Source organism: Eschrichtius robustus, chromosome 19 (genome assembly GCF_028021215.1).
Source record: "Eschrichtius robustus isolate mEscRob2 chromosome 19, mEscRob2.pri, whole genome shotgun sequence".
NCBI classification, from domain to species: domain Eukaryota; kingdom Metazoa; phylum Chordata; class Mammalia; order Artiodactyla; family Eschrichtiidae; genus Eschrichtius; species Eschrichtius robustus.
The window spans coordinates 4,520,170-4,646,192 of record NC_090842.1 but is presented as its reverse complement, the minus strand read 5'-3'; the positions used below and the strand labels follow the sequence as shown (position 1 = coordinate 4,646,192).

Below are 126,023 nucleotides of genomic sequence, written 5' to 3'. Positions count from 1 at the left end.
GTGTCTTTTGCTTCGGGATTTTACTTCTCAATTTGTAGCCAGGTGGAAGGTGTGGCCTGTTGAATCATAGGTGCCAGTGGCCACCTTCTCTGCCTTGTGGGGTGACCAGAGGAGCCAGGCAGAGCCCAGAGAGAAGGGGGGAGGTCAGGGGAGGGGAGGGGGATGTGACCATCTTCTTTGAGGCCCTGGTCCCAGGTGTACCTGAAACTGTCTCTCCCCTGGGCCTCCCACTCATAGTAGCCGATACATCACCTCTTTTTCTTCCTCAGTCTGTCCTAGTTACGTTTCCATAACCTGCATCTGGCCCCGCATCACGTCTATCCGTGATGCCTCTGTTCACCCCTTGGTCCAGACACCCACCCCCTCTGGGCTCCTTGGAAGCCTGTAGGTCCCTGTCACTGCCCTCAGCACAGAGGATGCATTGACTGTCCACCCGGGGTCCCCCCATCAAAAGGCTTGTCTCATGTCTGCCTTATTCATCTCTTTATTCCCAGAATACCTGGTCCAAAGGAAGTCCTCAGTAAATGTCTTCAAATAGAATGAAAAGTGAACTCCAGCATTCATTTAATTTAAAAATATATTTACATTTTCTGCCTGTATTACTTCTTGTGGGGTAACTTGAGGTGGATAAATTTGCTTTTCACTGTTGGCTGAAGAATTCCTTTAATTTGCTCTAAACTACCTCTCCCGAACTTTAAGGGGGTACTCATCATATTCTGGGATTCGGTGTTCACTTTTCCTATGTGAGTCATAGTTTTTATATAGTTAAATAATACCACAGCTCAGCCTTTGGCTTCCCAATTTCTTCTTGTAAAAAGCCCTCCTCTTTATATGGCTAGACTTTTTCAGTTCTTTCCTATTTCTCTCTTATATTTGCCCGCACTTTGTCTGACATATAGTAGGTGCTCAACTAATATTCAGTGCATAGAAGAATGAAGGCACAGATATCCTCAGAGAACAGAGAGACTCCTGGATTCCCTTCCCCAGACTTCAGGGTCCTTGTCTTAGTTTGGGTTCCCAGAAGCAGACCCTGAACTGAGGATTTGAGGGCAGGCAGCTTATTTGAGAGATGCAAGGAATACAGGAAAGAGATACAGGGAAGGGAAGGAACGTGGTAAAGTGTACAGCGTTAAGCCGACAACTATGTGATCAGCTAGAGAATCCTTCTGGGAAACGTCCACCTCTGAATCATCCCAGCCGAGAGCGCAGGATCTGGGGTATTTACACCCCCAGCCCTGTTAGCCTTTGTCAGCCGATGCCTCAGGGGCATTAAGTCCCAGGCATTTTGGGGCTTTGGTCTCATTTGATTGGCCATGGATTGACATGTGCTCCCAACAGGGCCAGTTAGATTCTCTGTCTACGAAGTTAGAACTGGGCGATGATGGGGCACAACCTGAGCTGGTCCCTGGAACAAGGGAGATGTGAACTCCCATGCTGGTGGGATGGTCGGGTCCACAGGGGATGGGCAAGGCCTGGCTGCAGAGGGAGAAGGGAGGGACCCCTTTCAGAGTGTGAGAAATAGACAGTACTGCCAGCGTGCTTGACACCCTTCCAGGACTAATGCTAGTTCTTTGAGGGTCTTGGCAGTCCTTGAATTCCACAATAACCCAGTATCCTACCAAGCACCCCACTTCTGTGCTTAAGCTAACTTGAGTGGGTTTCTGTTACTTGCAACTTCAATTGATCAAGATCTTACCCTAGATTTACACCCCCTCCCCCAAAGAGCTGCCTGCCAATATAAGATGTGGAACTCACGCTTGTACCCTTCCTCTCCAACAAGTCAAGCAAATCCACCCCACTGAGATCCCGGAGGACCACATGATCGGCACCTGTCAACACAGAGGTGCCATCATCTTTCCCATCCTTTTCGTTCCTCTTTCTAAGCCATGCCCATCACAAAATGGTACGCCTATGTCTCCTTGACTCAAATTGTTAGTAGTCTTTGATGCCGAATTGAGGCTCAGTGGCTTTCTGCAGCTGCTGAATGGGTGTGGCAGGAACAAACGAGAAGCTGGAACTCCACAACCTTGGCTCTTGGTGTCCAAACCAGAGACGCCAATCAAAACAACTGGTGAGAAGATGTTGATGTGAGTTCAAGACCCATTAGTTTTACGGCAACCACCTCACGAGATAGGAAAGAAAGACCTTGATGCCGTCTGGTGCGACCCCACCATTTTGCAGACGTGTGTGGTCCTCCCATCAGCCCACCTTGGTTCCAAGAGAGCGAGTGGAGAGAGGGATGGAACCTCTCCAGGCCGGAGCGTTCCTTTTTCCAGATTGGGCTTCATTATGACCAGAAGGGCCTTTTCCTTGGTCTCAAACTCTCCGTGACTTAACTCCTGCCTGGGTACAAACGGGATCCTTTGCTGGGATTTCCAAGGATATAAGTGGCTAGTCCCTTCTCAGGAGGACTCTTGGGTGCCTCTCGGTTCTTCCCGTCCAGGACCTCCCAGGAGCCCATGTTGCCCATGACACACCATTTTATTCAAATTCATATGTTGTTTTTTGGAAATTAGAGTCTAAGATTGCACAATGATGGAAAAGTTGATGGAAAGCAAACCTCTCTCTTTGTACCTTGTTGGCCCCTAATAACAATAATATTAACTAACACTTGCTAAGTGCCAGGCCCTGTTCTGTTTTCCATATATTAACCATTTAATGGCAGCCCTGAAGAAGGAAGATGCTGTTATCATCAACCCACTGTACAGATGGGCAGCTGAACACAGGCCAAGCTTGGAAGTAGAGGAACCAGGATTTGAACCCTGTTCTACTGGTTCCAGAAGATGGCACGACCCACAAGCTACAGACTCAGGCTCAACCTGCCCCTTGGGTGATCCAGCCTGGGAGGCAGTTGCAGCTCAGAGAGGTCAGGTGACTTGAGCAAAGGCACAGAGCTGGTGGAGTCAGGATTCAAACATCCATCTAGACCCTCCTTCCCCTGGACTAACTAGTTAGCTCCCTGAGAAGGATTGATTATCTTTCACTGAGTGTCTGCTTGGTGCTTGGCACTGTCTGTGTGTTATCACATATTGTGTCTGTTTTATTTATTTACTTATTTAACAATTAATTAATAAATTTGGCTGCACGGCACAGCTTGCAGGATGTTAGTTCTCTGACCAGGAATAGAACCAAGGCCCATGGCAGTAAAAGTGCAGAGTCCTAACCACTGGACTGCCAGGGAATTCCCTATCGTGTCCGTTTTAAAACTTGGAGAGGATTTAAAACAAGCCTGCAGATTCTTTGATCTCTACCTGTTAAAAAGTGTGGTCCGTGCCCTCTCTCCTTGACCCCAAGCAGGCTCTGTGCCTTGACCAAGGGTATGGCAGCCGTGATGTTCTGTGACTTCCATTGCCAGGCCACTAAAGGTCCTGCATCTTCTGCCTGGTTCTCTTGGGAGGCTTGCTCTGGGGGAAGTAAAAAGTCTGACTACCCTGAGACTACCTTCCTGGAAAGGCCACGTGGCGCTCCTACCACGTGGGTGACTCAGCTCGGATGACCAGCCCAGTGGAACCTTCAGACGTCTGCAGCCCAGCCAACATCTGACTGCAACCACACAATGAAGCAAGGAAGAACCATCCAACGGGGCCCATCCCAGATTCCTGAGCTACAAAACTACGAGCAAAATAAGATGGTTGTTTTAAGCCACTACATTTTGGGATGGTTTGTTACACAGCACCAGTGACCATAACATCCCATATGAGAAATGTTAACCCCACTGAGGTGTTAAAGAGAAATGAAGTCGCTTAGATTGCCCAACGGGTTCACACTGCGGGCAATCCTGCTCCCTGCTCTCAGACCACCTGGTTCAGGGCCAAGGTCACAGGCGTGAGCGCTTGCTGGATGGAAGTCAGCGGGCAGTGCTGGGCACGGTCAGATCCCGTCTCTCAGCACGGCAGACGAGAAGCAGGTGGACCGATGAAGAGGAGACCACAGAGGGAGAGGAAAGGAGAAACAGTGGAGGTGGGGGTCTGGAAGTTCCTTGGTGCAGGGTGCTGGGGCAGCGGCTGCCAGTCTGGACAGGAGTTGGCAGCTCGGCTGGGGGGCGACATTGTAGAGAGGTGCCCTCAGGTTGCAGCTCTGCCAACAGCCCCCCTGGAACACCTGAGCTGGGAAAGGTGTCCCCAGAGCCATCCGGGACCAGCGAGGAGCCTGCAGAGTCGCCACAAAAAGGAGGCAGAGGCCCGAGCAAGCTGAGCTGTGGATGCTTCGGTACTGACCACGCCTCCCCACCCCCACCCCCACCCCCACCCAGATGCTGGGCCCATGAGAAATCTGATTCTGTGTGGCTTCCCTTCCCCTCTGCTGGGGCAGGGACCACTTTCTCCCACTCCCCCGGACCCCAGGTTTCATGGTACACAAGGTGGTGGCAGCTGAGTGGGGGTGAGCATGAGTTGAAATCCCAGTTCCTTGTGATGGGAGGGAGTGTGCGTGAGAGCAGGGAACCAGCCTGGGAGGTGAGAGGTGAGTGAGGCCTTAAGAAAGCTGCTCAGTATTCCTGAGATTCAGATGCACAGTCACTATTCTACCAAAGTTTAATTGAAATTGTAAATGTGAAATAAAATTTCTCCCTTAGTACAAAAACAAACAAAAAAACAAATCCCAGTTCCTCCACTAGGGAGCTGTGTAACCTTGGGAAAGCTACTTACCTCTCTGTGCCCAGTTTCCTGATGATGACAGCACCAGCCTCAGAGGGCCGCTGGGAGCGGGGAGTTTGCCAGGATGATGGGTATGAGGCTGGGTACCTGAGAGGCATCCGTCAAGAATACAAATCTGGGACTTCCCTGGTGGCGCAGTGGTTGGGAATCCACCCGCAAATGCAGGGCACGCGGGTTCAAGCCCTGGTCTGGGAAGATCCCACATGCCGCGGAGCAACTAAGCCTGTGCGCCACAACTACTGAGCCTGCGCTCTAGAGCCCGCAAGCCACAGCTACTGAACCCGTGTGCCACAACTACTGAAGCCTGTGCGCCTAGAGCCCGTGCTCTGCAACAAGAGAAGCCACCGCAATGAGAAGCCCACGCACCACAACAAAGAGTAGCCCCCGCTCACCGCAACTAGATAAAGCCCGCGCGTAGCAACGAAGACCCAACAATGAAGACCCAATGCAGCCAAAGTAAATAAGTAAATTAAAAAAAAAAAAGAATACAAATCTCTTCTCCCCTTGGATTTGCTCTTTGTCAAACCGAGGACACTTGTTCTGCAGCAGTCTTTTGCTCACCACTAAATGCCCCAGTACTTGGGACAGAGCCTGGCACATAGTAGGTGCTTAATAAGTATTGGATAAATGAATGTTGAGCTGAGAATGATGCTTCAAAAACTGAGAAAAGGAAGAAAAGTAAAAGAAATGAAAATAATATGAGTTTAAAAAAGATAACTTTTTTATCTGCATTTGAGCTGCACCAAAATCTTCAAGAGCTTCCAGCTTTCTGAATCCGTGTCACACATGCCTGGCCAATCACTGAGGTTCTTCCCTTATCTTTGCCCCAACCCTGTCCACACCCCCTCCCCGCCCGGTGTGCTCTGACCTGTCCGGGTGCCCCAGACTCTGAGATCCCCGCATAGCACAGGGGCGGGTGCAGAGTGACTGGATGGGGGCTGTGTGGGTGGAGTCAATACTGAGTGAGCTGATTCGGTGTCTTCATGCAGGAATAAGCAACGTGGTGAGGACAGGCTCCATCTCGCCCTTGGGCACCACCAGCACGCAGTTGGTCCACACTGTGTGACTGAGTGGGGAGCACGGGGGAGTCCTTTAGCTCCTGCAGCCTTGGTTTCTTCCCCTGCCAACAAGGGCCTTGGCTTTACATCTCTCAAAGGCAGTTGCTTCTGGCTCTCAATTGATTAGAGTGTTAAACTGCACTGTCCTCCGGGGACTTGGGGCACTCGCTTCTCCAAGCCTCAGTTGCCCAATCTGTGAAATGGGTTCATTTCCATCTCACTGGATTCCTGTGAACCTGTACTGGAATAATGACGGTAAAGTGCTTAGCCTGGACCTCGGCTTTACTGCCTTCATCCAGTAAGGTCTTCCTGTCTTCATTCGCACCCTGGAAATTGTGTGTGTGTGTGTGTGTGTGTGTGTGTGTGTGTGTGTGTCAGGGTGGCAAGAGTGAAGTTTTCTATCCACGCATAGAGGATGGAAATAAATTTAGCAAGTGTGTATTTTGCACCATAGTTGATGGAGCCCCCGCCCTTCCTGATTTCATTTGCTGCAATCCACGGGAGGTAGCTTCCCTTTTCCCATTTTCCAGTTGAGCCCCAGAGAAGTGGAATTTGGTAAATTTGCACACCCCTGGTGGAAAGTGCCTGGCATCGCGCTGGGTGCATCGTTAAGCTGTCAATGGAAACGATACTTTTATGGTCATGACGAGAAACTGAGCGCGTCCTCCTCTTGTCGAGCCGAGTTCTTTGGACGCGGGTGGTCCCGCCCTCCCTACGACGCCCCCCACCCGACCCCAGGCGCCCGCGCCTCCGGGTGTCCTCCGGGCTCCTGGGGTGGGGCGAGGCCGGGAGAGGCGGGGCCGGTGGGGTGGGGGAGGACCTGGCGGGGCGAGGCCGGGAGGACAGGGGCGGGGCCGCGACGGCGCGGCCCCATCAGCGCCGCCCACCGCCGCGGGGCGTGGCCCCGGCGTTCCGGGCAACCTACAAGAGGCGGCGCGCAGGGTCCTCGGACCCACTGCATCTCTCGGCGGCACCGGTGTCCCGTGTCCCGCGACCTGCCCGCTGTGTCCGCTGTGCCCGCGCTGCCGCTGCCGCCCCTCCACTCAGAAGACACCGGCGAGGAGGTGGCTGGAGCCCTGCGGGGGGAGGTACGTGTGACTTAAATTGTCCTCCTCTCTGCACTGTACGATCCGCTCCCGCAGTCTCCGAGGAGCTGAAATAGCCAGAGCAGATGCCACCTCTTAGGGCTTACTGTGTGCAGGCACTTAGCTGAGCGCGCCGCCTGCATCTCAGAACCATGCTCGGCAGCATGCCCGTCCACAGATGGAGAAACTGAGGCTCAGCGAGGGCAAGTTGCCCGACACCTCACATGCTGGACGCTAGGGAGCCAGGACTCAAAGGCTGACCGACCGCAGAATCGTGCTCCCTGAGGCTGTGTGCTCCTCCCTCACCTGTGTACACAGTGGGCGTCATCTGTTGCGTTCCTGTGTACACAGTGGGCGTCAATAAATAGAAAGCTGATGGTGTGTATGTGGCAGGACTTCGAATGTGTCCTGCCCACGTGTGGAGGGCCGGGGTGATCCTAAGGGCGGCGTGTGCGTTCTGCTTGGCAAGTTTACAGGGCCACGCCCCTTTATGATTTTGTTTGGAACAAACCTTCCAGGTAGTCTTCCTGAGGGTCAGAGAGGTGAAGTGTCCAGGCAGAGCGGAGGCTGGGACCCAGTTCTGTCTGCCTCCAAAGCTCCATATGGCTGTGGGTGCGTCCAGGCGTGGGGCATATCAGAGTTCCTACAGGTTTGGGAAGAGTTCCTGGGTCTCTTCAACCAGAGTGGATATCTGCGTAAACTTCTTGTGGGGGGACGGCTGGGAGCTGAGGGCTCAGCTCTGGGGTCTAGGAGATCTGCAGCCCCAGGTGGAAGAGCCAGGGCGAGCCCCTCGTGCAGTGCAGACCCAGAACCTCCCTTGAAAGGGCTGGGCTGGTGGACAAGCCAGGAAGGGCTTAGCTGATGTCTGCTCATCGAAGTCCGATTTGAATTGGCTGTATTTTAGCCAGAGGTGAGTTACTCCTCTGGTCAAGAGAAGCAGCTGGGAGTCTGGCAGGTGCCCAGCTCAACTTCCAACCAAGAGTGGGCTTGTGAGTTTCTACCTTGAACCTTTGGTCTTCTTGCCCGGGCAGAAAAGGGTGAGCCTGCCTTCCCCAGTGGGGTCAGGACACCAAGGGTCTAGAGCCTGACAGATGAGAGACCATGTGAAGGACAAGGTGAAGGCCGTGCCCCCTTCTCCAGATAGACCCAGGGGGGAACTCTCAGGGCCCTTTGTCTTGTGCACCTGATTTTCTGTTTCTGCCCCTGATCTGGCTGTTTGCACGTGGGGGGAAGGACCAGAAGGTGTGAGAGCTGTGTTGCTGGTGCGCTAGCTGTGAGGGCCCTTGCCGTCCTCTTTACCTGCAACACACCTGGGCACAAGGCCTCTAGATGTTCATTACAGATGAGGCAACCGAGGTTCAAAGAGGTGAAGTGCTTGCCCAAGGTCCCCTAGCTTGTGTGTGATGTTGTCACCCCAGGTCTCTCTGTCTACTTACCCTACACACTTAGCGGCTGGGTCCTGCCTCCTTTAAGGCACTTCTCTGCCCAACTGCTGACTCTACGTCTGAACCTGACCTTCCACAAGGAACTGTTTCATTTGAGAGGGGCTCCGAGTGAAATAGCAGCAGAGTTGAGCCCCAGCCTCGGCCCTGATGACGCAGCCAGGGAGGAGAATGAAGAGAGTGATTTTGATTTTTACAGTCTCTTAAAAAATAGGAGTAGGAATAGTAATGATAGCATCTGTAATCCTACCAGCAGCTGACATTTATCTGGCACTTACTGTGGCCCAGACGTGCCTGGGGTTTTACATGGATGACCTATCCTGATGACTTCTTTATGAGCTGGACTGTCCTCCTTTTTTACAAGGAGGCAGTCGAGGCTCAGAGTGATTAAGGTATGTGCCCCACGTGACACGGCCAGAGCGGGGAAGAGCTGCCATCCTGGCTGGACCCCGCCCGAGATTCTGGAAGAAGATGCCGGTCCAGTGGCTGGCCACAGGGCTGTCAGCGCAGAGCGTGCTGCCGCGCAAGGCTTCTGCCATGTGGGCTCTGAATCCCTGGCCCCGGTGAGGGGTGGGCCTGGAGAGGGGCTTGGGATCCACTCTGCTGGCAGGTACCTGTATCAACGTGCAGAGGGCCCCGCTGGGGAGCCCAGAGCAATGCCAGCTGCTCCCACAGTCCTGCGTCTGGAAAGGAGAGCTGGCTTGATGGGGAGGGGCTGGAGCTCAGCAGAAGAGCATGAGCTTCTGAAAGCCCCCAAACTGTATCCCTCCCTCAGAGACCTCACGTTGGATATCTGGGGTTTGTGGTAGGTTGCATTTGAAAACTGGCTTTTAAAGGCAGGACCCCTAAATGCCGACCTCTTTGGCCTTGTGGGAGCTGGAACATTTCTTTTCTCTGTCACCAGAGTAATTTACTGCGTATGGGAGGTGCCTCTGTGTCTGCTTGCTCCCAACCTAGGAAGCTTTTTTCCCCCCCTTTTTTTGCAGACTCACTGGTTTTTGATCAGTCCCAGATGTGCAAACCCAGCATCACTCAAAGGGGCTCATGGCTTGTCAAGAAAGGAAAATAGAACACAGGCGTCATTTCATTTCATCTTCAGTTCGTTGAGCTGAATAGCTTCTCAGACCTTCATGGGATAGGGCATCTGGAGCCCCTCATAAAGTCCCAAAGGGAGCACACTCTGTTCTGGAACGGGGAGGGTCAGGCAGATCTGGGTGGTGGTTGGTAGGGCCAGCCATGCTCGTTTTTCTTTCTTTCTTTTTTTCCTTGAAAAAAAAGGTTTTATTGTGGTAAAATACTCATCAACGTAAGATTTACATTTTAAAGTACACAGTTTGGTGGCATCTAGTACATTAGCAATGTTCTGTAACCATCACCACTGTTTTCATCATCCCAAAAGGAGACCCCATAACCATTATTAGCAGTCACTCCCCATTCTGTCCTCCCCGGCCCCTGGCAACTGCTCATCTGCTTTCTGTCTCTCTGGATTTGCTTATTCTGGACATTTCATATAAATGGAATGCTACAGTATGTGGCTTTTTGTGTCTGGCTTCTCTCACTGAGCATAACGTTGTCAAGGTTCATTCATGATGTAGCCTGTGTCAGTGCTGCATCCCTTTTTATGGCTGAATACTATTCCGGTGTATGGATAGACCATCTTTCATTTATCCCTTCTTCCACTGATGGAAGTTTGGGCCATTCCCACCTTTTGGCTATTGTGCATAATGCTGCTATTAACATCTGTGTACACATTTTTGTTTGTACACCTGTTTTCAGTTGTTTTGGGTCTACTCCTAGGAGTAGAATAGCTGGGTCACATGGTATTAAGGAACACATGTCCCATTTTCTTACTTCCCTCTTGAAGAAACATCAACTGAGATCATCTCATTCAGGAATGAGAATCTGGCGTCTGGGTGTTTTGGGGGAGGTGTTCACAGTTCCCCTGCCTCCGCACCAGGAGAGCAAGTGACAGAGATTTCTGTCGGAGATGTTGCCCTGGGGGAGCTCAGCTTTCTACCCCAGGCTGTGCAGTTGTGGGTACTCACCGACAGACACCCCCTCTTCCAGGCTGTGGGGATAGACAGTTTCTCATGATCCAGCCGGAGGAAGATATATATCTTCTCTGATTGTCTCAAATGCTGTGTCAGCTTAGACAAAAACCACAGATTTAGAGGAAAAAGAAAAGTCCTAATGAGGATTATGCAACTTTTGGACCATCATTTTAAAAAAATATAAATTATGAAATCCCACATTTTCAGTCCAAGTTTCTGGATCGCATCCCACTGTGAGTACAGAATGGTGAAATCCCAGGAAGGAAAAGAATCCAGCTTCCATTTTGTTTGCGGTCAGGTGGTCCCAGAATGGACCCTGCCCCGAGGTTCTTTTGTATTGAAAAAATCCTGGGTCTCTCTAGAACTGGGAACTGGCATTCAGCTGGCAACTGTTGAGGCTGACTTGGTAAGATCCTAGAAGTCCTTTTAGAGCAAAGAGGCAGCGTTCTCTGGCAGGGAAAGGTGACGTTGGGGGGGTACATCAAGGGGAGGGACCAGGTGTGCGCAGAGGCCTGGAGGAGGGGAGGGGCCTGGCACCCTGAGAATGACAAGAAGCTCAGGGGGGCTGGGGTCTGAGGGTCAGGCTCAGGGCGGAGGAGCCTGCCTTGCGGTGGGGTCAGCTGTACTGAGCTTGGATTTCCTGCTCTGGGCTGCGGGGCGCAGCAGAGTCACAGGGTGGCCTTTGTACTTGAGAACAGATCACTGTGGGATGAGCAGTATCCCCCAAAGTGCGGGGAGCCCATCCTGCTGGTCCCCGAGGTGACTGAGTGTGTCTACTGACCCAGCAGCAAAGTCCTCCCACCCGGGCGCTGTTCTCTCCTCTGTGTCACAGCAAGGCGACCGTCTCAGGGGGTGCCCTCTGCCCCGAATGCCTCCCCGCCCTGACCTCGCTACAACAGAGAGCGCCTTCTACAGTGAAGCCCCTGGCCCCAACTCTCTTCCGTTTTCCTCGTGTTCCGTTTTACTCCAGCCTCGGGTTCTCTGCACCTGCTGATGAGAGAAGGTTCCCTTTTTTTTTTTTTTTTTAATTTATTTATTTTACTTATTTATTTTTGGCCGCGTTGGGTCTTCGTTGCTGTGTGGGCTTTCTCTAGTTGCGGCGAGCGGGGGCTACTCTTCGTCGCGGTGCGCGGGCTTCTCATTGTGGTGGCTTTTCTTGCTGTGGAGCACGGGCTCTAGGCACGTGGGCTTCTGTAGTTGTGGCACGTGGGCTTCAGTAGCTGTGGCTCGCAGGCTCTAGAGCGCAGGCTCAGTAGTTGTGGCGCACGGGCTTAGTTGCTCCGTGGCATGTGGGATCTTCCCAGACCAGGGCTCGAACCCGTGTCCCCTGCATTGGCAGGCGGATTCTTAACCACTACGCCACCAGGGAAGTCCCGAGAAGGTTCCCTTTTTAAAGTAAATTTCTTTGAACCCCCAAAGCAAGCCAACTTCAATAAAATAGGCAGTATGAACTAGAACAGGGAGACGGTAGGAAGGTGGGCAAAGCTTGGGGGTGTGCCAAGGGCTGGAGTTTGGGAAACACTGGACTAAGGTGCGGCATGAGAAGATTTGAGAGGCTGTTACCACCTAGAGCAGTGGTTCTCAAAGTGGGGTCCCCGGACCAGCAGTGGCTCCCGGGAGCTCGTCCGAATGCTGATTCTCAGACCCTGCCCCAAGCCTCCTAAAGCTATGGGGGTGGGGCCGGCAATCTGCGCTTTCACGAGGCTTCCAGCACTTTCTGGTGCGGGCTCCAGGGTGGGACCCATTGCCCTGGAAAGCCGAGAAGACTTGCCCTGGGCCCCAGCCCCAGAATGGGGTGGGCGGGGCTGGCTGATGGGGTGGAAGGTTCTGTTTACAGGGCCCGGTGTGACCAGAAACAGGTCACGTGGCGAGAATGGAGCCAGTGGCTTGGGAGCTAGAATGACCTCTTCTGTCCAGAGCCGAGGCCCCTGAGAACAGGCTCTTGACGTGTGCCTAGGACTTTCTTCTGGAAGAGCGCTCGGCTTGTTGGCACCCGTTGCTCTGGGGCCCGAGCAAGTGTCCTGAGGATTCCCGGCTTTTCCTTCAGCCTGTGTTTAGAGCCCCGTGTGCCCAGGAGCTTGTGAAGTCCGTCTGTCTGTAACCCGTAAGCGGCCCCTGTGAAAGAATGGGCTGTTTGCTTCCCAGCATTTAAAATACATCTGTGTGTATGCACGTGTCCGCTGCGCCTCTCCATCCCGCCCCCAAACCGGCTCCCAACACAGCCAGTCTGTTCTCATGGGGGAAGCACGGGCTGCTGTAAAAACACTGTTTATTCCCGGGAACCTTCAAGGCCGGGCTTCCCGGGGACTGAGATATTTTCAGCTTTGGCATTGCTGGACAAAGTGCCCTTCAGACTGGGGATGAACTGGGCCCTGTCTGGGAGAGTCGGTGTCTGGCCCAAGTGGGAGGCTCTGGCAGCACGGAGCTTTACCTGGGCTCCAGCGCCTTCAAGTTCACTTTGAAGGGCTGCAGGAGACCAGGCCCCGGACTTGTTTCCTCGCTGAGCCTCCTGGGGAGAGCCCTGGAGGATTTTCTCTTGCATAATCTGTTCTCCAGCTTCTCTGGAGCCGTTCTTCCAACACAAGCCAGAACTTCTTTAGATTTCTCTTAAACTTTTTATTAAAGTTCAACATGCTAGAGAAGAACGCACATGCACTCGTGCGTTGGGGGATGAATTTTCTCCAAGTGCGCATGCCCGTGCTACGGCCCCAGAGCTACAGAGCCTGACCGTCCCCCAGGAACCCTCCCATAGCCCCACCTCCGAGGGTAACCATTTCCGGACTTCTGATGGTATAGGTTGGTTTTGCCTGGTTTTGAACTTTACATAAATGAACCGTGCACATTTCATCACTGGAGTCTGGCTTCTTTGGTTCAGTGTTATGTCTGTGACCTTCGTCTGCAATGCTACATCTGCCAGGCTCTCAAAGCATAAATCAGACCCTGTCACCATTGGCTTCATCTGCCCTGCACCCGACACGCGCATACACACACACACACACACACACACACACACCCCTCTTTGCAATCATTTTTAAAAATTTTTATTGTTTTTATTTTATGGCCATGCCGCATGGCATGCGGGATCTTAGTTCCCCAGCCAGGGATCAAACCCGCACCCCCTGCAGTGGAAGCGCAGAGTCCGAACCACTGGACCACCAGGGAAGTTCCCCCTCTTTGTGTTTAGAATAAAATCCTTGTCATGGCCCTCAAGGCCCCTGGCTGCTTGGCCCTGCTTGCCTCTGTGACGCCATTTCTCCCCGGCCACACTGGCTTTGCACCCCTCGTTGGTCAGGCCAAGATGGTGACCATCTCTGAGCCTTTGTCCTCGCGGTTCCTGCTGCCTGGAGCTCACCCCAGCCAGAGTGGTCCCTGCCCCTCCCTCTGCCCAACCTCACCATCCCACGTCCCAGGGCTGTCTTCCTCCAGCCTCTGTATCGTCTATTTGCTGCGATGTTCCCTCCCTCCCCGCCCCCCGATTCCTGGGGACAGAGTCTTGTTCACTGGCCTATCCCAAGGACTCCGTGGCCACCTGAGGGTTTGCCCTGGGGATATTCATCTGTGAAGCAGTGTGAAGATTCCATAGCCTGCTGCTATAGAATTCTTGAGCTTGGTTCAAGGCTGTGACTCATCCTTGCAGGTACCACCCAATACCAGTGAATCGTGCATTTCAGGTGGGAGGCTGGTCCAGATGCTGTCAGCCTCGTAGCCTGGAGCAGAGATGATCTGGGATGCCCGAATTCACCCAGGAGGAGGAGGGAAAGAAACAGTCATTAAACACCGGTAAATCCTGGGACTCTGCTGCTGGGCTCTTTAGAACCACTGTCTCCATAATCTGCAAATCCTCCCCCAGCCCTGGGAGAAATTCAGGGCTTTGTTTTGCCCATGAGGAATTGGAGACTCCACGAGGTTGAGGGACCCTCTGGGCAGCACCCAGCTCAATGATGTGGAGTCAGGATTCCAACCAGGGTTGACCCAGTGTCCACGCTTATCCACGCTGCCTCCTGGGAGTCCTTGATTTCTTGTCCTTTGGAGGTGGAGGTTTCTTGCCATTTATCTAAAGCTTCGCTGGGAGCGTTGTTTCCAAGGAAACATCCACACATCTGCAAGAAGGGAGAAAGGGGCCCCAGGAGTTATGTACTGGGTATTTTAAGAACATATTAATTTATTATCCAGTCACTTTAAAGTGGCTTCTCTTATATATTATCTTGGCTTGCACTGAACAAACCTGGTTTTAGTTCTTTTTTTTTTTTTTTTTCGCACAGAGTAGATTAAGTAAATGTTTGTTGAGCGAGTGTTCTCTTTCTGTGTATATTCTTAGCATAGTATTTAAAAAACCGAATGGGTTTTGTATATTGTATTTGTTCAATTAAGCATCCTGAGATATTGCCCTGTGTATCCTGTAAGGACGTATCTTTGGCTGAGGGGACAGGAGGAAAGAAAGTGCCTGCAGCGGGGGGCCGGGGGCATTTTTGTTAAGCCTAGTGTCCATCTTTGTGGGGTTGAGGGCAGAGCAGTTGGCAAGGGAAGGGACAGGCCTGTTTCCTCCATTGTCCTGCCCTGATTCTGTTGAGAAGGGTTTAAGGAAAACTGGCTCCAATGGAGGAGGGAGATCCCCACCCCTGGGGTGTCTGGTACTTACCCAGTCCTGGGATCTGCCTGAGACAGGCTGGGGTGTCCCGCGCCCCTCCTCCCAGCCGCCACTTCATTCCTGGAATTTCTGGGTGGTTTGTGGGTCTGACTCTGCTCTGCCGTTGGCCTCGCTCACGTTTTGAGTTCTCCTTTGTGCTTCTGAAGAAGAGCGGAGCCTGGGGTACCCCGGGCTTGGGGCTTAGCCTCGGGGTCTCTCGCTGAGTCCGGCTGACGTCGGGGCACAGGTCAGAACTGCCCTGACGTTTTGGAGAGCAGGATGGGTAGGCGGTCAGAGGGTGGCAGGCTCCTCTGCATCGTCCGCAGGCACTCTGTATGACCGTGAGCAAGCTGCTTGTCTGTGTTGAGCCTCAGTTCCCTCATCTGTAAAATAGGGATCATAATTGCAGTGACCCCATCAGTCTGTGCAGAGGATGAAATACGAGATTCTGGGAGTAGAGGACCCAGAACGATGTCTGCCGCTTCGCCCTCACTCATCAAGTGTTGGCTGGGTCATTGGGGATAAGTGTTTGCTGGGCAGTTAATACGCGCTGAGGATTCAAGTTGAATAAGACCCAGTCGGCCAGTGCTGTGCTGGAACTGGCCGACTGGGTCATGCTGGCTTGTCCCGGCTTGTCCCGGCTTGTGAGAGCCCATGGTTAAGTATTCAGAAAAGTTGTGGTTAAGTTTCCAAAAAGTTCAACCCAGCCATCATTTTTTTTTTTAATTGAAGTATCGTTGATGTACAATGTCATGTAAGTTTCAGGTGTACAGCACAGTGATTCAGTTATATACACATATATATGTATATATACCCGTATTTTTAGATACTTTTCCCTTATAGGTTATTACAAAATGTTGAGTATAACTCCCTGTGAACACCACCAACATTAAGTGTTATAGAAACTTACAGTGAAATAAGTCTTATTTAAAACAAAGGTAATAAGTACTCAAAACTTAGCGCATCCTATTTTTTTACCTCGCTTTACTATTCTCTCTGCTCTTGGGGTGGTTGATGTCTATTCTGTGCATGTGATGGAAAAACGACATCATTCTGTGTGATCGTGAGGCTCTTTCCAGACACTCCATGCTCAGTGACCCCACGTTGGTGGCTTCAAATTGCTGTGATGGGAATATTTACACCAAGGGAATTGGCAGACACTACAGATCAGGGTGGGTATTTTGGGGTTTTTCGAGCCTCAGTTGTTAAACATTTACCAGCACAGCAATGGTTCCAGCCGTCAAGAAGCAGCCAGTCTTAGCTGGCAAGGCAGCAAGTGTGAGCAGACAGGAGGCAGGCTGCTGAGGCCTCGACACCCACGGCCGGTGAACTCAGCCGAGCTGAGCCCTGGAAGGGGACCCAGCGCTGCAACCGCACTGGCCTCTGAACCGGCTGACTGTCACCACTGTGAATCCGGTTCCCGGCCAGTTGGTCACATTCACGCCGCAGACCCGGTCTGTGACGTCTCGGAGCCCACTTCCCTGGAAAGCTGGGAAGAAGTGTCCAAGGCCCCAGGCATGCAGTGAGCCGAAGCATGTCTCAAGTTTAGGGGTGGGCTTCCCCCCGCCCCCGACAAGCATTAGACATTTATTGAATTTTTAAAAATTAGATTTTGTCTCAAAGCAGAGGTGGGGCTTTGCAATAATGTGGTGAAGAGAGAATAGCCTTCTTCACTGTGTTCCCCGTTATTAATTCCAGCCTTCCCCAAATCCCTCCAAACAATGCATCTGTGGAGCATTTAACATCACCATCACTATTGTCATAGGCAGTACTATTAGCCATAGACCACGTAGCGAACCCTGTAATACCGTAACACTCGTGTTCCTCATCTCCGTCATTCCTCATACCACGGCTCGACCCTTGACCCCAGCCTGCCCCCTCCCCTGCAGGCTGATCCATCCCTGCTGAGCAGTGAAGACTCAGCCGAAGGGTCGTTGCTTTCTGGAAGCCTCCTGGAGCTGAATCACATCTGCAGACCTGTCAGTCTTGTTCACCCCCAGAGGCGCCAGCGGTGTTCAGTAAATATTTACGGAGTGAATGTACGGATCTCCTCGTCCCAACGAGGTCAGGCATTGGCGGTTCACCGGTGAACAAGGCGGACAGGTCTGGGGCCATGATTAAGCAGCGACCCTGCAGTTGAGTCTTAACCCACGAGCCGGACTTCATTCATCAGCGGGACCCGGGCGGGGGCGGGGCAGGCTGGGGTCATGGGGTGAGCCACGAGAACAGCATGTGCAGAAGCAGAGAGCTTGGCCCGGCCTTGGGGCTGACGGCTGGCAGGCTCCGTCCTAAGAGTCATCTTTCTGGCAGGCTTTCCTAAACATAGGCGAAGGCAGCCCAGGCGGGATGACATCGAACTTCAACCACGTTCTCTTTCTTTCTCTCATTCCTGAGAGTTGAATTTGGTGGCTGCATCCCCCCAGGAGCTGGCCCTCGAGGAGACCCCCCGCTAGATTGGGGATACGTGGGGCTGTGGATGCCCTAAATGTCCCCGGAGCCTTGGCCGGGGTGGAGGGGTGACGGCAGAGCCGACGGTGCAGCAGTCACGTGCTCAGAGTTCCCACGCGTCCAGAAAGCTGGATTTGAAGCCTTGGTTCCACCGCAAACCAGCCCTGCAACCTCACAGATACCACGTAACGTCTCCCGGGCTCAGTTTTGTTTTCCAGAAAATGGGGTAGAAAACAGCCAGAGTCCAGCTGCACCTGAAAGCTGAGGCCGTGCTGCAGGAATCTGACCCCAGGTTGGGTCTGGCCGTTGACCGTGGGGCTTGAAAGCTTTCTTGATCCCCTTCCCGCCCCCGCCCCTCCCCCCCCCACCCCCGGTATGTGCTTCTGGGACCCTGGCGCCGTTATCTTGTTTGTGGTCTCCTGGGCTGGGTTTTGCAACTGGGGCCAAGGAGACGACGTCTCCCAGACAGCGTTTCTGTGAATTGTACGGCCGTCCACGCGGGTGTTTCAGGCTTTTGGTAGGAGGCCAGGGACAGAGAGTGGAGAAGGGCTTCTCTGGAAATGAAGCTTGTGTTTGGCAACCCTAGGAGAAACCGGGGACAAAAGTGCAGAGCTGGAGAGTGTGGGCCTCCATCTCCAGGAACCGAAGGGAGCTCGGGTCGACCCCCTGAAGTGTGAGCCCCTCGGGGACGTTAGGAGGGCTGGAGGGTGCCCGGCAGAGAGGGTCCGTCGGTGCGGGCGTCGTATTTTAGTCAAAGGTGCGTCAGCAGATAGAGACTGGGTGGGTGCCAAGCCCCATGACGGGAAGTATCTTGGTGAAATGTCACCATGATGTAAAGGTTTCATTCCCCTGGGGGCGACAAATGGATGCCTTCTTGACAGAGTCACTCTCTGACCTGGGGTGGGGCACGGTGCCTGTCTCCACTGAGCCCCACTCTCCACGCAGGAAGCAGAGAAGGGCAGGGAGGGTTGCAGTGAGTGCTGGGTTGTTTGTGGGCGGCCCTCCCCTGTGGGGGTGGTGACGGGAAATCCCCAAGGAAGCCCACCCTCGGGAAGGCACGGTGGCATTGAGAAAGGGGCTTGGAGGTCAGACGGAGCTGGGTTCCAGCCCCAGGTTTTCTGCCTGCAGTTGTGTGACCCTGGGCAGGTTCCTGACACTCCAGGGGCCTCAGTCTCCTCATCTGTAAAATGGGAGCAATAGAGCCCAAACCTCTGAATCATCGGGAGGGTGAAGTGAGAAATGCAGCAACGGGTGTGCGGTGGGTCTCCCTCCGTGTAAGCCCCGCCGGCCTCCCTGGTGGGGGCCTGTACGGGTCATTGGAAAGCCCCAGGTGGTGGTGGGCAGTGTGTGTGTGTCTCATTGGGAAAACTTTTTTTTTTTTAATTTATTTTATTGAAGTATAGTTGGCTTATAATGTTGTGTTAATTTCTGCTGTACAGCAAAGTGACTCAGTTATACAAATATATATTCTTTTTCATATTCTTTTCCATTATGGTTTATCCCAGGATTTTTTTTTTTTTTTTTTTTTAATAAATTTATTTATTTATTTATTTATTTTTGGCTGTGTTGGGTCTTCGTTTCTGCGCGAGGGCTTTCTCCAGTTGCGGCGAGCGGGGGCCACTCTTCATCGCGGTGCGCGGGCCTCTCACTATCGCGGCCTCTCTTGTTGCGGAGCACAGGCTCCAGACGCGCAGGCTCAGTAGTTGCGGCTTACGGGCCCAGCTGCTCCGCGGCACGTGGGATCCTCCCAGACCAGGGCTCGAACCCGTGTCGCCTGCATTGGCAGGCAGATTCTTAACCACTGCGCCACCAGGGAAGCCCTATCCCAGGATATTGAATGTAGTTCCCTGTGCTATACAGTAGGACCTTGTTGTTTATCCATTCTCTATAATAGTTTGCATCTGCTAACCCCAAACTCCCACTCCATCCCCCCCCATCCCCTCTCCCCCTTGGCAACCACTAGTCTATTCTCTGTCTGTGAGTCTGTTTCTTTTAAATTGTAGATGGAAAGGGGGCTGAACTGCTTTTTCCCTAAGTTCTGATCGAGCTGTTTCGGCAGTGGAAGCTGAATGCCAAGGGGCTGAAGGCCAACGGGGGCTGGCGTGGCCCCGGCGAAGTCGCCTCGGCTGGTGGGCTCGTGCTGTGACCCAGCGCCGATCGCCACTGCCCAGGTTCCAGCCACGATCCCAGCCTTGGCCTCCCCATTTGCCTCTCTGTTCCTCCCTTACCCCCTTCCATACAGCTGCCAGTGGGATACTTAGAACAGTTTTCCTCACTTATTATCTGATGCTTGTATTAGTTTGCCAGGGCTGCCAGGATAAAGTACCACAGACTGAGTGGTTTAAACAACACAAATTCATTTTCTCACACTTCTGGAGTCTGGAAGTCCAAGATCAAGGTGTCGGCGGGGCTGGTTCCTTTTAGGCCTTGCTCCTTGGCGTGTAGACGGTGGTCTCCTTGCCGTATCTCACACTCTCGTCCCTCTGTGTGTGTCTGTGTCCTAATCCCTTCTTCTTATAAGGACACCAGTCATACTGGAGTAGGGCTCACCCATATGACCTCATTTTAACTTAATCACCTCTTTAAAGACCCTTTCTCCAAATACAGTCACAGTCTGAGGTGCTGGGGGTTAGGACTTCGACATAGGAATTTGCAGGCCACACAACTCAGTCCAGGATTCTGTTTTTTTTCCCTGTGTGCCAGCCCAGTGCTGTGCTCTGGAATGTAGATGTGAGATGCCAGCCCTTACTGTTACAATTCTGCTTAAATCTTCAGTGCTCTCCTGTGGCCCAAACTTAGCAGAAGCCATCAAGGTCCAGGCGTTGCCCCCTCCCCAGCGTGGACCCCACCAACCCTCCCTGAGCTCCAGCCAGGCCAGACCACTTTCAGACCCAATAGCGCCGCCCAGCACCATGCCCCGAATGGCCCAACCCAAGACACGTCGGTGTGGTCCAGGCTAGCGACTGTCTCGAGGTGGAGAAGCCACTTGGAGAAACGCCTCTTTTCACTTGTGTTTCTCCCCGTGGGAAGGTTTGACTAAACCCCAGGGTTGGGAATTCCCTGGTGGTCCAGTGGTTAGGACTCTGTGCTCTGAGTGCTGAGGGCCCAGGTTCAATCACTGGTTGGGGAACTAAGATCCTGCAAACCACGCGGTGTGGCCATAAACCAACCAACCAACCAACCAACCCCATGGTTCTCCCGACTCTGAAGCTCCAGCCGAGGCTTTATCAGTTGTCTCCGGAACCTTGGAGGGAAGGACCCGTCTGCGGCCCATGGACCAAGCAAGGCCCTTGAAGGTTCAGAGTGAAGGCAGCCGACCCAAGTCTTCTGGAATAAGGTCGCCCTCGTTCAGGAGAACATGCCGGGAGAATGCACTTGGAACCAGCAGTGGTTTCACTGTCCTTTCATGCTTTGGCACTTTGCTTTGTTTTATTCATTAATATTTAAAAAATTTTAAAATAGACAAGTCCAAAGGCTAGTATGCACTCACCACCGAGGTCTGGCCCCCGAGGACACCCTCCTCTGGCGACTACATCACAGTTCCTCCAACTCAGCCCATCCACACAGTGTGAACGGAGCTTACACTTTGCCGTATTTGCTTGAGATTTTTTTTTTTTTAATATATTTATTTATTTATTTATTTATTTTTGGCTGTGTTGGGTCTTCGTTGCTGCACATGGGCTTTCTCTAGTTGCGGCTAGGGGGGGCTACTCTTTGTTGCAGTGCGCGGGCTTCTCATTGCGGTGGCTTCTCTTGTTGCAGAGCACGGGCTCTAGGCGCGCGGGCTTCAGTAGTTGTGGCTCATAGGCTCAGTAGTTGTGGCACACGGGCTTAGTTGCTCCACGGCATGTGGGATCTTCCCGGACCAGCGTTCAAACCCCTGCATTGGCAGGTGGATTCTTAACCACTGAACCACGAGGGAAGTCCTGAGATTTTTAATAGAAACAATATATTAGACATAAAGACGAGTTCCCTCATATTCTCCTTCCCGGTTCAATTTCCCTCACCCTGGCATCATCTACCACCATGAACTTGGTCTGTTCAGTCCTGGTTTTACCGTACAAACACATGCAGGTGCACGCGCGTGCACACGCACACACACCATATACATATATGTACATACACGTATAATACATGTGTATATAATACACACATATACACAGATGTGTGTACATATATACATATCTGTAAACTATACAAGGTATGGTTTATATGCCTTAAAATGCACACAGATAGTACCATTAGCATAGTATTCTTTTTTCTTTTCCTCTTTTGTGCTGTACTTTTAATTTTATTTTTTACATTTTCTTCCAAATATAAAATACTCCTTATAAGTTTTATATGTACAAATCGTGGCAGTCAGGTTAAATTAGCATAGTATTCTACAACTTGCTTTTTTAGCCCAACATCAGATTTGAGCTTTGTTTATGCCAACACTCACAGAGCTCCAGGTCATCATTTTTACTTGCTGTATAATATTCCACCCACACTGACTCACAATTCATTTACCCATCCCCCTACTGAGAGTCATTTGAGTTGTGCCCGTTGGTGATTTAAACCAAACCCAGTTTAGTTGAGTCATGTAAGCAATTCCTATTTCATGCCTTTTGGGGTGCCCTGCCCCTCGGGATGCTGAAGAGTAAAGCAAATCGGGTGTTGCCGTGACGCCCGAGTGGACACTCTGTGATGTTGATCCCACTCCTTCTTTGTCCTAAATCTTAACCCAGTGTCAGTGCGTTTTGGCTTCCTTTTCAGCCTGGCCTCTGCAGCTGGGAAATGCTCGTATATGGTGGTGTGACTAAGCAGGGAGACGTCAGGGACCCTGAGAGCTTCTGCGTTCCTGGCTTGATCCCCACAGGGCGAACGAGCACTCAGAAGTCCCCCACCCTAACCCAGGTCCCTGCGGCTCTGCCCCAAAGGGAACTCCTCGGGAGGGAGGCCACATCTCACCCACTCCAAGGAGTCAGGCCTCCCCCTAGATGGCGGTTATATTTATCTGAAGCGTAAGCCCGGTCAGCACCCTGGAGAGTTTCCAGGGTTGGAGATGGGAACTGCCGCGTTCCCATAGCTCCTCCACTCCAGCTCTGCCTCCTGGGATGCCCCAGATGCGCGCTTGAGGATGTCCTCCTCCAGCTGCCAGCTTGCAGCCCCAGACCACGCGACTGGTGAAAACCCAGCTGTTGCTGGTATAGGAGAAGACCAGAGGGGCCACCCGGGGTTCCGGGTGGGTCAGCGTCCAGGCTTGGCTGCCTCCCCCCCTATCCAAGGGGGCCCTGGAGCCCCTCCCACCAGCTCCCCGCGCCGTCTTGTCAGGCCTGTCCCGCTGGGTAGGGGCTGTGGGTTTCCTCGCCTGTCGCCCAACTGGGAGCCCCCTGAGGCCGGGACAGCGCCCTTTTCATCTTCGTGTCCCAGCGCCCAGCACAAAATAGGTGTCTAATAAAGGTCATTGGGTGACTGACTGACTCTCCTTGGGAGTAAAACAGAGGCGAGAGGGTGAACGAAGACACTCATTCAAGCCCTGCCTTGTCTTCTTGGACCAGACAATAAGCCAGCAGGAAGACCAGGCTTGTGACCTTTAGTGTGACCCATGGAGCCAGGGTGGCATGATGGGAAATCCCGGACCCTCAGAGACATCACACCTGGGTTCGAGTCTTACCAGTACAGCGGCCTTGGGACCGGCACTCCAAGCCTCAGCCTCCTCACCTGTAAAATGGGAGTGATAACAGACCGACCTCCTGGGTTGTCGTGAGGATTGGAAATAACATAATGAGGTGACTGGCCCACGTAGATGCTCAGGAAGGGTTCTGGGAAGGAACACAAGGCACAGCGGAAATTCACCTAATAAATTAACTTTGGACTGTGGAATTTTAGAATTACTAAGTGTATTCCAAGACTAAGGCAGCTTTTCCTAAGACGCTAACTAAGAAAGGTTAGTAAGCGGCGTTATTTGGGAAAAGGGCCTGTAGCCCAAAGGCAAGGAGGGATCGTCAAGATCCTTGATGGGTCATAAAGTGAGGGATTCACCGCAGTCGGCACCGGGGGTCTCAGAGAGGGGTGAATCCCAACCAATGGGACCGCGAGGCCGTGCGCCACGGCCCTCAGCCCGGCACGTGTCAGGGTTAGGGTTCCAGAAATGCTCCTTGGGAAGTGCAGCTCCAAGATGGGCCTTGAAGGACCGGGAGTCCCAGCCACCATCTTCTGTCCCCTCGGCCCTGCTGATGCAGTTGTTGGGTACTAATAACCCATATGAAGCACTAACTTAGCAGCCAACAGGGTAACTAACATCCGGCAGTGCCTGTAGCGAGCTCATTGTCAGACAGAAGCTGCCTGAGGGAGGCTGCATGCCAGGCTGTTTAGGGGGTTTGCCAGGCAGGGATGGGATGAGAGTGGGTACGCAGATACCCCTTGGAGGTCCTTTCTCTTTCTCTTTCTACTTTCTCCAAGGAGCAAATCGGCAGAGTGCATGGCTGGGTCCCTGGCTGGGTCCCGGGAGATTGTGTCGTAGTGTGTGACGGTTACACGGGTGGTGCCCGGTGGAAGGGCCGTGATAGGTGGGGCCTCATGCAGTGATGGGTCTGGGGATGCCTGACAATCGCTTTGGGAACTGAGTCTTACTTCACAGGGACCAGGAAGTTTGCCACTCACGTTGGATCACGGCACATCCTTTCATGATGTGAAATGACTTTAGCAATCTCTTTTGGGGGCAGGAGATGGAACTTAATTCAGGCCGAAGACCCACCGCAGTCCTGAATGAGTCCAAATGCTGACTCAGAGCGAGAATAGATGGCGCCATGAGAAGTTGAGTCCAGGAGAGACTGAGCCAGGATGTCCCATGTGGCATCAGGCAGCTTGCCTTGCTGGAGACCCTTGGCTTGAATCCCAGCTCCACCACTTCCTGCCTGCGGGACCTTGGTGGTTTAGCTTCTGTGGCCTCAGTCTCCGCATCTGCAAAGTGGGGAGAATGATGTCCGGTCCGGTCACTGCCGTCACGGGTTTGACACTGACCGACTTCTCCCGCCTCCCTCTGCTTCTTTTCAGACCACACGAGCACCTCAGGAGCCCAGGCCACCCTGTCATCCCAGCCCTTGCTGCCAGCGTGGAGCCATGAGCTGTGTCCTGAACGGCATTGTGCCCTTGGGGCTGGTGCTGCTGGTCTGTGGAGCCCAAGGCTTTTTCCTGCCCAATGTCACACACCTAGAGAAGCTGCTCAGCAAATACCAGCAGGACAGACCCCACTCCCGGGTCCGGAGGGCCATCCCCAGGGTGGACAAGGAGGAGATCCTCATGCTTCACAACAAGCTGCGGGGCCAGGTGTCGCCACCGGCCTCCAACATGGAGTACATGGTGAGCGCTGGGGCACCACAGGGGCTGGCCCCATCAGCGGGGGGAGGGGTGGGGGATGGCAGGCTTGGGGACTCCTGGTGAGAGAGGGCCCCCTGCCTCTGTTCGGGATGCCCTACCCGATCAGCATAGGCTGCACCTCTCTGTAGCTCAGCTGGAGCTCCCCGCCCTTGACTCTTCCTCCCAGACCCTCCTGGAGGGGGAGGGGGAGGGGGAGGGTCAAGGGCTGGGCTTTGGTGAGTCCGACCCCAGCTCTGCTACGTCTTCACTGTGTGACCTTGACGTCTCCTTAGCCAGTCTGAGCCTCAGCGTCTACTTTGGAAATCCCACCTCATGTGGCCCCCGTGACCATCTAACGGCATATGTGTTGACTGCCTGGCACAGGTGCGCAGTGCTGGGGCTTTGCTGTTACCGCTGTCCTTGTGTCACCCTTAGCTTCACCCCACCGTTTAGCTGCGCCTTCCGTCTGAGTAGCGAGGGGTGGCCGAGTCCATGAGTGATGGGGTGTCTGCTGGGGAGGAGCAGTAGAGGGGGGACAGTGGAGGGTCCCCTGTGCGTCTGGAGAAGCCCCGCGTTTCGGAGCAGGAGGGCAGCCGGCTCCCCAGTGCACGTCCCCAGCTCTGCCCTCACTCGTGTGTCTCCGTGTCCCATCCCCCCAGCCCTGTGAAACGGGCGCCGTGGTATCCCCCCACTTTACAGACTGGGAAACCGAGGCCCGAGGTCACACAGCTGTAGAGGCGGAGGCGAATGCTGACCTGGGTCCGGCTGAGTCCAGGACCCATGCTCTTGTCCCCTGTCCACGCTCAGTTTAACCCCTCCCCACCCCCACCCCCGACCCCACCGGTACCAGGGGCTCTTTCTCCAGCCTTTTCCATCCTCCCTTGATTATCGGGGCAGCCTCAGCCCTGGGGTGGGGGCGGGGGCTGTTTCACCTCCCATCTTGCCCTCTTCCGGCCCATTCTGCATCCTGGTATCACGTTATAGTTCCTAAATCTCACTCTCTTCCAGCCTTTGCCCTGGCAGGAGCCTCGGTGCCCTCTGCGCTTCTTGCCCCGCATCCGAGGCCTCCTATCAGGAGCCCTTGTCTGTCTGGATAGCCTGTTTCCCTCCCTTGCCTTTGGCCGCAGAGGCCTCTGGGTGCTGTGTGTGTTACAGACCCCGCCCCCACCCCCCGCCCCCAGGAGGGCTGCACCTTCAACACTCCCGTATCCACCTCCCTGCAGCCCTGGCCCCGGGCCCTCTCCTTCCTCTGGACTCTCAGCTGCCGCTCTCCATGTTGCCTGTGCTCCGACCTCGGCCACCCTCACGGTCGGTCACCTGCCCGCGTGCCTGTGAGTCCCTCGGTGTCCTTGTCCGTGCTTGCGCGAGGTGGCCCATCGCCAGCTGTGGGACGGATGAATGGATGCCCGTCTGCGCAGAGCCCCAAGCAAGCCCCGAGTCCTCTGGGAACTCGTTATGAAACCATTTCTTTTTTCCCTGAAGAAAATGGTCCAGACATTTATTCCGAAGGGGCTGTGATAATTTTAGGAGGCAGAGTGGGCACCCTTTCAACACGCTAATGCATGGGGCAACTGCGCAGACCTTTATGGGGTTAAAGATGGAGAGAATCAGGGTGGATTTTCTTTTTAGGGCACGGACTCCTCCCCGCTCCTTCCCAGCAACTGGTCATTTGGCGTCTGTCCCCGTCGGGAAAAGACACTCTCCACCTCTTTCTGGATCAGTCACCCTGCATCCTGTGCCCCTCCCCACCCCAAGGCCCTGTGTGGTGCCTACCAGGGAGCAGGCATTTTCCTGGGCCTGAAGCTTGACTGAGCCCCAACCCCGCCAGGGTCCTGGCCGTTTCCTGCCTCCTATGGGGAGCAGGCTGGGTTTCTGCCGGTCTTTTCCTCATGCCCTGTGCTTGTTCGGTGCTTGTGGGGGAGATACAGGGCAGGGGAAAGGAGCTTGGGGACGCAGCAGGCAGGCACAGGCCCTGGGCAGCCTGTGACTAGCCTGCTGTGTTTTCCTATTTGTTTACTTCATGGTATCTCAGGGTTGGAGCTGGGCTCTGGCTCCTTCGGTCTCAACAGCCCCCCTGTGGGGGAAGTAGAGCCTTTAGGGGTGTTGTTGGGGCCGCCTCTGAGCAGGGGGCCGCGGGGCGGGGCCGGCAGTCCGAGGCTCAGCACCGTCCCCTCCCTCCCGGCATCCTCGGCCCAGAGCTGCCCGGCCCGTCTCCACCCAGACAAGTGGCACTGATTTGAGAAAGTGTCTCAGATCCCTGGCTTCCTGCTCGGCCCTGCTCGCTGGGGCTTCGAGCCACAGTCCTTTGAAACACGCTCAGCACTGAGAGGTGGATTTTAAACCTCCAGAAGTTAAGATACCCCACTTCGAGGTTTTATGGGTGGACAGGCTCTGGAGCCAGCCTGCCTGGGGTTAGGTAGCTGCCACGTGCTAGCTGTGTGACTTCGGCAGATTACTTGGCCTCTCTGCGTTTATAATTCCTCACCAAACACAATGGGGACGACAAAAGTACCTTTCTCACAGAGTTGTTTGGAGGAGTCAATAAGATAATGCATGATGCTAAATAAATGTGAATTATACTGTTGCTATGATTTTAGTAACCATTATTATTTTAGTGAAGTGGGACCAGCACTTGGTGGCAGCGTGCAGAGCAGGAAGAGCCCCCTTGGAAGGCAGACACGGCTGGGTTGTTAAAGTTCTAACAAGTTCCTAGCTGGGTGACCTTAGGCAAGTTACTTAACCTCTCTTAACCTCAGAGGTTTTTGTTTGTTTGTTTTATCTGCAACAGTGGAGAGATAAAACATACCTCCAGGGCTTGTTGGGGGAATTAAATAAGAAAATCGTGCTAATGTTCCCTGCAACTGGCAGGTGTTCAGAAGATGACTGCCCTGGCACCTGGTGGGTGCTTGAGAAAGTTAACTTCCTTAATATCCAGGTACCATTGACTGAGAACTACTTTGCTTCTCATCTGGGGGCTCCATGCCTGCTCTCATTCAACCTTCCCCCAAATCCTATTCCAGGTACCATTAGCCCATTTAGAGATAGGGAAACAGAGGCACAGAGAGGTGAAGCCATTTGCTTGAAGTCACACAGCCAGCAAGAGGCAGAGCCTGGCACCATACCCAGGTTCACCTAACAAGAACGCTCTTGTTAAGTGAACAAGACCTAACAAGAGCACCTCACTGCCCCGCCCTCTGAAGGTGGGAGGTGGGTGCTCTTATCAACAGGCCTGTCTCCCACTGACTGAGTGTGGCCCCCGGGGGTGTTGACCCCCTGTTTCAGGCTGTGCTTGGGCACTGGAGAAAGATCCGAGGCAGAAGTGGTGCAGGGTTTGGTGGGCGCTGAAGGTGGGGCACTGTCGGCAAGAAACCCAGAATGTCCCCTGCAGCTGAAATGGGCAGCGGGTCAAGAGGTGTGACCCCGGGCCCCCCGAGGCGTCTGCCCTGGGGCAGGACTTGCCCCTGGATGTTGAGGAGTCGCAGTTATCTTGGCCAGAAGGAGACGGCGAGACAGGAGGAGGAGAGGGCAGTGGGCAGCTTCCGTTCAGGGGTCCCACAGTTGGTTCAACCAGTCTCCTGTTCCTGTTCCTGGATGGTCCCGGGGCTCTGCCTGGATAGGCTTTCAGTGAGCAACTACTGTGTGCCAGGGCTGGGGCTTCCCAGAGCGAGGGACAGCCCCTAGCTGCCCATGAGCTGGAACATCTTCCCCAAGAGTCTGGGAGGGGGCGGGGCAGCCGCTGGCTCGCAGGTGGGAGGGCCGCTTGGCATCTGTTCCTCCGCAGAAGAGAAGTGACCCTGCTTGCCTTGTTCACCGTGTTGTTTCTTGAGGAGTTATGTGTGCTCCCTGGGCCGGCTGGGAGGCGAGAGGGCTGCAGATTCTTTGGCCCAGACCCCTGACTCAGGGAGGGCTGTGCCGGAGGGGAACAGGACTGGGCGAGTTGAAGGCATTTCTTGCTACCTAAAAATATATATATATACATATGTATAATGTAAAATATGTGTAATATAAAACTTACCATTTCAGCCATTTTTAAATGCACTATTCAGTGGCATTAACTACATTCACACCATTGTGCAACCATCACCACCATCACCATCATTCATCTCCAGGATTTATTCATCCTCCCATTTCACAGATGAGGAGACTGAAGCTGAGAGAAGGGACTTGCCAGTGTCCCTGACAAGTTAGGGGCCGAGCAGGTGCTCTGAGGATCGGGGCTCCTCTAGGTTCTTTGCTGACCAGCCACTTCCCACCTCCCGAGCAAGGAACGCGTCAGAGACAATGCACGACGTCCCTGTGTCCAGTGTTGTGGAAGCCGGAGCCCGGCCCTCGGGGTCTCCCAGGGCCTGAGCTGGGGACGTCTCTGCAGTTTGGGTTCTTACACCCACCCCTGACCCTGACCTCCTGGTGCCCATTTCTCGTCCCCTTGCAGACCTGGGATGAAGAGCTGGAGAAGTCGGCGGTGGCCTGGGCCCAGGAGTGCATCTGGGAGCATGGGCCCAACAGCCTGCTGGTGTCCATCGGGCAGAACTTGGCCGTGCACTGGGGCAGGTAAGAGCCGCTGTGACCCCCTGCTTGTGAACGGGGGTCTCACTCACGCCGCCGAACCTCCAAGGCCTTGACAGTGTCTGTTAAATGTCACCCACGGACCTTCCCCCCGGTCAACCGGGCCACATTCCCGAGCACCCAAGCCAGCTGGCAGCCCCTCCCGGGCTGGGGGCTGGTTGCCTTAGAGGAAATGGACAAACTGTCTTCTGACCGGTTAAGACTCTCTGACCACGTGCTGTGCACACGAGTCCTCCGAATGGGGGCCCAGGGTCCCGGGGTCTGCTTTCGTTTTGCCGCACTTATTGAAAAGTTGGTCTGGACTGGAAACAGCCCCTCAAAGTTCAGGTCAGGGTTTGCTTGCCTTCAGCTGCCTATTTACTCTATTTCCAGCTCTTTAAGCGTGGAGTGTAATGGGTCCACGAGCAGCTGCATTTTCCTTTAGCCAGTGCCTTTCCGGGAGGGACCTGGGCAGGTGTCACCACGGGTCCAGAGGTGTGACTTCGTGGAACCACAGCAACCCAGTATTCTTTTCTGCTTTTTATGAAGTCAGTCTTGTGACAGCATTAAGAGAAAATGTCTAAAGGGAACCAAACCCATCGATCCACTGCCCTGGTTCAGCTCTTTGCGTGTTCCTGGGCTTCTGAGGTGCATCTGGCTGTGGGCCGGCATGTTTTCACGTAGTTGTAACTGTGGCCAGGACAGCTGTTAATTCTTTTTTTTTTTTTTTTTCCTTCTCATACGATATCAAAGCATTTTCTGTTACATGGTTGTCATGGTTATCACGTCGTCAAGGCTGCCTGTGGGCCATCAAGTTGACAGACTGGAATTTAGCCATTCCACTCTTTTGTTTTTTTTTAAATTAATTTATTTATTTGTGTTTTGGTTTTTGGTTTTTTTTGGCTGTGTTGGGTCTTCATTGCTGCGCTTGGACTTTCTCTAGTTGTGGCGAGTGGGGGCTACTCTTCGTTGCTGCACGCGGGCTTTCTCTAGTTGCGGCGAGCTGGGGCTGCTCTTTGTTGCGGTGCGTGGACTTCTCACTGCGGTGGCTTCTCTTGTTGCGGAGCACGGGCTCTAGGCACACGGGCTTCAGTAGTTGTGGCACACGGGTTCAGTAGTTGTGGCTCGCGGGCTCTAGAGCGCAGGCTCAGTAGTTGTGGTGCACGAGCTTAGTTGCTCCGCGGCGTGTGGGATCTTCCCGGGCCAGGGATCGAACCCGTGTCCCCTGCATTGGCAGGAGGGTTCTTAACCACTGCGCCACCAGGGAAGCCCAAGCCATTCCATTCTTGTAGCTAGGTTTTTTTTTTTTTCTTTTCCCGCTTGGCTCATTTGAATAATTTCATTAGAAAACTCTGAGGAGTAGGACTGATGGGTCCCAGGGCACAAAGACTGTCCCCCTTCTGGATGAATATTGCCATCTCACTTTACAAAAGAGACCCTCTTCTGAAGGCCCCTCTGCAGCCAACTGTTCTCTTTCCGAAACCACCCCAGCCTGGCTGTGAGGTTCCAGGGAAATAGACAGACTGGTGATGGGTTCCCCGTGGCCCTAGAGCTCTGTTGCTGCGTGTGTCTCTTTCCCCGAGCTGGCCCCAGGAAGGGAGGCTGCTTCTTCAGCCACGGCACTGACCGCCACCATTCCCTGGGTGCTGACAGTAATTGTTACAAGACATCTAACCACCCGGGTCCCCGCACTGCCCTCAGAAGTCACCAGTCGCCACCACATCTGTTCTCTTTATTGAAACCACTTTGTTTACGCTTGCTGGTGACAGCGGCAGGGGTTCCAATCTGGTTTATTTTCTTTCCCGGTGCCAACCGGGCAGACAGGGTTGAAGCGAGGGGGCGGTGGCCACCAACAGTGGCTGGGGGCGTGCTCCTCAGGGTTGGGGACGAGGGAGGGCTCAGGTGATAAAATCCCAAAGGGGAGCTTGGTATGAGGGTTTGCCCAGCTGACTGCAGGGCTGTGCACACCTGCGGGTTCCTGTGCCTTGAATGAGTTTTCTGCCTTGTGTCTGAGTCCTCGGGTTCCCTGGCAGCCAAGGAACGAAGCTGGTCATGACGTTACAGAAACGTGAGGCTTTAGGATGCTCTTTGGGGTGTGTGTGTGTGTGTGTGTGTGTGTGTGTGTGTGTGTGTGTGTGTGTGTGTGTGACAGGGACCTGTCTGCCCTGTCCCCCATAGCCAGCTGTTTCCCAACTTCCAGACCCTCCCCTGCCACAGTTCAGCTATCTGGTCAGGATCTGTTCAGTTATCTACTTACTGTTTTTCTCTACGTTGACTTTAAATGGACTTGCACCTTCAGTTTTGTCTTAGCAGTAAAAGCTGTGAAATATGGGATTTTTCTTAAGCGGTAATATCTGTGAAATATGGGATTCCCCAAATGTACCTGAAAATTAATACATAATTATTAACATAAAAAAGAACTCACCGGGGGCCAGGTAAAAGTTTCCCACACACACTGGTGGCTTGTAGGTCACCCAGGGACACTCCTGGAACCCAGAGGAGGCCAATTCGGGTTTTAAGCACTTTTAACAGATACTGGGTGGGATACGGGGCTGTTGGCCCAAAGGAGCGCCCCCTCCAGCTGCCCCATGGGTGGCGGTGCTGCCAGCAGGGGTCTCCGTCGTTGGGTGCTTGGTGGCCGACACATAACAAGCTGATCTGCCCCTGCAGGTATCGCTCTCCTGGCTTCCACGTGCAGTCGTGGTACGACGAGGTGAAGGACTACACCTACCCCTACCCCCACGAGTGCAACCCCTGGTGTCCGGAGAGGTGCTCTGGGACCATGTGCACCCACTACACACAGGTAAGGCTGAAGATCAGGTGTGACCTCAGCCTGGCACCCCCAAACACTGTCACTCACCTGGCCCTGTGGGACTGTTGCCCAGTCAGAAAACCTCTGCTCTATCATTGCCTTAATTTTTTCCTTTAATTCGGCGCTACTCAAAGTATAGCTGGTGGGCCAGGCCGTTTGTGGCCAGTTCACAAGTATGGAAACTGAGAGTAAGCACTAGAAACTTATATGGCAGCTTTACATTGCTGGGGAATTTTCCTTGTGTGTTTTTTTGTTCTTTTTTTTTTTGTTTGCTTTTGTTTTAAACAAATGTGTGGATCTTTAATGGGTTAGGGGAAGAATCTGGTCCTTCACCTCTTCACCACACACCCCTTTCATGCCAGCACCTTATGGATCCAGGCCAGATTATGTCACCCTGGTCATTTGTCCCTTGAGCTCAGATGTATGGATGTCATCTTTTCAGATAGTTTGGGCCACAACCACCAAGATTGGCTGTGCCGTGAACACCTGCCAGAGGATGAATGTCTGGGGAGATGTTTGGGAGAATGCGGTCTACCTCGTCTGCAATTACTCTCCAAAGTAAGAACAAGTGACATGGTTTTATGGGTTGGGGTGTGTTTGCCTGCTATGGAAGACCCAACTAAAACTGGCTTCAGTGATAAAATCTCTTTATTATTTCACATAACAAGGCATCTAGAGGTTGGTGTATCTAGGTTAGCTTAATAGCTCAGCATGTCAATGAGAACTTTCTGTCTTCTTGCTGTATTGTCCTCTCCTCACGGTCCCAAGATGGCTGTAGAGCACCAGTCATCACATCTTCCCAAACAGAAGGGAAGAGAATGGTAGAAAAGGCCTCTCTCCTTAGGCTTTTCTCACCCCTGGCCCACTTTCTCCTTATGTCATTGGCCAGAACTAGACCACTCATGGACAAGGGGGAACCAGACTGCCCCAGTTGGCTTTGACCAATGAAATTGCCCCAGTTGGCTTTGCAAGTCATCCCATGGGGCTACTTGAATAAGTCAGAAGCAGGAGTAGTTGGCTGGGCAACCAGTGGGGTCTGTCATAGGGATTCTTTTTCTCTGAAAATACGCAGCAGATAGCACTCTAGAAAATAGGTATTCATGCTAGTCCTAGTTTTTGCATCTTTATATTTCCCCTCCCAGAAGGGACCTCATCACACCTTTAGGTCATAGTCTCTCTTCCTCTTTACAGCATCCTGATGTCATCAATGTGTCACTTATCCCTTTACTCATTCACCTCCGTTGCTCATCAGACAAGTATGTGCTGATTCTCAGAGACTGGCTCACCCAGTTTACAGCCTGTGGTTTGCACACTGGCCACTGGGCTGGCCGCCATCCTAGCACTGGGCCCTGCACGCAGTGTGCCCTTGAGGCATGTTTTCTCCATGACTGCATGAAACAGGAATGACCTCATTTACTGGGTTGGATCAGGAGTGGCCGTGAGAAGGTGGGATGAAGAGAGAATCGCTGAGGTTGGGAGGAAAATAGAAACTCTCTGTAAACCATCTGGCACGCCTGTGGTAATGGTGTCTCAAGCAGCCCACAGGGATGAGGGCAGGGGGGTTATGTCATCCATGGGAGGGACCTGAGCCCCGTGGAAGAGCAGTAAGGTGGTCCCCATGGTGGAACTCCTTGCAGAGTGGCAGGTGGGGAGTGAGGAATCATTTGATTTAAGTCTTTATATTAAAAAATACACTAGAAGATCCAACCAGAAATACCATTCTTCCCTTATTTAGTCTTTACCACTTTCTTGAAAAAATAGTGACTTGTGTACAGTAAAGTACACTAATCCTAAGAGCACAGCTGGATAAATTTTCACACATATAGACATGTATTAGTCAGCTCAGGCTGCCGTAACAGAATACCACAGATCGGGTGGCTTGAGCAATACACGTTTATTTCTCACAGCTCTGGAGGCTGGAAGTCCAGATCAGGGTCCAGCAGGGTCAGTTTCTAGTGAGGAGTCTCTTTCTGGCTCACGGATGGCCACGTTCTCCCTGTGTCTCCACGTGGCGTTTCCTCAGTGTGTGCCGGGGGTTGGAGGGGGAGGGAGAGGGAGGGGGAGTTGAGCTCTCTGTGTCTCTTCTTATAAGGACACTAATCCTGTCAGATCAGGGTCCCACCCTTGTGACCTCATTTAACCTTAATCACCTCCTCCGAGGCCCCATCTCCAAATGCAGCCACGTTGGGGGTTAGGGTTTCATCATACGGATTGGGGGGTGGGCACACACGTTCAGTCCATGCATATGTATATGCATTATGTATGCGTTATGTATACCTGTGTAACTAGCACCCAGGTCAAGGGAGGGAGTATTTCCAGGGCCCCAGGCTGGAAGGGGGGGGGGGCTCCCTCATGCCCCCCAGAGTGGCTGACATTCTGACACCCCTCCCCATCGGTCAGTCTGTCTGGTTCGGACCCTCCTGTGAATGGACAGATACGCCGTCTTGTGCCTGTCGTCTGCCTCTCAACACCGTGTCTGGGAGATTGGTCTGTGGTGTTGTGTGTTCGGTGGGCAGTTTTTTTCAGATGTCTTTGTGGTTTTCCATTGATGTCCACAGCCTCTTTCCTCAAGAGTCCGAGCCCCCGGCCGTGCAGGGGGCAGTGGCTGAGAGGGTGGGCCCTGGGGTGGTGTCTGGGCTCAGGTCTCTTTGGGAGGGGGTGGGGTGGGGTGGTCTTGCACCTTGACGGCCTGATGGGTGAGGAGAGGATGCGCACTTCCTGGGGCTGCTGGGAGCGGGGAGGTTGCCCGTCTACAGGACGCCTGGCACCCAGCCCGCATCGACGACCGGTGACGACCGGTGACCCGGAGAGTTACTGCTCCTGCTGTGTGGGAGACCCGGTTTGTCGCTGAGGAAATGTGGAAGCTGCCTCTGCTGGCGAACTTGGCTGGGGCAGGGGAGGAGCCTGTCTGGGAGGCCCGGATGGTCTGAAGAAACCTACTGAGCCCCACCCGGTGACAGGGCAGGTGCTGGGGCACCCTGGGTCCGCCTTGTGATGGTCCATTTGGGAGGGTCATCCCGAAGCCCCCGTGAGTCCCTAGCCCGCCTGCACACGGGGCAGAGGTGCTCAGCAGAGCAGGGTCTGCAGCCTGGTGGGGGATGTTATGTTGCCATCCGTGGGTGCAGATTGTAACAGTACCCCCCCCGCCCCCCTCCCACCCTCCCCAGGCCCGATGCCCACGTAGCCCTGGGTGATGCCGTTCCGCTATTTTGAGCCGTCCGGGGGCAAGCAGAGTGTGTGTTTTCTGCACTTGTCTCCTGGCCATCACTCCCAGGACCCCTCCTCGGCCACCCTGGACAGCCGTCAGAAACGTCACCCAATGAGGATGTTGGTTTAGCAAATGCTCAGAGAGCATGTTGCTGTCACCAGGGGCTGGCCCCAGTCTGAGGCATCCACACAGTCGCCCCCTTCATCTCGTGACCACCCCCCGTGGTTACCCCACTACAGAGAAGGGGGCAGAGGCTCAGGGTCGAGGGGCATCGGCTGGGGTCACCCGGCTGGCAGGGCCAGGTCCAGCCCCGGGCGTTTGCTCATCACCGCTCGGCCATGCTTGGCCCAGGATCGGGGCCGCGAACCTCTTTCCTGAGTGGACAGACAGGTGACGGGGCACCCATGAAGGAAGTTTCTAGAACAAATCACGGAGACTGGCTCCCAATCACTCACCTCTCCGGCCTGTGCTGCTAAAGGCCCAGGTGCTGGGAGGAGGGCTTGGGAATTCCACTCACCACCTGCAACCCGGCCCCTGGAGAAATCCCACAGACCGGCCTCTGGTTTTCCTGCCCTGGGGACTTCAAAGGGAGGCGGATGGCACCTGTAATGCCCAGAGGGACCTTGGTCCCAGCCCCGAGAGCAGAGCGTGGTCAGAGGCTCTGAGCCCCACGGCCTGGGTTCAAATCCCAGCCCTCGCACTCCCTCGTTGTGTGACCTTGGGCAAGTCCCTTAACCTCTCTGGGCCTCAGTTTCCTCTTCTGAAAAAGGATTGAACTCCAGCACGTCCCTCCTGGGGTGCTGGAAGGATGGAGTGAGCAGGTAGGTACGTGGTAAACACGAGGCACTCCCTGGAACAGGCTGACGTTTACTCATTTGAGAAACGGCTTCAGAGGGTCCCAGCATCTTCCAGTGCAGAGGCACCGGGGCTGGGACTGGGGGTGGCCGGCAGCAGTCAGGGCTGTGTGAGGGAGCAGCGTGGGTAGGTGTGAGGCCACGGGACAGAGGTGCAGGGAGAAGGATGCTTCGTAGCTCCCGACTGGGATTCTTCCGGAATTCTCTAGACTCTGTACACAGGAGGGGCTCAGGGCACGTGCCTTTCCCCCTTCACACCTTCCTTCCTCCCTGACCGTGTCTGGGGTCCCGAGAGGCTCCAGAAAGGAGAGAGAAGCCCCCCGGGCCCTGGCGTGGCGGCCCCCTGACGGTGTTTCTGGTCTGTCCTCAGGGGGAACTGGATCGGAGAAGCCCCCTACAGAACTGGCCGGCCCTGCTCCGAGTGCCCGCCCAGGTACGGAGGCAGCTGCAGGAACAACTTGTGTTACCGAGGTAGGAAACGACTTGAAAACCCTTTGGAACGGGGTTCCCCTCAGTCCCTGAGTCATAGAGTGGCTGACGTGAAACGGGGAAGTTGGACAATTTGGGGGGAAAGTTGGTCCCTCCCGCCCTCACCCTCGGCCCTCCCTTCCTCCCCTCCCCATCTCTGGACTCAGGGTTCAGCCCCAGCTCCCCGGGGACACGGCTGCCCCTGGGACATCCCCCCAGTGGGCGTCTCCCGTGGGAGGCGTCCCTGCCCTCTTGGTGCTCAGAGTTTGGTATAAAACAGACAACAAACAAGGAATTTAAAACAGCCACGTGATTGATGGTCCAGGCGAGCTGCAGGCCGGGCAGGGGCCGCCCCCGCGGGTTGTCAGAGCCCCTCCTGCCCGTCCTTGTCCCCCGTCGGCCACCCAGCCGCGTGTGCAGCTCGTCCAGCCCTTACTCGTCAGAATCCTGTGTTTCCCCTACCCCACAGCTCAGGCCAAGCCGGAGCTTTCAGAGGCCGTGTTTTCCGGCGATGCCAGCATTTGCTTATTGCCGGCCGCTCAGAATGTTCCCACGTTCCCCCTCCTGTGAATAATGCACATTTTTCATGCCTCAAGTGCGCCTCGCATTTGGGACTGTTTCCTCCGGCTCCGTCCCAGAAGGAGCAGAGCCTGCCAAGGGGCTGACCGTGTTTTTGAGGTTGAGATGTGTTTTTTTTCCCGTGGCTCCATCAGCAGGGCTTGTGATGGCTGAGAGGGGTCTTTCAGGAGAGGTGGGGTGGGGGGGGAACGCAGGATCAGTCCAGTGGGCTCCGGGGTGAAGAGTGGGGCTCCCAGACCCTCCCAGGCCCGCTGTTTGCTACTGATTCTGCCCACTGCAGGGCGGGCGTGGGGATCTTGCAGGGGGGGAGAAGCAAGGATCTGACGGTCCAGTCCGTGCTGGTCCCCTGGGTCGTGAGTTATATGCGGGTGGCTGAGGCTCCAGGGGGAACTCAGGGGGCTCAACCCAAGGTCTGGACATGAGGCTTCTGGGTCTGGCTCTCCATGATTGGAGGCTGTTCGCTCAAACCAGCTGATGACTCTGCCCATCAGCAAAATGGGTATGATAACTCCAGCCTTCCATGACGTATCTCAGGCTCCGATGAGAGAGTCGGTGCATTTGGTGTGAATGTATTGAGCGCCTGCTGTGTGCCAGGACGTTGCTGGGTGATAGGGATGGAGATGACCGTGGGGACCCGACAGTCACGGTCCTGCCCTCGGGAACATGAGGTCCAGCGGGGCCACTGCCCCGAGGAGTGACGCGCACCTTTCAGGGGAAGTAACAGTTGCCTCAGGGCGTAATAGCAGGAGTATCCACCGTCAGCCAGGTCAGGGAAGGCTTCCCAAGCAGGCGGCTATTGCGGCAGAGGACACGGCCTAGTAATGAGAGAAGGGAAAGGTGTTTCCGGCAGGCGGAACAGCATGTGCAAAGGCCTGGAAGATGAGGCACCGCGGTCACGAGACTGTGAGGCACAAGGGCCCACAGGGATGTGCAGGTCCCGGCAGTGCCTGCCACGCAGCAGGGGCTCTGTAAGCATTTGTTAGATGGAGTTTCTCCTGCTCTCCCACCCCCTCTCAGGCAACACCTCTTCACTGTCTTCGAGAGGGAGGTGCCCACGCCTGTCCTTAGTGACATATTCCCAGATAGCCCAGCTCCGATTCCTGGATTCGTGGGACAAGCATGGGTTTTAGAGTTCGGCACACCTGCCTGAGGAATATCAGCCCTGCATGTTCCAGCGATGGGCACCTGGGCAGGGCATTTCATCTCTCTGAGCCTCAGTCTTCCTGTGTGAAAGTGGGGTGATGTGTCAGCCCCTGTGGGTCGTAGGAGGGCTGAGAAGAACGCAGGCTGACACTCCAGGCATATCAGGCCGCAAATCCCCATTCAGGCAGGTCCCGTGGCTGCTGTCGAGTCACCCCGAGGGGCAAATCCCCCCATCAGATCCTGAGTGCTGATTTGGGGACCGTGAGGGAGGGATGCCCGCTGGGGTCCCCCTTGGCTCTCCCATTGGGAGGGGGCTCCGTGTGTGCACGAGGCAGGCTGTCAGGTGCAGGGCAGGCAGAGCGGGGCGTCTCTGCGTTCCTGGACGTGTGTGCTCAGGCACACTTCTTGCCTTCTTTGAGCCTCGGTTTCCCCATCTGTAAGAGTGATGACATCGTTCTCCCGCAGATGATTTGCTGGGAGGATGCAACAAGGAGGATGTGAGTTGCTAGGACAGCAGCCTGCACATAGTCAGCGCTTTATGAACACAGCTCATTACTTCCTTGGAGAGGTGGGAGTGGGGAGGTATGACTGCGCTTATCACCTGGCATGGGGTTCTTCCTCACATGGGAGGTACTGGGGGCCCTCTCCCAGCCTGGGAGCCCCATCCATCTCAGGATCCTGGCAGACCCCTTCTCTTCTCGGGAAACACAGCTCTGGTGTCACACCTCCTCCAGGAAGACTTCCCTGAGTCCACAGACAGGCAGCCCACCTGCCTCCGTGCTCTTACTGCACCCAGACTCTCCTTGAACTTGATTCACCTGTAGTTACAACTGCTGGTTCACTCCCGGGCCTCCAGGGCCACGTAGCAGGTGTGTTCTGCATGTTGTCTGAATAAATATACCCCCAATATCCACAGAGGGTCATTTTCAAAGAACAAATGCACACAAGGATAGCCTAGATGCTGGTTAACCCACCCAATGAAGCCGCCTGGACTTGTTTATTTTTGGTGGAAAATGCCCAACTTCACTTGGCGGACATCCCGATTTTCTTAGCTAACCATGCAGAAAGTCTCTTCTAAAGCAGCTTATCTGCATAAGCTACTTAGTAACCGTTTATTGAGGTGCCTGGCAAGGCCTTGACCTATAATGGAGGTGGAACAGGGATAAGGATAGACCGTAAGAGAAGATTCCATCCCTCCAGCCTTTCCCTGTGTGGTGATGAAGGGCGTGGACTTTGGGGAAAGGTGGTTCGACTCTCAGCTGTGTGAGCTTGGGCAGGTCACATAGCCTCCCTGAGCCTCAGTTTTCCCGTCTGTAAAATGGGGCTGCTCATGCCTCCCAGGGCAACGAGAGGATGACGTGAGAGCTTGACATTAGTTATGAGCTTCGTCCCCACTTATGGAACCAGGCGGGAGTCTGCAGAACAATGTAGCAATGCTGTGTGCCTTGGGACCCCTGGTCCGGAGCTGGACGGTGCACAGGGTAACCTTGCAGCGAACTCGGGCACGGAATTTCCCCAGGCCTGTGCTGGTCCACACAGGGGATCTTAATTAGGATGTGATCAAATACAGCCCGTCCTCTGGGTAAGCATTCCACTTTTCATGTGTGTGTCTGAGGGCGAGGACCGTCTACCCATTTTCTTAAATAGTGAGCCCTCAAATGCTTTAGACTGCTTTACCCAACTATATTTGGCTAAATAAAGCCACGATTATGAGGTATAAAAATCCTAAAGGCCAGTGGAAGAAAACCCAGCTTATTCCAGAGACAGCTCTGGCTTTCAGTGTAGGACAAACCTGAATAGCCACATTGACGGGAAGACAGACAAGAGACAGCCGCTGGGTCCCAAGTGGTGTTTGCAAACCCAGCGTCTTCATAAAGATTTCACCTATAGCGTTTGGCTACAAATGATGTTTTCAGAATTCCCTTCCTGAATGTCTTTAAGCTTTGCTGGGACTATTTTTTTTTTTTTTCCCCAAAAGAGTTCAAAGACAGAATTTGTTGGGCGTTTTGATCATCCTTCACTCAGCAAATTTTGTTGAGCAGCTACTATGTTTTGGGAGCTGGGTGTAGTGTGGTGTGAAGCAGGCTGGCTGCTGGCCTCAGGGAGCTTACAGCTGGTGGGGGAGGTGGGTGGTGGTGAGCACGCCATCCACGAGCAGTACATGGAGGTCCGTGAGCTCTGATAATGAACTTGGGACTCAGGATTGCTGCTCTCCTCCGGCTTAAATCCTGTCCATCCTCCTCATGGGTCAGGGTAGTGGTTGCGCTGTGATGAATCGTCCAGCGAAACAGCTGCAGAGTATCCCAGCCTTGAAAAGCATCAGAGAAGATGTCACTTGCCCTTCATATTCTTGAATGTCTTGTATCAACACAAACCCTTGGTCTGCTTTTTTGGAGGAAAGTTGTTGCTCTTCAGAAGAAGTAAGGACAAGGCTGGGGATTGGTGAACACTTGATGGGACTTGAGTTTTAATCCGTTGACACAAAGAGGCCTGCGAGGGCGCTTCGTTCCTGCTCCTTGAAATCGTTCTTACCCAAATACATCTGTTGTCTTTTCTCATTGGAGGAGCTTGGAAGGCAGGGGTTTCCAACTCGGGTCCACAGACATCCTTGGAGGGGCGGGGGTCCCCCAGCAGAGATGCGCACCGATTCATCTTTGATAAGGGTGCTCAAGCAAACTCAAACAGCAATACTTTGCTTTACTTTGGCTGGAATTTATGGTTTGGTATTCAGCTGGCCTGATTACAGATCACAGTGAGTGGTTGATAGTTGACTTTCATGATGAAAACTGGAAGATAAACTGATGCTTAGTAAATGCAGTGTATTCGGTGAATTAGAATGTTTTGAAACATGAAGGTCATGGTCATGGTTGGAGAAATAATAATATTTGGGTGGGGAAAATATTGGGACCCGAAGAACTAAGTTTTTTTAACCAAGAGTTGGGTCTTTGGCTCGTTCTAGATGATGGTTCCAATGTTATTGGGCTTCAAAACTTCAGTGCAGAGAAAGGTTAAGTGATCTTTTTTTTTTTTTTTTTTAAATTATTTATTTATTTATTTATTTATGGCTGTGTTGGGTCTTCGTTTCTGTGCGAGGGCTTTCTCTAGTTGCGGCAAGTGGGGGCCGCTCTTCATCGCGGTGCGCGGGCCTCTCACTGTCGTGGCCTCTCTTGTTGCGGAGCACAGGCTCCAGACGCGCAGGCTCAGTAATTGTGGCTCACAGGCCTAGTCGCTCCGCGGCATGTGGGATCTTCCCAGACCAGGGCTCGAACCCGTGTCCCCTGCATTGGCAGGCAGATTCTCAACCACTGCGCCACCAGGGAAGCCCAGGTTAAGTGATCTTGACCTGCAGGAGTGGGGAAGGAAGCAGAATGTGCTGGTGGTGAGGGGCAGTGGGGTCCAAGAGCATTGACGAGGGTCTTCGTGTGCCATGATGGCGTGTAAATGAGGCGGGCCCCTCCTCCAGTGAGAACCTAGGGCCGGAGGCACCTCAGCGGAGACAGCTACGGTTTGGGGTCAGAGGATGAGGTGGCTTCCTGAAGCTGCTTCCCCGGGCAGAGACGGGACAAGAAACCATTCTGATGATCCAGGGGTGGGCGCCAGGGCCTTCTAACCTCTGGTCAGCCCAGCCGCTCTTGTGTCCAAAGCAAACACGGTGAGCAGAGGGCCATCCATCACCCCTTGGCGGGGAGAATTCCACCTGGCCAGCGCTGTCCTGAAATGTAACTTTCTCTTTGCCACTGAAATGACCCTTTGTGAAACCAAACCTCAAACAAGTTTAGTTTCCAAATTGCTTCTTTATTTTTTCCGAAATGCATTTTGGTTGAAGCCCGGCATGTTGCTTTTCTCTCCTTCTTCACTATTAAGAGACGTACGACCAAAAACCTGAAACGGACGAGATGAACGAGGTGGAAATGGCCCCCATTCCTGAAGAGAAGCACATCTGGGTCCATTCGAGGGTGATCAGACCCACGAAGCCCAAGAAAGCCCCCGCCGTGAACTACATGGGTGAGTGGGGCTCTGCCCTCTGCCAGCCACCTCTGGAGGGGGCAGTTTTCTTTGGGGTGGGCAGAGGAGGGAAACGGGTGGGTTGAGAGGTCTCCAAGTCGACAAACAGCAGGGAACAGGGTGGGGTGTAGCTTGCAAAAAGCACAACCTGAAGACGTTTCTAAAAAATGATATTTTTAAGTCATTTCAAAAGAAGCATTATAGGAGTTGTGCTTGGGTGGCCTTTTCGCCCCTGGCAGGTATTTTAAGGTTAGACCTTCTCTTGACCTTTCAAAGAGGACTTGGGCTGAAATCGGGTTCCTGTTGGAAGTGCCTGGCTCCCAAAGGGAGAATGAACGTGCAGCGTGGCGCCCGGCTCCCGTGGTCATCATGCACCAGCCCTGTGACTCGGACAGTCACCCGACTCTTTGAGACTTGATGTGCTCATCTGTAAAGTGGGAGCAGTAATGCCTCTGTCAGCATTTTTTTAAATCAGTGAGATATGGACCTGTGCATTTCATATGTCCATATTTTACAAGAGGCATTGTGTTCTTTTTTTTAAAAAAATTTATTTTATTTACTTTTTTTTGGCTGCGTTGGATCTTCGTTACCGCACGTAGGCTTTCTCTAGTTGCGGCGAGCGGGGGCTACTCTTCACTGCCGTGCGCGGGCTTCTCACTGTGGTGGCTTCTCTTGTTGCGGAGCACGGGCTCTAGGTGTGCAGGCTTCAGTAGTTGTGGTGCACAGGCTTCAGTAGTTGTGGCTCACGGGCTCTAGAGCACAGGCTCGGTAGTTGTGGCGCACGGGCTTAGTGGCTCCGCGGCATGTGGGATCTTCCCGGACCAGGGCTCCAACCTGTGTCCCTTGCACTGGCAGGTGGATTTCAACCACCGCGCCACCAGGGAAGCCCGGCATTGTGTTCTTGACAAAGGAGAACTGAAGCAATTACTAAGGAACAAGGCCATGGATTCTAGACCTGGGACAAGCCTCCTGGGCTGTGTGTCAACGTTCTCATCTGTTACTCTCACACATCTCCTTGCCAGAGCTGTTGCAGCTCTGTCAGGTTGCTGTGGGGATTATTTGCAGTAAACGGGGCCACCCAGTGTCAGCTGTGTTTGAACTCACCATCAAGTTGCCTCCGACACCCCCCCTTAAGGCCGGAAGTTGGATTTTCTCCCAGAGACTTCCGGAAGTCCCCAGATGCCTAGTGTTCTCACGCTCACCTCTGTCTCACTTTCTTCTCCCTGGTCTCCCAAGACACTTCACCTCCTAGGGCTCGCTCCTTTCTTTCTGCCCTCCCCTGCCCGGCTCCGATTACCCCCTCCCCTGCTCACCTGTGTATGCGGCACCTTTACTGAAGGGTTGAGGCTCTGGAGGGCATTTTCTTACAGACACGGCACCAAGTGTGGGTTCTCTGCCCACCAGTGTCTCTCTTTTCCCTCCAAACCTCACACAGCATAAAACCGGACTCACCCCTGAGTAGGAGGCCAGCTCATGCCCATCTTTCTCAAAAATCCTCTGCTATTTTGTCAACTGCCCCGCCCTCAGCCCCCACCATTCTCTCTCCTCTGAGCCTTCAAATGTCTTTCTCCTGGGCTTCCTGCCTGTTTAGTCAGCTGTGGCTTTCTTTGACCAGGAAATACGCTGATGTTCTTGTCTGTCCAGAAATTCCAAACACTTCAGTTGTTTTTTCCTTTAATAATGTAACATTACAAAGTAATATGTCTTTTTGTCAAACTACGACACTACTGCAAGATTCTAATATGTCCCTATAAAATAAACCAAAAAGGAAAGCTTGGCAAAGTCATCTTGGCTGGGGGCGGGGAGACGACACTGGTGAGAATGGCTGGGTCCCCGCCAACCGGGCTGGACAAGGCTTGCCCTCCAGAGCCCTGTGAGGCTATGGGGCACTTAGTGTGCCAGGCTCCCTTCCAAGCCTACATTTACTTTCTCATTTAAGGCTCACAGCAACCGTTGGAGGTGGATACTGTACTCATCCCCATTAATAAGCAGAATTTGAACCTCAGAGAGGGGGAAGTCAGGTGTCCAAGGTGACAGTGCTACTAGAAAGAGGATCTGGGATTTGAACCTCACCCTAATAAGCCTGCAGCCACTGGGCCATGCTCCTGCTCTCGTTATGACATGGATTCCAGAATGTTCCAGAGAGTTCCTCAGAGGGGGGATGGGGTCTTCTAACTCAGACTCATCCTCTCCGCTTCTTGCCTTGACAAGTATTTCTGCATTTGTCTCCTAGCCCAAGTCATCGGGTGTGACACCAAGATGAAGGACAAGTGTAAAGGGTCCACGTGCAACAGGTAAGGCCTGGCCCATCCCCATCTCGCCGCCTACAGCCCTCTGAAGCACCTGCTCTCGGTCATGGGTCACATCATGATCTGTCAGCTGATCTACATCTGTAGAAATGCCAGATGTGCCAGCAGCAGATGTGCTATCGACCGGGAGATCTTGACTGAAGTTTTTGTGAGGCTGGGGGCTCCCTCCCATCTCTGTGCGTGAAGGGGTTACCCAGAGCTAGCACAGGCTAGCCCAGAGCTCTGTGCCGGGGACGACTGGGGCTGCGGCAGCGTTAGGGCAGGTGTGACCGTGGACGGGTCCAGCATGGCTGCTGTGGAATCCAAGTCGGCCTGCTTCCACAGGGGCCCCACCAGACAAAGAGCGGCCTGCGTGTCCCCCAGCGTTGAACAAATTCATGTAGCTGATGGAGTCACTTAGTATCGTCCATTTCAGTTGTTGAAAAACATCTGCCAAGAAGAACAAGCTTGGTTTTGGCAATGTAGCTGCTGGGCTGCCCCTTCTGGCAGTGAGTGGCCAACAGGTGCAGCGGCCCTACATAGATCCTCAGGTTCATGGCAGGAAACTGTGTTATCGGTGGAGGGGCCTTAGTCTTCTTCCTATGGATTCTGGCATCCATTCATCTAAAGCTGAATTGCGTTTTTTTTTGTTTTTTTTTTAATTAATTGATTTTATTTATATTTATTTTTGGCTGCGTTGGGTCTTCGTTGCTGTGCACGGGCTTTGTCTAGTTGCGGCGAGCGGGAGCTACTCTTTGTTGCGGTGCACGGGCTTCTCATTGCGGTGGCTTCTCTTGTTGCGGAGCGCAGGCGCTAGGCGCGCGGGCTTCAGTAGTTGTGGCATGCGGGTTCAGTAGTTGTGACTCGCGGGCTCTAGAGCACAGGCTCAGTAGTTGTGGCTCACGGGCTTAGTTGCTCCGCGGCATGTGGGATCTTCCTGGGCCAGGGCTTGAACCCGTGTCTCCTGCACTGGCAGGCAGATTCTTAACCACTGCACCACTAGGGAAGCCCTGAATCATATTCTTTAAAGCACATGCTAAAAGAGAAGGTATATTGTATTACCTAAAAGAGAGGGTCCTATTTTATACCATGGGGACTTTGGGATCTGGTTTACCAGGGCAGTGCATCACTCAGACTTTGGCAGGAGTGCCCTGGGACAGACAGAGCAGCCCAGGATCAGATGTTCAAGGGGCTCGTACGTCATCCCACGAGCAGCTGGCGATGGGCCAGCAAGTACTACGAAAGCAGATCCAGGCAGTTTGTTGGTGAGATAAGCAAGACGTGGCAATGAGGGTGGTGGAATAACCGTCTGTCCCCTCGCACCGGAAGGGGTCTCCACTCTGCAAACTCACAAGTCTGGGATTCCCGGAACGCTCCCGAGTTGCCCCTTGGTGGTGATGTGCCTATCTGAACCGCAAGCTTGTTACAAGAGCATCACGCCTGAATATTCAGTGGGAAAAAATGACAGGGTCTGGAGAGCATTTGTTGTCGGCATCAAAAGAGTTGCAGGGTTGGGGATAGATGGGACCCTCCCCGAGCACGGAAAAGGCAGGGGTCTGTCCACATGAAGACTGTTAGATGCCTCCAGTCAAGATATAGAACTCAGCCCACCTGCAACCGCAAGAACGCTCACGGTGCAGCTCCTGGAAGCCGTCCCACCATCTGGCACATCAGTTTTCTGTACGTGGTGCTTTTACAAAAATAATATTTACTGGACTTTTTTCTGACTTTAAAAGGTATTCTTGTTCACTGTAATTCAGGAAAACAACAACCGAAAAAAAGTATAAAGGAAAGAATAAGTGTCCCAGAATCTCATGAACATCCGTAACAATTCTATGTAGTTTCTGTGCACTGATTGGGCTAATACTGTTACGCGATCTTGTGTGGTACTGGTTTCACTTAAGATTTTCCAAGGTCAATAACTATTCCTCAAAAACTTCATTTCTAGTGGCTGCATAATACTCTGACATTTGGCCACACAAAAATATATTTGGCTATTCCTTTGACACCTGCTGACTTATTTCCAGTTTTTCCCTATTACAAATGGTTGGAATAACATGGAGGTCTGACTTTCTGTCTTTTTTGCTTGGGAGATTCAAGAATCAAGGGATATGAATTTTTTTTTAATTGAAGTATAGTTAATTTACAGTGTGTTAGTTTCAAGTGTACAGCAAAGTGATTCAGTTATACATATATATATTGTTTTTCAGATTCTTTTCCATTATAGGTTATTACAAGATATTGAGTATAATTCCCTGTGCTATACAGTATAGGTCCTTGTTGGTTATCTGTTTTGTATATAGTAGTAGGTATATGTTAATCCCAAACTCCTAATTTATCCCTCCCCCCGCTTTTCCCTTTGGTAGCCATAAGTTTTCTATGTCTGTGAGTCTGTTTCTGTTTTGTAAATAAGTTCATTTGTATCATTTTTTTAGATTCCACATATAAGTGCTATCATATACTTGTCTTTGTCTGACTTACGTCACTTAGTATGATAATCTCTAGGTCCATCCATGTTGCTGCAAATGACATTATTTTATTTTTTTATGGCTGAGTAATATTCCATTGTATATATATACCACATCTTCTTTATCCATTCATCTGTTGATGGACACTTAGGTTGCTTCCTTGTCTTGGCTATTGTGAATAGTGCTGCTGTGAACATTGGGAAGCATGTATCTTTGCAAATTAGAGTTTTTCATCTTTTCTGGATATATGCCCAGGAGTGGGATTGCTGGATCATATGGTAGCTCTATTTTTAGTTTTTTGAGGAACCGCCATACTGTTTTCCATAGTGGCTGTACTAATTTACATTCCCACCAACAGTGTAGGAGGGTTCCCTTTTCTCCACACCCTCTCCAGCATTTGTTATTTGTAGACTTTTTAATGATGGCCATTCTGGCTGGTGTGAGGTGATACCTGATTGTAGTTTTGATTTGCATTTCTCTAATAATTAGCAATATTGAGCATCTTTTTATGTGCCTCTTGGCCATCTGTATGTCTTCTTTGGAGAAATGTCTGTTTAGGTCTTCTGCCCATTTTTTGATTGGGTTGTGGTTTTTTAAAAAATATTAAGCTGTATGAGCTGTTTGTATATTTTGGAAATTAATCCCTTGTCGGTAGCATCATTTGCAAATGTTTTTTCCCAGTGCAGAGGTCGTCTTTTCGTTTTGTTTGTGGTTTAAGGGATATGAATTTTGAAGGCTTTCTGGAACGATTAACTGTTATTTGTGAACATGATCACCATCATTTAGTTTTATTCTATTAAAAAACCCTTGACGCCTGGAAAATGCCACCTCCTTTCAGTCTGCACATCTTTGGTGGTGCCTTTGAAGCCATTTGTCTTTATTCTGTGAACTGTCCATCTATTCATAGAATTGTCCATCTATTCAATTTGAACCCGAAGCACGTGAAAATAGTCTTTAAGGAGGTCAAGTTGAACCTAATTGTGTCCGTGTGACTAGAAACTTCAGCCTGGGTGAATCGTGACTTGCTCCAAAACAATGCATGCTATATCACTGACGCTTTTCTATATGTGATAATAGAGCTATTGAAGGAAAAAACCCCAATAAATTCATGATGAGGTTTCATGAACATGTTTACCTCCGAAAATCATCTTCTTTCTTCTCCATCAGGTACCAGTGCCCAGCAGGCTGCCTGCACAACAGGGCAAAGATCTTTGGGACTCTCTTTTATGAAAGCGTAAGTATGGCCAACATTTCTTTAAATGGCTTGTGTGGACTCCTGTCTATGTTTTAAAAGCAGGTGGCTGGTTTTCAGGTGAACAGATTTTCTTCCCGCTCCTTAGTCAAACCTCCCTTTTTGTAGAGCTGATCCGTGTGTGTTTCTGGGGTCACAAACTTGTGAAGCCACTTTTGGGAACTGGGGCTGACCCTCGAGCAGACCAGTCTCCATTTTAGCCCGAGCGTTAACTGCTCCACTGGATGGGGAGAAGGGGCTGTTTGTCTCTGTTCTTAGTTTGTAAAGCAACTCGTATGGGTTCTTAAAGATAACCAACCACCCCTGGAACAAAGACATGTTATAGAGTGCAGTCAGAGTGAGAAGTGGGGCGAGCCTTGGCCCGACTTTTTGGCTTTTTGTGGGTTGAGGACAAACATCTTGGGTGTTTCTGGAAATGATCGCAGACAAAGGTGAATTCAGATGTACTTACAGTCTGGCCTGTCCCCCGCAGGTGTCCAGCATCTGCCGGGCCGCCATTCACTACGGGGTCCTGGACGACAAGGGAGGCCTGGTGGACGTCACCAGGAATGGGAAGGTCCCCTTTTTCGTCAAGTCTGAGAGGAACGGCGTGCAGTCTTTGAGGTAACTATTCGGTGATCAGGGTTCCTGAAAACTTCTTTTCTGATTATGAGAGTACTGTTGAAACTTTGAAAAGTACTGAACAATATAAAGAAGCAGGAAAACAGTAAAGATGACCTTAATCCCATAACTCAGAAATCTCCCCTATAGGCCATTTAACCTGTTTCATCCCAGTGGGTTTCGGTGTGTGTGTTTAATGTGGTTGAGTTTTGTTTCTTGTTTGTTTGTTTGTTTTTGTAGGTGTGAGGAAAGTTTATTGTGTATTTAAAATTAACACTGCTCTTAATTATGAAGTGTACACATAACCATTAAGATACAGAAAAACGGAAATAAGGAAATACTAATCTCTTCATTCCCACTTCCCAGAGATAATCTAGGTACATGACCTTCAAAAGCATATAGTCTTGCAGTCTGATATGAGTTCTGAATCCTGCTTTTTCTCCCTTCCTTGTCCCTGAGAACTCTTCAGACACTTCAGTAATGACTGATGGTATCTTTGAGTTTGTAGGCTAATTCTTTTTTTTTAATACATCTTTATTGGAGTATAATTGCTTCACAATGGTGTGTTAGTTTCTGCTGCATAACAAAGTGAATCAGCTATATGCACACACATATCCCCATATCCCCTCCCTCTTGAGCCGCCCTCCCACCCTCCATATCCCACCCCGTAGGCTAATTCTTTAATTCTTGATTGGCACATTTTTTTCCCCCCCTGAGAACAAGGCTTTTCATTTTTTAAATATACTTACTTGTTTTTGCAAGATGTTTTTCATGTAAGGTATGTGGATGGCTGACGGGGCAGACCATCTTCGCCATTCTGACTTTTGGGGGTTGGTGGGGTGGGGGGACCATGAAGAACAGCAGGAGGTCGTGTCTTGATCTGTCCATGGCATCTGAGGCATAAGGTGACCAGGAGCTGGTGGGACCCACTGGGGGCTCTAGGGTCAAACAGACCCGGCTCTGCCTTCTCCCTGTGCGTGACCTGGGCTGGCTTCTTCATCGCGTCGGGGTGGCAGTACCCTCATTTATAAATGAGGGCCACGGCAGGACCCAGGGCTGACACCCAGCTAACCCACCACGAGGCAGCATGTCAGGGACCCCCGTGTCAGTGCCCATCCCAGGGTCTGCAGCCGGAAGGCACCCAGCAGACGCTCCTGTGATAGTTACAAGGTGGCATGTCCATGTCCCTTCCAAATAGTGAGGCCACTCAGAACATTTCAAAAACTATGTGAGTCATTCTGTTTGGAAAGGCCTGGTTCTTCGGGCAGTGTTGCAATAGTCCTTCTTCTGTCTTAGCTGGGGATTTTATATAAACAAAAAAAGAGCAAGGAAGTTTAAACGAAAGCAAAGAAAATATTCATGGAGAGATCGGTTGGGTGACCTCAACCCCAGCCTTCATGAAGCTCAGCCCCGCCACCGATGGAGCTGTGGGCTTGACCAAGGGTTCAGGTCCTGCCTTGCCTGGGACCCTTGTCCTGAATCCATTTCTGGTCCCTTCCAATGGCCAACTTTACATCTAGAGTGGGGTTCTTCACGTCTTAGAATTAGAGTCAGGGAGTCTGTAAACGCAAAGCAAATTAAAGCTTTAGTTTCACTAACCTCTAATTGAAATGTGGTATTTTCTTCCGTGATGGATGTTAGCCCCCAATCTGAGTAGCACTCGTAGGGCCAGTGACTTTCTCACGGGTAGGAATCCACGTGATGGAGACACCTTGAAACAGTCTCTGCTGTCACGATCCCCAAATGACAGTAGTTAGAAGACCTGCCGCTAGATTCTGTTTTTAATACGTTAATAAAGATGCACAGCTATTACGCTAACACAAATTTGTTTTAATACTTTGATAATTATATGAATAATACCTGATTTCCTTCTAATCTTCTAAACTTATCATTGCATTTTAAAATCATTGTTCTGAGAAGGTGTCCATAGGCTTTACCAGGCTGCTAGAGGGATCCTTGGCACAAAGAAGATTAACGAGCCCTGCTCTAGAATGTTCTCATTCTAGATCCTGCTCTGGAATGTCCTAAGGGCTTTCAGGCTCATGGGAAACAAGTAGGAAAATGTAAAGTTGAGGCCGTAAGTAAAATAAGTGCAGGAACAAGCGTGTACTTTTAGACGCATTTCTGTTTGCATTTACCTAATGATTCCTTTTACAGCAAATACAAGTCCTCCAGCTCATTCACGGTGTCAAAAGTGAAAGGTAAGCTGGCCAGTCTTTTCTTATATGACCACAATACACAGGTTATCTTGGGTTTCCCTGGAATTTCATTCCTCTTAGTTATTGATTTAATGTTTACCATGTCTGCTGACATTGCTGTTCTCAGCATTGTAAAGATGTTTAAGAGGTTCCTGAGGAGGTCGATTCTTTAACTAATTTTTTTAAATATCATAACTTAGGGGGAGTTCCCTGGCAGTCCAGTGGTTAGCACTTGGTGCTTTCACTGCTGTGGCCCAGGTTCAGTCTCTGGTTTGGGAATTAAGATCCCGCAAACCGTGGGGCATGGTGAAAAAAAAAAATCTGAGCTTCGCAATGGACCTAGATAGCTAACCTGAAACACAGGCATGGGTTCCCAGCTGACTGTCACAGAAATACTAATGCCTGGGTCTAGAGTAGCTAATAGGTTGCATAGGGAGTGTCAATTTCTAGTGAGTGATAGTGGTTACCTGGAGCGTTGTTTTGAGAAGGATTCTGAGGCCTCATTCTGGGCTCAGCAGAGCACGGAGCTTGATAGATTAGTAATGTCTGCCATGGGCAAGAGAGGGAAACGTGGGGAAGTCCGTGGCCCATACTTGCTGTCTCTGGCCCAGCTTTTTGTATGGCCTCCGGGATGTTCATTTGGCAGGGTGACATGCATCCACAGGAGAGCACGCTGTAACCAGAACTGGGGTCTGTGTTATAGTTGCCCAGACCGGGCACTTGACTGGAATAGTCTCAGGCAGGCAGGGATGCCAGGGTGCCCCACCCAGCACCCTCCCCTGGACCCTCCCCTGGATCCTTGCCCACTGACCCTTTCTTCCTTTGGGAAAGCAATTCTTGTCATTTACCCTGGATACAAGAATATCTGGTTAGATATCTTTATAAAAACATATAGCAGCTTTTCCCCCTGTTACAAAAGTAATGTCTGTTTATTCAAGATAATTTAAAAATACAGAGAATTGTTGAAAAAAAGAAAAAAAGACCTAAATTCCACCATTCAGAGATAACTGCTCTGAACATTTTGGTGGATATCTGTAGTGTTTCTTTTCCCTCTGCCTTAAGAGTATATACATTGGTAATGTATACATTGATATTTTTTTAAAAATTGAAATGGAATTGGTAACCTGATTTTCTTTTCAAACAATAATATATCAAGAATAGTCTTCTGTGCCTTTAAGTGGACTTCTAAACCTCGTTTTAATGATTTCCCCAGCATCCCATTGTATAGCAGACCCTTGGTGTAGTAAACCAATCCCCTTGCTGGATTGCTGCATAGACCCCTGGCCCATCCAAGTGATAGGCTGGACCAAGAGTGGGCAAACTAGAATTTGCCCAGGGTTTTAGGTGATGTCATCATAACAATAGAAGGTGAATAAAGTATTCCCAGTGAATTTATATAGCAGTGAAGAATTACATGCCTTCTGTGGACATTTTATAAGTGCGTTTTATATTGCAATAAATTTTTTTTCTCTTTAAAAAAAAAAAACAAAACCTCAAGGCCAAATCCTGTCTGCTGACTGTTTTGTAAATAAAGTTTTAGTGGCACCTGGCCGCACCCATTCCTTTCCACATTGTCTGTGGCTGGTTCCTGCTACGATGGCAGAGTTGAGTGGTTATAACACAGACCAGAGGGCCCACAGAGCTGGAAATATTTACTCTCTCGCTCTTTAAGAAAGAGTTTGCCGAGCCCTGGACCGGACAAGGACAGCCTGTCAGAGACTACAGGTGGCCAGTATTAGAACTGCTTTCTTACATCTGTTGTTAAAACACAACGTGTGACCTTGAAGGAAAGAGTCAGCTGCCCCTTGGGAAGGGTGTGAGCAAAGAGCTCTAGGCTGGGAATTAGAAACCTGGACCCTCAACCATGCCCTGTGCAGCCTCAGGAGTTCTCTTAGCTTTTCTGGGCCTCAGTTTCCCCATCTGTATAATGAGTATAATACCCGCCACGAAGCTCCAGCAGGATAAACTAGAGGCAGAGGCTTCAAGGTGGAAAAGCACGATGCAAGTGAAAAGTTTGCTCGCCCCACAGAGAAACTGTTTAGGGTGCTGACACCTTTGACCTGTGAAAACACTTGGGCCTTGGGCTTTATCTCATCCCCAGAGTGCCCCTGGGGGAGGTGCCGGGAGCACTGGGGCCTCATCCCGGCTCTCATCCCGGTTCAGGGGCCCAAGGAACCCCTAGGACCTGCTGTCCAGCAGCCTGTTTCACAGGCCAGTAGCCTGAGGCCCAGGCTTGCCCGTGACCTGACCCTTCCCCTATGTGTTCCTGTTCACAGAGCAGGACCTAGACTGCTACACCACCGTGGCCCAGCTCTGCCCATATGAGAGGCCGGGGACCCACTGCCCCAGGTAAGGCTCCCTGGCATTTGGATCGGCAAACGTGGGGGCCGAGAGAAGAAGGGCCAGGTTGGGTTGCGGGTCACTGCCATGCACAGCTGAGTCCTAGACGTGGCCCTGCTGTGTGTCCACCCAGGAAGTCAGTCGCTTTGTGCTCCGAGTCAAGGACCCCCTTGACCTCTCCCTGAGACCACTCGTTCTCAACCCTGGCTGCACACTGGAATTGCCTGAGAGGCATTAAAAGAACAAATCCCCGTCTCCGGGCGTGGCCCCGCAGGACACCCACATCTTTAGAAGCTTCTGGGTGAGCCCCGTGTGTAGCCAGGCCCCAGGGCCCTGCTCTGGGAACTTAACTGAAAAGATGACTTTGCCCTTGTCGATGTCACCTCCACTTGAAGGAGAGCGTATTTGACTTCATTTGCCACCAAGCTCTTCCCAAGCCCCCAGACAGACCTTGGGACCTGTCGTCCTTGGCCTCTTAGATCAGTCGAGAACTCTGGAAGCTGGGTGCCACTGGTCCCCTTGGAATCAGCTCTTTGATTCTTTTACTTGATCTGTTATGTTTTCTATGGGTCTCTTGAGAACTAGCTCGTTAAAACTCAGCTTTTTGGAGGTATAATTTACACACAACAAAAGCCACCTGTTAAAAGGATACAGTTCGATGTGTTTTGACAAATTACACCACGATCCAGGCAGAGAACATTTTCATCACCCCAGCAAGTTCTCTTGTAGTCCGCCCCCCTCCCTCCAACTCCCACCCTTATCCCTGCCAACCACTGACCTCCTTTCTGTCCCTACAATCGTGCCTTTTCTGGAATCTCATATACAGGGAGCCGTCACAGCACGGAGACTTGTGTATCTGGCTTCTTCCACTCTGCACGGTGCTTTGCAATACATCTGTGCTGTTGAGTGAATCGGTGACTTGTTTATCCTTTCATGTTGCCGAGTGGCGTTCCATTCTGTGGATGTACCGCAATTTGTTTGTCTAAGGAGTGGGTTTTACATGCATCTGCCCAAACCTTAATTGGCTGAGTTTTGGGAGGATGGTGCATCAGAACAAAAGAAGGGGTATCTCCAAAGTACCTGTTAGATCCTGTCAGAAGCTGGGTTATGTAGCTCTGAGATTCCACAAGCTGTGCGGCATGGCCAAAACAAAAACAAAAACAAAACAAAAACCTAACAGGTGGAGAACCCCAAGGTGTGAGCAGGGAAGAGCCCCGGGCGGGGGCCAGTGAGGGGACCAGATGGGGTTCCTGAATCCTCCCCTTTGCTACTCGCAAGCCAGAGGGCTCCCGGCTGCCATTTTGGTTCCTTGGTCCCTGGGCTCCAGCCCATGGTGTACCTGTTCCGGATAAAGACAAAAGACCTTTTTTTTAAGTAAAGCTCACGCTCTTTCCTGGTGTGAGAGATTCCAGTTTGAGGCCCTCTCCTCATCCCCTATGGCAGGGATGTGCTGACTGCCACAGCGGTGAGCTAACCCTTCCTGCCCCAGGTTATCAGTGCCCCCTGCCTGGAATATTCTGTGACTCACGGAGGTGAAGGCCTCCACCCTTTCCTCCCCTACACAGGGAAGTGGCCTTTGAAAAAACCTATTGATTGTAATCTCCATAATGTAGCCACAGTATGAACCAGCCGACATCCAAGAATGGGAGGAACAAGCCCTTACAATCCCATACTCCCCTCTCTTAGATTTTTATTTCCTTTCACCTTGCTGTTTGTACAGGTCTTGTCGTATGGCTTTTTTTTTCCATAAAGATATTCCATTTTATTAATAAGTGACTGGTCAGAAAAAAGAAACAGAAAGCATGTATTACTAAGGTACACTGAGTAAACCAGCAATTTTAATCAAGTAATCAACCAGCAAATGACCCAAAAACCTTTAAAACCTTTCATTTTAGTTACAATTTTTAAAAATTTTACTTATTTAAAAAAAATGTTATTGGAGTATAGTTGATTTACAGTGTTGTGTTTGTTTCAGGTGTACAGCTAACTGAATCAGTTATACATACATATCCACTCTTTTTTATATTCTATTCCATATAGGCCATTACAGAGTATTGAGTAGAGTTCCCTGTGCTATACAGTAGATCCTTATTAGTTATCTATCTATTTTATATATAGTCGTGTATATATGTCAATCCCAATCTCCCAATTTATGCCTCCCCATATGGGGTTTTAAAATTCTATATGCACTTTTAAGGAAGAATATCTTTATCACTGCTAGGGTAGGAGAGGCGTATTTTTTTCTTAAAGAGTAAACCGTGTGGTAGTTGCCTTTCACCTAAGTACTTAAATCTTGACGTTCAAATAAAGAGGGCCAGCTGCTTTTCTCAAGAAATTTTGTTTTCTGCTGATTATAACCATCACCTAAATGCTTCTTGTTTTCCAGAGTTCATTGTCCGGCGCACTGCAAAGATGAGCCATCCTACTGGGCTCCCGTGCTTGGAACCAACATCTACGCAGACGTGAGTATTCTGGCCTTTTCAGCTGCCACCCCACAGAAACCACATTGCAAGGTCTGGACACCAGAAACTTGAGATCCCATTCCTGTGCCTCTAGCTAAATGTAGATCACTCATTTTTTGCTACCATTGCCCTAGTTTCTCCATTTACAGAAATACTTGAACTTCCACCAATGTGTGCTAATGAATACAGACACAGGTGTACCTCCTCTTACACAGATGGCTTCAGAGTTTGGTAAATTGAATTCTGCTTCTCTGCTGACGTGCTTTTCTCATGTGAAGGCTTCCATGCATCACACACTTCATTCCCCCAGATATTTAATAACCTTTCTGGCTCTCCTGATGCATTTATAGCTATTCATGCACTCTACTCACTGCATTTCTTTTTGGCTGTGTACACACTGAGCTAAAAGCACACGGAAGAAAATACAAACTACCTCCAATTTACTACTTGTGAATAACCACTCTTATTATATTGGAGTCTATTCTTCCATTTTTCCCTCCTAACTTTAGCCTGATTTTTCTTTTTCTTTTTCTTTTTTAAAAATTTTATTGAAGTATAGTTGATTTACAGTGTTATGTTAATTTCTACTGTACAGCAGAGTGACGCAGTTACACATATATATGTATATTTTCATATTCTTTTCCATTATGGTTTATCACAGGATATTGACTATAGTTCCCTGTGCTATACCGTAGGCCCTTGTTGTTTATCCATCCTACATATAACATTTAGTTTGCATAGCCTGATTTTTCTGAAGTGAATCCTACAGAAAGTAGTCTCCTCACTCCAGTGGTCCAGGGTTTAGGGACACGGTGACCCAGAAGATGTGAATGTGGTCACGGTTCTGCCCAACAGACTATTTGATCTTCTGGCCAAGTTGCTTATCTCTCTGTAGAATGAGCCAGAGCTGGGATTTTCTAGTCCAGGAAATCTTCTAGATTTAAAAGTCCGTGAGGAGATCAGCATCGCTCATCCCCAGCTGACATTTTTACTCAGCCTTCATTTCTACCGTTCTCCCTCACCCACGACCATCACCTTCGCCCCCATCTGCCTTCATTTATTCTGGAGGCCTGTAAATGTGAGCTCACCGAGTTCTGCAAAGTCAAAGCGACCTTCGTGGCTGCCTGCCCCCCACTCCCATCTTTTTTTCTTTCCCGATTAAATGAGTCTTTTTTTTCTCCTTGAAAGCTGCTAATTCAAAATTGAGCTCTAAAAGTTTCATGAAGGAGTAAAATATTGTGTATCAATTGTTATACTAAATGTTGGAGCCAAAATCTGCTACTAGAAGACAGCGTCTTCGATTTTCAAGTGCTTTAAGTATAAAGGGATGAGCAAAATGAGTCCAGCAAAATACAAAGAAACAAATAGATAAAGCAGGAGTGGCAATATTTTTTTTTAAATTAATTTATTTATTTATATTTTTGGCTGCGTACGGGCTTTCTCTAGTTGCGGTGAGCAGGGGCTACTCTTCGTTTCGGTGCGCGGGCTTCTCGTTGCGGTGGCTTCTCTTGTTGTGGAGCGCGGGCTCTAGGCATGCGGGCTTCAGTAGTTGTGGCACATGGGCTCAGTAGTTGTGGCTCACGGGCTCTAGAGCACAGGCAGTAGTTGTGGCGCACGGGCTTAGTTGCTCCGTGGCATGTGGGATCTTCCCGGACCAGGGCTCGAACCCATGTCCCCTGCATTGGCAGGTGGATTCTTAACCACTGCGCCACCAGGAAAGTCCCAGGAGTGGCAATATTGCTATCGGATGAAGTGGAATTTAAAGTTAAACATACTGAATGGGACAAGACAATTCGTTATGCAGTGGCACAAAAGGTACAATTTATGAAGATACGAAAATCAAATCTGTATGCTCCAAACAGTGTAGCAGCTAAACGTATAAAGAAAAGAAGAAGAAAAAGAAAAGAGAAAAAGAAAAAATCATTTAGAAATACAAGGAGAACTTGATAAAAATTTAGTAATATTATAAGGCTACTTTTTACTATGTTTTAGGCTCTTAAAAAACACTGTCTCTAGGTATTGTTATCCCCGTCTTACAGAGAAGGAAAGTGAGGCTCAGAATAACCTGCCCCAAATCACACAGCTAGTACGTGGCAAAGGCGAGATGCAAATGAGGGTGTATCTTGCCTTAGGGTCTGTTCTTTCCCTACCCTGTCCTGCCTTGTGTGAATGCACCCACACTCAAAAATACACAGGTGTGAACAGGCCTGTTTGTGAAAACTTGTATACAGTCTCTTACTTCTTCACTAGGGTTTTGAGCTTTTGGAACCACTGTGCTCATGGCAGGGCTTGGCACACAATAATTGTTCTATTCATGTTTGTTGAAAGAATAAATCAGCAAAAATACTACAGTAGTCAGTGCTTAAACAGCTCTTGAGAGAATAAAAGAAGGAAGGAAGAAAGGGAGAAAGAGAAAGCTACCTCCATTTCAGAGGTTCTTTTCTGGCCTTGGTTTCTAGGTCACTCTGTATTCTGGGAAATGATGATACCTTTTGGAAAATGTCTGTGTAGCTGAGAGATTTAGTTTGGGAGAGTTGTCTCCAGACCTTCGAAGGGCCTAATAATGCCTGCAGTTCCTGCCTGCTCCCCCGGAGTGCGTTAGCTGGCAGAGCCCATGCTTTGTGGTGAGCTGCAGGCAGGAGAAGCAGCAGGGTGTAGCCTACGAACGAAGTCTGGGTCAGAAGATGCAAACTGAAGCCCCAGCTGTGACATTTACCGGTCGTGGGATGGTGGACAGGCCTTTCCCTGCTCTGAACCTCAGTTTTCTTATCTGTCCTGTCTCCCTCGGTGGCTGGATAAATTCTCACACTCGTGCATGCATCAGAATCCCCCAGAGGGCTGTTCACACAGAGTTCCGGGTCCCACCCCACGCGTTTCCGACTCACGGGGTCTGGGGTAGAGCCAGAGAATCTGCGTTTCCAGCGAGTTCCCAGGTGACGTTGATGTTGCTGGTCTGGGAGTACACGTTGAGGACCACTGGGTTAGAGATGACAGTCCCTTGAGAATTTTTGATAATGGTGGTGGTGAGAGTGATGATTATGGTGATATTTGTCTTATCAACTAACATCTATTGAGCACTTATTTTGTGCAAGCCTGCGTTTAGCCCTTGATCTTACTTAACCGTCTCGATGGGCCCTCTTAGGTTCTTACTGACCCCTGTAGAGTAGTCTGCAGCTTGCTGGCTCTGGGTGGCAGTCGCAGCTCTGCTGTTTGCCAGCCCAGTGATTTGGGGCACATCATTTAACCCCTGTTAAGAGGGAATAATAATAATAATAATAATAATAATAATAATAATAATAATACCTACTTTGTAGGTTACTGGGGGATTACCATATCAATCATGTGAAACACTTAGAACTGGGCCCACCGTGGTAAATGCTCAAAAGGGTTACCCATGATGATCCTCACTTTAATTAATTAATTAATTTTAAAAAAATATTTATTTATTTATTTATTTATTTATGGCTGTGTTGGGTCTTCGTTTCTGTGCGAGGGCTTTCTCCGGTTGCGGCGAGCGGGGGCCACTCTTCATCGCGGCGCGCGGGCCTCTCACTATCGCGGCCTCTCTTGTTGCGGAGCACAGGCTCCAGACGCGCAGGCTCAGTAGTTGTGGCTCACGGGCCCAGTTGCTCCGCGGCATGTGGGATCTTCCCAGACCAGGGCTCGAACCCGTGTCCCCTGCATTGGCAGGCAGATTCTCAACCACTGCGCCACCAGGGAAGACCCTGATCCTCACTTTATACTGAGAAAATAGAGGCTCCAGGGGTTAAAATAGGTCATCCAAGACCACACAGCCAACAAGTGGTGGGGACAGGGTTGCTGAGACCAGATCTTTGTTGATAGTGGTTGTTAATAAATATTCAGATATCGGTGTTGCCTTGGGTCCTGAGGAGAGAAAGCAGGTAACTTGTACCTCTGGGGAAGAAGCGGGGAGAGGAGAGGGGTGGGAAGAGGGAGGGGGAAAGGGGAGGAAAGGGTTTGTCCGGCATCAGCGGTGGGAGACGTGTGCAGTGATCGCTGGGCCCGTGCAGGGAGGAGAATCAGGCTATGTGTGTGTGGTTTCCACTCCCACGGCTTGATGTTATCATGGGAAACTTCTGTGCCTCTGGTGCCCAGAAATCCTCCGGGGACGGGGCAAAGGACTGTCACAGAGACCACAGCACCAAAGCGCCCACCTCCTAGCAGCTACTGTCAGAGGATGTGCCTCCCCAGGCAGGCCCTGGGGCTGGTAACTCAGAGAGTGAGCAATACTGAGGGAGACAGAAAAAAATCCCAGCTCTGCCTGCCGGTGAGAAGCCCCGCCCACGCTCGCTTCCACCGTTCAGCCCCGCTCACAGCGAACTTCGAAGGATTCTACAATGATCATTTCATTTCCAAAGTCTCCCTGCCTCTCTTTTAGATGGCGGCAGACCTATTGCTTCTTAATCTTCTGGGGGCACAAACCCTTCTGAGAACTGAAAAGCTGTGGATCCTTCCTCCAGGGGGATAAAAAGGCTTCCTTGTGCCGACAGGGTTGACCAACCATCCCAGTTTGCCTGGGATGCGGGGTTTCCTGGGCTCGGTGCTAAAACCTCGAAAGTTCTTGCTGACTCTGTAGGCCCACAGAGTTATGCCTGTAGCCTCAGGGCCCCACAGACACCCCCAGAGCCCACTTCAGGCTAAGGAACCCTGCCCTCATCCATTTAATTTATTTACTGAAGACAAGACATGTTTGTGTGGGGTTAGAAAAACTGGCCTTCAGTTACTCAAGTCAATTAGTGCTGGAAACCAAGAAATCCAATTCTCCCGTGTTTAGTATGAGGGTGCCTTTCAACTCTGAGACTCTCCACCTTTTAACAGCAGTATTAACTTCCCGGGGAGCAGGCAGGGCGGGGCCTTCTGGTGTGAGCATTTTTTCCTTCTTCTGCAAAACCAGTAACTTGTCTGGAATGACCTGGAATTTGAAGGGACGTGGCAGGAGCTGACAGTCTGAAAGGCTGTTGGGTCTTTCTCATGCTGCTTCTCTCTGCCTCTGACCCTCCCACCTCCCTCTTGTAAGGACCCCTGAGATTCCACTGGGCCCACGTGGGTAATCCAGGATCCTCTCCCATCTCAAGGTCCTTAACTTAGTCACATCTGCAAAGTCCTTGTGCCATGTCAGGTCACATATCCACAGGTTCCAGGGATGAGGATGGGCATTTTGGGGGCCGTTATTCTGCCGACCATAGAAGCACAGACTTTGCCGTCGGCCAGATCTCATTTGGAATCACTACCACACCCTGAACTGTCTGCAGGGCGTTGGCAATGTCATCTAATCTCACTGAGCCTGTGCTTTCTGGCCTGTAGAGTGGGAATAACAGTAGTCCCCCATGTCATTGGAAGATTAAATGAGATGACAAACAAAAGGCAGCCCAGGCTCGTATTTAATAAGCTCAGGGTCGACGATAGCTCCACTTACCATGAAGGAGGCTGTTCGCCCCACAGATGGATTAGCTCCACTCATGTCTGCAGCCCCGGCTGCACCTGACAGTCACCCAGCAAGTGTTTAAAATACTCAGTCTCGGGCTTCACCCCAGAGCAGTTGAATCTGGGGGGGGGAGGGATGGGAAGGGCGGGCACCTGGCCATCATCTTCACATAAAGATGCTGCAGGTGGCTCTGAGCTGCAGTGAGGGTGGGGACTCACTGCCAAGGCCGGCGTCAGGTTCCAGCACAGGCCAGATGCAAGGACCGTGGAAGAGGCAGGAGGGTGCTACTTACCTGGTTGTTAACCTTGAGTGGGTGTCAGCATCACCTGGCCCTCACCTGGGGAGGTTCTGAGTCAGTAGGTCAGGGTGAGGCCCAGGAACCTGCATCTTTAGCAGGCACCAGCCACCCCACCCCTGAATGAATTTCCCCAACTTTGAGAAATGATGAATTACTCTCAGACAATCCAATCTGAGGACCATTTTTCTATTGGATAAGTTAAGACCCTAATGAAAGTTTAACTCGACAATTTTGTTACCCAGGAATTAGATGATGTGATGACTTTAGAAAACAACACATCCTACCCTTGCTTGAAAGCCAGTGGCTCATTTGGCACCTGGAATGAACCCAGACCCCACCCTGTGGCCCTCACAGACCCACGTGACTGGCCCCTTCTCACCTCTCCCCGTCTCCTGCCACATTCTGCTGGACTCACTGTATTCCAGCCACCCTCTCCCTCTTTCTGTACTTCGGACACGACAAGTTCATTCCCACCCCAGGGCCTTTGCACGAGCTGCTCCCTCTGCCTGGGGTGCTCTGCCCAGAGATATTCCCATGGCTGTGGCTGGTTCCCGTGTTGTCACTCTGATCTGAGCTCAAATGTCACATCAAGAGCCGTCTTCGCTTGTTAACCATTCTAAAAGAGACCCCTCCACCAGTCATTTTATCTCATGATCTGGTTTTGTTTTCTTCGTAGCCTGCGTCCCTTGTTTGTGTATTTGTTTGTCCGTCTCCCTTGACTCCGTGAAGGCAGAGTCTTTATTTTGTTCCCCGCTGAATCCTCCTGTATCCAGTACAGTGCCCGGCACATAGTAGGTGCTCAGATAATACTTGTCGATGAAATGAACAAATGAATGAATGGATGGATGAGGCCAGGTCTCCCTGGAGAGACCACTGAGGAATCGAGGTAGCCACGGTTACTTCCTAGGCCGTGGTTACTTCCTAGGGGTTCCTTGGCCACCAGCCAGGAGGCCAAGTAACGGTTGACCCCAACAGGGCTTCACCCGAGCACCTGACCTTGACACTGATCACAGCTCTTCCTGGGCTTTCAGAGTTCAAGCATCTGTAGGACCGCCGTGCATGCAGGAGTCATCAGGAACAAGAGCGGGGGTTACGTGGACGTGATGCCCGTTGACAAAAAGGAGATCTACGTGGGCTCTCTCAGGAACGGAGTTCAGTCTGAAAGGTAGGGCTGCGTCCTCGGACCCTCGACACCCAAGGCCAGTGAGGGGCGTTGGAGGAGGGCCAAAGACGGTGCCCTTTAAAATATCAGAACACCCGGGACAAGCCCGTCCTTCTCTTTTCTCTTCCTTTCTTTTTTCACAATGAGAACTTTTTCTATGACCAGCACATGTTCTGTAGACAATTTAGAGGCATCAGATAAGCCCAAAGGAAAACAACCACCCATTACGTCTCACCTGGGAGAGTTGCTGAGATTTTTGGTGCGTGTCCCAAAGAAGGGTCCTTTTTCTATATGTGTGTGTGCGTCCCCCTGCCCACGTCCCCAACAAAACAGTGGGATCAAATTATAGTCACACAATGGTTATGTACAGCTACATCAGAATGTAGTTGCATTTCGTTACATAAATAAGAGCCAAGTCTGGAGTGCAACAGACTAGGCTGTGCTTCTTACCAGCTTTGTGACCTTGAGCAGGCCACCGGAGCCTCCATTTCCTCGCCTGTGACATGGGGATAACCATAGTCTCCCCTTCAGGGGGCTGTTGGGAGGCTTGATGGAGATTCTGCCTAGCTCTTCTTCTTTTTTTTTTTTTTTTAATTAATTAATTTATTTATTTATTTTTGGCTGCGTCGGGTCTTCGCTGCTGCGCGGGCTTTCTCTAGTTGCGGTGAGCGAGGGTTACTCTTCCTTGCGGTGCGCGGGCTTCTCATTGTGGTGGCTTGTCTTGGTGCAGAGCACGGGCTCTAGTCACGTGGGCTTCAGTAGTTGTGGCACGCGGGCTCAGTAGTTGTGGCTCACGGGCTCCAGAGCGCAGGCTCAGTAGTTGTGGCTCACGGGCTTAGTTGCTCTGCGGCATGTGGGATCTTCCCGGACCAGGGCCCGAACCCGTGTCCCCTGCATTGGCAGGCGGATTCCTAACCACTGTGCCACCAGGGAAGTACCCCGCCTAGCTCTTCTTGCCAGGACACCAGTCACATTGGATTGGGGCCCACGCTAATGACCGCATTTAATTTAATCACCTCTTTGAAGTCCCCATCTCCCAAGTACAGTCATATTCTGAGGGTACCGGGGACTAGGACTTCACCAGATAAACTTGGGGGGGCCACAATTCAGCCCATACCAGAGGGGAATGCTGAAGATTTTATATTTGAGGGACCGCTTTAGAAGAGGAATGTAAAATCAAGAATACAAAATATGTTGGGTCCCTTGAAGCCTGGGCTTTCACGGCTCCAGAGAGCTTCTCGGCTGTCCTCACCCTCCCAGCCTGCTGGGGTGCTTTGAGCCTCAGGACGGTGCTGTATGGGAAGACCCTGCAGAATCAAGTGATGCAGAATCCCAGGGGGGGGAGGGAGCTGCACGGTCACGGCCGTCAGCCCCGATGAGCTAGAGTTAAGAGCTTCTGCATTTCCTCCTTCAAAGTTTGCACCCTCTGGGAGAAGTTTGATGAAGGGAAATTCCATGGATTTAATGGGAGGGAAATGAAGCAGCTGATTAGGTGGAATTTCCTGGCCAGGCTGGAAAGAAATCCCAGGGCACCAATCTCTTGAGCTCTTGGTGCCCCTTTAAGAGAAACTGTCTTGGTGAGAAGCTGGTAGGCTGGGCTTTGTTTTCTATGCCCACCTTAGAGAGAGGAGACCCCAGCAGCCGCCACCCCCATCCCAGGGCTGGGACACAGGTGGGTGTCTGGGGAGGGTTAGGGACTGAGAGGGGCTCCCCCAAAGTGTCTTCTTCCCCCCTGTTAACTCCCCCGCCACCTGTAGTTCTCTCTGTCCAAAGGACCCGCCCAAATTGCGCTGTCATAATAAGTATAGTGGCCCCTTGGTATCCGCGGGGCCTTGGTTCCAGGATCCCCCAAAGATACCCCAATCTGCGGATGCTCAGGTCCTTATATACAATGTCAGAGTACAGGAGGCCGTCTGCATCCACGGACTCCACAGCCACGGATGACTGAATCGTGGGTGCCCGGACGCAGAGCCCGCGGATACGGAAGGCCGACTGTATCTTCTTCCAGGCAGCCTTCCCCAGGCCCCAAGGTGGCTGATGCCCTCCGCACTATTCAGAAAAGTTTTAGCGAGTGGAGGTGCTGCTTCCCTTCCTTCTCGAACCCTTTCCCCCTGAGTAGGTCCTGCGTGCTGAAATCTGTGGTGATGTCTGGGTGAGTTTCCCAAGCTTTAGAGGGGAAAATGATAGCACCTACCCCCTGGGGTGGTGGTAAAACAGTGGGTCTCCAAGTGGCATCCAAATCAATGGGGAGCTTGCTAGGAAAGCACACCCTACGGCCCACCTCAGACAGACACTCGGGGAACGGGCTGGGCAGTCTGCGTGGATCTGCCCTCCGGGGGTCCTGATGCCCACTGGAGGGGGAGAGCCGCTACTGTGAGGGTGACGCAAGGGTGACCACGCCCCTGGCACACAGGCGGCACGGTCCGTGATTCTGATAGTTTGTGATGAAGGGTCTTTGGTTTACTACGTATTCAGGGTGGCCTGGACCGGTGCTGGGATCCGTGGGCACCAGGAAGATAGAGTCCGCCCTGCACGTACAGAGGGAAGAGGCCAGGCCAGGAGGGCACACAGGGTCCGATGGTGTTTGCGGCCCCGCCGCACTGCTCCCCAGCTGGGTGTCCTTGGGCGGGCAGTCTCCCCACGCCTCGGTTCCTCCTCTATCAGTGGCTACTGTGAGGATTAAATGAGACAGTATGTGCAAAGCACTCACCCAGTGGCTCTGAGGAAGCGTCTGATAGATCCGCTGGCCTCGTTGCTATGACATAACCTCTAAGGCCTGCTGCAAACCTCAAGACGCTATGGTTCTTTTCACGTAGGGGCAAGTAACTCGATTGTAGGAAATAGCCTGCATGGATTATCTTCTGGACAAGGGCAAAAGCATCCTACAGGAATTATTTTTTCGCCCTGGCATCCATCCTTTCCACCTGCACTCGCCCATGAGGTGGCATACGCGTGGTGAGCCCTTACGATGTCCCAGGCCCTGGGACCTAGCAGGGAACACACAGGCTGATCTCTGCCCTGGTGGGACTTATCATCTAGTTGGGGGACAGACCATGCAGAAATAATAACATCAGTAGCAGGGCACAGGCATCATGGCTATGGAGGGAGGTACCAGGGAGCTGAGTATACCAAGCGGGGCCCCATCTTACTATCTGGAGGTGCCTCCCTGGTGACATGGGTCCTGCGGAGACATCTGGATGCCCCAGGCAGGGCCATGCCCCATCCTCCCCTCGTTTAGATGGGACCTCAGTGGCCCTCTGCGTAGAGACGAGGGCTGAGAAATTTCCCCAGAGCCTGTTCCCATTAGGAACTCTGGGAACCCAGCCTGGGGCCAGAGGGTGGCTCTGTCCCCAGTGTCTGCTGGGACCCTGGAGTGGTCACAGCGGTCCCAAGGGAGACGTGGACACTGGACATATAGCAACCCGTTCACAGCAAGCTGCGTTCTAAATTTAGGGAATCCTTCAATCCATCAAACAAACAAACAAAACCTCCTATACAGAATCCTCAGGACATGGGCCAAAAGTTGTTTCTGCTTCAGAGTGGCTTTGGTTTAGCAATTGTCTGTTTTTAGAGGAGGATTTCCTGAAAGTTTTGAAAGATGACCATGCAGAATTGGGATAATGTAAGAGGACAGGCACTTTCTCTCTCACACACGTGCCCATGAAGGAAGGGAAGGAAAAAGGGGTGTGGAAGAGCTTTAGATGTTGGGACCAGGGTTTGTCCAAATGTTCTCGGAAAGAAGCTGGACATCTGGATGAATATCCTTTCAGGATTTTTTCTGAGACCAGGACCATTTTTTAAGACAGATTTTAGAATGAGATTGGGAAATATACCACACAATGACAGATAACATCCTTGGTCACTTGGTTTTAACAGATATAACCTATTTACAGAGGTTGATGGTATATATGTGGATGGACCTTTATCCAAATAGTAGACTCACTCACCTAGCATTTATGGGGCAGCTCCTGTGTGCTGGGCACTGTGCTCGGGGCTGGAGCCATGGCAGGGACAGAAGAGACAAAATTCCTCATCCTCAGGGGCCTCTGTTTACCGCGGCATGTCCCAGACGCGTACCGCGAGCCACATATGGGATTTTAAAGTTTCTAGTAATCACAGTAAAAAGAAACAGAAGGGAGAATTTAGAGTATATTTCATTTAATCCAGTGTATCAAAAATATTATCTTCAATACGTATGAATAGAAGAAGTATTGATGAGAAACTTGCCCTCTCCTTTATTCATAAGAGCTGGGAGACCTACCGGGTATCTTGCACACAGAGCACATCTCAGTTTGGGCGAGCTGCATTTCAAGCACTCGGTAGCCACTGTGAGCTCCGGGAGTCTCGAGGGTTGGGCGTCTGAAAATCTCTCGACATGTCCAGAAACTCTGGGAAGCAGAAACCATTGAGCCGTTATTTCCAGATCAAATGAGCTTAGCACTCTCCCCCAGGCCGGCTGGACCAAGGCTGGACTGGTTTCCTCTGCCGTCTCCCTCCCTCCCTGTACCCGCTTCCCAGCGCTCTAAGATCTGTACACACATTAGCTCTTCTCGCCCTCCCAACAGCCCCGTGAGGCGGGGACCACAGTTTATCAGTAAGGAAAGGGAGGCACAGAGAGGTAAAGCGACTTGCCCAAGGTCACTCAGCCAACAAGCAGCAGGGCCAGGACTTGAACCCAGGACGCCTGCTCCAGCACCCATGCTTGTAACCAGCACACATGACTCCTCACCGCAGACAAGTCGTTGACCTTGGGGCACAGGCCCCTCCCAGAAGGGGTTGAGGTGAGCCTTACAGTCCTAAGGTATACTTGTTTGTAACCCTAAAAATACTTATTAGAAAAGAAATACACACTTATTATTTAAATAATATGTCTAGGGATTAGAAAAAAAGAGTTCCTGCAGGCACCCTATTAACCTCTGTTAACTGCTTATTTATAGCTCTTCCAGGCCTTTTTTTCCCCCTGGGCAACACACATAAAAATGAAAATGGAGATTGTGTATACACCCTGCTCTGAAATTTTTTTCTCTAAACAATATTTCATATTTCATGAAATAAGATGAAGAGGTTTGATGATTCCTTGGGGATTGGGCTTTTGTGTGGATAATTTGTTCATCGCCGTGCATGTACCCACCGTTCTCCTGATGGGAGAACGAGGCTTAAACCTAGCAGGGTGACGGTATCCATGGCCCATGGCTTTGAGCGCCGGCTAAATGCAAGGCACTGACTCAGATGCTTTCCCTGGATAAGCTCCTTCACTTCCTACAGGGTCCCTGAGGAGGGGGTACTTTTATAGACCCTGTTTACATATGTGGGAACTGAGACGCAGAGAAATAGATTAACCACCCCAAGGGCCAACAGATAAGATCTGAAACTGTGTCTGACTCTTGAATTTTCCTGGAAATCAGTAGAGGGTGAGACTGTGGGAGAATAGGGTTAGAATCTTAAAAAGAAAAATTGTATATATATGTATAACACACACACACATATATAAATACAAATATGTACGTGTGCACATATAAGTGATGCTAATAATAAACAAGATATTGCACATTTAAAAGCCAGAAGAGCAATCCTCTGCCATCCTTTTATCGCTGGGTTCCATGACTCCATGGGGTCAGCGGACAACTGGTGGATGACCCCTCCGTCCCTCCCAGGACAGATGGCTGGCGGTCCTCTCTCTTTAATCCAGTCTGTGTCGTGTGCTGCTGCACGCCGATCAATTCCTCCCTGAGTAATTTTCACCGGCAGGAGTGAGCCTCCAGGACGCAGCCTTATGCTTGCGGCTCCTGGAGGACCTGCGACCTCCCCCCTCCGAGGGGCTCCCAGCCTCTGAGTCCCCCCACTGCGATGCGGGGTTGGCCAATGTGGTCCTCAGGGATGGCGTGGCCACAGCCCACCCATTTAGGATAAGGGTTAGGAAAGGGTCGCAGAGCATCGACAGACCTGCGTCCACCCCCCAGCTGTACCTGGCACAGGTGCTGGATTTGGGGCAAATCACATCCCCTCTCAGAGCCTTGGTTCCCTCTCTGTAAGTGGGAGGAGCCCTAGAGATCTCGGGGTGGGTGGGGCTGTGAGGCATGGACGGGGTAGGATTACTTAAAGGATGGAGGTGGCGTCTGGGGTATGGTGGTGTGTGTGCCGGGTACAGCCGCTGGCACGAAGAGCTGGGCACTGGAGCCGAGGGCAGGGTGAGTGGCCATCAGAAGCCTGGAATCACTCCCCGGGGCTGGGCGGGTGACACCGCCCGAGGCTGCAGACACTCGACCTTTCCCAGAGCACCCATCCCAGCTCATCCAATAGGTCAGCGACCCTTGGGCGCTAAGTCAGCCCAAGGGAATGCCCCAGAAGCTTCTCAGTCCAGCTGAGGTTCTTTCCCAGTTCAGCAAGGGGATTTTTGTGCTGGTTTTCCTTCCCTTCCATCCATCCCGCCCTTCCTTCCTCCATTCCTCTCTCCCTCCCTCTCTCTTCCTCTCTCTCTCTTTCTTTCTTTTCCTTTCTCTCCTTCTCCCTTCCTTCCTTCCTTTTTTCCCCCTACTTTTCATAATAAGATTAGAGAAACTTCAAGAAATAGTGAAAATAATATTAAGAAATTACTATCTTGGGACTTCCCTGGAGGTCCAGTTGCTAAGACTCTGCACTTCCACTGCAGGGGGCGCGGGTTCGATCCCCGGTTGGGGATCTAAGATCCCGCGTGCCGCGCGGTGTGGCCAAAACATTTTTTTTAATTAAAAAAGAATAGAGAAAAGAAATTACTATCATGGAAAACCCCATAGCCAGAAACACCCACTGTAAACATTCTGGTATGTTCCCTTCCAGATTTTTTGTTTACACACTAACAGCTTATTTCTTATTTGTTTGTTTTGTTTTTTGTTTTTGTTCCTACAAAAAAAAGGGATCAGACTCTCTGCATCGTTCTGTTATTTTTTTTTTCAATCAGCAACAGGTTGTGAGTGTCTTTCTGATATTTCCAATGCCTGACATAGCCACGCCGTCATCTCTGTGGCTCCACGCTATTCCGTTGTGTGGCCAGACCATCGTTTCTTCACCCAGCTGACTGACATCTGGGTTGTTTCCTTTTTTTCTTTTGCTCTTGTAAACAACACAGCAAAGGACATCTTTGCACAAGCCCGTGTGCTTTCCCCACACTTTTCTTAGGTAACTTCCTTTTATCAGAGTAGCCACAGCTACCAAATAGACTTCTTTCTGGGATGCACGGTGTGTCTCTCTCCTGTTGATACCCTGCCCCCTGGAGCTGAGAATAAAATCCTCGCCCCTTACCGGGTGGTCCACACCTACCACCACCCCACCCGCTTCTCCACCCTCCTGGTGTATCACCCTCCTCGTCACAGCAGTGCCTGTCCCTAGCCTTCTCTCTGTTCCTGGATACCAAGATCTCGCCTCAGGGCCTTTGCACCTGCCGGTATCCAACCCCGGACCCTCCCAGCTCCTATACCTCCCATGGCTGGGCCCGCACGTCGTTCAGACCTACATACAAATGCCACCTGCCCGAGGAAGCGTCGTCCCGCTGTTGGGTCTGCAGTAGCCCTCCTCCCCGATCTAATCTGATCCCGTCACCCTGTGCTGTTTTCTTCCCAGGACCCACCACTGTCTGAAATTGTTGTATTTCTCACACATATTTAGCTGTTGATCTCCCACCCCCCCCCCAGACTGTATAAGCTCCATGAAGGCAAGAATCCCATCGGTCTGGTTAACCCTGTGTCCCTGACACCCAACTTGATGCCTGCACATAGTAGGTCTCCAGTCAACACTGGTTGAATGACAGACAGAACGCTGAGTTCAGCTATTTGTTCAGAACTGCTTGTAGGATTTTTAACGCCCGTTAACGAAAATTGTTCAATATCTTTTAGAAAATTCACCCAGTACCTTTTGTGAAAACTGTCCAGAAATGCTGTGCCAATTTACATTCCTTTTCGTATGCCTGTGGGAGCTACAAACTAGGCTAAAAAGAGTCAGAGGGCAAGATTTAGAAAAGGAGATTATTTTATAATCTATCCGATCACACTTGTTTTTCATCAGACACACACCACTGGCAACTTTCCTAGCGGAACTAGAGCTCAGTAAATGTTTGAAGCTTGAACAATAGGGACCCCCCCCCCCTCGCCTGAAGCAGTGGAAGGGACCACAGCTGGTGTCACATGATACCTAGGCGGCCAGCTGTGTGACGTGTTGAGAAATTCACACCCGGTTCAGCGGGGCCCGCTCGTGCCTTCCGGGTGGGCCGGTTGTTCAACGGGGGTGCTTGATAGGACTGGGCAGGACCTCTAGGAACCTTAGGGTACCTGCCTGGACGACAGCCTGAGTGGCCCCTTGTCCCTGGGTTGTCGGGGGGCCCTGTGCGTGGAGACACCCACTGCCCCGTCCGTAGAATTGCTGGTAATGAGTCAACATCACAAACCCTGGCAGTGGTCCCCAGTGTGGCTTCCCCACCACGTGGAACAGCTGAGCGCCTCGTAGCCCCAGGTGATTCTCCCAGACTCGTCACTGGGGCAGAGGATCCAGGGAAATCCTGTAGCCCAGAGGCCTGAGGAGGGCGCTGGAATCTGAGCTTTCGAGAAACCAGCAGGGCAGCCGGGGTCACTCCACAACTGGATAGTGGAGATGATTGCACGAGCCCCGCCCCCCAAAATCACTAAAAATCATTGAATTGTACACTTCAGAAGTGTGAATTTCATGGCATGTTATATCTTAATGATGTTTTTGTTTGTTTGTTTGTTTGTTGTTTTTTAAAGGCGTTCAGTTAGCTAAGGGATTTAGCTCCTATCTTGAGAGGGTGGTTTTTACTGGCTGTGTGACCTTGAAGAAACTTAATTTCTCCACTGCCTGCAAAATAGGGATACTAATGGCTCTTCATCGGAAGGAGGTAAAGGCGTATAGAAAATCCTTTGCACAGTATCTGAGCCCGATCGGATCGGTGTGCCCATTTTAGTAACAGGAGCACGTGCATTATTGTTATAATGCCATCCTATTCATCGGTCAAGCAGGTGGCCACTCTCTGGGTTGACAGGTGGTAGCAAAAACCAGGCAGAAGTCCTGGAGGCTGGGTTCAGTTCAGGCAGACGGGGGCCAGCAAATTCCAAGTTAACAACCCTGACCTCATTTGAGACCCAGGCGCGTCTGCAGAGGCAAAGGGTTTTGCCAGCTGCTTCCAGCTGGGGCATGCTCTGCTCCAAACAGCTTCGCGAAGTGTCCCTCGGCCATGCTTCTTCCACCGCAGGGACCTGGGGACACCCAGTTCCCCGCCCCCCTCCCCGCTCCATCTCTGCAGATCTTTTGGTAACATCTGCTCTCCCTTCTTTTTCAGCTTGAGGACCCCTCGAGACGGAAGGGCCTTCCGGATCTTTGCTGTCAGGCAGTGAGCTTGCAGGGTCGGGGAGAAGGGGGCGTCTTCAAGAGTGCTTCGGGGGTTCGCTTTTTATTTTTATTTTGTCATTTGGGGGGTGGGCCGGGGATATGGAGAGTCAGGAAACTTCCTTTGATTGGCGTTGTGTCCCATCCGCCGTGCCTTGGTCTCAGCTTGACACAGGGGAGCATCCTTGGGGTCCTGAGCAGACAGCCGGTGACCATCCTGCCGAGGCCCGGGGGTCTCCCCCTGGGAGGTGTTCTTTTGTGGATGGAGAGAGAATTCCAAAGGATTTGGAGCTGATGCTGCGAGGCATTCAGGCGTGTGGGAAGGGGCGAACTGAGAACGCTCAGGGGGGAGTTTCAGGGATGGAGTAGAAGGTAGCTATTTAAAACATTAAAAAACACAGTCCGTCCCTACCAATGGAGAAAAATGGGTTTCATGTTTGCTGGTCAGACAAATGGGCCGGAACAAGGGGACTCTGCCCTGGCACCTGTCCTGTTCCCGTCCTGCTGTGTGCGGGCTGGTTCTATGCACAGCAGTGCTGGTTTACTTCGAGTTCAGCCGTAACTCCAGAGATGTATCTTGTCTTGGTCCTTCCCTTCGTCCACGTGGCCCATCTATTTGCTGCCGTGACCTTTGGTCTCACTGAGGACTAATGAACCAGGACCCTTTCTTGATCCCCTCCCTGCTGTGGCTCACGTCCTGCCCAGACTGGTTTCTGTGTCTCCCACCAGGGTCTTTGCTTGGCAAACAATTCTGTTTGAAGCCCGCTTTTTTCTTTCCAACTCCTTGTCTCTGTGGGTTCCACTGAGATGTCTAAGAACAGCCAAAGAAGGGCTGTTTTGTTGCTGCCTTTAAAAAATGGCACTGAATTGTGCAGATTTCCCATCCGTCGGATGACCTATTTTTTTAGCAATGAGAGGAATGGCTTCATTCCTCGGTACATTCCTCGCCGAGGTTAGCAGCTCTGGGAAGAGGGACAGCCTGCAGTTATGAAACGTCCTGCGGCATAACAACGAGAGATGGTAACACACTAGAAGGATTTCTCTTCCTGTTTTTGTGAAACAGTTCTTGCCAAATGTTCCTGAGGCTCCGAGGAGTACGGTGCTCTCTGGCTGCCATCACTGTACAAAACTCCTTCATCAGCCTAGACCCAAAACCCACAGTGAAATAAAATACCCTTTTGTAAATAGCATTTCTTTGCAGAAGGTGAAATTCCACCGTCCTCCACCAGCCTGGCCAGTAGATCACTTTCGTGAATGCTGATTTCAAAGTTGATTTCACTCTCCATCAGAATATTTCGAAGGCAAAAGAACTAGCAGAAAGTTTAAAGCGAACAAACAGACAAACAAAACCTAAGATAGTCTGGACAAGGAACTCTGCCTGGGGAACCAAGCTGGTGTGTTGTTTCAGGGCAACCCTAATTAGTGAAGAAACAGAAGGTAAATAGCTTTCCCCGCCCCCCCTCCCCCAAGGAGTTTGTAAAAGTAATGAAACTCTTAGCTTAACAGAGCTGAAATGAGTAGAACTGTTTTTGCTTTGTGCCTTGTGGGCTTGTTTTAATTCATAAGTACTGACTGTTCGACTCCAAATGTCAGTGTGGAAGAACTTGCTCAGACTGTCAGATACCGCGTCTAGTTCCCGCCAAAGATCTGAGTCTTTGGAACCCTCTGGATGCTAGGTATTATGCTGTCGGACTCTCGCTTGTCACCAGGCTTTTGTGTCTGTGGCCACGTCCAGACTGCAAGCTTGGGTTTTTAGAATTAGTGACGGTCCCGGGGAATTTCAGTAGGTTTGCTTTTGAAGCATCCTGCCGGAGGGAGAATCTGAAACGTCCAATGTGAGTGGACGGTCTCATTTTGAAATAAAATTCCCGAGTTCCCGAATGCCTCATTAACCGCCCCCTCTAATGGGCTAGAAACTCCTCGCCCAGAGCCAGACCTTGCTGTCTTCTTCACCTTCACAAACATTTTGAAACTGGAACCATTTATCTTCCGGAAATGGACACAGTGCTACAAAGTATAAGACCTTGTAATCAGGGACCCCCTTCTAATTTAGCGTGTTTAAAGGGCCATCGTGCCTTCAGCACTTCACCCATAAAAACATGATAACTCCGGCCAACAGTGTTACTGGGCCCCCCAAAATGAAAAGTGTTGGTTTCCTTCTGATTTGTTCCCCATCGTGTTCTGATTTTTCATACTGTCTGTAGGCTCACTCAGCCCGCAGCTTACGTGTGTGCTTTTTTCTATGAAAAATGATGTATTTTACTACTTCCTATGTACAAAAGTTTATTGTAAATGTTGTGTGTGCTTCGCATGAACAGGGACCACGTTGCTGTCGTTTCAATAAAACTGGTTTGATTTCTAAAACGTTTCTGGGACGTATCTCTTACGGACACATCTCAACAGTTTGTAGAATAAAACAATGAAAACCTCCTTGCAGGCTCGTTACTTTTTTCTACGCCACTCCTCCCGGGAACGTGGCGCACGGGGCGTCCGGATGCTAATTGTTGCAGCATTTTCACCTGAGATGTGCGTGGATCACGTGGGGCGGGGGGCGGGGCTTGTCGAAACGCAGGTTCCGGGTCCGGCAGGTCTGGGCCTGGGGCTTGAGGGGCTGCAGTTTGCACGGGCTCCCGGTGGCGCTGAGACTGCCGACCTCCAAGTCACACTGTGCGTGGTGAGTACGACGGGCTTAGCCTCATTCCAGCACTGTCCTAGTCAGCTTGGGCTGCCGTGACAAAGCGCCGCAGGCGGGGGAGCTCACACCGCAGAGATTTATTTCCTCACACTTGCAGAGGCTGGCAGTCCAAGATCAAGGGGCCGCAGGGCTGCCTTCTCCTGAGGCCTCTCTCCTTGGCTTGCAGATGGCCACCTTCTCATGTGTCCTCTTCTTTGTTCGAGCATCCCTGGTGTCTCTTCCTCGTCTTATAAGGACACGGGTCCTATAGGATCAGGGCCTTATCCTGTAGACTCCATTTAACTTTAATTATCTCCTTGAAAGGCTCCATCTCCAAATACGGTCATATCAGGTGTTAAAGCTTCAACATATGCATTTGGGGAGGGGGGAACCCAATTCAGTCCTTAACAGTCACCTTCTTCCCAGGCATCAGCCCCTTTTTGTCCAGTTGAGTCGTGTGTCCCCCTGTGTTCCAAACGCTGTCACCTACAAGCGATTTTGGGAGCTCCTGGCTGACTTTTTCTTCTCGCCATCTGCCTTCTGCCTTTTCTTTCGTGGTTCTTCGGTTTATAACAAGTGCTTCTCATTTTCATTGATGGCGGGGTTAGCTTTCCTTTTTTTTTTAAGTTTTTTAAATTTTATTTTTTAATTTAATTTTTATTTTTGGCTGCGTTGTGTCTTTGTTGCTGTGTGTGGGCTTTTCTCTAGTTGCGGTGAGCGGGGACTACTCTTCGTTGCGGTGTGTGGGCTTCTCATCGTGGTGGCTTCTCTGTTGCGGAGCACGGGCTCTAGGCACATGGGCTCTAGGTGCATGGGCTTCAGTAGTTGTGGCACGCGGGCTTTAGAGCACAGGCTCAGTAGTTGTGGCGCACGTGCTTAGTTGCTCCGCAGCATGTGGGATCTTCCTGGACCAGGGATCGAACCCGTGTCCCCTGCATTGGCAGGCGGATTCTTAACCACTGCGCCACCAGGGAAGTCCCAAGTTTTTAAAATTTTTTGGCTGCGCATGTGGCATGCGGGATCTTAGTTCCCCGACCAGGGATCAAACCCGTGCCCCCTGCAGTGGAAGCTCAGCGTCCTAACCGCTAGACCACCACGGGATTCCCAGCTTTCCTTTTTAATAAGTATATCTAAGGCTTTTTAAATGTTGATTTTAAAATATCACATAAGCAGGTGTGCAGGTGGGCCGTAGAACCCACGAAGATGGGGTAATAGTGACTGATGTTTGGGAAATACTGGTTTCTGACGAATGCATTGTCAAGGCCGTAGAAATGCCCTCCCCAACCCCACTGACAGCAACCCCAGGGCATTGGGAGCCTTCCTTCCGGCTTTCCTCCCGCAGAATCTGCAGCCTTCCTTGGTGTGCCTCTTTCTCCTGTATCTGGAAGTTCTTCTGAGCTCCCAGGACGCCACAATCCTGGGCCCCAAACTTCTGGGCCGCAAACCTCCAACATACAAACGATGTGCTGGCAGCTGAGGAGGGAGCTGGCCCTTCCTTCTTGCAGAATCGGCCTGAGACGCAGCAAAGGTCTGCAGGAGTGCTGTAAGCAGGCTGAATGCCAGCGCCACGCTGCTTGGGGACCCCCGACAGAGGGGGCTCCGGCACAAGGTGACACAGGGACAGAGCACGGACTTGGGAGTCCCTGGGTTGCCTCCACCTCTTACCAATCGAGGGACCTCGGACAAGTCACTCTTGCCTCTTTGGGCCTCAGGCTGCTCATCTAGGAAATGGGAATTTCTCAGCATCCTCACCGCAGTGCAGAGATTACAGGGGAGCTGTAGGCTGAAAGGTGCTCGACTAATAATGGCAACCGTGTGTACTGGTTGGCATGCTTCGGGGCTGCAGATAACACAAAGCCCATCTAACAGCCCCGGGACTTGTCAGAAAGACAGATTCTCAGGCCCCAGCCTAAACCCAGTGAGTCAGACCTCTGGGAGTTAACAAGCCCTCAGGGTGATTCTGCTGCCGGTTCAGTTGCAGAATCATCGCTCGGAGAAACGTTCAGATATCTTTCGTGAGAAGTCAGGAGGGAGATGATTCGGGGACAGCAGCTCAGAGATGTCGGGACACATGGTCAGCATCCCTGCAAACCTCGCCCCGTCCTCTGTGTTCAGGACGGCCACCGGCCGCAAACTGTCCCCACACTGAGTCTGAGACGGGACGAAGGGATGAGGGGGAGGGTCTTCCTTCTCACAGTGTTCTCTCTTTTCTCAGGGAAGAAAATCTTTCCCGGGATCACCCAGCAGACTTGTTTCTAAATCCCTTTCATCACTGATGGGTCACGTGCCCATTCCTAGGTTTATCACGAGGAGTCGTGATAGAACGAGAAGGTTTAGAGTAAAGAGAGGCTGACCGGGGGCCATGAAGGGGTCATGTGGTGTAAGTTAAGAGCTAGGACGCAGACATGCCGGAGTTTGAATCCCACATCAGCTCTTCACCAGCTGTGTGACGCCGGGCAAGTCGCTCAACCTCTCTGAGCGTCAGTGACCTCCTCCGTTAAAGGGAAATAATAACAGTGTCTACTCCAAGGGGTGTTTATGCGGATTAAATGAGGTCGAACTTGAGACGTGCTCAGCCCTTGGTGGGCACACGCAGCTGCCACATTTGATCACTATATCGCTTTGCAGCATGGAACTAGTGCCAGGGTTTACATGCCACAGGGAGACAGATTTCTACCAAATACAATAAAGAAGATTCAAATTGGTGGAACTTCCAAAGATGAAATGGCCCCTGTGAAGAGAGAGTGAGCTCCTCATCCTTGGAAGAATACAAGCAGAAGCTAGAAGATCCTCAGACTAGATCTCCTTTAAATCCTCTTTCCTGATTCTGGCTCCCAGCAGAGACCTGCCTTTCCCTCCTCCGCCCTGCCCAGAGGGCCCTGGGGACCCACAGAAGGGGTGACATGAGCTATGGAATCCTGGCTCTTCAAACCATGGCCACTTCATTCTATAAAAGAAAAACAAAAACCCTACAGCTTTGTAGGTGGTCCTGAAACCGTTATGTTTTACTGGGTTCAATTTTGTTTGTTTTATCCATTTTCCTTCCAGTTTTTCACACCAAACCAAAACCTGTCCTAGACTACCACTGGGCCTTAAAAAGTCTTTTAGCCCCTTAAAAAAATAAATTTGTTGCCAAAGGCCCAGGTGTTGAAAACCTCATGGCATTCCTTTGGCTCTTTCATCTTGGCCAACTAAAGTGGTAGCAGCCTTCACCCAAAGACCAGGGAGACAGACCATTAAACCAATTCTTCTGTCAGTGCCTGGCCTGCCTCCGAGGTGGGCAAAAGGCCTCCCTGTGGGACCTGGCTGCCACCACGCTGGACGGGGATGGGCTGGCTTCATCAGGCAGCAGGCTCGCAGCTCACCTGCTCTCACCTTCTTACACCAAACATGGCTGTGGTCCCAAGGATATTTCCTCTCCATCCTGCTGTCAATAGCCCAGGCCCGCTGCCCCTGCCCCTACCTGACCCAGGAAGGTGGCAAAGGACCTCACCTGCGCCAAGTACCACTATGTGCCAGCACTGAATGGGCACGAAACACATGCTGTCTCATCTAATAAGCACACGTCTCCATCAACAACTTGCTAATTCAATATACTTGTTGAATATAATAATTCAAATCCTAATTAGATTTTCTTCGTCAACATGTCAGCTAGAAATGTGTTGGGCTGCATGTAACAGAGACCCAACCACGGTGGAAGGTAGGAGGGTGAGGATGTTGTGAGAAATTCCCATTTCCTAGATGAGCGGGTGCAGTGCTGGGGAGTTCTCAAGGACCAGGTTCCTTCCCACTTACTGCTCTGCCATCCTCAGCACATGGCATGTGTCCTTGCGGTTGAAAGATGACGGCTTTGGACTTCTCTGGTGGTGCAGTGGTTAAGAATCTGCCTGCCAGTGCAGGGGACACAGGTTTGAGCCCTGGCCCAAGAAGATCCCACATGCCACGGAGCAACTAAGCCCATGAGCCACAGCTGTGGAGCTTGCGTGCCACAACTACTAAAGCCGGTGCGCCTAGAGCCTGTGTTCTGCAACAAGAGAAGCCACCGCAATGAGAAGCCCACGCATGCAACAAAGAGTAGCCCCCGCTCGCCACAACTAGAGAAAGCCCACGCGCATCAACAAAGACCCAACGCAGCCAAAAATAAATAAATAAATTAATTAATCAGTTAATTAAAAAAAAAAAAAAAGAAAGATGACTGGTTCACCTCCAGCAAGTCATAGGCATTCCAGAAAGGAAGAGACATTTCAAAAGACAGAAGCCATATGGCAGTTGATTTTGCCCCCTTTTATTATAGGTATTGTATTTTTCCATTCTAGAATGTCCAGTTGGTTCTTTTCCTAATTTTCTAATTCTTGGTGAAATTTCTCAGTTTTTCATTTATTTTGAATGTATTTTTCTTTATGACTTCAACCTAGATACAGATCAGCTAATCCCTGTTATCTGGACCAGTCACCATTCATTGTCTTTTCTCTTGAACAGGGGTTGGCATACTTTTTCTTAAAGGACCCGATTGATAAATATTTTAGGGTTTTGAGCATCTCTATCACGATTTAACTTTGTGGTTGTGGTCTGAGAGCAGCCGTAGACGATATGTAAGTGGATACACGTGACTGTGTTTCAGTAAAACTTCATTTTTAAAAGTAGACCAAAAAAAAAAAAAAAGAAAAGAAAAACGAAGAAGCAGACGACCGTCCCCTGGGCCATAGTGTGCTGACCTCTTCTCTTGAGGATGGACACATTTTTTGGTTTGTTTATTTCTTTGTATGTCTAGTAATTTTAGATTATATCTTGGACATTGTCAGTAAGGCATCCTGGAGATTCTAGATTGTTGCATTTTGTTTGAGCAGGGAATTAACTTGTCTGGACTCAAACTCTACTCCACTGCAGTGGCCTGCAGCTGAAATCACTCTCGGTTCTGTTGGCCTCCGCTGAGCTGCTGGGAGTCTGCTGTGTGCATGCCTGGTTCAGGGGTGAGCCAGAGACTTGGGCAGAGCTTGTACCCAGAATTTGGCATTCCCCTTCTGCAACTCTCTCCTTTCTGGAGGTTCCCTTCTCACTTTCCAGCTGCTGCATCCTCTGGTTCTTCAAGATTTGAGGCTTCTTTTAGACGTTTAGCCACCCCTCTAGGATGCTGACTAGGGCTGTGTTCCGGCAAAAAGTTGAAAAACACTGGAGACTCACACAGTGCAGTCCCCTTCCTCCAAGTGTTGACTCCCATGCAGTTTCTGCCTGCCTTTGCTTCTCACAATAACCATCAGAGCGTTGTATTTTATATTTTGTCTGGAGTTCATGGTTGCCACGCATAGAATGGTTGGTCTGATTGCAGCTACTCTGCCATCGCTGGGAGAGTAGAACCCAAGTCTAACTCACCCAGAAAAACAATGGAAGCATAGCTTTCCCAGAAGTCGCAGCCGGTAAATTTCCACTGACAACTTGTTGGTCAGAATTGGGTCCCACAGGCATTCCTAGCTGCAAGGAAGTTGAGAGAGATGCATAGTTTTTCCTGAGCACATTGCAGATCCAACTGTAAAGCGGGTCCTATGAAGAAGAATGGGAGAAGGGACCTTGGATAGGTAAGGTGCAGCTCACCTGTGAACTTCCACAGGTGTAGTTTCTTAGAGCTGCTGTAACAAATGACCACAAGTCCCGTGGCTTAAACAACAGAAATGTATTCTCTCACAGTCCTGGAAGCCAGAAGTCTGAAATCAAGGTGTGGGCAGGGCCACGCTCTCTCTGGAGATTCCAGGGGAGGGTCCTTCCTGCCTCTTCCAGCTTCTGGGGGCCCCAGGCATCCCTTGGCTTATGACCACATCACTCCAATTTCTGCCCCAGCTTACATGGCCATCTCCAGATCCTTAACTAATTACATCTGCAGAGATCCCAATTCAAAACAAGGTCACATTCTGAGGTTCCAGGAAGGCATGCATTTGGGAGGGATACTGTTCAACCCAATCTAACAGGTAGACAGCAGTCCTGCAGGCTGAGCAGTGGTAGCTGGTTGCCCACGTGATAGCTTACCTCCCTGGACACTTGGATTGGCCACCATTCACTCTTTGGGGTCTTTGCCCCAGCCCCTCCGTAGCTCGCTGTTGGGGCAGCACTCTGGGAATTAGTGAGTGATGTGGTTCCAATCTCCAGTCTGTGCCCTGTCCCGTTTTCCCTTTTCAGCCCCTCATAGTTTGAATCTTTAAATCTTCCCAATATGACACTTCTGAGAGATGGGAAAGGAATCTGGAGCCAGCGGGCCTGGGTTCAGATCCCAGCTCTACTTCTGACACTCTGTGAAACCTTGGACAGGTTACTCAACCTCTCTGTGCGTCAGTTTCCTCATATATAAAATGGGAACAATAATAGCAGCTACTTTTTTTTTAAATTAGTTTTATTGAAGTATAGTTGATTTACAATGTTGTGTTAATTTCTGCTGTACAGCAAAGTGACTCAGTTACACACATACATATATCTTTTCATATTCTTTTCCATTATGGTTTATCACAGGCTATTGAATATATTTCCCCGTGCTCTACAGTAGGACCTTGTTGTTTATGCGTTCTCTATATAAGCGTTTGCATCTGCTAACCCCAAACTCCCAATCCATCCCTCCCCCACTCCCCCTCCCCCTCGGCAACCACGAATCTATTCTCTATGTCTGTGAGTCTGTTTCTGTTTCGTAGATAAGTTCGTTTCGGTCATATTTTAGATTCCACATATAAGTCATATCATATGGTATTTGTCTTTCTCTGTCTGACTTCACTTATATGATAATCTCTAGGTCCACCCATGTTGCTGCAAATGGCATTATGGTTTTTTTTTATGGCTGAGTAGTATTCCGTTGTATATATGTACTACATCTTTATCCATTCATCTGTTTACATTTAGGTTGTTTCCATGTCTTGGCTGTTGTGAGTAGTGCTGCAATAGCAGCTACTTTGGTTGTTACGAGATTCAAAGAAGTTAGTACAGTTTTTTTAAAACATTTGGAAGCCTGGTACATAATAAATGCTGTATATATGTTAGTTGTATACCATTATTTTAACAAATATGTTGTGCATTCCTGCCATTTTTTTCCATCTAAAACCCTGCCCTGGGCCTTCAGGCAGCAGCCCCTGCTGTTCTCAGGGAAGGGAGACCACAGCAGAACAGCAGGAACAAAGAGGTGAATTTTATTTAGCTTTTGATTTACTAGACAGATTTCTGGTTTTTTTAATTTTTTCTTTTGACGTCATTTCAGACTTGCAGAAAAGTCACACAAATACTCCAAAGAATTCCCCTCTACCCTTCATGCAGCTTCCCCAGATATGAACATTTACTGCATTTCCTTGATCATCTTCTTTGCCTTTTTTCTTTTCTATTTAAGAGGGAGTTGCAGACATGAGACCCACTTTATCTCTAAATATTTCAGTATTTCCTAAGAACAAGAACATTCTCTTCTGAGGAACGAGACATTTTCTTACAAAACCCTGGTATAATTATCTGAATCAGGGAAGTTAACATGGATGCATTATGTGATCTTATCTACAGACCTTATTCAGATTTTGCTGATTGTCCCAGGAATGTCCGTTATGGCAAAAGAAAATCTCAGCTAATGAATCACGTTCAGTTTTCATGTCTTATTAGTGTCCTTGAATCTGGACAACTCCTTACTTTATGTTCTTCTTTTACGATGTTGACATTTTTAAAAAGATTACTGACCAAATATTTTGTGGAACGTTCCTCAAATCAAGTTTGTCTTATGTTTTTTCCTTGAGATTCAGGTGACACGTTTTTGGAAGGAATCTCACAGAAGTGACATTGTAAGCTTCTCAGTGCCTCATACCAAGGGCATGTGTCTATTTGCTGTGGGCTCTGATGTCAATTTTGAGATCTTGATTAAGGTGGTGTCTGCCAGATTTTTCCACTGTGAAGTTCCTATATTTTTTGGTAATAGATAATTATCTTGCAGAGAGATATATTGGAACTATGTAAATATCCTATCCCCAGAAAACCTTCACTCACCCTCACAAGTATTTTATGATGGCTGTCAAATGGTAACTGCTCTAATTATGCTAACACCTTCCACATTTATCAGTTGGCTCTTTCCTCTAAGGAAGAGGTTTCCCTTCTCCCGTATTCGTTTATTTATTCACACACACATTGTATTTTATAAACGTATATTCCAAGTGTATTACTTGGAATATACATGTTATATACAATATATATACACACACGTTATATACAAATATATATACACACAGGCATATATTGTTGTGGACTCATTAATTCTTATTTTATGCAGTGTATTACAATGTTGGTTGTTTTTTTTTTTTTTTTTTTTTGATGCTCAAATCATCCCAGATTTGAGCAACGGGAGCCCCTTCCAGCTGGCTCTGTGTCCTTTTGACACAGCCCATCAGTTTTGGCTCAGCTTTCTGGCACAAGGTGTTCCTGGCTCGCCTTGTACTTTCCTTGCCCTAGTCCTGGAATCAGTCATTTCTCCAAGGAGCCCTACTTCCTTTTGGTGGAGACTGTATCTAAATAGATATGTGAAACTCTCTGGTGGAGAAGATAGGTTGAGGAAAAGGATGCTCGGATCTCAAAAGCCACATCTCATGGACCACACAACAGGTTTGGGGAGAATCTGGTTCTTCACCCTGCCCAGCCTCTGCAGAGAATGGGAGAGCAGAAGCCTAAACCCAGCTGCTGGCCATGGTCTGAGGGGCTCCCCAACCCCAGGAGGCTGAGCCCACCTCGTGCTGTAGAAACTTGGAGACACTTGCTTTCCCAGAATCCCTTGCAGCTAGGGTGCATGCCTGGGATGTGTTTCTGTAACTTCCAGTTGGGAGCCCCTGGTGCAAGGAAGCTGGTGTCCAGAGACTTTTCTCGGGGGAGCAGTGGGAGGGACTTCAGGGATAGCAGGTGGGGGTGCCAGATTTAGACAAAGTAAAATAATAATAATAACATTAAAATATTGTATGGAACATACCTTTACTAAAATACTGTTGTTTTTGTGCAGTTCAAAGTGAACTGGCTCACCTCTGTTTCATCTGGCAACCCTAGGCATGGGATAACAGGAGAGTCTGGACTCGCACCCTGGCGGGCTGTATGGCAGCTACCCACAGGTCTGGTCCCACCAGACCATTCTGATTTTGGGTGTCATTTCTGGCTGCAGAACCCTCCTGCCTGGTCCTCCAGCCCTCCTTGAGATTCTGTGGGAGCCACAGTGTTCTTGTAACAAGTCCCTTTTTTGCTTAAATAAGTACAGGGTGCTGTGAAGGGCCACCTGTGCCTGCCTCTCATTGTGCTGGAGTCAGGTGGGGACAAAGGGAGGAAACCCCCAGCTCAGTTCCAGGAAACTGCAGAGTAGAAGGGACTTGTTCCCCACTTCCTTCCAGAACTTGCAGGATTCCCCCGCCTGCAGACTGAAGACAGCCACCCCACCCATCCCTCCATCATCCATCATCTACTATCTACCCACCCACCCACCCATCCATTCATCCGTCCATCCATCCATCATCCCTCCGTCCATCCATCCATCCATCATCCACCATCTACCATCTACCCACCCATCCACCCATCCATTCATCCGTCCATCCATCCATCATCTACCATCCAGCCAGCCATCCATCCACCCATCCACCCATCCATCCATCTATCCATCCATCCATCCATCCATCTATCCATCTATCCATCTATCCATCTATCCATCCATCCATCCATTCACCCCTCCCTCCATCCATCTGACATTTATTGAACACCTACTGTGTGTTAGGCACTGTCTGGGTCCTAGAGACACTACAGATGAAAAAAAACAATAGATACAAGTGTGTCTGCTCCCACATGGAGCTTACATTCATGTGAGGGAGGCGGGCATTAAACAAAACAAGTTACACACATTCTATGTCAGTTGGTGAGAAGTGCTATAAAGATCAAAGAATGAGGAAGGGGACAGGGAGTGCCGAGGCTGGGGCTGTTGGTATTTTACACTGAGTGGTCAGGAAGGTGAGGTCAGGTCCCTGAGAAGGTGACATTTGAAAGGGGGGGATGGAGGTGAGGGAGGAACCCAGTGGCAGTCAGAGGGCGGAGAGTTCCAGGTGGAGGGAGCGGCGAGCCCCAAGGTGCTGGAGAGAGAACGTGCCTGGTCCAAGGGCCCAACGGAGGCCACGGGGAGGGAGAGCACGGGCAGGGGCAGCGAGAGCCGAGGACAGACTGGGGACAGTCATCAGGCCGTGGAAAGGACTGGGGTTTGACTCCAGGAAAATGGGGGCCACAGGTGGGTCCAGGGCCGTGGAGGGCTGGGCTCTGACTTCTGTTTTTAAAGGCCATTAAAAACCACCTCAAGGAGAAGGGGGGAAGGAGGGCCTTCTGAATGAACTGATTTAAACTTGAAACAACAAGGAAAACCAGGATGTCTTTCTCTGAATGACCAGTTTTATTCCACCAAGTTCATTAGATAGTGGGGAGAGGAGGGGGGGGACTTGAGATCTAAAGATCAAGTTTCCTCACAGGAGTGGGTGGCTGGAAAATTCACCACACCTCACAGGCATCCCCTATTTACTCCTCGCCACAACCCCACATACCCCATTTACAGATGGGGAAACCGAGGCCCAGCGCAGCCGAGCACCTTGCCCAGGTCCATCTGTCCCCTGAGCTCAATCCCAGACCTGCCTTCATCGCGAGCTTCTTTCCAGCTTGAGTTGCCTCTGGCGAGCCCTTGCACCCTGTGGGACTTCGGAAATCAAGACGGAAATGAACAGAAGCCCAGCCTGCCCTTCCGGCTGCCTATACGGCCTGACCCTCCCTGCTGGGCTGGCCTGGAAGCACCAGACCTGGCCCGTGGGTGGATTGAGATGAAGCATCTCTACTGATGGGCGTGGACCTGGGCTAACACGGTTTTGCCTCCCAAATAAGATGGCCTTGTCACGCAGGGGTGCGGGGGGACACAGCGGCGAGGACAGCGCGAAAGTCCCAGCGAGGCCCAGGCGAGGTCAGAGAGGACTGTCTTCCTCCCCCGGCTGGTCTGGTGGCGCAGGCAGGCGGATCAAGAGCCCCCTTCCCCCCTTCCCGAGGCTGCTAGGATGACCTGCCCACTTCCGGACAAGGCTGGCAGAGCCTCGAGACGTCTGATCCCAGATGGAAAATTGAAACCACGCTCCTCCGTCACTACAGCCATTTGTCACTGGACGAGGGTGCGTATAAACAGCTTAATTCAAACCACACTGCCACCCCCTCCCCTCCCTTGGCTTGCTTCAAGGTAACAAATACAGTGCAGTGTCAAAGTGAAGGGCCCTGTTTCCTCCTCCTTGTTGAGCTGAGCGTGCTAAAATGCTTTATCTTGTCGTCACGTCAGCCCCATGACCTAAGAGTTGTTGTTATGCCCACTTGCCAGAGGCCCGAGTTAAATCATTGGGCCAAAGTCATGCAGACAAGAGGCAGAACCAGATGCTGGCCAAACCTTCCCGTAGACCCAGCTGCCCCTCTGTGACCTTGGCCGCTACGCCGGGGCACACAGCACCCAGGTGCACAGCCAGAACCTCAGACCTGCGCTGGATCCCAGGTCCACTCCACTTGCTGAGTGTAGGCGGTCTTTGAGGTCCCTCTCTGAGCCCCAGTGGGAGACCCACACGCCTTGGAGACTTGTCCCACAGCTGATAGGCCTGAGCTGGGCTTCATCCTCAAACCACGTGACCATCAGCTTCTCTCACCATCTCAAAACTCTTTTTCATCTCTGGTATCATCAAGCGAGGGGGTATAACTAAAGAATGAGGAGCCCCCGGGTCAGAGTCCCTGTGGGGTCCCTTCTAGCTGTGTGATCTTGGGCAAGTTCCTTAACCTCTCTGTGCTTCCATTTCCTTATCTGTACAAGGGGCCCAATAATAGTACCTGTCTCATAGAGCGGTCACGAGGAGTCGATGAGATAGTGTGTGTAAGGTGTTTAAAACAACACCTGGACTATTTAATAAAGGCTGATGAATAATACGATAACAAAGATAGCCCTGCAAATGTGTCTGATTGTATCACAATAATAAGTGACTGGTTATAAAAATAGCTGAGCAACAGAAAGTGCTCATACCAGCAACACATGGATGAACAAATGAGTGAATGAATGAACATGAAACTGACCAGACTAGACCAGGAGAAGCCCATGGGAGCCTGGCCCTGTTTTCCGGTGTCAGGAGCCCTGGGCTGTAGGTGAGGATGTGTGTGGTTGTAAACCGAGCCCACACGGATGGAAGGGGGAGAAGTTGATTTCCCTGTGCAGGAAACCTGCGAGCTGGATCCACAGGCTGCTTCCTCAGCCCTACGAGAAGAGGATTTGTTTCTGCAAGGCCCCCTTCCCCATGTTCACCCTGCCCGCCTCGTTCAGTGATTCTAGCTAAAATAGGGAAAACAGTGAAGGGGAATAATTCTCCCGGTGAGTTGTCTGTGGAGTGGCAACCAATCCTTTTCCAGCCAGAGTCTCAGAAGGCAGTGGATTGGAGGCTGGGAGCCTCAGGTGACAGTTTAAATGTCCTTCCCGCCTGGTGTTCTGGGCTTAGAAAATCAGCGGAGAAAAGGAGGTCTTGTGTTTCCTCCCGTGTGTGTGTGTGTGTGTGTGTGTGTGTAAAGGGAGAGTCCAGGGTAAAGGAACAGTGGGGAGCACGAATACTTTCATAAGACCGAGCCACTGTACCCAGAATTAATGTGACACACACTGCATCTTTAAGATTGTATGGTTGAAACCCGACAGCCACCGTATTCCAAAAATCCTCCCCATTTCACCCGTGCCAGGCACTGTTCTCAGCTCTTTACAAATATTAACTTATCAATCCTCATAACAGCCTCATGCGGTAGCTACCAGTATTATCTCCATTTCACAGATGAGGAAACTGAGGCACAGAGAGGGTAGGTGACTTACCCAATGTCACACAGGCTGGAAGGAACAGAGCCAGGATTTGAGTCCGAGCAGTTGGGTTAAACTGCCTGCTCCTGATAGGCCACGCCACCCTCAGAGGGAGTCCCTGACCCAGGGTCGCTCACAGCCACATTTCAGGGCCATGTGACAGAATGTGACCAGAAAGGTGCACATCAGTTTCATAACACACTTAATTCTCCAAACTTGGCTCCGAATGGCTTTCAGAGTTCCCAACTCATGCGTCAAAACAAGAAGGACACTCTTTTTGTTGGTGTTGTTATAAATTTATTCATTTATTTATTTATTTTTTTGGCTGCGTTGGGTCTTCGTTGCTGCACGCAGGCTTTCTCTAGTTGCCGCGAGCGGGGGCTACTCTTCGTTGCGGTGCGCGGGCTTCTCATTGCAGTGGCTTTTCTTGTTGTGGAGCACGGGCTCTAGGCGCGCAGGCTCAGTAGTTGTGGCACACGGGCTTCAGTAGTTGCGGCACACAGGCTCAGTAGTTGTGGTGCATGGGCTTAGCGGCTCCACGGCATGTGGGATCTTCCCGGACCAGGGCTCGAATCCGAGTCCCCTGCATTGGCAGGTGGATTCTTAACCACTGTGCCACCAGGGAAGTCCAAGAAGGACACTCTTAAAAGCAAGTCAAGAAAGAAAGACAGTCCAGGAAACCATTCCAAATCGGAGGAGACAAAGGAACGGGGTAACTACACACAAGTGGGTCCTGGACCCGGGAAATAAAGGCTTCCTAGAGGCTTCGCTGGGATGACCTAGAGAGTGAGCTGTGGGTTACACAGTAGTACTGTGACACGTTAGAGTACACGAAATATACTATGATGCCCTAATAGTACAGGCCAACCTTGGTTTATTGCACTTCACTTTATTGCGCTTCGCGGATACTGTGTTTTTTACAGATTGCTGGTTTGTGGCGCCCCTGTGTCCAGCAGGTCTATCAGTGCCATTTTTCCCACAGCATTTGCTCACTTCCTGTTTCTGTGTCATACTTTGGTAATTCTCACAATATTTCCAGCTTTTCCATTGTTGTTATATTCGTCATGGTGATCTGTGATCAGTGATCTTAATGTGACTCTTGTAATTGTTCGGGGGCACCACAAACCACACCCATATTAGAAGGCAGACTTAATCCATAAATATCATGTGTGTTCTGACCAGTCCATAGCCGTTTCCCCCTCTCTCTCTCTCCTTGGGCCTCCCTATTCTGAGACACAACAATATTGAAATTAGGCCAATTAATAACCCTGCAATAACCTCTCAGTGTTTCAGGAAGAGTCGTGTATCGCTCACTTTAAAGCAAAAGCTAGAAACGATGAAGCTTAGTGAGGAAGGCTTGTTAAAAGCCAAGACAGGCCAAAAGCGAGGCCTCTCTTGCCAAACTGTCAGCCAAGTTGTGAATGCAAAAGAAGGTTCCTGAAGGAAATTAAAGTGCTGCTCCAGTGAACACACGGATGATGAGAAAATGAAACAGGCGTACTGCTGATATGGAGAAAGTCTGAATGGTCTGGATAGAAGATCAAACCAGCCACATTCCCTGAAGCTACAGCCTAATCCGGAGCAAGGCCCCAACTCTCTCCAGTTCTACGAAGGCTGAGAGAGGGGAGGGAGCTGCAGAGGAAAGTCTGAAACAGAGGTCGGTTCATGAGGTTGAAGGACAGAAGCCGCCTCGCCTCCCGTAGCACGAAAGCGCCAGGTGAAGCCGCAGGTGCCGAGGGGGAAGCTGCAGCAAGTCCTCCAGAAGCTGCGGCTCAGGTCATCCATGAAGGTGGCTGCACTGAACGAGAGATGGTCACGGCAGAGGAAACAGCCATTAAGAACATTCATGGTTCATGGGAAGAGGTCCAAATATTGACATACACAGGAGTTTGGAAGAAGTCGATTCCAGCCCTCATGGACAGCTTTCAGGGGTTCAGGATTTAGTGGAGGAAGGAACTGCAGATGTGGTGGAAACAGCAAGAGAACTAGAGTTAGAAGTGGAGCCTGGGGGCTTCCCTGGTGGCACAGTGGTTAAGAATCCGCCTGCCAATGCAAGCGACACAGGTTCGAGCCCTGGTCCGGGAAGATCCCACATGCCACAGAGCAACTAAGCCCGCACGCCACAACTACTGAGCCTGCGCTCTAGAGCCCACGGTCCACAAGAGAAGCCACCACAGTGAGAAGCCCGTGCACTGCAATGAAGAGTAGCCCCTGCTCGCCACAACTAGAGAAAACCTGCACGCAGCAACAAAGACCCAAGGCAGCCAAGAATAAATAAATTAATTAAGAAAACAAAAGTGCACTGGAAATAACGTTTAAAAAAAAAAAGTAGAGCCTGAAGATGTGACTGAATTGATGCAATCTCATGATAAAACTTGAACGGGTGAGGAGTTGCTTCTTATAGATGAACAAAGAAAGTGGTTTCTTGAGATAGAATCTACTCCAGGTGAAGACGCTGTGAAGATTGTTGAAACGACAACAAAGGATTTAGATTTTTTTTTTTTTTTTTTTGGCCACGCCGCGCGCGCGGCATGCAGGATCTTAGTTACCCAACCAAGGATGGAACCTGCGCCCCCTGCAGTGGAAGCGTGGAGTCCTAACCACTGGACCGCCAGGGATGTCCCAAGGATTTAGAATATTATATCAACTTAGTTGATAAAGCAGGGTCTGGGAAGACTGACTCCAATTTTGAAATAAGTTCTACTGTGGGTCAAATGCTATCAGACAGCATTACATGCTACAGAGAAATTGTTCACGGAAGTCAATCGATGCGGCAAACTTGACTCTTGTCTTATTATTTATTTATTTTTAATTGATTAATTTATTTATTTATGGCTGTGTTGGGTCTTCGTTTCTGTGCGAGGGCTTTCTCTAGTTTAGTTGCGGCGAGCGGGGGCCACTCTTCATCGCGGTGCGCGGGCCTCTTCACCGTCTCGGCCTCTCTCGTTGCGGAGCCCAGGCTCCAGACGCGCAGGCTCAGTAGCTGTGGCTCACGGGCCCAGTTGCTCCGCGGCACGTGGGATCTTCCCGGACCAGGGCTCGAACCCGTGTCCCCTGCGTTGGCAGGCAGATTCTCAACCGCTGTGCCACCAGGGAAGCCCCTGTTGTCTTATTTTAAGAAATTGCCGCGAGTGAGGCGGCGGGGCAGGGGCTGGCACCTCCCATAGCAACCATGGCGTATACCGGCCTCACCGTGCCCCTCATCGTGATGCGCGTGTTCTGGGGCTTCGCCGGCTTCCTGGTGCCCTGCTTCATCCCTGAGGGTCCCACCCGGGTAGTCAGCATCGCCATGTTGGTGACCTGTTCCGTTTGCAGCTACCTCTTCTGGCTGATTGCAGTTCTGGCCCAACTCAACCCCCTCTTTGGACCACAGTTGAAAAATGAAACCATCTGGAACCTCAAGCATCATTGGCCTTGAGTAAGAAGACCTGCTCGTCAGTGCTCAGTCACTGAGGTCACGAAGAGAACTCCTCTGGATGCAAAATCACCTCCATACCCAGACCACCTTCCTTGACTCGCCCACTTTGGCCGTCAGCTGCCTTAAACGTTCCCACCACATTTGAATATCTTATTCTACAATGCGGTATTTTTTCCTGTCACCTCTTTTGCACTTTGATGAATGATGTGCCTATTGAATCTAAACTGTGCTGCCTCTATAAAATGTTTATGTACTCTTCCGAGATAGAAAATGCTGTTCTTCGGAGAAATAACATTACTCTCTCCTTGGAAACTGTGGATTTGAAGACGGCTCCTGCCTGCTCACAACACGAGAATCAGCGAAGTGTTTAAAATGTGTTACGTGACAATAAGACTCCAGTGGGGCAGTCAGTAGGAGAACGTGTTCAGAGGGAAAATCTGTCCCACCAGAATTATACCAAAGTATGTTTTCAGGATGAATTTCTTATTTCTGCCCTCCTTTGGAATGAATTATTTTTCTGCTCTCTAAAAAAAAAAGAAAGAAAGAAATTGCCGCAGTCATGCCATCCTTCAGTAGCTACCGCCCTGATCAGTCAGCGGCCATCAACACCCAGGCAAGACCCTCCACCAGCAAAAAGTTTTGACTCGCTGACGGCTCGGATGATGGTTAGAATGTTTTAGCAATGCAGTATTTTTAAATTAAGGCATGTACATTGTTTTTTCAGACATAATGTAATTGCACACTTAACAGACTATAGTATAAACATAACTTTCGTATGCACTGGGAAACCAAAAAATTCGGGTGATTTATTGCAATATTTGCTTTATTGCAGTGGTCTGGAATCGAGCCAGCAATATCTCTGAGGTTCGGCTGTATTATACTCTGGTAAGATGTTAAATTTCCTGATTTGGGTCATTTTTTTGCATTTAGGTAATAGAAAGTCGTGTTCTTAGGAAAGACACACCAGAGTGTTTAGGGAGAAAAGTGGCTGATGTTTGCAACTTATGTATATATTATATTTACATGAAAACATAGAGGAAGAATGGGGCAAAATGTAAATGAATCTGGGTGAAGGTACACGGGAATCCCTTATATTATTGCAACTTTTCTGTTGTAATTATACCAAAATAAAAAGTTACAGAAAATAACAACCAAAAAAAAGGAAGTAGCCCCAAATCTGTGATGTCACAGCGCAGCCCAGCACCTGTTTTTCAGATGCTCGACATCCAAAAACACTGAAATACACCTGTGCCCTCTCAGTCCCCCAGTGGCTGCTGCAGATTACCACGTTCAGGTGGGCGGCCCATTGCTCGGATTGTTTGAGAGGCCCCGGCTGCCCTGGACATCCTTGCCTGTCCCTCCCAGCTCCAGAGATGCCAAAAGCACCCACTGTGTGCCAGGCACTGGAGCTGACCCTGGTGGTTCCAGGGTCAACGAGACAGACCCCGCCCCAGCCCTCGCCCTCAGGGAAGCAACGAACACAGGACAGGAATTTCAAGGGTGAGGAGGGTCCAAGAAGAGGTGCTCCGGGAACCTACTTGTCCGGAGCAGGGTGGGAGCAGAAAGGCTTCCAGGTGGAAATAATTTACACCAAGGCCCAAAGGAGGAGAGGGGGCAAAATGCTTCCCGGCAAATCTGTGAGTTAGGTACCCTGAGCCCATTTTATAGGTGGGAAAACTGAGGCTCCAGGCGTGTAATTAACTTGCCCGAGGTGCTGTGGCTAGGACGTGGTGGCCTTGGGATCCACACTGGAACACTGCCACACCCTCCTATGAGCAAGAGGGGTGACATCTACGGGGAGACCAGCACCCACTCCAGGAGAGGGGACGTCCGGGGTTGGGGCCACCCCTTCCATCCCCAGGAGCCAAGGATGCAGATAACTAACAGGATTTTCAGGAACCACTGTCTCTAGTGTCTACTTTTTGCTGAGCTATTTCCCCAGAAATTCTATAGACTAAGAGCCAGATTTCTTCCCCCTGATAATGAAATTGGAGTGATCACACCAATGGGAAAATTGGGTCCAAGGTCCCCACTCAACCTGATCTTTCAACTTCCCAGCCTTCTACCTGCCGGAGCTGCCTGGATGTCCGGGGCGCAGGGGAACACCGCAGACAAGGATGCCCAGGTAAGGAATCTGCGTGCGGGGCAGGCCCAGCCCTGCCACTTAGAAGCCCTGACATCTTGAGTCTAAACCTCCACCTTCTTGTCCCTGAAATACAGACAGTAATAGTGCCCACAGCCTTGGCTCAAGGCTGGACAAACTTTATAACGGCGGCGGCGATGTTGATCAGAATGACGATGATTTTGAGGCTGAAACACTTCATTTTCTCCGTTCGTGGCCCAGATGCTGAGGAACTAGGTCCAAATCTCACTCTTTGGCCAGCTCCTTTCCTTCCAGACTGTGTGGGTTTGTTTTTCCCCTTGTTTCTTTGCCAAAAGCAAGAGTCACAAACCTCACCACCTGCCCCTTTGGAAGAGAATTATTATTTTAACCGAAAGAACAGTGATGGCAAACCTTAGGGAACCTTAGGAAAACCCTGAAGTGTCAGCAGGGACGGGTCCCAGAAAACCGCAGGCTCCACGTTTCACCCCTCAGTAGCCTCTTCCCGTGTCATTGCTGCATTGGCCCCAGGGGCTTGGGGACCTAACCCCAAGGTATAGTCGAGGAGAGACAGTTCAGAAGCTGGCCCCTGGGAAGATTCCAACAGTTTTTTTGTTTGGGCTGGACCTGTGGCCTCAGCTCACCTGGGCAGCTGCCTTTCAGAATGGCCCCAGGCGGCTCCCTCTTTGACAGTGGTCTTCAGTGATTAGTATAATGGTCACAGGACAACTGCATCTCCTGACCCCAGGAGAGGGGACATCCCAGGTTGGGGCTGCTCCTTCCATGCCTGGGAGGCAAGGATGCAGGTAACTAACAGGGTTTCCAGGGACCACTGTCTCTAGTCTCCACTTTTTTGCCGAGCTATTTCCCCAGAAAGTCTATAGACTAAGAACCAGATGAAATTGGAGTGATCATACCATCCTCAGCATTTAAGATGGCAATGCCAAAATTTTGTGGCTGTGTAGAGATGCACCACACTGCGTGATCACGTATCCTAACTTCCGGCTAGAAGGCAAGACTTAAGAAATCGCGATGTGAATAATAAGGCTGCACCAGCACTGTTTATGGATGGCGCTCATTCATCCACAGATGTGTTCTCAGAGTGCTTGCTCTTGGCTGAGCACCGCCGATGGAGTGGTTCCCAAAGGTGCCGTGATTCAGGGATGCTGGACAGTGGACCCGCCAACACCCTCGAGAATGGCAGTCAGGGGCGTGTGGTGCCATGAAGTGGGCGTGTTCATGTGTGCAGTCAGGGAGGCTTCCTGGAGGAGGAATCCGGTCTTTATCCTAGGAGCAGTGGGCTACGGCAATTGAGGTTTTAACCGGGGTGGGGGTGGGGGGACATGATCACATTTGCATTTTGAAAGCGTGTTCTGGCTACAGTGTGGAGAATGGATGGTTGGAGTTCAGAGTGGGAGCCAGGGAACCCGGGAGGAGACCTTAGCCCAGCCCTGGTGAGAGGCCCACAGCCAAATATTTCTAAAGTGCTTCCCTCCACTTCTGGGCGGCGTGGCCGAGGGGATGGAGAGAAGTGGGTGGGTTGAGAGATACTGAGGGGGCCACCCTGACAGGACTTGGGGGTTCACGGGCTTTGGGTAGAGGGAGAAGGCAGGGTCACAGTCACCTCCAGGTGACTGGCTTAGAGAAACTGGTCCAGGTGGTGGGAGGGGGGAAAGAAAAATCTTTGTCGTGGTAAATTTAAAAAATACAAAACGTAATCTGCAGTACAATATCCTTGTTTTAAAATGTACAAAAAAAAGACTGAAAGGAAATTCACCAAAGATCAACAGAGGTTCTCTCTGAACACAGGATTCTCCTCTTTCTACCTTTTTCTGTTTCCCAAATGACTGCTAATGACCATGTACTAATACAATAATTAGGGAAAACCACAAGTGAAAATCAATATGCATTCGATCAATTCTAGGACAATCCTTGCCTCTGATGGAGGTAGTTTTTCAGCTTTTTCCAGAGAGTAAGTCTGGCTGCTCAGAGCAGGGAGAGAAAAGTCCCATAGTTGGGACTCCATAGTTTAACCTCACCTGTTTCCACCAGGAGCTGCCAGCCAAGCTCTGTCCTCACCATCTCTGCAAGAAATTTTTGCTCCATTTGTTAAGTCCAGGTGTGTGGATTGTATTCTGAATTCTAAAAGAATTTCGTTTTTGAGTGCAGTGTCATATTTTCTCCCTTTCTCCCAAAGGAACGTGCAAAGCACACCACAGCTCCAAGTGCTTGACATCTTCCTGCAGTACTTGGGCCTTTCTAAAAAAATGAGGTGTTCCCTTCCCTGGCTTCAAAAGCGTGGAGAGGTGCACTGTTTTGTTTCACGTCTAACCCCGAGAAGATAGGATTTGGGTGGGGAAGAGCCACTTGGAAGCAACCTCCCCCGTAAATCTCATCTGTTTGCTCAGGAAGGACAAAAGTTTGAAACGTTTTAAAATGTGAGCCTGAAGGACTGAGTCTGGCACAGGGGGATCCCCCGACTGTCTGGGGAAGATCATGGCCCCATTCCAGGGAGATAAACCCCCCAAATGCAAATGCAGGGGAAGGAGGCCGTGCTCCAGGCCTCTGCGGCCTCCAGCCAGTGATTGCCAAAGGGCTCCCCCCCACCATGGGTGCAGCCAGGTGCTGTAGCACTGGAGGCCCGGGAAGACCTTGACGCCTTTGGTTCTGCAAACTTTTAGTTGGCGTTCCTGATCCAAGAGTCCAGAACTCAGCCTGCATGAGAGGTGATTGTCCCTCCTTGAAGAATTTTGGAGGACAGAGTTCTTCTGCCTTGACAAAATAGTAGCAGCAGTAGTAATAGTCATAGTAGCAATAATACTAATAGTAATAATACTAACAGCAGTAATAATAGAAGCTGTAGCAATAGCAATGTACTACTAATCGTAGTAATAATGGTAATAGTATTAATAGTAGCAATGATAACAATGCTAGTAATGATAGTAATAGCAGTGGTAATCATAACAGTGATAATAGTATTAATACTAGTAGCAACAGTAGCAATAGTGATAACAGTGATAATGATGGTAGTAATAGCAATAATAGTGATGGCAGGAGTAATAGTAGTGATCATAATCATGGTAGTAATAGTAGTAGTAATAATAATAGTAGGAGGAATAGTAAGAATAGTAATACTACTACTACCAATAATAGCAGCCCCCACTTACTAGTCGCTCTGTCCCAAACGCTGTTGGGAGCATGAGACAGAAGTGAACACCTTACTCTCCATGGCACCTATGAGAAAGGTCCTGTTACCACGGTCCTCTGTTTTTAGATGAAGAAACTGATTTCCCCAAAGTCTCCCAGCTGTTAAGAGGCAGGGCCAGGATTTGAACCCAAACCCGTGTCTCTCCCCAGGCCCGGTGTGTGTTCGCAATCCGGCTGCCCGAGAGAATCACGGGATGCAGCTAAGGCCCGGCCCCGCGCCAGGGGCTCTGATCCGCCAGCCTGCAGGGAGCCCGGTGCTGGTTTGGCGCTGTAGGCTCCCAAGGTAATGCTAGCACTCAGCCAGGGCTGACCGTCACCCCGCTACACAGTAGTTCTCTCCCTCGGAGAGGCAGCAGGACCCCCAAAGGTTATAGAGCTTATCACCCACCCATCGGGTTTCTGATCCAAGAGGTCTGGGCGGGGCCCAGGAACCTGCATTTCTGCCAAGTTCTCAGGGAATGCTGATGCTGCCGGCAGGGCACCCCGCTCTGAGAAGCCCTGCTCGGCCCAGATCCCACCTCCCGGGCAGAAACCCGGTCCATGCGTCCACGCGTTCACTCGGCAAACTCTAGCGAACGCCTACTGCGTGCCAAGCCCTCCGCCAACTGTGAGTGACGAAGCAAAAGGAGAGCTTACACATGTGCATCTGCCCTTCCTCCCCCGGCAGCGTGGAGCAGGCGGGGGTCATGTGGGATAAGGGACAGTCCCCTCCCAGGGCTGGGCTAAGGGTTTCTCCCGGGTTCCCTGGCTCCCACTTGAGGATAAGGGATGGTCCTCGTTACACGGACTGGCTGGGAGGGGCTGCCCTGACCCTCGGCAAAGCGTGTGGGGGGCTCCTGTGTCCTCAGCTAATCCACCGTCCAAACGTCCCCTCTGAACTGGTTACATAAATGTTCCCTGAGGCCCGGAAACTTCCAGATGGGCCTGTGGCCCATCCCACCAGCTGCTTCTGGGATGTCAGCCCCGGCCTCTTTCCTGGGCCCTGGAATTCCTGGAGGAGCCTGACACGGAGCAGCTGCCGAAGTGTCTGGGAAGGCCAGGCGTGCAGAGGGACCGTGTCAAGCAGCCTTTGTGCTCCTGGCTCCTCCCACAGGCAGCTGCAAGGGGGAGGAGCTGGGTCCCTGTGACCCCGGACATCTGGGCCGAGCACACACCAGCCTCGAGGAAGGCACGCCAGCCACCTCCCCTCAGCAGAACAGTCTGTCCTTGTCCCTCCTCTTCTGCTCGGATGCTTGCCGGGGCCCTCCGTGATGACTGTCCTCCCACCTGCCCTCAAGTCACCCTCACGGCTACATCCAGGGGACCGCTGGAGTTCCAGGCCTCCGGGTCCTTCAGAATCACCTGGAAAGCTGGCTTAAAATGCCCATTTGGGGGCTGCCCCCAGAGAGCCTGGTCCTGTAGGTCTGGGAGGGGTCCGGGGATCTTCATTTTTGATGAGGTCCCCAGGCAATGCAGGGGTTCCTCGGACCACACTTTGAAAAACACTGACACGGCCGGTATACTCTCATTTTATACAATGTATGATATATGTAGGCAAGGGAGGCTATCTATTTTATATCTATATATGTATACAGATATTTCGGTATTTATTATATTAGTTTTCTAGGGCTGCCATAACAAAGTACCTAAACTGAGTTACTTAAAACAACAGACATGGGGCTTCCCTGGTGGTGCAGTAGTTAAGAATCCGCCTGCCACTGCAGGGGGCATGGGTTCGAGCCCTGGTCCGGGAAGATCCCACATGCCGCGGAGCATCTAAGCCCGTGCACCACAACTACCGAGCCTGCGCTCTAAAGCCCGCGAGCCAGAACTGCTGAGCCCATGTGCCACAACTACTGAGGCCCGCGGGCCTAGGGCCCGTGCTCCACAACAAGAGAAGCCACTGCAATGAGAAGCCTGCGCACCGCAGCGAAGAGTGGCCCCCGCTCGCTGCAACTAGAGAAAGCCCGCACGCAGCAACGAAGACCCAACGCAGCCAAAGATAAATAAATTAATTAAAAACAAAAACAAAAAAACCCCCAGACATATATTTTCCCACAGTCTGGAGGCCAGAAGTCCAAAAATCAAGGTGTTGGCAGGGTCACCTCCCTCGGAAGGCTCTAGGGGAAGATCCTTCCAGCTGCTGGTGGCCCCAGACTTTCTTTGGCTTGTGGCCGCATCCCTCCAAATTGGCCTTCAAGCAAAAGGACGGGGAAGGTGCCTGAGTTCAGTTCCACCCCAGGGACGGAGCCGCAGGCTGGGTCCCTGGCCCCTCTTCAAAGCAGTCAGGCTTTGCCCTACAGCCAGCAAAGTGGCTGATCAAACGACGGATTTTTCTGAGACTGCACACTTCCAGCTGGCATCTGCCTGTCTACACCTACAGTCCTCACCCCCCGCCCCGTTCCCCTCTCTCCTGGCGTCTCCTGCCAGCTCCTTTCCTTCCCCTCTGACGCCTGACCCTGGGCCTCTTCCCTCCTCCTTGGACCCACCCTCCCTGAAGAGCTTTAAGTGCTATTAACGTGCAGGTCACCCTACATCCCCCTTCAGCTTTTGCCTCCCTGAGTTCCAGGTCCATAGAGTTCCAGGGTCAACCACCCACTGGCCTGCCCACTCAGATGTCTTCCAGACACTTCGCTTTCCGGTTATGAAGGTAGCAAGCCTCTGAGCCTGTCTGAGCCCCCGCTGGTAACTGTGACCTTGGAGGGCTGCTGTAAGATGCAGCAGTAATGCTGAGCACAGGGCAAGCGCCCAGAATCAGAGGTGAGCATCTCACAAGGCAGATGTAAAATGCACACCCGCCCTTCCAGGTTGCAGTGCCCAGAGCTGGGAAACAGGACCTCGGCCAGGTTCTCCCACCTTGCCAGGTCAGAGGAGGCAGCTGCTCTGCAGGGTTCTTGGAAGGACCCTTCCCTTTATTCTCTGTCGCATGAAACTTCAAGCCAGTGGGGAATCCTTCCTGTTCTCCAGCATAAGCTTTGGGATTTAAGTGGCAGTCTCCCCTGGAACGGAGCTCAAGGACTTGAACTGACTCTTACTAAAGTGTAAAGGACTGACAGCAGATCAGTTCCCAAGAAAGAGCAAGTACCAGGACCCTGGCCTTGGGGTCGGGGGAGCAGGCACCCCCCACCTACAGTCAGCAATCAAGGGGCACCTCCCAAAGGAGGCGGTACAGAATTGCCCACCACTAGGGGGCAGCAGAGCACCAGGGATCAATTTACAAATGCAAAGGGAGGGGTCTGAATTGGTACTTTGATAAGTTGTGAAACCCCTGCCCTCCCCGTCTAGGCAGCCCCTCTTCTTCCTTCCAGTTGAATCCACATTCTCTCCAAGCATCCCCCAGGTGGAGGTCCAGAAAGGTCCCAAATGAATCAGGAACCTCATTCCTCACATGCAGTTTTGCCCAACTAGAGAAAGAAGCACTTTACACCTTATTCAAATCATACGGACCAGCCCTGATACTGCTGACTTCCTATTGCCTCAGACCAGCAGAGTCAACCTCACCTGCAAGCTCGCTGGAAATGCAGACTCTCAGGTCCCACCCCAGACCCACAGCATCAGACTCTCTGAGGGTACGCCCAGCAATTTGGTTTTGTTTTATTTATTTATTTATTTTATTGAAGTATAGTTGAGTTACAATGTTGTGTTAATTTCTGCTGTACAGCAAAGTGATTCAGTTATACATATATATGTTCTTTTTCATCATTCTTTCTGATTGTGGTTTATCATAGGATATTGAATATAGTTCCCTGTGCTCTACAGTAGGATCTTGTTTGTCCATTCTTTTTTTTTTTTAAAGATAGATTTTATTTTTTATTTTATTTTATTTATTTATTTTTGGCTGTGTTGGGTCTTTTTTGCTGCGCGCGGGCTTTCTCCAGTTGAGGCGAGCGGGGGCTACTCTTCGTTGCGGTGCACGGGCTTCTAATTGCGGTGTCTTCTCTTGTTGTGGAGCACAGGCTCCAGGCGCACGGGCTTCAGAAGTTGTGGCACACGGGCTCAGTAGTTGTGGCTCGTGGGCTCTAGAGCAGCAGGCTCGGTAGTTGTGGGGCACGGGCTTAGTTGCTCCGCGGCATGTGGGATCTTCCCGGACCAGGGCTCGGACCTGTGTCCCCTGCATTGGCAGGTGGATTCTTAACCACTGTGCCAGCAGGGAAGCCCTATCCATTCTATATATAGTAGTTTGTATCTGCTAATCCCAGACTCCCAATTCATCCCTCCCCCATACCCCCTCCCCCTTGGCAACCACAAGTGTTTTCTCTATATCTGTGTCTGTTTCATAGATAAGTTCATTTGTGTCATTTTGGGTTTTTTTAGTTGCAGCATGCAGGATCTTTAGTTGCAGCATGTGGGATCTAGTTCCCTGATCAGGGATCAAACCTCCCCCTTGGCAACCACAAGTGTTTTCTCTATATCTGTGTCTGTTTCATAGATAAGTTCATTTGTGTCATTTTGGGTTTTTTTAGTTGCAGCATGCAGGATCTTTAGTTGCGGCATGTGGGATCTAGTTCCCTGATCAGGGATCAAACCCGGGCCCCCTGCATTGGGAGTGTAGATTCTTAATTGCTGGACCACAGGGAATTCCCTGTGTCATATTTTAGATTCCACATATAAGTGATATCATATGATATTTGTCTTTCTCTTTCTGACTTCTTTCACTTTACATGATAATCTCTAGGTCCATCCATGTTGCTACAAATGGCATTATTCTGTTCTTTTTCATGGCTGAGTAGTATTCCATTGTGGATACATACATCTTCTTTACCCATTCATCTGTTGATGGACACTTAGGTTGTTTAGGCAATTTGGGTTTTAACATCCCTCCAGGGCATTCTGATCAGCTCAGGGTTGAGAACCACTGCTTTCAGTGAAGCAGGCAAGATGGTAATGCTGGTTCGTGTTCAGTCACGTGTCAATACTGCTCTGAGGAAGAAAAGCCCAGTTTGGTGCAGTTTGCTACAAGGATGTTGGTCTGGAGCAGGGATCCAGCCCGGCAGGACTTGGCCCGAGCTGGACCAGGTGGGTGGTTAATGTGAAGGACGAATGAGTCAGTTATGGTCATCCAGTCCCTAATCAATTCCCAGGAGGAGGAATTAGAAAGTGGTCTTTGGGTTGTCAGTTCTCCAAAATGAGAACATCTACAGCTAAAAAGGAAGCCCAGTCCTTTTCCTGACACTAGAATAGAGGCTGCCCATCAGGGGTCTTCAGGAAGGAAGGGAACCCACTACCTGGGTTCAAATCCCTGCTGTACATTCAGAAGCTGGGCCACCCTATTCAGTGATTCAACCTCTCTGATCCCCAGCTTCCTGCCCTGTACAATGGGGACGACAGTAGTACACACCATATAAGCTTGTTGTGGGGACGAAATATGATAATTCATGTGACACTCTGGCCAGAGTAAGTGCTCAACAAGTGTTAGTGAGTTTTTAATAAATGGGTCGTTTAAGTTGTAAAACTCTGTGATTTCCCAGTCAGTCTGGCTGCTCCTCAAAAAGTTGTAGAGTTACTGTATGATCCAGCCATTCTACTTACGCACCCAAGAGAAATGAAAACTTAGGTACACGCAAAAACTTGCACACGAACGTTCATAGCAGCACTATTCACAGCATTCAAAAAGTAGAAACAACCCAGATGTCCATCAACGGATCTATGGATAAGCAAAACGTGGTCCCTCCACAGAATGGAATAGTATATTGGCCATAAAAAGGGATGAAGCACTGACACAGGCTGCAACGTGGATGAACCTTGAAAACGTTATGCTCGGGTGAAAGAAGCCAGACACGGAAGACCACAGCTTGTAGGATTCCACGTATATGAAACGTCCAGAAGAAAATCCATAGAGACAGAGAGCAGATCCGTGGTTGCCGGGGCTGGGATGGGGGTGGGGGGATCGGAGGGGATGGCTAAGAGTACAGGGATTCTTTTAGGGGTGATGGAATATTCTAGAAGTCATTGTATTGATGGTTGCAAGACTCTGAATATGCTAAAACCCACCCAATTGTGTACTTCAAAAGGGTGAATCCTGTGGCGTGTGAATTATATCCCAAAAGAGCTCCTTTAAAAAAAAACCCCATGTTTTCCCCGTGAGACGCCCTAAAGCTATTTTTTTATTGTTCATGAGGGGCGGGGAGGGAAAGAGTGACCTGTGAACATTTTGATTTTTTCCCAAATTGACCCCTAAGCAGAAAAGTTTAGAAAAGGTACCTGAGTTCAATTTCATCTCCAAGTTAGGGCTCTGTCCTGCAGCCCCTCCTTCAAGGTCAGCCCTTCAGACATAGCACAGCAAAGTAGAGCAGCCCATCAAATTGTGGGTTGTTTTTTTTTTTTAAAGGCTACAGACTTTCCAGCTGGATTTTGTCTGAAAACATCATACAGTCCCTGAGGTGGGTTAAGCCCCTAAGATCTTTGGGGGCTTGGGACTAAATTATCAGCAGAAAAATTGCAGCATCTCCAGGCCCAGGGAGCCAGGCTCTGTGTCTACAGCTGTCCTTGCAGGCAGCTGCCCGGGAGGCCTGCCCTGGCCTTATCTCCAGGAGGAAATGTCCCCACCCTGCTCCAAATGTTTGTCCAGAAGGATAGGGCCAAGCAGAGTCCCACATCCCCAGCCAGAAAGTCTCCCCCCACCCCGCTCTGGAGGAGGAGAGTCACCAGGGAATGGATGGGGCTCCTGGCACGTGTGCTTCCCACGGGGACTGAAGGATTCTGTCCGCAGCCTCCCCTCTGGCTCAGATCGCCCCACACCTTCCCATCACCATCTCACGACTTCAGTTTCAGGGCTGGGGGTGGCCCTAAGGTCTCAGAGCCTGCCCCTACCCCCAGTACAAACTTGTCGCTTCTCCCAAGTCCCCCACACCCCAGGACCTTCGCACAGGCTGTCATGGGAAGGTTCCACCAGGTGCTAGCTGTGTGCCCTTGGACAAGTCACTCCCTCCCGGGCCTCAGATCCTCACTGGTCGTTTGAGGAGCTTCCTCAATGACCAGTGGGGATCGGAGGGCCCAGAGTCTCGGAGTGAGTTCGTGTTCTGACTGCCTCATGCCTCCAGGATTGCTCTTTCCCCAGAGTCAGACTGCTAACTGCCCTCTCATGCTTCCAGCTGCAGCTCCCCTCCTGACGTTGGAACCTTCCGGAATGTCCTGGCACTCTCAGGTTCCTAGGCCCATCTATGATGGTCTGGTGGCCTGTTTGCTTCTTGGCCACACTGACAACACCTGGAGGGCAGGGCTCGCGGGACGGTCCCCCTTGCATGTCCCGTTCCCCAGCCTAGCCCGTCACAGGCTTTCTACCGAAGTGTTTAAGGGAGTGAGTGAGTTTCCAAAATACTTCCTCTTCCACAATCTCACTGGGTCTTCCCCGGCACCTGGGCACAGGAAACAGGCTATTGCTCCATTTTACAGATGAGAAACTGAGTCTCTGAGCTCTGGGCTCCCAGCCAGCCTGCTCCTCCTCCTCAGCTTCTCCCAGGTTTCCAAGACGGTGGGAGAGGGCAAGGGTGGTGCCGTCCGCGGCCCCTCTGTGTCCCGTACGGCTCCTTGAAAGGATGCTGTTTCGGCAAAGCCTCCCGGCCCGGCCAGAGCAAGAGGTCACGTGTCCTCTGGCAGAGAAGAACCCGTCCTTTGGGCCGGGCTGTGTGCGTGCTGAGTCATCACTCCTGGCCCCAGAGTCCCTCTGCCCCCCGCCCAGCTGCCGACCCACGGCGCCAGCTCCGTTTCTCTTCCCATCAGGAAAGAGAGCCGTGGCCTTAGGGGACCCCGAGGGCCACCCTTCTGGAAGCAAACATGGACAAGCTGCTCCGGCTGGCGGAGGGCATGGCTCTCTGCAGGCAGTGGAGGGCTGGAGGCTGTGCCTGGCCAGTCCTGGGTCCAGCCCCCGCTCCTCTGCCTCCCAGTAAAGTGACCTTGGCAAAGCACCGGACCTCTCCACCCGTTTCCTTCCTGCAACAGGGGCGAGGGGTGCGTAATAACACCCACCCTTCTTCTGAAGGATGGTCATGAAGTTTAAAGGTCATGTAGGCTAGCGAGCGTTGGGCAGAGTGCCCGGCACACAAGAAACCCTCGGTGAATATCACTTATTTGTAAAAAGGTTGCTCATTTGTAGAATTCATCAGAAATCCTCAAGGAAGAGGCAGAGTACGAGAGAACTGTGGTTCTGGAGTCAGAGAGGATAGAGGGCTCCTCAGTGAGTGGGGGCCAGGAGCCGCCGTCCCGCTGGACGCTGGGGTTGCTGAGGCCTGGGTGAGAGCGGACACTGGGAATCGGGGAGCGGAGCCTGGCTTGGGGGGCTCAGTGAGACCAGCCACTGTATTAGAGAACAGGGAGGAAAGAAAAGGGGTATCTAGCGCTATTGCAATGACCGCTGGATTGGATGCACTCGAATGCTCTCTCAAAGTTCCCTGGTAGTTGCAAGGCAGAGACTGACGGGTTCTTTGAGGACTTGCTGAGCCCCATGGGGCCCGCGGTTTATCCGGGTTACATATGATTGTCATTGGGCAGCGGAAGCTAAGTCTGTGCTTGGTAGAGGATGGCTCCAAAAAGAGGCCTCTGCAGGCCACTGAAGGCCTGGTCTAAGAGGAGGGCCTGTGGGAGCGATAAAGAGCCCAGGGCTCTGTGGAGGCAACCAGAAGGACCCAGGTGAGCGGCAGGGCTGTTTCTCCCTAGCACTGTCTCCTACGGCTGCTGTTAGCAAACTGTCGCAGACCCAGCACCTTAAAACCACGTAAATGTATTCTCTTACCGTTCTGGAGGCCGGAAGTCTGAAATGAGTCTTACAGGTAAAAATCAAGGTGTTGGGCAGGGCTGCTCCTTCTGGACACTCCAGGGGGGGTGGAATCTGTTTCCGGGCCTTTTCCAGCTTCTAGAGGCGCCCGCATCCCTTGGCTCGTGGCCCCTCCTCCATCCTCAGTGCTCATCCCTCCAGCCTCTGCTTCTGTCCTCACATCTCCTTTCTCTGACTCAGACCCTCCTGCTTGACTCTTATGAGGACCCTTGTGATGACACTGGGCCGATGGGATAACCCAAGATAATCTCCCCATCTCCAGGTCCTTGATCACATCTGCAAAGTCCCCTTTGTCGTGTAAGGTCACATAGTCACAGGTTCTGGGGATTGGAGCATGCACATCTTTGGGGGCCACTATTCCACTGACCACACACTCTGTACGCACAGAGTACAGAGTTGGGGCAGGCAACCTCTGCCTAATGAGGCTGTTGGAATATCGTTCACACAACTTCAAGTCTAGGGTTTTAATATAACAACTTCTCTTCCTATAGATACCACCAATATCCATCCCCTTTCTTCCTTTAATGGTAGAACGCCTCAGCCTTCATTGGGCTTAAGACCGTTCATTTCCCAGCCTCCTGTGCAGCTAGAAATGATTGCGTGACTCTGTCTGGCCAACAGAGTGTGAGCAGAAGCATTATGTGCCACTGCTAGACTGCACCCTTAAAAAGAATGGGCATGGGCTCCCTTTGCCTCTTCCCTCTTCCCACTATCTGGGATGTAGACATGATGGCAGGGGCTGGAGCAACCACTTTGGATCCAGAGATAAAAACTATGTGTTGAAGCTCACAAAACTGCCCTCCTAGCAGTCACCTCCCTCTGGACTGTGAGAGAAATAATATCTTATATTGTTTAAACCAGCGTCCTAGGGGGCCTCTTTGTCACAGCAGCGTACACAGTACCCTGACTCAGACACATGGGCCTGTTTATCTGAGAGGCTGCCTTGTTCTGCCCACTGCTGAGGACTCCAAGGGCTCTGCCACCTCTCTCCTAGACCTCACCCCTGCTGAGCTGGTGGAAGCTGCAGGCAAGGTTATTAAATTCTTCCTATCTTGGGCAGAGAGGGGAGACTTTCCCAAATGTGCAGGCTCAAAGCCCTGGCGGCCTCAGCATCACCTGGGAGCTTGTTAGAAATGCAGAGGCTCTGGCTCCAGCCCAAACCTTATGTGTCCGACTCTGCATTTAACACGACCCACAGCTGATGGGTGTGCAGCTGCTGTTTGCAAAGCTCTGGTCTCAGCTCTTCAGATTTTGTACATGTCCGTGCTGAGACCCCTCCCACTCCAAGTGAGTGGATATCAAGCTGTCCCCTGAATCTCTAGGGTTGTCCAAGGGCCTAGATCCCTCACCCTTGCTTTATATAAATTTATTTATTTATTTATTTATTTATGTATTTATTTGGCTGTGTTGGGTCTTCGTTTCTGTGCGAGGGCTTTCTCCAGCTGTGGCAAGCGGGGGCCACTCTTCATCGCGGTGCGCGGGCCTCTCACTGTCGCGGCCTCTCCCGTTGCGGAGCACAGGCTCCAGACGCGCAGGCTCAGCAGTTGTGGCTCACGGGCTTAGTTGCTCCGTGGCATGTGGGATCTTCCCAGACCAGGGCTCGAACCCGTGTCCCCTGCATTGGCAAGCAGATTCTCAACCACTGCGCCACCAGGGAAGCCCCTCACCCTTGCTTTAATGAAGGCAAAACCACGTTTTTGGTTTTATTTGATGGGGTTCTGCATAGACTAATTTTCTAAAGTGAAGAAGTATGGAAGTGCTGGTTCTGGGCCATGCCTCCTCTGATGACAACTGCGGGGATTGCTGGGGGCTCACAGGGCACAAGGCAGCAGGGGTGGCAGCCAAAGACAAGTATCAGGAACCCCCTCTGTCTCTCGGGCGTCTATACGACATTTCCCCAATTTCCTTCGGAGGAAGCGATCTCCATGGGTGGAAAGGCCTGGAGTCTCATCTCCAGGTGCACTTGAGACCATTCATTCTACTTCATGTTGTTTTAGATCATTTTTGTTCATTTATTAGTGGGTAAGTGTTTACTAAGTGCCAGGCACTGTTCTGTGCAGTAGGAATACTGCACTGATCGTACCTAACAAACTTCCCTCATGCAGGTTACATTTCACTATGGGTGTGTCTGGGGAAAAGATTTCCAGGCAAAGGGAGCAGCCAGTGCAAAGGCCCTGAGGTCAGAGGTGCCGGGAGCGTTTGCGGGGCGTCGCGGCTGACTGGCTTGTTGTGGCTGGTGGATAAGGGAAGACAGCAGGAAGGATGCGGGGAGGTGCGGCAGTCATAGATTTACGGGGGTGACTGGCCTGGTGTAGGAGGTAATGCTAGATGTCCTCTGCCCGTGTCCCCTCTGAACTCGCCATCATGATTCATGCCAACGGCTTCTTACCTGCCGTGCCCTAACCAAGGGCTTTCTCTGGCCACAGGAGCAAGCTCGGGGTGCAGCAGGGGTCCCCAGAAGGGCCAGAGAGTCGGGTGACCCGCTCGTGTCTGGCTTTAGCACTGCAAGTCCCAGAGCCCAGAAAACCCTCAGTCCCAGGCAGACCGGGGCAGGTGGTCACCTTGCAGAGGAGTTAATGTCCAGGGAGCAGCCCTCAAGCAAGGAAGAACGAGGATGGTACATAAACCCCAGGTCCTGCCCCTCCCATGGGACAACTCAGCACCACGCCCCAAGTCGTGGGGTCCCCAGCAGGCTGCCCACTCAGGACCGCTCTCTTTATCATCTTTCCCTTGCCCGCCTCCCTCCGGCACCTCCTCACTTTTGCTTCCTGGGAGCACCTCCCCAACATGCTGTTTGTACCAAATCCTTGTCTCAGGCCCTGCGTCCAGAGAACTCAACGTAAAACACAAGGCAGAGGGGATTCATAGATATTCATTAGAATATGGGGTGGAGCTATAGTTGCCCTGACTTGCATGCAAGGTTCTTGGAATTTGCGGGGGTGTCCCCATCCTGAGGCCCCTCTGGCCTGTGCTAAGCCTGGCTTTGAGTCAGTGGACATCACAGCTGAAAGGCCGAAACACAGGGTACCTCCCCAGACTCTTAGGTCATCCCAGCTGCCCTGCTATGGCCGCCTCCCCTGCCGACCCTTCACCTGCCCCTCCCTACAGGAGGCAGCCAAGGTCACAGGCAAGAATGAATGGTCTGTGTCCTCGGCCGCAGCCTGGGTCACTGCCGGGAACCCCTGGGCTCCCTGAGGCCCGGTCAGCATTCCTGTGCCGACCCTGGCCTGCTGCCGGCTTGGTGGGAACCCAGGGGCTGCGTGGGGTCCCTGGCCCCGGCCTGCACTTGCTCCTTCTCTCCCTCGCTTGGCTCTGCCAGCACTGACCTTGCATCATTCCCTTGGCCTCCGGCCCCTGGCCTCTCTCTTCCTCTTTCCACGGGGGGCCCAGATGTGCTGATGAACTTACCGGATGGCAGTGGCCCTTCCCTGTGCTCTGACCTGCGGGGCCCTTGGTCCAGCCGGCAGCTGTGGGCCGGTGTAGACTTCCTGGGCCAAAGTCAGGGGGTTCCCCTCACATCGCAACCCACAGAATGGCGGCTGCCCTGGAGGGGTGCAAGGTGGCGAGCCGCCCTGCCCTCCTGCAGCCCCCTCCTCGCACTCATGGCAAAATCCAAGCCCCTTCCAGACTGCCCCGGACCCTGGCACACACAAGAAACCCTCTCTCACTCATTTCCGGAAGCCCCTTTCCCGACACCTGAATTCCATCCTGCTTCCATATCAGTTCACGGAAAGTTCTTTTTTCCCCTAACTAGCTTCACAGCATTGGCTTAAGATTTTCCTTTGGTCATGGTGATGAAAGAATGACTCAGGTGAGGGGTTGGCGAACCATTTTTTTCAAAAGGAGGGTCCCTTTTCTTGCAGATGAAAGGACTCTTAGATTCAGAAGACAACCCTGCCTTTAGCTGACTGTGAGCCTTGAACAGAGGGATCCCTTGGCCTTTCTTGAACCTCACCTGTTTCCTCCATAACAAGTGACCTTCCTGTCCAAAACTGGAATCCTGGAGCTATCAGTTCCCTTTGGAGACTTTGCAGCATGAACTCCTATCGTATGCGTAGGGAGAAAAAGTCCTTTACTGTTCACAATGTTTCCGTTTTATAAGAATAGTAACGGCTGCCATTTTTAAGTGTTTATGCTGGGCCGTGCTCACAACCTCCCTGTGAGGTGGTCCAACTCCTGTCCCCATCGTACAGATGAGGAAAGCGGGGCTCAGAAAGGTTAAGTAATTTGCCCCAGGACACATAGCAGGACTCAAACCGAGATCTTTCCAAGGGCCAGAGGTGCCCTGGGTGACTCATTCCGGGTTGTCTAAAGATTCCTTCTGGACTCAGCATTTATTTTACTCTTCTGTTTTTTTGTGGGTTTTGTTTTTTCCAAATCAAAACTGGTGGTGGTGGTTCTGATTTAGCTGGGGCCTGGTCGGACCTCCCCAAAGCAGGAAAAGACGCCTTTCCAGGATAAATGGAAACCGTTTACACAATAGTTGTCAAATGCTTTAGCAGGAAATAAATCATATAGGATAACACTGGAAAAGCTGAAATGAATCTGTGTGGGCAGCTGGGTTTAACCCCCAAATTAGTTCCAGCCTCTTTAAAAAACAATTTTCCCCTCTCTTTTCATGTTTGCTTGTGTCCATTTTTTTTTTTTTTCCCCCTTGCGTAAATTTTCCAGACCTGGCTTTCGGAGAGGCTGCTGATGACTCAGACCATTCTGCTTATCTCAATGCTAACCAGGGCCACCCTGGTCCCCAATGATCTTCATTCCCGCGAAGTCACCAAGGTGGGGGAGGGGAGGTGACGTCCAAATGAGTTGTAGTTCATGGAAGTTCCCTATCCCTGGGCTCCAGATTTGGGGGCCCTCCCTAGAGAGGCAACAGGCCATGCCATCACCCGGAGCTCCTCAAGCCCCTCCACGTTGAGGGTCCCAAACCAGACCTCCTGAATTGGCAAAGCCCAGGTATCTGCATTTTGATGCACACCCCTGTTTTCAACCCCGGCTCTCTTGAAGAAAACCTAGGCACGCAGAATCCTGTACCACAGTTCCCAGAGCGCAGGTGGGAACCCAAGACCTCAGGAAAGAGTTCTTTGGAATGCTGCAGGACCCTTCAGCCCTCCACCCCGACCCCGCCTCCCGAACCCAGTCCAAAGGGCAGCTCTGCCTATGCAGGGTGCAAACCTCTGAAGGTTTCAGAGCTGCTGAAGCGCTGTGAAGATGTGCCCCTGCAACTTTCAGTCGCTTCAACATTGACAAGTAGCTGCTGCTTGTTTCTACTTCCTTTTCCCTCAGAACAGCACAAGTACAAGAAAAGTTAGGAATTCTGTCATCCACAGGTCTCTGAACATGTTTACAATAGGAGAAACCAAATGGAGTCGAGAAAAACCCTTTATCAGGGGTTTCCAATGATCCATCCATTTATTCAACAAATCCCTTCCTGAGTTCCCACCGTGTACAAGGCATGGACAGACGTGAGTAGCCAGACACACCCCTGCCTGCCTGGGCTGACGACCAGGAGACAGACCTGTGATTCATTGTTTAAGCAGGGGCTCCAAGAGCCTATAATGGGCTCCAACCCAGTTTAGGGAGACAGGGGATGTTTCCATGAGCTCTGAGGGGTGTGGGGAGCTGGGGAGGGAAGGGGGCTGGTGAGCATCCAGACAGAGGCCACAGCCCAGGGAAGGCCCCCCCCCCCCCAGCGGGGAAGGCTTGGGGCGTACGAGGAAATGAAGCCCGGGGTCTGGGGAGAAGGCCTAAGATGAGGCCTGGTGCACCACATGGAAGGTTCCGGAACAGCTGCCCATCCTCTCCATGTCTGTCTGCACATCAGACAGGACCCAAGCGAGATCTGCCTCCTCAGCTGACCCTCTGGCCACCAAGCGTGACGTTCCCACCGTGCTCTGGGCCCTGTCCCCTCTCCTGCGGGGACGGCCTCTCCTCGGGCCCACTTCTGCATCCCGTGGACAGCGTTCCCACCGCCAGGGGCATCGGCGGAGACTGGGAAGTAGGCTAACAGCTTCCAGATGGCCACGAACCCAGCCCGGCTTCTAGAGGGGCTGTTAGGCTCTCCGAGGTTTATAAACAGCAGAATCAGTCCCCCTCCTGACCCTCGTGAGGCCGGGGGCCCCCAGCCTGGCCGGCTGAGCACGCGGCGATCCCCGGGCATCTCGATGTGGGCCCTCCGGTGTTTCTGCCCCGATCGGGATAGGAGGGGCTCCTAATGCCCAAATGGCCGGATTCTGCCCCAAAAGAGAGATGGCTGGAGGCAAATCCGGCGAGCCCGAGGGAAGGTTGGCTGAGCTGGGAGGATCCTGGCCGTGCCTTTGACACGAGCACAGCACCACTGCCACCCACGGGAAGCCCCAGCCTCTACGACCCCACCCGGCCCAGACACACCCCCCGTCTGCCGCCCGCTGAGCTGACGGCAGTCACTCTGACCTCGGGGCTCAGCCCGGAAGCGGGGTGGGGAGGGAGGGCTGGTTCCGGAAGACAGGACATGTGGCCTGTCTTTCCAGATAGATGTCAGCAGCCCTCCCTCTGACTCACTTGGTGGAAGGTGCTCACGGGAGCAGCCCCCCGCCCCCCGACCCCGGGAGGGCCCCAGGCACCACGAACTCAGCACACAGATGGCTCACCGCTCTTCTTCCAGAAGCTTCTGGGGGCCTTTGTGCTCCAGGCGCCGGCGAGTCCCACCATCAACCCAGTCCTGCAGAAGCTGGGGCACCGCATCCTTTCCCTCCATTCAGGGGATGCCACCCTTCCGAAACCTCCGCACGTCCCGAGCTCCCCCCGCCCCTCCTCTGCCCACACCCCTCCTCCTCTGATCGGCAGCTCCAGCTGGTCTCCCCGGAGTTCAGTCTTGCCCACTCTGGTGGGTTTCGTTTTGGTTTTTAAATACTTTACTGAGGTGAAATTACATAAAATTGACGCTTTTAAAGTGATCACTTCAGTGGCATGCAGCACATTCACAGTGTTGTTAAGGCACCACCTCCATCCGGTTCCAAACCCTCCCCCTCACCCCAGAGTAAAACCCCACACCCGTTAGGCAGTCTCTCCCTCTTTCCATCTCCCCCAGCTCCTGGCAACCACCAACCTACTTTCTGCGTCTATGGGTTTATCTCTTCTGGATGTTCCGTGTAAATGGAGGCACACGACACGGGACCCATGGTGTCTGGCTTCTCTCGCTTGGCATACATAAGGTTTTCGAGGTTCGTTCATGTTGTAGCTGTGTCAGTGCTTCATTCTCTTTTATGACCTAATCATATCCCACTATCAGGACAGACCACCCTTGGTTTATCCATTCACTGGCTCATGGGGAGGGAGAGAAGGAAGGAATCGCACCTCCTCCTAAGCCAAAGCCTCTTCCGCTCCATTTGGGGGTCTCCTCAAGGGCCCCCGAGTTCCTAACGCCACGTAGGAGCGGGTCTCCCCGTTGGGTCAGCTCGTGTGCAGCCGAGGCTGACGGTCAGGGAGAGCCCTGGCCTCTCTCCGAGGACTGAGTCTTCTTCTCAAAGCCTATTGACATTTCCACTTAAAAAGACTTGTCCAGCCTGAAAAAGCCCACTGTTTCCTGCCTGCCTGTTGCTTGCTCAGCTGTGGCTGGGCTGGGCCAGGCCAGCTCAGGGCTTTCGACGTACTGAGCCTTTAAATGACCCCCGATCTGGCCCATTTTTAGCTGCCTTTGGCCCACCTACCATCTGTAAGCCATTTCCTGCCCGCAGCTGGCGCTCTCCTCTCATTTACCAGCAGCAGAGCCGTGAGGCTGGGCTGCAGGGCAGATCCGGGGTGGGACCGGCGGGTCAGGAGCAGCGGATGGGCTTGGCCAGAAGCTGGCACTTTGTCTCGATCATACTGTAATGCCACCTCGCCTTGGTCAGAAGGGTGTGTGGTTAAATTCATGCTGTGGACAGGCCCCCACGCCAACCAGAAAGAAGTTGTACCAGGGCAGCCTCGGGTGCCCGAGCGGATTGATGGTTGATGGTCACAGCTGACAGTATGAGCCCCCGGCTTGAGGCTAACAGCAGGCCAGACCCTGGGTCATCGTGCATTTATAAAGGGGGAAACTGAGGCCCCTGGGGCCCTGGCTGATGCTGGCAGAGGCGGCCAGCTAATTCCCCTTCCCTTCGCCTTCCATATTCAGGGCAAACTCGTTAAGATGTTTTTCCCTCCTGAAGCATTTCCGTGTGTATCACGCGTGATTCCTGCATGTTGCAGATCATGCTGGATGAGGCTGAGGCCGGGACTGGGCCTGAAATCGCACCCTTGCTTCATCCTGTCCCGTCCTGCGCCCCGACTCCCAGGCGGCGATCCCAGGAGCACTTCCGTATCGCCTGCCTGCAAAGCCTCACCTCGGGGGTGTGATGTGGGGACTCTTGACCCCAGACACTGTGTGTTTGGGGGTTTCCTCCAGCACGTATAGCATAGTGAGCACTTAATTGATTTAGTGATTTATTCATTTAATGATTTATTCTTTTACTAAATAGATATTTGTTGAGCACCGACTGTGTGCCGGGCACTATCCTAGGTGGTAGGAGTTTCCATGCTCGTGTGTCTGTGTGTGTTTCTGAGTGTGTCGGTGTGTGTGTGTGAGTGTGTCGGTGTGTGTGTGTGTTTCTGAGTGTGTCGGGGTACGTGTGTTTGAGATATTTCTATGTGAGGAGCAGGTGGTGGGTCACACAGGTGACAGGTGGCAGGACTGTTCCTTCTCCATGTCCCTCACCGTGGGCAGGGGAGTTCTTATTGTCATAGGGACTGAGGGACCCCAGCTAAGGGAGCAGCCGCCATCTCAACTTTGTGGCAGGGGTCACATTGGCAATTAAAGGCTCTCACCTAGGCAGTGACGTGTTCCCACCACAAGGGGGCGGAAAATGCAATCCTACCAGGTGCCCGGAAGAACGCGGTCCAGAGGTATTTGGAGACGGGCACTAACGTCTACTATCACTGCAGCATGGGCGTTGTGTGGGCCTGAGGGTCAGCAGTGAACACGGTAACTCACTGACGGTCTAGCTGGGGAGACAGACAGTGAACGAACCACGACAGAATTAATTATTTAATTGCATCTATGGCAAGGGCTACCAAGAAGTGCAGGACACCAGGGCACCAAACACGGCCACATAACCTCATTGGGCGTGTTGGAAGACCTCCCTCTGCGGCTGAGCTGATGCTTAAGATAAAACCTAAAAGATGACGACCGGGGTTCTGTAGGTGAAGGTGAACGGGAGAGCCTCTGAGAAGTGGGCGGAGTGATTGCAAAAGCCCTGTGGATGCAGGAAGTGTCCTCTCCAGGAACTGGAAGAAAGCCATCACTGCTGGAGCACGGAGCATGGAGATGGAGATGAAGTTGGAAAGGTCAGCGGCCAGATCATTCACGGCCTTGTAAGCGGGTTTATGAAGCTGGCCTGTATCCTAAGAGCCATGGGGAGCCACGGAAGGTTTTCAGAAGGGGAGTGGGGTCGGGGGTTGGGGGGGGGGGGGGGGAGCTGGACAGCGCCCTCTGGTGGTTGTGTGAGGAGTGGCGTCCGCAGTGCTCTGGGACAGGGCTTGTCCTGGGCTTGGTTCTAAGCCTTCCCTGCGGGCTGTGGAGATGCAATCCTTCTGAGACTGCCCGCCTCGTTAATGCTGGTGGACACAGCTCACAGGGGCAGCCTCCCAGATGGCATGCCACCAAGCCACGCTGTCCAGGAGACACCAGACGGACATGCCAGGGCTGCGTGGAGCAGACCCAGACAGCGAAAGGTCTGGCTGGCCTGCGTTTTCTCCAGCGGGTGCCTGGTCTGGGTCTGACTTCAGACAGGACGGGAGGGACCCTGATTACCTTCCCGTTCCCATCCTGGGTAATCTCAGACCTCACATGGGTGTGTGCTTGTGAGTGTTCGGACAGACACCGCCCCCCCCTCCCCAAACGAGGGCCGATGGAATGATGGCCACTCAAATCCCCCGTATTACCGAAGGCAGATAAACCCCAACCAGCCAGAAGCAGGGGATCCTGTGGCCGCTGCCCCCACCCTCCCTTGCATGCTTGTGGCCTGTTTCTGCCTGAAACGGCAAATGCTTATCACAGGCGAGTGATGAGTCATGGCTTGGGTTCTTCCTCAAAGGACGGCCTCAAGCAGGAGACGTTTATCAGCTGCTTTTCTTCTTTATTTTCAGACAGGGCGATTGAGCCAACTGAACTTTGTGGAAAGGGAGAGGAGATGTTTTTCCTCCTTCATTTTCGGAAAGTGTGAGCGTTCCAAAGTGCACTCAAGGCTCCCTCTGGCCCCGGAACCCAGTTCCCCTTCCCAGTCGCCAGTATCTGCCCTTCCAGAGGACCAGGCACAGAGCAGCAACCACGGATCCACCAATTTCTACATAAGTTGTGCTTCCACGAATATGCTCTGTTCCTTGCCGACTACTGGCTTTACTTCTGTAGGGGAAGAAGATTTTGAAATAGCCCAGTAATTTTCTTCTGGGGTGCCCCCATCAGCACCCCTTCTGCTATCACAACAGGGCCACGAAATGTGGCTTGTTGCTCAGGGCAGAGGAGAATGACTCCAAAGGTATAAACATGCAGCTTTGAGCAGGAAAATAATTGAGTTTTCTTTTTAATCCTTGGTGAGACTGGTCTTGAAAGCCGGGCTTTCAAGCGTGAGTAAATATTCCTGGAATTCCCATTGCTGGGCCGTCTCCCATGAAGAGTCACGCATGGAGGACTGACCTCGGTGTGAGTCAGGGCGGGGAGGATGCAAGAGGCAGCCGAGGGAAGAGAAAAGCACATGGAGAGGAAAAGCCGGGGAGCAGGGCCAGCGGGAGAGAGAGACGGGCTGCAGCCCTCTGCCGGGGAGACGGAGGCCCCATGCAGCCCTTCCCTGCTCCCTGGTGGGCCTGGAAAGGTGGCCCATGGCAGAGAGCCTCATTGTGGGCCCACGCAGCAATCAAGGTCCAGCCCAGGAAGCAGACACCCTCCTGGGCATTTCAACAGAGGGTACTGAATGCAGGGAATTGATGATGCAGGTGATGGAATGGCTGAGAAACCGGACAGAGGAAGGGAAGGGCCAGGAGGGGATTTGAAGGCAAAGAGGCCCAGGACCCCACAGCCCAGCACCGCTTCCCAAATGGCCCTGAATGATAGAAACGGTGGAGACTGGGGCCCCAGAGAAGACCCCTGCTTCCCATGGCTTGTGAGTGGCATGTGGGGTTTGAGAAGTTCCGTGTGCCCCAGCGGGGAATGTGGAATAGGGCTGAGGGGGCAGGTTGGTGAGCTCATGGGGGGAGGGGGTCACCACTGGAAGGACCACAGGGACCCTGATCGAGGATCACGGAACAGTGAAGCTGGGGCGCGGTCAAAGCAACATCTGGATTCAGAGAGTCCCCCAACTCAGATGTCGTAATGCGAGTGACAGAACAGCAGCGTGGCTCTAAGGGATGACAAAACCCTGCTGTGAAAGCCCAAGGACAGTTTGAATAGAATGAGTCCATGAAATGTGAGAGTAGAAAATAGCCATATTTCTAAGGAAATCTCTAATATGATTTCAAATATGAATGTGTAAATATAAAATAAATATTATGTACATATATTTTAAATGAGAGCAAAGAATGATCACGCATTTTTGCTCATCCGGAAATTTCAACAACCCCCCTGCACAGGTTGAGAAATGCCTGCCCCATGCTCCAGCTCTCCCAGCTCCCGAGTTACACGTTATTCAGTGGTCTCCTTGGCAGCTGTGCTTTTTCTGCAAACTCAGCATCCTCTTCCTCATTCTGCATTTTAAGTCCTTTTTGCGGGAAGGAATCCCTTCTTAACCTGGAGTGGAGCTGAAACTCAATCCCCCCCCCACCCCACCCCACCCCACCCCACCCCGCACCCCCGCCAGTTGGCAGAAACATAGTTTACTAGTTAAGGGTATGCTAGCTGCCCTAACAAGCAAGTCTCCACATTTCAATGACTTTAAATGCAATTGAAGTTTGTTTTCCTCTCGATAACGGAGAGCAGGTGTTAAGGGGGTGGCTTTTCCACAAGGCAATTTAGCAACTGAAGGCAGGGAACTCTCTGCCAGCCCCCAGGAGCCCTTTGCTTCCAGCTGGTGGGAAGGCACAGGGCAGGAAGGAGCTGGTGTGGGAGGTTTTTAGAGGAGCACGTGACTTCCACACGACTCCCATTGGCCAGAATTCAGTCACGTGACCTCGCCTGCCGGCAAGGGACGCTGGGAAATACCAGTCCGGCTGTGTGCCTCGGAGGAGGAGGAGGAGGAGGAGGAGGAGGAGGGAAGGAGGGAGGGAGGGAGGGGGGGGGAGGGGAGGTGAACAGCCAGCCGGTCTCCGTCACAGACGGACCCCGCGAGATTGCCTGTGCGACGCCGTTAAACGTCCCCCTGTAGGCAGAGCTGGGGGAAAGGCTGCCCTTTGGAACTTTGTTCCCATGTCCCGTGTGCCACGCGGCAACCTCACTTCAGTGCTCCCTGCGCAGAATCGGAGGACTGGCTACGACATGGTCCCCGTCCTCTGGGGCTTTCTGTGTCCCCGGAGTCAACAGACCCAGGAGGAGAGGACTGAGCGAGGCATGATGTCAGAAGTCCACACTGGCACCCGTGGGGCAGGAAGATGCCTCGGAGCTTCAGCTAAAGGCCCACGGCTGAGGTCAGCTCCCCGTCCTCAACAGGGCGGCCTGCCCTCTCTCCAGGGCGCACCCAGAGCAGCCAAGCCTCGGCGCCTCGCCACCGTCAGCCGGTCCCACCCCTCCAAGCGGGGCCAGGCCCTGCGAGCTGCAGCTTACGTGCAGGTGGGTTACTCATGTGTGTGGTCGCGAGTCCTGGCTACGGTCGAGTTTCCCACCCTCAGGTCCCACCGTGGGAGCTGGATAATTCCTTTCTGTGTGTGTGCTGGGTAGGGGGTGCCCTATGTACTGCAGGAGGTTTACCAGCAGCCCCGACCTCTCTCCCCAAGACACTCTTAGCACAGCTCTGAGTTGTGACAACCAAAAATGTCTCCAGACCTTGCCAAATGTCCCCTGGGGGGCAAAACTGTTGCCAGTCGAGAACCATTGGCCTGGAGAGTGGTTCTCACGCCTGATTACACATTTGAATCACCTGGAAGCTACAGAAAATTACCAATCCAGACCCCGCAAGTCCACTCCTAGGTATGGGCCTGAGATAAATGAGGCACGTCCACAAAAGACTGTAGGACTGTGTTCCTGCCGGCGTATTATTAATAGCTGATGGCTGGGAACAGCCCAGGTGTCCATCCGTAGGAGACTAGATGAACAAATCATATCTATTCATATAGTGGAATAATACTCATCAAGAAAGAAAAATAAACCCAACAACAGGCATGAATTGCACTGCTATTAAGTTGAGCAAAGGAAGCCTCACACAAGAGTACCTGTCGTATGATCCCTTGTATACGAAGTTCAAGAACAGGCAAAACCAATCTATCGTGATAGAGGTGGGGAGAGTGGATATTTCTGGGGAGGGTAGTGACCGGAAACCTGAGACACTGGGAATGTTCTATCTTGATCTTCGTGGTGACACGTGGTGTGTGCGGATATAACGATTCATCGTGCCGTGCGCTTAAGATTGGCACATAATAAAATGTTATGCCTTGTATTCGCTTCCTGTGACAGCTGTAATAAATTACCAAAACTTGGTGATTTAAAGAAACAGGAGTGTATTCTCTCACAGTTCGAGAAGCCAGAAGTGTGAAATCAGGTGTTGCAGGGCTGTGCCCTCTCTGGAGACTCTAGGGGAGGGGTCTTCTTTATCTCCTCCAGCTTCTGGTGGCCACGTTGCTCTCCCGGCTTCTGCTGTCACACTGCCATGTCCTCTGTGGATGTATAATCTCCCTCTGCCTCCCTTATAAGGATACATGTGATTGCATCTCAACCCACCAGATAATCCAGGATAATTTTTCCATCTCAGGATCCTTAGTTACATCTGCAAAGTCTTTGCCATATAAGGTAACATTGATAGGTCCCAGGGATTCGGACCTGATAAGTTTGGGGGCCCTTATTCAGCCCACTACGTAATTAAATTTAAAAGAAAAATTTTAATTACCAGTGTGATGGCCCCACCACACACCAATTGAATCAGACTCTCTGCTGTTTTTGTTGATAAGTTACACAGTCCTGGGCATAGAGGGTGGAGAGACACTGATCTGGAGGTTGTTCTTCCCTTGTCAGCGCGTTCGGGACGGGTAGGGATGTGCCTTTCTTGCTCATCACTTAGCGCAGTGCAAAGTTGACTTAACGAACTTGCTAAACATTGAATGAATTGATACATGAATGAATACAGTTACTACTAAGATCTGTTTTTTGCTCGTAACACTTCTGACGCCAAACATGTAGATTTTCCACACCAAGCAATTCTCCAGTTCTCTGTGGACGCCAGCTGGGTGTCCTACAACTTAATTCAATTCTGATACTAACCACCCGGAGTGAGAGCAGACCCCATGGTTAAGGGCTCAGTCCCGCAAGACTGCCCCCACTGCAGATGCCAGTCGCAAGTGGTGGGTCCCCAGCTCACCCACGCTTCTCTCTGACTTGGCAACAAATCAAGGAATCCCACAACCCCCTCCTCAGGTTCAATCATTTGCTATAACGGCTCATAGAACTCAGGGAAATACTTTCCTTACATTTACTTTTATTGTAAATGTAAATCCTTTACATTTATTGTAAAGGATACAGATGAATAACCAGACGAAGAGGTACATAGTGAGAGGTCTGGAAGGGTCCCAAGTGTAGGAGCTTCTGTCCCCATGGAGTTTGGGGTGCACACCCTCTCGACCCGTGGGTGCGTTCACCAACCCAGAAGCGTTTTCATGGAGGTTCCATTATACAGGCATGGCCGATAACCTCATTTGCCGCTGGTGATGTCCCACTCGCCTCCCTGGAGGTCGGGGATGGAGCTGCAAGTTCCCATCCTCTACTCACATGATTGGTGCCTCCGGCAACTGGCCCCCATGCTGAAGCTCTCTGGAGCCACCAAGAGTCAACTCGTTAAGCATAAACTCAGGTGTGGTGGAGAGGGGCTTGTTAGGGATAACCAAGGACACCCCTATCTCCCCGTCAGCAAAGTACACAGGTTTTAGGACCAAAGAGTCTGTCCCTGTGAACCTGCTTGAAATCCAAAACAAGTGCACGCCTTCCCGTGCAAAACATCTGATGCTGAGCCCATGGTAAATAGTGACTTCCTGGGTGAATCAAATAAAATCAAAAGATGCTGGGTGTTAGGCAAGTGGGATTTACGTGCTTGCCTCACTGTCGGCATAAAATACGCTCGCTGTAAATGTGCAGAGCTTGTGAAATAGCTGAGCGCTCTTTGAAGGCAATGAGGAGGGACCCTGGAGAATGTAAGCTGGGTGGGGGGACGGATGAGGTCCTTTTGAGGATGACAACCGTAAAACCCTTTCCTGAGTCGAGGGTGATGTCCTAACCCGGTTCACTCTGCCTGCGTAACGGTATGCCCAGTGCTATTTAGTTTGACAGGGGAAAACAAACAAAAGAAAAACACCCAAACGACAACAAAAACCTTCTCAGGAGAGCTGGGAGTCTGATGGTCTTGCTATAAGACGTCCCGCTTGGTTTGGGATTTCAGGCAGGTCTCTGGGGGGAGGGGGGAGAGAAGGGCCTGGTCCCGTGGAAATTTCCTAGTAGGGTTTATTTTGAAGCAAAGGTTTGGCAGCCCTGACCCTGTCTCTTTGGCTAGACAGAGCCTCTTTGAAAAGAGTCAAAAACAGCAGGGATGGGAAACGGCCCTTGAGGGAGCTGGTTTTAGTGGAATCCTCTTCTTCCAAAAAGAACTGCCAAGACCAGCCCGGGCATCCCTTGCTCTATGAAATTCAGCTCAGCTCACCTGTGGTCGGCAGAGTAATGCCCGCTGCCTGCCCCCACCCCAGCCTAATTCCCGGAATCGCTGTGTACGTGACCTGACGTGGCAGAAGGGACTTTGCAGGCGTGCTTGAGTTGAGGACCTTGTGACGGGGAGATGAACCTGGGTGATCCGGGTGGGTCCAGTGGAATCGCATGAGTCCTTGAAATCAGAGACCCTTTCCCAGCTGTGGTCAGAGAAAGAGGAGGCAGAGGAGCAGGGTCAGAGATGCAGTGTCGCTGGCTTTGAAGACGGAGAAGGGGGCCATGAGCCAAGGAATAGGGGCCACTGCTAGACGCCGAAAGGGCGAGGAATAGCTTGCCCCCTAGAACCTCAGGCAGCACCACTGATACCTTGGTTTAGCCCAGTGAGCCCCGTGTTGAATTTCCGACCTCCAGATGGAAGATGATGGGCGTGTGCTGTTGAAGCTGCAAAGTTTGTGGAAATGTATTGCAGCAGCGATAGAAAATCAAAACATCACCTTTCTTCTTTTTTTAAAATTTATTAACGTATAGTTGATTTACAATGTTATGTTATTTTCTGCTGTACAGAAAAGTGGTTCAGTTATACATCTACATATATTGTTTTTCATAGTCTTTTCCATTATGGTTTATCACAGGATATTGAATGTGGTTCCCTGTACTTTATAGTAGGGCCTGTTGTTTATCCATTCTCTGTATAATAGTTTGCATCTGCTAATCCCAAACTCCCACTCCATCCCTCCGCACCCCCCTTGGCAACCACAAGTCTGTTTCTGTTGTGTAGATAAGTTCATTCGTGTCATACTTTAGATTCCACAGATAAGTGATATCATATGGTATTTGTCTTTCTCTGTCTGACTTACCTCACTTAGTATGATAATCTCCAGGTCCATCCCTGTTGCTGCAAATGGCATTATTTCATTACTGCTTATGGCTGAGTAGTATTCCATTGCATATACGTACCACATCTTCTTTATCCATTCATCTGTTGGTGCATGTTTAGGTTGTTTCCATTTTCTGGCTATTGTAAATAGTGCTGCTATGAACGTTGGAGTGTCTGTATCTTTTTGAATTATAGTTTTCTCTGGATGTATGCCCAGGAGTGGGATTGCTGGATCATACACTAACTCTATTTTTAGTTTTTTAAGGAACCTCCATACTGTTCTCCATAGTGGCTGCACCAATTTACATTCCCATCAACACTGTGGGAGAGTTCCCTTTTCTCCACATCCTCTCCAGTATTTGTTATTTGTAGACTTTCTAATGGTGGCCATTCTGACTGGTGTGAGAAATAATTGTAGTTTTGATTTGCACTTCTCTAATAATTAGCGAACGTCGCCTTTCTTGAGCACCTACTGTGTGCCCATTCCTGGGATGGGATCCCTAATCCTAGTGACCACCTGTGACGCTGAGCTCGTGATCCCATTTTACAGGTGAGTAAACTGAGGCTCAGCGAGGTGAACTGACATCCTGAGAGGGAATGGGAACCCTTGGCCTACTCCAGCCGCCCTGGGCCTCGCGCTGCTCACAGGTAAGATGGGTAGGAATGTGAGCCTGAAGCATGTGGTGCACAGTAGGTGTTTAGTCAGTGTTACTTCTCTCTTTCCTTTTCCCAAACATCAGGTGTCCAGCAGGTCTGGCTGTGAAGTGGGTGATATTTTCTTCCTGACTGCTCTATAAAACCATTACAAAATCAACCCTGGTTCCCAAGGGCAAAAACCTTCCCTGATAGAGGCCATCACGGTGGGTAAAAGGCTCTCACCGGCAGAACTGGGAGACAGGTCTCTCACGTTGGCTCTGAATGACTGCTGTGTGACCTCAGGCTGGTTACCGCCCCCTCTCTGGGAAGCGTGTAGTTTCGGTTGACTCAAGTCCCCCTGCAGTGTCAGTCTCCAGGGAGTCTGTGAGCAAACTCTGGTCCCCGTCCAGAGGACTGAGGTCAGGCCAGGCTAGTGGCTGCTGCTGTGTCTCTACATGCGTCCTGGGAGGGCACACAGGGGCCCTCACGGCAAAGTCAAGCCCTCCTGCCATCCAAAAGGCCAAAGTGTGAATTTCCCTCTGCTGTGAATCTGTCCCCTTGGCGGGGCCGGTTTCCTGGTCTGGGGCTGAGGCTTTTCCTGGCCTTCTTCCCCAGGAAGGTCCCCAGGTTACGGTCCAGCCCTGGCCGGGAACTAAAGGTCTGTGTTCTGGCCTGGCTTTGCCAGCGGGCAACTGGCTGACCTCCAGACAGTTACTCCTTGGAAGGGAAACGTGAGGGAAGGTGGGACAGCCCAGGGGTCCCCAGCTGTCCCTGGCAGTCCAACCCTTCTCCCAAATCTGGGAGGGCATCGTGCCTCAGATCCGTCTTTCTCACACTTTGCTGTCAGCGTGGGAAGGACCTTGGGGGTGGGGTGCCCCATAATGCTGGCCCGCTCAGCCAGCTTGAGTTGTGTCCCTTAGAAAGGTCTGTTCGAGTCCTAACCCCCAGAATCTGTGAATGTGACCTTATATTTAGAAATAGGGTCTTTGCAGATGTCATCAAGTTAAGATGGGTTCATACTGGATTAGGGTGGCCCTAATCTAATGCCTGGTGTCCTTATAAGAAGAGGGGAATTTAGACACAGACGCACAGGGAGAAAGCTATGTGACGATGAAGGCAGAGATTGGAGTGCTTCTTCTACAAGCCACGGAATCGTCCCTAGAGCCCTCAGAGAGAGCTCGGCCCTGCTGACACCTTGATTTTAGACTTCAGGGCTCCAGAACTATACATTTCTGCTGTTTTAAGAGCCCCTAGTTTGTGGCGCTTTGTTACGGCGGCCCCAGGACACTCACACACCCACTGCCTGCTCTTGCCCGTTTCCCAGTAGTCATTGCTTTGAGGAAACATGAGGAAATCACCTAGTGTCCCTCCAAACTGAACATATCCAAACGTGAGGCCTGGCCTTTACTCACAGCTTATGTCCTACCTCCATTGTTGGGGGGTTATCATTTTACAAAAGGATGCTAGTCAGAGATGGCCGTTGAACTTTACTGATCCTTCGTTAGTTCTCAAAAGACTTCTCTGGGACTTCCCTGGTGGCACAGTGGTTAAGAATCCGTCTGCCAGTGCAGGGAACACGGGTTCGAGCCCTGGTCCGGGAAGATCCCACATGCCGCGGAGCAACTAAGCCCGTGCGCCACAACTACTGAGCCTGCGTTCTAGAGCCCGCGAGCCACAACTACTGAGGCCACGAGCCACAACTACTGAAGCCCGCACGCCTAGAGCTCATGCTCCGCAACAAGAGAAGGCACTGCAATGAGAAAGCCGCGCACCGCAAGGAAGAGTAGCCCCCGCTCGCCGCAACTAGAGAAAGCCCGCGTGCAGCAACAAAGACCCAATGCAGCCAAAAATAAATAAATTAATTAATTAATTTTTTTAAAAAAAGAGTTTTCTGAATTTCTATGAAATTCAGAAGTCTGGTGACATGGGCTCTGGATTTAAGAGAGCTGGTTCTGGGTCAGGTCCTGCTTCAAATGCCCTGTGTGTGATTTAGGAGGAACACCTAAACCCTCGGGGTCTTCCTGCCATCAGGAGGGTTGGAGCATGCCTAGCTCTTGGCCAGTTGTCAGGTCCCTTTAAAAGTGGCTCAGCCCCACGCCTGCTCCTCCTGCCTCCCCTCTCTCCATCCCTTAAGCTGGTCTCAAGTGCTGTCTGGGTGGTGCAAACTGTATTTGGCTTCTCAAGGGAAGGACACCACTAAATAAATAAGTAAACAAAAAGCAAAGTTCTTAGTTACACTTACCCTCGAGAAACTTAAAAAAAGTTCCCTCTGGGAACTTTGCTGCCGAGTGAGCTTTCTTGACCTTCCCCCTTGGTTCTGGATCGGGCAGGACTCCTGTATTTGTCAGTGACAGAAACTCAAACCAGAAGAGGCTCCCAATCAAAGGCCACTCTGGGAGCCATGAAGGCTGTAATCAGGTACTTCAGTGCCATGAGATCTCATGCTCTCTCCATCTCTCCCCATCTTGGGGTCTCTATGGGGACCTCATTTTCTCTGAGAGTAAACAGGTTTTCTCCCAGCAGTGGGAAACACAGTGCTGGTATCCTCAGGCTTAGGTCCTCCAGCTTGATGAAAAAAGAGAAGGGAGAGCATCTCTCTTCCTGTTTCAGAATATAGGTGCTCCAGGGAAGGACCTTTATTGGCCAGCCTTAGTCACATGGCTAAGCCTTGGACTTATCACTGGTGGGGGGAGGGGAGTTCTATGATTGGCCAGGCCTGAATCACATGTCCACTCAGCAGGTGGGGCCCTGTGATTGGCAGCTCACCCAGCATCACATGACTGATACAAGAGGAGCACAGCTCTCCAGGGGCTGGAAAGGAAGGTGGACAGAGCCAGGCCCCAGCTGTGCCCCAGCTCCCTCTGACCACAACCCAAGGAGCCCTAGACTGGACATCAGACCCACGAGATCCTGAAGTGCTGGTCAGTGGGTTTTGCACATCTCGTACTTCAAGAGATTTATATATATACATATATAGATAGATATAGATAGATAGATTTAATTTTTATTTCTTTATTTTTGGCTGCATTGGGTCTTCACTGCTGCGTGTAGGCTTTCTCTAGTTGCCGTGAGAGGGGGCTACTCTTCTTTGCGGTGCGCGGGCTTCTCATTGCGGTGGCTTCCCTTGTTGCAGAGCACGGGCTGTAGGTGCGCGGGCTTCAGTAGTTGTGGCACATGGGCCCAGTAGTTGTGGCTCGCGGGCTCTAGGCGCGCAGGCCCAGTAGTTGGGGCGCACGGGCTTAGTTGCTCCACGGCATGTGGGACCTTCCCGGACCAGGGAACGAACCTGTGTTCCCTGTATTGGCAGACGGATTCTTAACCACTGCGCCACCAGGGAAGTCCCAGGATTTATTTTCAAGTGAACTTTTACTTGGAAGACCATCCAGAATTGTTCTGGCTGAGGCAGGAAGGGAAGGACAGAGGAAGCAGCGCTCAGAGTCCCCTCCCTCCCACCCTCGTCCAGGCTTCTCCACAGAGCAGA

The 126,023-nt window shown here is 51.3% G+C and overlaps 1 protein-coding gene and 1 pseudogene across 1 annotated transcript; both read left to right on the top strand.

Moving 5' to 3' along the window:
- The first annotated feature begins 6,616 nt into the window (after positions 1 to 6,616).
- Positions 6,617 to 74,568, top strand: CRISPLD2 (cysteine rich secretory protein LCCL domain containing 2). Its single transcript, XM_068528449.1, has 15 exons — positions 6,617 to 6,801; positions 24,405 to 24,710; positions 29,140 to 29,258; positions 31,923 to 32,055; positions 32,507 to 32,622; positions 36,497 to 36,597; positions 42,181 to 42,321; positions 44,555 to 44,615; positions 48,245 to 48,311; positions 48,802 to 48,932; positions 51,087 to 51,130; positions 53,404 to 53,476; positions 55,854 to 55,929; positions 62,705 to 62,838; positions 72,158 to 74,568. The coding sequence occupies exons 2-15, from the start codon at positions 24,471 to 24,473 to the stop codon at positions 72,210 to 72,212; spliced, it is 1,491 nt and encodes a 496-aa protein (XP_068384550.1). The 5' UTR covers positions 6,617 to 6,801; positions 24,405 to 24,470; the 3' UTR covers positions 72,213 to 74,568.
- Positions 74,569 to 90,906: 16,338 nt separating this feature from the next.
- Positions 90,907 to 91,359, top strand: LOC137753514 (V-type proton ATPase subunit e 1 pseudogene; annotated as a pseudogene).
- The last annotated feature ends 34,664 nt before the right edge of the window (positions 91,360 to 126,023 follow it).

Excerpts from the sequence above, each read along its gene's own strand:
- CRISPLD2 (XM_068528449.1), top strand. The coding sequence starts at position 24,471 with ATGAGCTGTGTCCTGAACGGCATTGTGCCCTTGGGGCTGGTGCTGCTG. Across the intron at positions 32,623-36,496 it reads GTCTGCAATTACTCTCCAAA|GGGGAACTGGATCGGAGAAG; the intron begins GTAAGAACAAGT and ends GTCTGTCCTCAG. Across the intron at positions 55,930-62,704 it reads GAACCAACATCTACGCAGAC|AGTTCAAGCATCTGTAGGAC; the intron begins GTGAGTATTCTG and ends CTGGGCTTTCAG.